The 119,945-nt window shown below is 47.3% G+C and overlaps 2 protein-coding genes and 1 long non-coding RNA gene across 3 annotated transcripts; all 3 read right to left on the bottom strand.

Annotated features, from left to right (window-relative positions):
* Nucleotides 1–12,108: 12,108 nt before the first annotated feature.
* Nucleotides 12,109–56,826, bottom strand: LOC140722194 (uncharacterized). Its single transcript, XM_073036988.1, has 19 exons — nucleotides 56,734–56,826; nucleotides 56,338–56,414; nucleotides 55,530–55,694; nucleotides 53,316–53,463; nucleotides 45,076–45,240; nucleotides 43,574–43,721; nucleotides 43,177–43,253; nucleotides 41,271–41,435; nucleotides 40,194–40,341; nucleotides 39,807–39,883; nucleotides 37,428–37,616; nucleotides 36,130–36,225; nucleotides 29,649–29,744; nucleotides 28,175–28,270; nucleotides 27,276–27,422; nucleotides 25,597–25,692; nucleotides 16,974–17,054; nucleotides 14,684–14,799; nucleotides 12,109–12,783 (listed from the first exon to the last, which is right to left on the bottom strand). Exons 4-19 carry the CDS (start codon nucleotides 53,353–53,355, stop codon nucleotides 12,706–12,708), a joined length of 1,815 nt encoding a protein of 604 aa, XP_072893089.1. The 5' UTR covers nucleotides 53,356–53,463; nucleotides 55,530–55,694; nucleotides 56,338–56,414; nucleotides 56,734–56,826; the 3' UTR covers nucleotides 12,109–12,705.
* On the bottom strand, nucleotides 56,053–91,949 carry LOC140722207 (uncharacterized). The gene is made up of 14 exons (XM_073036997.1): nucleotides 91,902–91,949; nucleotides 81,763–81,910; nucleotides 78,204–78,280; nucleotides 77,348–77,512; nucleotides 76,151–76,298; nucleotides 75,754–75,830; nucleotides 74,955–75,122; nucleotides 71,969–72,116; nucleotides 71,572–71,648; nucleotides 70,751–70,918; nucleotides 68,541–68,688; nucleotides 68,143–68,219; nucleotides 65,537–65,701; nucleotides 56,053–56,078 (listed from the first exon to the last, which is right to left on the bottom strand). Exons 2-14 carry the CDS (start codon nucleotides 81,804–81,806, stop codon nucleotides 56,053–56,055), a joined length of 1,488 nt encoding a protein of 495 aa, XP_072893098.1. The 5' UTR covers nucleotides 81,807–81,910; nucleotides 91,902–91,949.
* A 19,982-nt stretch (nucleotides 91,950–111,931) lies between these two features.
* LOC140722212 (uncharacterized) lies at nucleotides 111,932–117,751 on the bottom strand. Its single transcript, XR_012097562.1, has 3 exons — nucleotides 117,668–117,751; nucleotides 113,813–113,928; nucleotides 111,932–112,000 (listed from the first exon to the last, which is right to left on the bottom strand). It is a non-coding gene; the product is annotated as an uncharacterized lncRNA (long non-coding RNA).
* Nucleotides 117,752–119,945: the final 2,194 nt, after the last annotated feature.

The following is a 119,945-nucleotide window of genomic DNA, read 5'->3' as shown; positions in this document are numbered from 1 at the left end:
CCAATGTCAGGCTAATAGGTCTGTAATTTTCTTTTTGTTGCTTCCCCCCTTTCTTAAACAACGGAACTACATTTGCAACCTTCCAGTCCTCCGGAACCGTGGCAGAGTCTAGTGATTTCTGGAAGATTATTTCCAATGCCTCCACAATCTCCAAAGCCACCTCCTTCAGAACCCGTGGATGCACCTCATCCGGTCTGGGAGACTTATCTATCCTTAGTCCAATTAGCTTCTCAAGCACTTTCTCTCTAGTAATCTTGACTGTACCTAATTCTATTCCCTGAGACCTCTGGCTATCAGGTATGTTGCTAATGTCTTCCACTGTGAAGACTGATGCAAAATACTCATTTAGTTCCTCTGCCATATCTGTTACCCATTATAATTTCTCCAGCATCCTTTTCAATAGGTCCTATATCTACTCGTGTCACTCTTTTACTCTTCATATACATTTTTAAAAAACTCTTAGTGTCCTTTTTTATGTTAATTGCCAATTTCCTTTCATAATTCATCTTTTCTTTCCTAATGACTTTCTTACTTTCCTTCTGTAAATTTTTAAAATTCGTCCAGTCCTCAGTTTTCCCACTAATTTTGCTTCCTTGTATGCTGCCTCTTTTGCTTTTATTTTAGCCTTAACTTCTCTCGTTAGCCACATTTGTGTCATTTTTCCTTTTATGATTTTCTTTTTCTCTTGGAATATATTTTTCCTGCACTCTCCTTATTTCTTGTAGGAATTTAATCCAATTCTGCTCTACTGTCCCTTCATTTAGCTTACTTTTCCAATCAACTTGGGCCAGTTCCTCTCTCAAAGCACTGTAATTTCCTTTGTTCCACTGAAATATTGATACACTTGATACCAGCTTCTCCTTTTCAAATTTGAAACTGAACTCGATCATATTATGATCACTACTTCCAAGGGGTTCCATTACCTCTAGCTCCCTAATCACCTCAGGGTCATTACACAACACCCAATCCAAAACAGCTGATCCCCTGGTGGGCTTATGGACAAGCTGCTCCAGAAAGCCATCCCACAGGCATTCTACAAACTCCCTCTCTTGAGATCCAGTATCTTCCTGACTTTCCCAATCCACTTTCATATTAAAATCTCCCATAATTATCTTGACATTTTCCTTCTGACACGCTTTTTCTATTTCCAGCTGTAACTTGTAGTCCACATCCCAGCTGCTGTTTGGAGGCCTGTATATAACTGCTATTAGTGTCTTTTTACCCTTGCCATTTCTTAACTTGACCCATAGGGATTCTACTTCTTCTGATCCTATGTCCCTTCTTTCTAGTGATTTGATATCATTGCTTACCATCAGGGCCACGCCACCCCCTTTAACTACCTTCCTATCTTTCCTATACACTGTGCATCCTTGAACATTTAGCTCCCAATCACATCCATCATTTAGCCATGATTCAGTGATGGCCACTATGTCATATCTTTTAACCTGTAGCTGTACAACAAGGTCATCCACTTTATTTATAATGCTGCGGGCATTTAAGTATAGGACACTTAGATCAGTATCTTTACTGATTTTGCTATATTTCTATCGCACAGCAAATTATCCTGTCTATTCACCTGCTTGTCCTTCCTACCATCCTTGCTGCACGATATCTTTGACTTATTTCTATTTTCCTTTTCCTCAACCCTAACACCCTGGTTTCCTTCCCCTTGCCAACTTAGTTTAAACCCTCCCTAACAGCTATATTAAACAATCCCGCCAGGATATTAGTACCGTTTGAGTTCAGGTTTAACCCATCGTTTCTGTATAAATCATGCCTCCTCCAAAATAGATCCCAGTGATCAAAGAATTTGAAGCCCTGCCCTCTGCACCAGTTACTTAGCCACACACTCATGTGTTTAATTCTGCTGTTCTTACCATCATTAGCACATGGCTTGGGCAATAATCCTGAGGTTATTACTCTGGAGGTCCGGCTTTTCAATTTTCTTCCTAGCTCCCAGTAATCTTCCTTCAGGACCTCCTCTCTTTTTCTGTCTATGTCATTGGTACCAACACATACCAAGACTTCTGGTTGCTCGCCCTCTCTCCTCAGAATACTCTGGACCCGATCTGAGATATCCCGTACCCTGGCACCAGGGAGGCAACACACCATTTGGGCATCCTTGTCTGGCTCGCCGAATCTCTTGTCTGTTCCCCTCACGATGGAATCCCCTATAACGACCGCATTTCTCCTTGCTCTCTTGATCACGGCACTGGGCAGAGTGCCAGAGACCCGTTCGTTGTGGTCTTCCTCTGTCTGGTCAACCTCTCCAACAGTATCTAAAACTATACATCGATTCCTGAGGGGGACTGTCACAGATGGTGCTGTCCACTATCTCTCTAAAGGTACTATTGATCACCTCCTCACTTTCTCTAATTAGCTGAAGGTCATCAAGTTGTTGCTCCAGATCCCTCACACGATCCCTAAGGAGCTTCATCTCATTGCATCTGGAGCAGGTGTATTCCTGGGGGAGGCTGGGAGTCTCCCAAGGTCCCCACATCTGGCACTCCAGGCATAACACTAATCCTAAATGCATACCTCTAATGCTACTGTCAGCTCTAAATAAATAAACCTGTAACCTACCACTTAACTGTAAGACTCAGCGGTCGCAGAAAGCCTCTTCCCATTTCTGCCTAAGCCCGTTGAGACAAAGCCCTATCACTCTGCACCCTCTCACTCTGCTGCCCGCTGGAAATGCCGATAATATCATGAACAAGATCATGAAGCTGGACGGAGTGCAGAGGAGATTTACCAGGATGTTGCCAGGACTCATGAGATTGAGTTATGGACAGAGGGTAAGCAGGTTGGGACTTTTTGTTTTGTCCCCACTGGAGTGTAGAAGAATGAGTGGTCATCTTATAGAGGTGTAGACAATCATGAGGGACATACACTCAGTGGTGGAGGGGTCTCAGGAGGTAATTCTAGAGCAGAGGGTCATGGTGGACAGTGTTGTAGAGATTAATTCAGGATAATAGGGGCAGGGATGGGACAGCAGTGATATCTCAGTGGGGAGTGAGACCAGAGGAAATGTTCACCCTCCCAGTCTCAGCTCCATCTCTCACCTCAGCCTGGTTTCCATCTGTTGTTCAATGTTCCCCTGTGGCTCCTCACCAGACGTTGCCTCTGACACGGAGAGTCCATCGCTCTCAGTCTGACACCTTCCTGTAACAGACCCGTCATCAGTGGACTCTGACCATTGGGACTCTGCCCACCTCAGACTCGTCCCTCACCCTCGGGAGCTCCCGCTCAACACACCGTCCCTCACCCTCAGGAGCTCCCTCTCAACACACCGTCCCTCAGCCTCAGGAGCCCCCTCGCACCGACTACCCTGCTACCTCAGAAGCTCCCTCAAGTCTGTCCCTCAAACCCCGCCATCTCTCATCCTATGGAGATCTCTCAAGTCAGATGGTCCCTCGACCTCAGGAACTCCCTCGGACCCATCCCTCACCTCAGTCAATCCCACTACCTCAGGAGATCATACAGCCCATCTGCTTACCTCATGAGTTCCCTCAATCCATCCCTCACCCTGGAGTGTTCCCTCACTGCAGACCCATCTCTACCTCAGGAACTATTCAGAACATCACTCATCCTAAAGAGCTCCCATATGGTCCACGACCCACCTCAGCTTCAGACCCTCCCTCACTGAGACGCTACCTCACCGTCAGATCCTCCCGAATCAACACCCTCCTCACCGACACTGCTCAACCTCAGACCCCCTCTCACTGAGACCTTCCCTCAACATCAGACCCTCCTCATCCTCATTCCCTCCCTCACCGACACCCTCAGACCCTCCTTCAGCGAGACCCTCCTCACCCTCATTCCCTCCCTCAATGAAACCCTTATCACTATCAGACTCTCCCCCACTGAGACCCTGCTCACTTTCAGACCCGTCCTCGCCGAGACCCTCCTCACCTTCTGACCCTCCCTGATCCTCAGATGCTCCAAACAGACACTCCGACACCCTCAGGGGGGGCTCGATCAATCGACCAATGAAGGAAGGAGGGTGGTGGGGTTAGCAGGATTGGCGGACTGTCCGACCAATAAAGCAGCACGGAAGGTGGGGCTCGCGCTCCAGGCAAACGAATCGACTGGAGGCGGAGGGAGGAGCTCGCAAGCCGACGGTTTACCTGAACAAAGATGGAGCTCGGGGGTGGGCGGAGTTACCTGAGCAGTGACGTAGGGTGAAGTGCACGCGGCGAGTGGGTGAATTGACCAATGACAGGACGGAAGGTGCGGCTCGCGCGACAGGGAGATTAACTGACCTGTGAATTCAGCCCAGTGTCCAACACTGATACATTGCTGGTGTGGGGGGATTTATCCTGTGAACTGTCCCTCTCTCACCCTCTCTGTCCATTATATTCCTGTGAACTCAGCCCAGTGTCCAACATTGACACATTGCTGGTGTGGGGGGATTTATCCTGTGAACTGTCTCTCTCTCACCCTCTCTGTCCATTATATTCCTGTGAACTCAGCCCAGTGTCCAACACTGACACATTGCTGGTGTGGGGGGATTTATCCTGTGAACTGTCCGTCTCTCACACTCTCTGTCCATTATATTCCTGTGAACCCAGCCCAGTGTCCAACACTGACACATTGCTGGTGTGGGGGGATTTATCCTGTGAACTGTCCGTCTCTCACCCTCTCTGTCCATTATCTTCCTGTGAACTCAGCCCAGTGTCCAACACTGACACATTGCTGGTGTGGGGGGATTTATCCTGTGAACTGTCCCCCTCTCACCCTCTCTGTCCATTATATTCCTGTAAACTCAGCCCAGTGTCCAACACTGACACATTGCTGGTGTGGGGGGATTTATCCTGTGAACTGTCCCCCTCTCACCCTCTCTGTCCATTATATTCCTGTGAACTCAGCCCAGTGTCCAGCATAGACACAATTGTGTTGCAGTCAGACATGAAAATGAGTGTGAACTACATTGCAATGACAAATTGGAGCTGGACTGTCTGAACAACATTGTGTTACCGATGTGGCAAGGACTCACGTACACCAGACCAATGGAGCTTTAAAGATGAGACTTGCTGAAATTATGAGAAGTGCATCGATCATAGGACAGTACAGCAGAGCAGCAGGCCCTTTGGCCCTTAATGTTCTGTCCAAAACACCCGAAAACTAATCCATCCTACTTACACAATGTCTGTATCCCTCCATCTTACCCCTCATATCCCCTCTCACCTTCAATGTCTGCCCTCTGGTATTAGACATTTCAACCCTGGGGAACAGATACTCTCTGTCTCCTCTATCTCTGCCTCTCATAGTCATATAAACCTCCATTAGATTTCCTTTTAGCCTCTGCCGATCTGGAGAAAACAACTCAGGTTTATCCAGCCTCTCATGTTAGCACATTCTCTCTAAACAAGACAGCATCTTAGTAAATCTCTTGTGCGACCTTTCCAAAACCTCAACATCCTTCCTTTGTTGGGTTGACTAGAACTCCACACAGTACTCCAGATGAGGCCGAACCAGACTTTATACACACGGCATTGATCTCCTGGTCCTCCATGTCCTTTTCCTTTGTAATCACTTGAGCAATGTACTGTACTCATTAATACCTCATTCACATTGTCCACACCCAAACAAATGTTCCCCCTTTATCCGGTAGTGGTCCGCCTCTCCTGGCTTTCCTAACTGCCATCTTTAGTTCTTATCTGCCTTCTTTATACTCCTAATGTGTTTCTCTTGATCCTGACTTCCGTAGATTTACATACTTTTCCTTTTTCACCTTGACTGAATACATCACCTCTCTGGATATCCAAGGTTCTCTTCTACTTCCATTCCTGTTCTTCCTTCTAACAGGAAGACACCTCTCCTGAACTCTGTGTAATTAATCTTTAAACACCCTCCATGTGCCTGATGTGGACTTGCCAGAAAAAAGGTGTTCTCAATTAACCCTTCTTAGTTCTTGCCTAATCCCCTTGTAATTTACCCTACAATTTAAAACTCTCCCACAAGATCCATACCTATCCTTATCTATCGCTATCCTGACAGTTAAGGAGTTGTTGTCACTGTTCCCCAACTGTTCACCCACTGTAAGGTCAGACACCTGGCCAGGTTCATTACCCAACACCATGTCCAGTACAGCTCCTCCTCTCAATGGATTGTCCACATATTGATTTAAGAATCCCTCCTGGATATACCTAACAAATTCTGCCCATACATAGATCATGCCAGACAGAGAAATATAAATGGATTGCACAGGGAAGAGCAAAATATAAATATCCAGTTGTAGTTACAAAAAGAGCATTAATCTGCAATGATGAAAATCTGATCATCATGAGAGTGACACAGGAACACACACAAAATGTAGGGATAGTCCAGGTAATTATAGACCAGTGAGCCTTGTGTCTGTGCTGGGAAAGCTGTTGGAAAAGATTCTTAGAGATAGGATCTATGGGCATTTAGAGAATCATGGTCTGATCAGGGACAGTCAGCATGGGTTTGTGAAGGGCAGATCATGCCTAACAAGCCTGATAGAGTTCTTTGAGGAGGTGACCAGGCATATAGATGAGAGTAGTGCAGTGGATGTGATCTACATGGATTTTAGTAAGGCATTTGACAAGATTCCAAACAGTAAGCTTATTCAGAAAGTCAGAAGGCATGGGATCCAGGGAAGTTTGGCCAGGTGGATTCAGAATTGGCTTGCCTGCAGAAGGCAGAGGGTCGTGGTGGAGGGAGTACATTCAGATTGGAGGGTTGTGACTAGTGGTGTCCCACAAGGATCTGCTCTGGCACCTCTACTTTTCATGATTTTTATTAACGACCTGGATGTGGGGGTAGAAGGGTGGGTTGGCAAGTTTGCAGATGACACAAAGGTTGGTGTTGTTGTAGATAGTGTAGAGGATTGTTAAAGATTGCAGAAAGACATTGATAGGATGCAGAAGTGGGCTGAGAAATGGCAGATGGAGTTCAACCCGGATAAGTGTGAGGTGGTACACTTTGAAAGGATAAACTCCAAGGCAGAGTACAAAGTAAATGGCAGGATACTTGGTAGTGTGGAGGAGCAGAGGGATTTGGGGGTACATGTCCACAGATCCCTGAAAGTTGCCTCACAGGTAGATAGGGTAGTTAAGAAAGCTTATGGGGTGTTAGCTTTTATAAGTCGAGGGATAGAGTTTAAGAGACACGATGTAATGATGCAGCTCTATAAAACTCTAGTTAGGCCACACTTGGAGTACTGTGTCTCAGTTCTTGTCACCTCACTATAGGAAGGATGTGGAAGCATTGGAAAGGGTACAGAGCAGATTTACCAGGATGCTGCCTGGTTTAGAGAGTATGGATTATGATCAGAGATTAAGGGAGCTATGGCTTTACTCTTTGGTGAGAAGGAGGAAGAGAGGAGACGTGATTGAGGTGTACAAGATATTAAGAGGAATAGACAGAGTGGACAGCCAGCACCTCTTCCCCAGGGCACCACTGCTCAGTACAAGAGGACATGGTTTTAAGGTAAGGGGTGGGAAGTTCAAGGGGGATATTAGGGGAAGGTTTTACACTCAGAGAGTGGTTGGTGCATGGAATGCACTGCCTGAGTCAGTGGTGGAGGCAGATACACTAGTGAAGTTGAAGAGACTACTAGACAGGTATATGGAGGAATTTAAAGTGGGGGGGGGGGGGTTATATGGGAGGCAGGGTTTGAGGGTCGGCACAACATTGTGGGCCGAAGGGCCTGTAATGTGCTGTACTATTCTATGTTCTATGTAAGTGCTGGAGAAACTCAGCAGGTCAGGCAGCATCTGTGGAAAAGCACCATCAGTTGACATTTCAGTCCTGATGCAGGGTCTTGGCCTGAAACGTGGACTGTTAACTCTTTTCCATAGATGCTGCCTGACCTGCCGAGTTCTTCCAGCATTTTGTGTGTGTTGCTCTGGATTTCCAGCAGCAGCAGATGTTCTTGGGTAGACTGGGTACTCTTGAGCTTTACAATTTGAAAACCAATAATAGACAAGCAATGTGGCTTGCACCAGAATTGGACTCCAGCTCAGCTGTTCCAGTAATTCCACAAAATCAGATTGAATGCTATTTCAAAGATATTAAATTGAAGCCTGCAGATCTTATACTGGAGAAGAGATCATTCCTGTGGGAATAACACAACCCCCGTGAGAGTCAACTGAAAGTGAATTAAGCAAGGTCATGGATGATGCCACAGCAGTGTTCAAGGATCCCATTGGAAAACTCAAACATATCACGGGTAAAACTGTGTTAAATGAACATCCCACACCCAAGTTTAGCAAAGCCCGACCAGTTCCTTAGACTATCCATGATAAAGTAGCCAGTGAGCTGGATCACGTGGAGGCTGAGGAAATTCTGTCCAAGCTCGAGTGGAACCCGTGAGCAATGCCAGTGGTCCCAGTAGCCGAGAAGAATGGGTCTGTCCAGATCTGTGGTGATTTTCAGATCACCATCAACCCAGTACCGAAAGTAGATCGATACCTTCTGCCTGGGATGGAGGGGCCCTCTGCAAACTTTTCTGGAGGAAAACACTTGAGCAAAGTGGACTTAGCTGAGGCTCACCTACAGAGGGAGATGAAAGAAGAGTCCATAGTGTTTCTCACCATAAACACTCACAAAGAGTTTTTCTGCTTATTTTTGGAGGAGCATCTGCACCTGAGGTCCAGCAGAAAGCGATGGACCAGGTGCTGCAAGGCTGTCCAGCCACTCAGTGTTACCCAGATGACCGGTAAGGATGATCTTTAAAACCTCAAGGCAGAGTTAAAAAGATTGAAAGATTATGACCCAGTACATGACACGACAACTGTAACTTCTTTAAACCAAACATCACATCATTGACGCACAAGAATTACACAAGTGTGCTGAGAAAATTCAAGCAGTGGTGGATGCCCCGAGCCCACAGGACATAGATAGATAGATAGATAGATAGATAGATACTTTATTCATCCCCATGGGGAAATTCAACTTTTTTCCAATGTCCCATACACTTGTTGTAGCAAAACTAATTACATACAATACTTAACTCAGTAAAAAATATGATATGCATCTAAATCACTATCTCAAAAAGCATTAATAATAGCTTTTAAAAAGTTCTTAAGTCCTGGCGGTAAAATTGTAAAGCCTAATGGCATTGGGGAGTATTGACCTCTTCATCCTGTCTGAGGAGCATTGCATCGATAGTAACCTGTCGCTGAAACTGCTTCTCTGTCTCTGGATGGTGCTATGTAGAGGATGTTCAGAGTTATTCATAATTGACCGTAGCCTACTCAGCGCCCTTCGCTCAGCTACCGATGTTAAACTCTCCAGTACTTTGCCCACGACAGAGCCCGAATTCCTTACCAGCTTATTAAGACGTGAGGTGTCCCTCTTCTTAATGCTTCCTCCCCAACACGCCACCACAAAGAAGAGGGCGCTCTCCACAACTGACCTATAGAACATCTTCAGCATCTCACTACAGACATTGAATGACGCCAACCTTCTTAGGAAGTACAGTCGACTCTGTGCCTTCCTGCACAAGGCATCTGTGTTGGCAGTCCAGTCTAGCTTCTTATCTAACTGTACTCCCAGATACTTGTAGGTCTTAACCTGCTCCACACATTCTCCATTAATGATCACTGGCTCCATAGGAGGCCTAGATCTCCTAAAGTCCACCACCATCTCCTTGGTCTTGGTGATATTGAGACGCAGGTAGTTTGAGTTGCACCATATCACAAAGTCCTGTATCAGTTTCCTATACTCCTCCTCCTGTCCATTCCTGACACACCCCACTATGGCCGTGTCGTCAGCGAACTTCTGCACATGGCAGGACTCCGAGTTATATTGGAAGTCTGATGTGTACAGGGTGAACAGGACCGGAGAGAGTACGGTTCCCTGCGGCGCCCCTGTGCTGCTGACCACCGTGTCAGACCTACAGTCTCCCAACCGCACATACTGAGGTCTATCTGTCAAGTAGTCCACTATCCAATCCACCATGTGAGAGTCTACTCCCATCTCCGTTAGTTTGTGCCTTAAGATCTTGGGCTGGATGGTGTTAAAGGCACTAGAGAAGTCAAGGAATGTAATCCTCACAGCACAACTGACCCCCTCTAGGTGAGAGAGTGATTTGTGCAGCAAATACGTGATAGCATCCTCCACTCCCACCTTCTCCTTATACTCAAACTGAAGAGGATCCTGGGCGTGCCTGGTTTGTGGCCTCAGATTCTGTATTATCAGCCGCTCCATGGTCTTCATCACGTGCGACGTCAAGGCAACAGGTCTGAAGTCATTCAACTCCTTTGGTTGTGGTTTCTTCGGTACCGGGACAATACAGGATGTTTTCCACTGTCTAGGTACTCTTCTCTGCTCCAGGCTCATGTTGAAGATGCGCTGTAGTGGTTCTCCCAGCTCAGTCCCACAGGCCCTCAGTAATCGTGGGGAAACTCCATCCGGTCCAGCCGCCTTGCTGGTACAGATCTTCCTCAGTTGACCTTCCACCTGTGCAGCCATAATCCTGGGCGTGGGCAAGGTCTCCTGTGAGTGGCTATTTTCCTGTGAGGGAAGTAAGCCTGGTGTGGATTTCTGCGGTGAGGATGAGATTGAGCTGTCGAACTTGTTGAAGAAGTTGTTCAGCTGGTTCGCTTTCTCCACATCTCCGCTTATGTTCGCCCCCCGCTTTGCACCGCATCCGGTGATGATCTTCATCCCATCCCACACCTCCTTCATGCTTTTTTTCTGCAGCTTTTGTTCTAGCTTCCTCCTATACTGCTCCTTTGCCCCCCTTATCTGTACTCTGAGTTCCTTCTGAACTCTTTTAAGCTCCAACCGATCACCATCTTTAAAGGCCCTCTTCTTCTGGTTTAGGAGGCCTTTGATGTGACTAGTGATCCAGGGCTTATTATTATCCAGGACATGTCAGAGTTGTGGTCCTTTTTAGGATTTGTTAATTCCTGCCAAACCTGGCTACTGTCCTCCACTCCTTTCACCCGTTATCACAGATGGGGAAGAGATGGAAATGGACAAAAGGTAAAGGAAATGGTGACAACACACACTGCACTCACACATCGTGATCCACACTGTCTAGTGAAGCTTGCCCGTGACACCTCACCTTATGGTACAGGTGCAGTCATGTCACAAGTTCCGGGTGATGGACGTGAACACCCCACAGCCTCTGCATCACGTTGCCTTCATGCTGCAGTGACAAACAACACACACAGATCGACAGAAAGGCCTCGAGTCTGCTTTGGGGTGGAAAATGTTTTAACCAGTGCTAATGTGGGTGAGGTTCGATACTTCAAAAGTCACACCTGCCAAATGTAGTGATCCCTCAGTCAGGAAAGACATTAAAGAGTAAGAAAACCTCCATCCATAGTGAATCAATCTTTCGCCTGAATGGGACAATTTGAAATTGACTCTGCATGATGTCTGTCTATAGTAGTTGTATTATATAGTATACTGTGTATAGAGAGTGGAGATGCATTGTCCATTGAATTGTTTACAGCTAAGCAGGTAGGAACGGTGTGTATTTAATATTTCAGTAATATTGTAAATATACTGTTGATTAAACATTCTTGTTTAAATAATTTGTTAAGGATTATCTAAAAAATTAAAGTATTGCATACGTCATGAAGCTACCACGTGATACGTGTGTGCCTCGCTTAAAGTAAAAAAACAAAGTTAGACTCACATTCCCGCTCCCGTGTCATTCTTTTCATTAGTTTAATGTTTTGTAGTTACAAAACACAGCAGGTACCCATCCTCACTCATCCCTCTTACCCGCTGCTGATCCACAACCTCCTGTGCTGTAGCAGTTCAGGCCTCTTCCAGGTATTTGATAGGTTCTGTTCGGAATTATTCAGGATTTGTGGAATTATGTGAGTGTAGCAGATATTAATTCAATACAGAACCAGTCTTCAGTACTTAATGGAAATTGCAGGCAAGATAATCAGCTTGAAGATATTCTTGCTCTCTTTTTACATGACTTATTTTTATATTCTGTACATTTCTTATTGTAATTTATAGTATTTTCTGTCTTACAATCTACTGCTGACACAAAACAACAAATTTCATGACATATGTCAGTGTTATTAAACTTGATTCAGATACTGAAAAGAACAGCTTTGCAATCAAAGTTTAAAGTAAATTTATTAACAAAGTAAGTATACATCACCATATACTACCCTGAGATTCATTTTCTTACAAGCATTCACGTGAAAATAAATCATGATACAACTTACGAAAATCTACACGTAAAGAAAGACCGACAGACAGCCGACGTGCAAAGGAAGACCGATTGTGCAGAAATGGTCTCCCTTCTCCGCAAGCTGTTTGGCAATGTTCATTTATTTTGTGTCTTTATGATATTACTTTTAATAACAGTCATAAATGAATGTAACATCACAACTGAAGGAAAACAGAAATACATTCTAAATTAAAGTAACCGTGAATCATTGGAAATACAGAAACAATTACAGAGCCACTTCCCAAGAATCTGAATGTGTCTTTCATTGCTTGGATTAAACCCATTATTACATTCAATTGATGAGAAATAATGAAAGATGAAAGAGTAATATGTTACTGATAATAAACCTGATTCTCAATGACAGATACACAGTCCAATTGATGCTAATAATATTTCACTGATATTGGATTCCCCACCACCATCACACAACCCACTGAAACCTCACACTCCCCACCACAACCCATGAACACTTCACACATCGTCCATCACCCTGTGATATGTTGGACGAACACGATCGGAGATCTTCCCACTCAGTTATTTCCCTTGTCACGTTTGCTCTTGGACAAGATGTGCTTGCAGGGGAGCTGTTCCCTCAGTATCTCACGTATCTGTGGACCAGGGATGTTGATGGTGAGTGACGGGTGAAGAAACACGGTTAGACCGCACTGTGTGGGGGATCCGGACAGCAGAGAGACCCTCTTCTCATCACCCACAAAATCTATCACTTACCACCAGGAGATTCCCTTCTTCACACCAAGAACTACATTCCCTATACAGCAGGAAAATTCAATTCCTCAGAAATCACCATCAACCCCTCCCCAAACCCCATCCCTTCACCAGGAGAATCTGCTCCTCCAAACATCCCACAACAAGGATCCACCTCCTCTCGGGATCAGAGAAATTCCCGTGCTCCAAACTGGGAATAGAGCTTCCCGGAAAATGGAATCAGCTTTTCCTTCAGACCTGAGAAAAACCCTCCCCTCTCACAGAATGCCCCTTACCCCCTCCAACAGGGAATTCTCCTCACCCTGAGGCCAGAGAATACCTCTCACCCCTCTCAGATCAGGGGATTGTCTTCACTTACTGAGACCCGGAAAAGCCTTTCACCCCTCTCAGATCAGGGGATTGTCCTCACCCGCTGAGGCCAGAGAATACCATTCACCTCCCCCTCACCCTCGTACCAGGGAATTCTCCTCACCAACTGAGACCAGGGATTCCCATCTCTACACACACCCTGTCCAGGAAATTTCCACTCTCCTTGGACTAGGAGATCTCCTTACCCCGAGGGCAGAGAATGCCTCTCATTCCCCTTGGACCTGGAAACACCTCTCATCCCCCAAGACCAAGGGATTTCTACCACACCCCCACCTCAGACCAAGGGATTCTCGTCAACCCCTAAGACCAGAAGATTTTCCTCACCCGGAAGATAAGGCGATGCCCCCCTCCATCAGACCAGGGGGTTTCCCCACTCGGACTCTGGGATTTCCCCTCTTCAGACCAGGATACTCCCTTCAACCCCTCAATCTGGGAGTTTCACTCACCAGCTCCCAAAACCAGGCAAGTTCCTATCCCTACCACACGGAAACCCACCTCTTCAAAGACCTGTGAAACCGATTACCCAGTGCAGTGTATTGCTGTCTCCCAAACTGAGACCAGATGTATCTCCCCCTTTCTCAGACAGTTCTGACCAAGGGTCTCTGAGCTGAAGCATTAACTCCATAATGAATGGAATCATGTCCCCTAAACCTGTAAATCATCATATCCTATAAACACCAGACGGTCCACAGAATGGGAGATAAATGTTCCTAGAAAACGGGCACCAGAGGAAAACATTTCCCCAAACCAGAGGAACCTCTGCTCTGGTAACGACGGGGAACCCCGAGCAGGAAAGTCACAAAGTGATCGCTGAGACCACGGGGGAGATGCAAAGCTGAAGGGATATGAGTGGAGATGGTCGGTCGGTGGGAACTCGTTGCCAGTGGAGGAGGAAGGCAGGTTGGGAACCGACTGTCCAAGGCTACGTACGTGCCCGGATAAGGAGCATGCAATGTACTCAGGAATAAGGGATTTAGAGGAATGGTGGGACAACGAGGGGACAATGATCACTGTAAATAGTTTGTCTTTGGAAGTCGTGTATAATGGGCTGGAGGTGGGGGAGACGGGGAGATGGTGTTTATTAGGTGGTGGGGCAGTCCCCATTCACACTGGGTGTATTTAGAGCAGAGATTGATCGGAAAGAGGGTTTGGCTTACAGGGAGGAAGTGCCATGGTAAAACACATTCATGGAACAGACTTCATGGGCCCAATGGCCTAATTCTGTTCTTATATCCTGCGTTGGGTGGTGACTGAGGACGGGGAGTCTCTGGTGACTCAGATGTAATCATTTCAGGGTTGGGTGTTTCACCGCTCATCGGGAAGGGAGAGTCACTGATTATTGACCTTGATTGACCAAAGGCACATGAATCAGAATCTCCACCTCTGGGAATGAATGTGGACAACATCTCTCACCTGATTGAGGTAGGCCTCTCGCTCCTGGGGGTCTCCCAGGTTGTTCTGCCCAAGGTACAGCACTTGGACACTGCTGATCATCTCCTCACACTCCTCATCTGACAGGAGCCCGTTCACTGGAAGATTGAGAGAAGTGTTCAGTCAGAGTAGATCCAGAGACAACAGACTCACACAGTGTGATGGGTGGTTGGACTGGAGTGTTGGTGACAGTAAGCACGGGGACCCAGGCTGACCCCAGGTTCCCCTCCTGCCCATCGTTCCAGTAACCAGTCCCTCCCCCATCCACCACCAGACTCTCTGTGTAAGCACGGGAACCCAGGCTGACCCCAGGTTCCCCTCCTGCCCATCGTTCCAGTAACCAGTCCCTCCCCCATCCACCACCAGCATCTCTGTGCAACGTGTAAATTCACCTCACTTCCCCTGGCTAGATTTTATTTCAATAAGAAGGGAAGCGTGTATGTTAGCTGAAGCCAGTAAAGATTGGCATGGTCAATAATACAAAGAAGAACAAGTTTTTCAAAGCATCGCATGATGTATCGAACTGAAGGGGAAAAACTAACCCCATCCAGTGGAATGGATTGAAGAGAAATTTGTTCCCAAGTCCTCATTGAAAGTTGGATATTGTGGGGGGGCTTCAGTCCCACCCAACCTCAGTGGAAAAAGACCGCTTGCATTTACCCTGTCTGTACCCCTCACAATTTTGTATACCTCTATCAAATCTCCCCTCTGTCTCCTACATCCCCGGAATAAACTCCTAACCTATCCAACCTTTCCCCAAAACTCAAGTCCCCAAGTCCTGGCTACATGCTTGTAAATTTTCTTTGCTCTCTTTCAATCTTATTGATATCTTTCCTGTAGGTAGGTAACCAGAACTGCATACAATCTCCAAATTAATCCTCAACAACGTCTTATACAACTTCAGCATAGCATCTCAACACTTGCAGTCAATACTTTTATTTATGAAGGCCAATGTGCCAAAAGCTCGCTTTACAACCCTATCTACCTGTGGCACCACTTTCAAAGTGTTCTGGATCTGTATTCCCGGATTCCTCTGTTCTACCGCACCGTTCCCTGTGTGAGTCTGAGCCTGCTTTACATTCCCAAAGTGCGATCATGCTTGTCTGCATTAAATTCCATCTGCCATTTCCCCAGCTCATCCAGATCCTGCTACAGATATTGATAGCCTTCCTCACGCCCACTATGCCCCCAGTGTTGGTGTCTTCCACACACTGGCCGATTCAGTTTACCTTGGTCTCATACAGAACAGAGATCAGTACAGCACAGGAACAGGCCATTCGGCCCACAATGTTGTACTGGACCAGCTAAAAAGTAAATCAAAAGGACACAGAATCTAATACCTCCTTCCCACATAATGTCCAAATCCCTCCATCTTCCTCACATCCATCTGTCAATCTAAATGTCCCTTAAAAGCCTCTAATGTATTTGCCTCTACCACTATACCAGACAGTGCATTCCAGGTACCCACCACTGAGTAAAAACCTTACCCCTCACAGCCCCCTTGAACCTAACCCCATCTCATCTTCAATACCTGCCCTCTGGAGTTGGGCATTTCAACCCTGGGAAACAGACACTCCTTACCTGCTCTATCTCAGCCTCTCATAATCACAAAACCTCGATCAGATCTCCCCTCAGCCTCCACTGCTCCAAAGAAAATAACCCATTTTCTGCCCCAGCGAAACTGCTTGCACAAAGAAGGCCCCAGTTTACATGAGGGAAGCTGAACCCCCCATGACAACAACCCTATTATTTTAACACATTTCCTTAACCTGATTACATATCTATTCCTCAATGTCCTGATGGCTATTGGGGGTTCTGTTGTACAATCCATCAGTGTGATTTCACCCTTCCTATTCCTGAGTTCTACCCAAATGAACAGTCTCTGACCCTCCATTGTGTCTCTCCCGAGTGCAACTGTGATATCGTCAGAACTTCTCAGCACCAGCTCAAATGTGAGCAACGTCCCCTTCATGAGCACAAACTTTTGTAACGTCAAACCCCCTTTTTGAGTATCCATGCCTTGCTTGTGGAAGAATTCCGCCCCTCCTGCATCTCTCCGTAAACATCTGCATACCACTTCCACAGGGCAGACAGAACAAGGACTCCCTCCCTCTCCCAGGCTGAAAGTGGTGGGGTTTGGGGGAGAGGAATGTCCGTCGCTGTTTGGGGAGATGCTCCAGGCAGACTCTAACCACCTGAAGGCCAGATGCATCAGAAAGGGTCCCTGTGATCAGGAGTACCTGACGGTCCCCTATCAGAACTCAGTGGTTACCTGGGATCATCTCAGAGGCTTTGCATATGGCATCCGTCGGCTTCTCCTGCCCGGCGTCGGGGCTTGTCCTCCTATCTGGATCTGGGACGAGAGAAGGTCCAGGTGAGAAATGGAGTTTGGAGGATAGGTCCAGGGCTGAGACTGATTCTTCCTGCTACGTCCACACACCAGCCAGTTCTGTTCTTCCACCACAGTCCCCCAGTCTCTCCACCAGGCTCAGTTTCATCACTCTGACACACTGCACACACAGACGCCTTCCCAATTCCCCCATTTGCTCATCCCCAACCTCTTCCGTCATTCAGAAGGACATGCTCGTAGGCAGAGGAAGTGGGGTGGCTCTCTTGGTAAAAAATAAAATCAAGTCCTTAGAAACAGGTGAATAATATTGGAAGATGTTGAATCCTTGTGGATTGAGTTAAGAAAATGCAAGGATAGCAAGACCCTGTTGGGGGTTATATACAGGACTCTCAACAGTTGCCAGGATGTGGGGCAGAAATTACAACGGGAGATAAAAAAAGGCAGGACAAAAGGGCAATGTTACGATGGTCATGGGGGATTTCAATGTGCAGCAGGTTAGGAAACTCAGATTGGTGCTGAATTCCAAGAGAAGGCATGAGAGAGCAGCTGGCCAAAGTTGATTGAAAGGGAATACTTGCAGTGATGACAGTAGAACAGCAATGGCTGGAATTTCTGGAGCAATTCGGAAGGTGCAGGATAGATAAATCCAAAGAAAATGAAGTCTTTTAAATGGAGGATGATGCAACCATGATGACAAGGGAAGTGAAAGTCAGCATAAAAGCAAAAGAGAGGGCAGAGAATAGAGCAAGAATTAGTGGGAGGTTAGACGATTCAGAAGCTCTTAAAAACCAATAGAAGGTAATTGGAAAAAACAATAAGGAGAAAAAAGATGAAATATGAAAGTAAGTTAGCCAACAGTATAAAAGAGGATGCAAAAAGATTTTTCAGATATATCAAGAATAAAAGAGAGGTGACAGTGGATATTGGACGGATGGAAAATGATGTTGCAGAGGTAGGACAAAGAAATGGTGGATGAATTTAATAAATGTTTTCAAACTCAAGTTCCAGCTCAGTCTACTTTCATTCAACAGTACACATTTTTTATCACCAAACGAAACAACGTTCCTCCGGACATACGTAAAACACACACACAAATGAATATCAACACTTGTAAATTCATAAATAATAAGGTGCATTTGTGACACAAGTTAAAAGGTAGACAGCATCATGCTTCAAGTGTGATGTGACCTGGCAGGAAGCTGGGAGTTCAGTGTCTGACAGCATGGGGAAAGAAGTTGTTTCCCATCCTAATAGTTCTTCTGTCAGTCTTTACGATGGAAGAAACCAGCTGTACATCTGAAACTGGAGAGTGTCGTGGGGTAAGAGTGAGTGAACTTGCTAATACTAAGGAGAAGGTGCTTGGGAAGCCAAAAGGGCTGAAGGTAGGTAAATCACCTGGACCAGATGGACTACACCCCAGGAGTTTGCAAGAGATGACGGCATTAGTAGGGATATTTCAACAACACTGGATTCTGGAATGGCCCTGGAGGACTGGAAAATTGCAAATGTCACTCTACTCTTAAAGAAGGGAGGGAGGCAAAGGACATGAAATTATAGGCTAGTTAGGCCTGACTTCACTGGCTGGGAAGGAGTCCATTATAAAGATGAGGTTTTGGGGTACTTGGAGGCACATGAGAAAAGAGGCCTATGTTAGCATCGTTTCCTTAAGGGGAGATCTTACCTGAGAAATCCGTTGGAATTCTTTGAGAAAATAACAGGCAGAATAGACAAAGGAGGATTGGTGGATGTTGTGCATTTGGATCTTCAGAAGGCCTCTGACAAGCTGTCACACACGATACTAATAAACAAGAGCCCATGATATTACAGGAAAGATACGAGCATACTGTAGTTAGTAGACTGACTGACAGAGGGAAAGATTGGGATTAAAGGCCTTTTCTAGTTGGCTGTCGGTGACTGGTGGTATTCCATAGGGTTCGATATTGGAACGGCTTCTGTATGACCCACATATCTGTTCTCCATCTGCATTGTATTCTGAGTTTCGCATTTATTATGGTAACTAGTCACATGAATGTGGACGGGGTAAAAGTGAAGGGAATAAGTTCCACCTTCATGCTTTGTTCATTGCAGTTTGTAGTAGATGGGGACGGGCAGATGTCGTACCTTTTGCTGATCACTCAATAACACTTAGCTTACACTTAGCTTACACTTGGGCATGCTTAAGTTTCATTGCTTCAAGATTGTACGTTTGCTAATTGCTAATAAAGGATCAAATACATATCGAGCTTTTTGGAAAATTGATTATTGGAGTGAGGATGCATCATGTCAAATCCGTAGGGTTGCCAGCAGTGGCAATTGCTTTGGTTTGTTTGGCCGTGACAGCTTCTTTTCACATTATATGTCAATGATATGGATGACGGAATTGGTGGCTCTGTGGTTGGGAGCATTTCTGGGCCCCTGATCTCAGAAAGGATGTGCTGGCATTGGAGATGGTCCAGAGGAGGTTCACTAGAATGATCCCCCTGGGAATGAAGATGTTCGAGAATGAGGAGCGTTTCATTGCTCTGGGTCTGTGCTCACTGGAGTTCAGAGAAAGAGGGTGGATCTCATTGAAACCTATCGAATATTGAAAGGTCAGTATAGAGCGGATGTGAAGACAATGTTTCCTATAGTGGGGGAGTCTAGGATAGAGAGGGCACTTCCTCAGAACAGAAGGACGTTCCTTTAAAACAGAAATGAGGAGGATTTTCATTGACCAGAGGATGGTGAATCTATGGAATTTATTACCACAGAAGACTGTGGAGGCCAAGTCATTGGTTATATTTAAAGCAGAGGTTGATAGGTTATTGATTAGTAATGGTGTCAAAGGTTACATGACAAGGCAGGAGAATGAGGTTGAGAGAGACAATGTCCCTACTTGGCAGCCATAACTCTAATATAAATGAAAGATAAAGTAACTTTATTATCAGAGTACATACACGCCAACATATACAACCCAAAGAATCATTTTCTTGCAAGCATTCACAGGAAAATAATAAAATATACAACAGAAAGTGTGAAAACCTCGACATAAAAACAAACAACCAGTGTGCAACAGAAGACAATTTGTGGAAATAAATCCAAGATAGATGATGATAAATGCTGAGAACATGAGTTGTGGAGTCCATAAAAATGAGTGTGTAGGCTGTGCAATCAGTTCAGAGGTGAGGTGAGTAAAGTTATCCACACTGGTTTAGGAGCCAGATGGTTACTGTTCCTGAACCTGGGGGTGTGGGACCTCAGGCTCCTGGACCCATTTCCAACTTCAGGCCCCATTCCTTCGTGACGAACCCTCTGACTAATGACCAGTCAGTCACTTAACTCTCCTCCTTCACAAAGCCCAGCTCTCAACCCTTGTTCCTGACTGTCAGACCACCCACAAGCTGCCCACACTAACAGCCACAGTGGCTTGTTGTTGAAAGCTACAGCATCTTCCTTTTAACGCCCACACACAACACCAGCACCTCAGTGTAGAATTCTCACCCCACCTCCAACAGAGGGACCTCAATACAGGACTGAGAATTGTCCAGACAGGGGACGAGCCACTGACATTGGTGATCCCCACCCCACAGGAAACCACATCCAACAGGGGAGACGATGCACCACTGAGAATTGTCCAGACAGGGGACGAGTCACTGACACCAGTGAACCCCACCCCATGGGATACCACATCCAACAGGAGAGACGATGTACATGAGCTACAAGGACATCCAGTGAGAGAGATTGTCCATTCCCCACAAGGTCTTGGTACCTGAGGATGTATCTCCTGCTGGGACAGGGGGCAGTTCCCAGCAGAGATCACCAGTAGACAATCCTTTGACTTGTTTCTCTGTGGAAGTCCAGTGGACTGGAACAAAGGACCACAGACGTGGGAGAGTGACGGAGAGGAGACACCAAACCTGGTGATCAGACCAGGACAGGGTGGAGAAACCAAAACCATTTGGTGTGCCTTCACCGATTCGCTCTCTCAAACCTCTGTCACTCCACGTGACTCCCCTCAGTGGGAGTGAGGAGGGAATTCCAGGACTGAAACTGAGCAGAAACATTCCCTTTGGTGAACCCAACCATGGATACCTGAGCTTGCAGACCCTGCTGGGGTGGTGGACAAACCCGGACCAGGTCCTCCAGTCGCAGACCCCTGGGGTTCCTGAGTCGTGTCCGACTGGGAATTTGCAAAGAGAGAAACAGGGTGGGAGAGGACAGGCGAGCAGCGGATCAGGGTGGAGAGAGTAAATGAGATGGGGAGTGGTCATCACGAACAGAAACATCTATAATCTACCAGTGTGAACTGGTCAAACCTCTGGATCTGCACACAACATAATCCTCTCGGGCAATCCGCACCTCCCTCTTCACTCAATCCTCTCCTCTCAGTGCCCATTCCTCACTCCTCTGACCCCCCTACCATCCTTCACTCCTCCACCTCACACCCATCTCTCACCCGATGATCATTATGAAACAACCACTTAAATCACAAATAAAGAGAAAATCTGCAGATGCTGGAAATCCTGATGAAGGGTCTTGGCCTGAAACGTCGACTTTTTACTCTTTTCCATAGATGCTGCCTGACCTGCTGAGTTCCTCCAGCATTCTGTGTGTAAAACCACTTAAATCTCCTCACCCTCCAAGCCGCATCTCTCAGTCCTTGTTCTCCGACATCGTTATCATTACGTCTCATGTCGTATCACGTGGACGATCAAGGTCTGTCCATCACCATAATTGTTCTGGGCAGTGTCTTTACAGGATGGGTGACTCCAGCCATTACCAATACTCTTCAGATATTGTCAGCCTGGCGTCAGTGGTTGCTGAACCCGTATATGTGATATGTACCAGCTGCTCACACGACAATAGACAATAGGTGCAGAAGTAGACCATTCGGCCCTTCGAGCCTGCACCGCCAATTTGCGATCATGGCTGATCAATTCCTATCAATACCCGGTTCCTACCTTGTCCCCATATCCCTTGATTCCCCTATCCATAAGATACCTATCTAGCTCCTTCTTGAAAGCATCCAGAGAATTGGCCTCCACTACCTTCCGAGGCAGTGCATTCCAGACCCCCACAACTCTCTGGCAGAAGAAGTTTTTCCTTAACTCTGTCCTAAATGACCTACCCCTTATTCTCAAACCATGCCCTCTGGTACTGGACTCTCCCAGCATCTGGAACATATTTCCTGCCTCTATCTTGTCCAATCCCTTAATAATCTTATATGTTTCAATCAAATCCCCTCTCAATCTCCTTAATTCCAGCGTGTACAAGCCCAGTCTCTCTAATCTCCCTGCGTAAGACAGTCCAGACATCCCAGGAATAAACCTCGTGAATCTACGCTGCACTTCCTCTACAGCCAGGATGTCCTTCCTTAACCCTGGAGACCAAAACTGTACACAATACTCCAGGTGTGGTCTCACCAGGGCTCTGTACAAATGCAAGAGGATTTCCTTGCTCTTGTACTCAATTCCCTTTGTAATAAAGGCCAACATTCCATTAGCCTTCTTCACTGCCTGCTGCACTTGCTCATTCACCTTCAGTGACTGATGAACAAGGACTCCGAGATCTCTTTGTATTACTCCCTTACCCAACTCTATACCGTTCAGATAATAATCTGTCTTCCTGTTCTTACTCCCAAAGTGGATAACCTCACACTTATTCACATTAAACGCCATCTGCCAAGTATCTGCCCACTCACCCAGCCTATCCAAGTCACCCTGAATTCTCCTAACATCCTCATCACATGTCACACTGCCACCCAGCTTAGTATCATCAGCAAATTTGCTGATGTTATTTTCTATGTCTTCATCCAAATCGTTGACATAAATGGTAAACAGCTGTGGTCCCAATACCGAGCCCTGCGGCACCCCACTAGTCACCACCTGCCATTCCGAGAAATACCCATTCACTGCTACCCTTTGCTTTCTATCTGCCAACCAGTTTTCTATCCATGTCAATGCCTTCCCCCCAATGCCCTGAGCTTTGATTTTACCCACCAATCTTCTAGGTGGGACCTTATCAAATGCCTTCTGAAAATCGAGGTACACTACATCCACTGGATCTCCCCCATCTAACTTCCTGGTTACATCCTCGAAAAACTCCAACAGATTAGTCAAGCATGATTTACCCTTGGTAAATCCATGCTGGCTCGGCCCAATCCTATCACTGCTATCTAGATTTGCCACTATTTCATCCTTTATAATGGACTCTAGCATCTTTCCCACCACCGATGTCAGGCTGACAAGTCGATAGTTCTGTTATCTCCCTCCCTCCTTTCTTAAAAAGTGGGATAACATTAGCCATTCTCCAATCCTCAGGAACTGATCCTGCATCTAAGGAACATTGGAAAATGATTACCAATGCATCCGCAATTTCCAGGGCCACCTCCTTTAGTACCCTAGGGTGCAGACCATCTGGACCTGGGGATTTGTCAGCCTTCAGTCCCATCAGTCTTCTCATCACCGTTTCCTTCCGAATGTCAATCTGTTTCATTTCCTCTATTACCCTATGTCCTTGGCCCACCCATACATCTGGGAGATTGTTTGTGTCTTCCTTAGTGAAAACAGATCTAAAGTACCGGTACTCATTAAATTCTTCTGCCATTTCTCTGTTTCCCATAACAACTTCACCCAATTCATTCTTCAAGGGCCCAACATTGTTCTTAACTATCTTCTTTCTCTTCACATACCTAAAAAAGCTTTTGCTATCTTCCTTTATATTCCTGGCTAGCTTGCATTCGTACCTCATTTTTCCTCCCCGTATTGTCTTTTTAGTTAAGTTCTGTTGTTCCTTAAAAACTTCCCAATCATCTGTCCTCCCACTCACCTTAGCTCTCTCATATTTCCTTTTTTTAATGCTATGCAGTCTCTGACTTCTTTTGTCAACCACTGAGGCCCCTTTCCCCCCTTTGAATCCTTCCTTCTCTGGGGGATGAACTGATTTTGCACCTTGTGCATTATTCCCAAGAATACCTGCCATTGCTGTTCCACTGTCTTTTCTGCTAGGCTATCCGTCCAGTCAACTTTGGCCAGCTCCTCCCTCATGGCTCCATAGTCTCCTTAGTTCAACTGCAACACTGGCACCTCCGAGCTGCCCTTATCCTTCTCAAATTGCAGATAAAAACTTACCATATTATGGTCACTGCCTCCTAATGGCTCGTTTACTGCGAGATCCCTTATCAAATCCTGTTCATTACATAACACTAAATCCAGAATAGTCTTGTCCCTGGTCGGCTCTCGTACAAGTTGTTCCAAGAATGCATCCCGTAGGCACTCTACAAACTCCCTATCCTGTGGTCCAGCACCAACCTGATTCTCCCAGTTCACCTGCATGTTGAAACCCCCATAACTACTGCGACATTACCTTTGCCACATGCCAATGTTAACTCCCTATTCAACTTGCACCCAATATCCATGCTACTGTTTGGTGGCCTGTAGACAACACCCATTTGGGTCCTTTTGCCCTTACTGTTCCTCAGTTCTATCCACACAGACTCTACTTCTCCTGACCCTATGTCCCCCCTTGCAAAAGACTGAATCTCATTCCTCACCAACAGGGCCTCCCCACCCCCTCTGCCCACATTTCTGTCCCTATGATAGCACGTATACCCTTGTACATTCATTTCCTAGGTCTGATCTCCCTGCAGCCATGTCTCCGTTATCCCAACAACATCATAGTTACCCATTCACACCTGGGCTTCAAGCTCATCCGCCTTATTCCTGACACTTCGTGCATTCAGATATAGAATTTTTAACCCATTTCTCCTCTCTCTGTTTGAATCGCTGCCTATTGTGCTTAACCCAGCTCCCCGAACTCCCATCGGGCTATACGCCCCTAGAATTTTGTTGTCCTTCCTACATTTACTTATTCTTGCAACACATTTAACTCCATGTTCTGTCAGACCATCCCTCTGTACATGTGTCCTCCTTATCACTTGTTCCGCCCCACCTTCCTCTACTACACACTTAATATTCCGGAACCGTGTAGTCCCCACCTGTCCTTTATTCTTCCTCTCGCTATCCTCTCTCACATTCTGGATCCCCGCCCCCTGCAAATTGAGTTTAAACCCCCCCAAGAAGCTCTAGCAAACTTCCCTGCAAGAATGTTAGTACCACTCCAGTTCAGGTGTAAACCGTCCCTACGGAACAGATCCCACCTTCCCTGGAACATCCAGTACCTGCTCCCATACCTCTTCATGACCCTGATTGTGAGGGTGTGGGTGGTGCTAAGCAAATGCCACACCTTGCCCAAGGGTGACCTGCAGGCTAGAGGAGGGCAGGAGCTCCTTACACCTTCTTTGGTAGAGACGTATCTTCACCCTGACAGATCTCTGACTATCATCTGATAGCAAACAACCCCATGGACTGTTCTCCACAAGAACGCTCACTGCCTTTGGAGAGACGGTGGATGTTGGTGGAATTTGATGCAAGATGGGGAGAAGGATCAGCTGAACAATCACTATCACCTCACCAGGACGCACATCCAGCAAGTGAGTCAGTCTATAAGAGGTTCAATGTCACAGAGCGAGAAACTGAAAAACCCCAATGGACACAAGACCTGATACCTGAGGATCTCTCTCTTGATGAGACAGAGGATGGTGATGGGGTGGGTTGTCCTGTAGATGATCCATCGGGCTGATCCATTGTGGAAGCCTCCAGGTCTGGAACAAAGTAACAGAGACATGGGAGAGTGGCAGAGATTAAACAGGGACAATAATTCATAAAGATGAGAGATTCTGCAGATGCTGAAAATCCAGAGCAACACACACAAAATGCTGGAAGAACTCAGCAGGTCAGGCTGCATCTCTGGAGGGGAATAAACAGTGAATGTTTTGGGCTGAGACCCTTCATCCGCACTGGAGAGGAAGGGGAAAGAAGCCAGAATAAAGAGGTGGGGAGGAGTACAGCTGGCAGTTGATAGGTGAAGCGAGGTGAGTGGGAAGGTGGGTGTGTGAGGGAGGGGGTGATTTGAGAAGCTGGGAGGTGATATGTGGAAGAGGTAAAGGGCTGAAGGAGGAGTAATCCAATCACAGAGAACAGAATAAAGTGATGGAGGAAGGGGACCAGAAGGAGGTCATGGGTTGGTGACAAGAAGAGAGGGGTTAAGAGGGGAGTCAGAATGGGAATTGAAAAAGAGAGAATTGGTAGAAGGGGGAAATTATTGGAAGCTAGAAAAACCAATGTTCATACTGTTAGTTTGGAAGCTACCTAGATACAATATAAGGTGTTGCCCCTCCTAATTTTGGCCTCATCAGGTGAGTGGAGGAATCCTTGGAAAGACGTATGGGAATGGGAATGGGAAGTTGAATTGAAATGGGTAGACACTGGGACAACAATTTGAAAAGGAGGTCTCAGATCTGAAGAGATACCAAATCCATCCAGTTCAGTAACTCTCCCTGGTGAATGTCTGTGACCAGTCACTACTCTGTCAAAGCCCAGATGAATATTGAGGTCTGAAGAAGGGGAACATGACCCCACCACGGATACCTGAGTTCACAGACCCTGGGATTCCTGAATTGTGAAGGATCTGCTGTCACTGATCCCTGGGGTTCACAAGTTGAGGCTGACAGGGAATCTGTCCCTGAACTAGTAGACACCGCTGGTATGGTGGTCAGACCCGGATCAGGTTTACCTGTCACTGATCCCTGGGGTTCACAAGTTGTGACTGACAGGGAATCTGTCCCTGAACTCACAGACACAGCTGGTATGGTGGTCAGACCCGGACCAGGTTTACCTGTCACTGATCCCTGGGGTTCACAAGTTGTGACTGACAGGGAATCTGTCCCTGAACTCACAGACACAGCTGGTATGGTGGTCAGACCCGGACCAGGTTTACCTGTCACTGATCCCTGGGGTTCACAAGTTGTGACTGACAGGGAATCTGTCCCTGAACTCACAGACACAGCTGGTATGGTGGTCAGACCCGGACCAGGTTTACCTGTCACTGATCCCTGGGGTTCACAAGTTGTGACTGATAGGGAATCTGTCCCTGAACTCACAGACACAGCTGGTGTGGTGGTCAGACACGGACCAGGTTTACCTGTCACTGATCCCTGGGGTTCACAAGTTGAGACTGACAGGGAATCTGTACCTGAACTCACAGACACAGCTGGTGTGCTGGTCAGACCCGGACCAGGTTTACCTGTCACTGATCCCTGGGGTTCACAAGTTGAGACTGACAGGGAATCTGTACCTGAACTCACAGACACAGCTGGTGTGCTGGTCAGACCCGGACCAGGTTTACCTGTCACTGATCCATCAGGTTCACAAGTTGTGTCTGATTGGAGATCTGTATGCGAGCTTGAAGACCCTGCTGTGGTTGTGTTAAAACCTGGACCAGGTTCTCTGGTCGATGTCCCCAGGGATTCCCAAGTTATGTCAGAATGGAAATCTGTAATAAGAAGATATACGAAGGATGGGTAATGCAGTAAACAAGGTTCACATTAGATCAGGAAGGAACTCAATGGCAGGGAACATAAGGCTCTAGTCCAGGTCAAATCTGTCCTCTAAAATACACACACACCTTTCTCCTTTGTTCTTTAATACCTCTGTCTTTCACTCTTAAATCCCTCTCCTCACATCTCCATCTCACGGCATTAACTCTGTCTGTATGACTCTTTTTTCAGTCTCTCCTTTCCTCCCTCCAGTTGGAGCGTCACTCTCACTGATCTCTCTGCCCAACTCTCCTCACACAGTCATCACTCTCTCTTCACTCACATCATTCTTCCCACTCCAGCATCCCTACCTCTCTCACTATCCCTCTGTCCTGTGTGTTTTCACCCATTTCCTTCTGTCCACATACTGAATTACTCAAATCCCACTCTAGTCATTTCTATGTCTCATCAGTCACCGTGTAACTCCTCACAGTCATCCTCCCTTCCTCTCTGTGACCATTCTCCCCTCACACAAACATCATCCCTCCTCCCTCCTGTATCATTCTCATTCATTCCACCCTTCGCTGTTCATTCCCACCACCTCACTCACTCCAACCCCAACAGACAGGAGAGAGGAACCACTGACTCCATCATTCACACCCCTACCCACAATGCACTGTACATCCAGTAGGTGAACTGGTCCATGGGAGGTTCAAACCCACAGAGGGACAGACACTGAATGGACACAGACAGACATGAGACTTGGTACCTGAGGATGTGTCTCCCGCTGGGACAGAGGACGGTTCCTGGGTGTTCTCTCCAGTAGACAATCCTGTAGACTGATCCAGTGTTGAAGTCTCCAGGTCTGGAACAAAGTAACAGAGACATGGGAAATGGACAGAGATTAAACAACACAACAGGGACAATAATATGTACAGACGAGGAATTCTGCAGACATTGTAAATCTAGAGCAATGCACACAAAATGCTGAAGGAACTGAGAAGGTCAGGCAGCAGCTCTGGAGAAGAATAAATAGTCAATGATTTGGGCCAAGACACTTCATCAGGACTGGAAAGGAAGGGGGCAGAAGCCATGATAAGATTGTGAGGAGAGAACAAGCTGGTAGGTGATAGCTGAATTCAGGCAAGTGAGAAGATATCTGGGTGATGAGCAGGCAGATATGAGAAGCTGGGAGGTGATATGTGGAAGAGATAAAGGGATAAAGAAGGAGAAATCCAAGGAGAGAGGACAGTGGACCAGAGAATAAAGGGATGGTTGGGGGGACAAGATGGAAGAGATGGGCAGGAGAGGAGAAGAGAAGGACTAAGAATGGGGCCAGAATAGGAATGGAAACAGAGAGAAGTGGGAGAGAGGAGAAACTGCCAGAAGTTAGCGAAATTGGTATTTATGCAATCAGGTTGGAAGTTACCCAGAACACAATATGAGGTGATGCTCTTCAAACTTGAGAGTGCTCTCATCACGTCAGTCATGAACAGTCATGTCAGAGTGGGAGTGGGACATAGAACTAAAGTGGGACTCAACCAGAACAACTTGTCAAAGAGGTCTCTGATTTGAAAAGAAACCAAAACCACCCAGTCCCTGCTCACAAACTCTCCCATCCAAAACTTCTGTCACTAGTCAGTTCTCTCAGTCAAAGCCCAGATGAATATCAAGGACTGAAGGAGGGAAAGATCACTCCTTTCATTGACCCCTCCCTCCACCCTCACAGTTACCTGAGCTCGCAGACCCTGCTCGGTTGGTGAACAAACCTGGACCAGGTTCTCCCATTGCTGCTCCCTGGGGACCCTGAGTTGTATCCGACTGGGAATCTGTACCTGAGCTCGCAGACCCTGCTGGGGTGGTGATCAAACCCGGACCTGGTTCTCCCATTGCTGCTACCTGGGGACCCTGAGTTGTATCCGACTGGGAATCTGTACCTGAGCTCGCAGACCCTGCGGGTGTGGTGATCAAACCCGGACCTGGTTCTCCCATTGCTGTTACCTGGGGACCCTGAGCTCTATCCGACTGGGAATCTGTACCTGAGCTCGCAGACCCTGCTGGGGTGGTGATCAAACCCGGACCTGGTTCTCCCATTGCTGCTACCTGGGGACCCTGAGTTCTATCCGACTGGGAATCTGTACCTGAGCTCGCAGACCCTGCTGGGGTGGTGATCAAACCCGGACCTGCTTCTCCCATTGCTGCTACCTGGGGACCCTGAGTTCTATCCGACTGGGAATCTGTACCTGAGCTCGCAGACCCTGCTGGGGTGGTGATCAAGCCCGGTCCATGTTTTCTGGTTGGTGATACCTGGGGTTCCTGAGTTGTGTCCAACAGAGAATCTGTATTCAGAAGATATACAAAAGAAAGTTAAAGTAGTAAGCAAGCTTTATGTTTGATCAGGAACGAACGAACTCAATGGCAGGAACAGGAGGCTCAAGTCAAGGTCAAATCTGTCCTCTGAAATACACACATACCCCTCTCCTTTCCTCTTTAATACCTCTACCCTTGTCTCTCAAATCCCACTCCTCACATCTCCCTCTCTTGGCATTCACTCTGCATCACTCTCTTTTCAGTCTCTGCTTCCTTCCCTCCAGTTGGAGCATCGCTCTCACTGATCTATCTGCCCAACTCTCCTCTCACAGTCATCACTCTCTCTTCAGTCGTCACATTCCTCCCACTCCAGCATCCCACCTCTCTCTCCATCCCTCTGTCCTGTGTGTTTTCCCCCATTTCCTTCTGTCCACGTACTGAATTACTCAAATCCCATTCCGGTCGTTTCTATGTCTCATCAGTCACCGTACAACTCCTCACAGTTATTCCTCCCTTCCTCTATCTGACCAATGGATGGAGTTAAGTTTGATTTCTTGATGCTTGTTACTGCTTGTGTGTGTGTGAGGGGGATGGGGGCTTTGGGGTTTTTCTGTAATTCATGAACACAATCTCACTATTCCTCTTTTTGCATTATTTATTTATTTCTTTTTGATTGAAACGTACAGCAATGTTTTTTATATCTTACTCTGTACTGCTGCCAAAAACAACAAATTTCACAAGAGACATTAGTGATAATAAACCTGATTCTGATCCTGAATCTCTGACCACTGACCATAAATCGATGTCCTCTAGTTATATTCACCCTGATCAGTGGTAATATTTCCAGCAGGACGTCCCACACCACCAGCTTCAGGAACATTCATTTTTCATTCATTTTTAATCTCTTTTTATTGAATTTAAAAAATATATATAAAGACAAATACAAATCAGAGGAGTGGTTATATCAAATACCTATTCCAATAAAAGTACAAACAACTAAAGGAGTGTAGACTATCAAAATCATATATAGTATAATATTGAGCTAATATATAAAAGGAACCACAACTCCTCTTAACAATTCCAAAAACAGACTAAAGAATTTCTATTATTAAGAAGAAATAAACTCACTAAACTAACCTAAAACAAAAAAAGGAGACTGGGCAGTCCATTTCAGGATATAATTACAAAAAAAAGGGAAAAATCTTTCCGGTCAAGTCTGAAACATCACGCAGAAGAACAAAAAAGATTACCTAAAGAAGTGAAAAAAGTCAAAAAGAAGAAAATTAAAATCATATGAAAATATTGAATGAAAGGTCACCAGGTGTACTCAAATTCAAAAGATGTATCAAATGTCCGACTCCTAATTTTCTCCAAGCTTAAACACGACATAATGGAGGAGAGCCAAAAAATAGTAGGTGGATTAAGATCTTTCCAATACAACCAAAGAGCTCTCCTAGCCAATAAAGTTGAAAAAGCTATAATACATCGAGTGGAAGCAGAAACATTTCCTGCTTCCTTTGGAGTGATCCCAAAGATTGTCGTAAGTGAATTAGATTGTAGGTCCAAACCTATGACTTTGGATAACGCTCTAAAAACTTCTCTCCAAAAATTATTTAACTTTATACAAGACCAAAAATATGAGTTACGGTACCCACCTCAGCATTACATCTATCACAGGTGGGATTTATATTAGAAAAAATATGCGCTAGTTTATCTTTTGACATATGCGCCCTGTGCACTACCTTGAACTGAATCAAGGAGTGACGGGCACAGATGGATGAATTGTTAACTAAATGATAAATTTTGTTCCATTGATCATCTGAAAGTAACTCCTGAAGTTCCAGTTCCCAAGCACATTTAACCTTGTCATTAGACATCATTCGTAAATTCATAAGCCATTTATATATAATGGCTATCAATCCTTTTTGAGATGGTTTAAGCTGAAAAATAACATCTATCATATTTGGTAAATGAGCAAATAGATAATTCTGTAATAAATCTCGTAGAAAATTCCTAGCTTGTAAATATCTAAAGAATTTTGCATTAGATATATTATATTTATCCACTAGCTGTGAAAAAAATGAACAATTCTCTAAAAACAAATCTAAATGTTTTTATTCCCTTAGTTTTCCATATTAAAAAGGCCTCATCCAGAATTGATGGTTTAAAAAATAGTTAAGATGGATATTACTAGAGAGAACAAAGTTATTCAAATCAAAAAATCTGCGAAACTGATACCAAATATTTCATGTATGTCTAACAATAGGACTACGAGCTTGTCTACCAATCCTAGAAAACAAAAAAAGGAAGAGGAGGTCCCAGTACGGAAGCCAAAGAAAACCCCCTTACTGAGCTCTCCTCCAAATCCAACCATGAAGGACAATCGTGATTATCTATACCGTAAATCCAAAAAGTAATATAACAAATATTAATTGCCCAATAGTAAAATCGAATGTTTAGTAACACCAATCCTCCATCTTTTTTTTATTTTTGCAGTAAAGGTTCACTCAATCTAGAACACTTATTATTCCAGATATATGACAGGATCATAGAATGTATTCTATCAAAGTAAGTTTTCGGGACAAAGGATGGAACAGCTTGAAACGTATATAGAAATTTTGGTAAAATTACCATTTTTTAGCATTTATTAACCAATTAATGACATCGTCATAGGCGACCATTTAGAAAGCATTAGTTTTGTATATTCAATTTGAAGAAAATTATATTTAAATCATTAAAATTTTTAGTAATTTTAATACCAAGATAGGTAAAGTAATTTTTAGCAATATTAAAAGGTATTTGATCATAATAATCGGAATAATTATTAATAGGAAATAATTCACTTTTATGTAAATTTATTTTATATCCAGAGAAAATACCGAATTCAGTAAATATGGATATCATAGAGGGAATAGATTTCTTAGGGTCTGAAATATAAACTAATAAATCATTTGCATATAACAAAACCTTATGTAATTTATCCCCTCTCTTAATACCCTGAACAGAGTTAGAATCCCTAAGAGCAATAACAAGTGGTTCTAAAACCAAATTAAAGAATAAAGGTTAAGAGGGTAACCCTGACAATTTCCTCTATATAATCTAAAATAAGGAGATTTTTGATTGTTAGTTATAACTGCAGCCATTGGGGCTTGATAAATCAGTTTTAATCCAGGAAATAAATCCCAGTCCAAAGTTAAAGCTCTCCAAAACCTGAAACAAATAAGGCCATTTCACCCTGTCAAAAGTTTTCTCTGCATCAAGAGAAACAACATTCAGATTATTTGACTAAGGGAGAATGAATAATATTAAACAGTCATCGAATATTAAAACGTGAATACTTAGTTTTAATAAATCCAGTTTGATCATTTGAGATAACAGTGGACAAATATTCTCAAGTCTATTAGCTAAAATCTTAGAGAGAATTTTCAAATCCACATTCAATAGGGAAATTTGTCTATAAGAGGCACATTCAGAAAAATCTTTTCCTTTTTTAGGAATCAATGAAATTGATGTCTCATAAAAAGTTTTCAGAAGATTCTCACAAGATATACAACCAGTGAAAGTTTGACAAAGATGTGATGTTGGCATTTCATTAAAGGTCTTATAAAATTCCACTGCATATCCATCTGGTCCCGGTGCTTTCCCTAATTACATAGAGGATATAGCCTTGGCTATTTCCTCTTGTTTAATAGGTGCATCTAATAAATTAATATCTTGAGTAGAAATTTTAGGTATATTTATTTTTTGCAAAAATCTATTCATAATAATAGTATTATCAGGGAATTCAGATTTATAAAGATTAGAATAGAAATCCATAAATATCTTATTAATTTCATACGGGTCTAATATTTCAGTTCTATCTGATCTACGTATTTTCAAAATCTGTCTTCTGACCATATTTGCCTTTAACTGACCAACCAACAGTTTACATGATTTAACACCATGTATATAAAACTGACTTTTAGATTTAAAAATTTGCTGTTCAATGGGGAAGGTCAAAAGCAGATCATATTGTGTTTCGAGTTCAACCCTTTCCTTATATAGGTCTTCACTAGGTCTTACTGAGTACGCTTTATCTATCTCTCTAATTTTATTAGTAATCACTCAGAGTTTTGCTTTGGTTTTCCTTCTTAAATCTGCTGAATATGAAATTACCTGTCCCCAATAAAGGATTTCATCGTATCTTACATAACCAAATTTGACATACCGTCAATTGTATTAAGTTAAAAAAAATAGAAATTTGCTCCTTGATAAAACTAACAAAACCTGGATTCTTTAACAATATGGGATCCAATCTCCATAGTGACAGTTTCAAAAAATTATCAGAGAGTTTCAGGGTTAATTTCACAGGCGCGTGATCTGACAGCGCAATGACATCATACACACACTCGTCAACAGAATATAACAACCGTGTATCGAGAAAAAAATAATTAATTCTTGAATATTTATGATGAACGTGTGAGAAAAAAGAAAAATCTTTGTCATTAGGGTGTTTATATCTCCAGATATCAACCAGGCCATAATCTAAAAGGAAAGAGTTAATACAGATCGCCGCTTTTTTTAGGAAGCGACGGATTGGTTGATGACCTGAAAATCACCGGATTAAGGCAACAGTTAAAGTCACCGCACATGATCGATTTATATTCATTTAGATTCAGTAGCTCAGAAAAAAGCTTCTTAAAAAAATCAGAACTGTCTGAATTAGGTGCATAAACACACACCAGAGCTATCTTTTGAACGCATAATAAACGAGTGACAATTAAATATCTTCCAATTGAATCAGTAACAGTGTTAAAGTGTACAAAAGGGATTTTAGAATTAACAAAAATAGATACCCCTCTAAATTTATTGTTGATAAGGAATGATATAAAGGTCCCTTCCAAAATTTAAAAAAAGCGATCTTCATCTTGTCTCTGTACGAGTCTCTTGCGCAAAAATAATATCTGCATGAAGTGTTTTTAATCTCTTAGCTTCAGGAACATTTATCACCCACAACCATCAGACTCCAGACCAGCGTGGATAACTTCACTCACATCAACTCTGAACTGATTCCTCAACCTACAGAATCATGTTCAAGGAATCTACAACACATCATCTCAGTACTATTTCATATTTTATCTCCATAATTTGCCTTATTTCGCTCATTGGCTGTTTGTTAGTCATTGTTTTTGTATAGTTTTTCATAAATTCTGTTGGATTTCTTTATTTTCCTGTAAATGACTGCAATAAAATGAATCTCTGGGTAGTATATAGAGACAAAGAAGTACTTTGATAATAAATCTTACTTTCACTCTGAGTCGACCCTATCTGTACCCCTCGTAATCTTCTACACATTTTTATATATCCTCAGAATCAGAATAATTATCACCACTGGGCATCACTGGAAATTTGTCATTTTGCAGCAACAGTGCAGTGGAAAATTAAAATTTCCTTTAATTAGTTAAAAATATTTACTCATTTATTGGAAGGTACAGCAGGGTAACGGGTCCTTTCGGCCCAACAAGTCCGTGCTGTCCTATTACACCCATGTGGACAAACATTGAGTAAAAGACAACAAACTGTGCAAATACAAAAGAAAAAGAAAAATAATGTATAAATAAACAATAAATATCAAGAACATGAGGTGAAAAGTCCTTGAAAGTGAGTCCATAGGTTGTGGGAACAGTTCAGTAATGCGGTGAGTGTTGAGTGAAGTTATCCCTTCTGGTTCAAGAGCCTGATGCCTGAGGGGTAATAACTGTTCCTGACCCTGGTGGTGTGGGTCCTGAGGCTCCTGTACCTTCTTCCTGATGGCAACAACATGAAGAGAGCATGTCCTGGGTGGTGGAGGTTCCTGATGATGAATGCTGACAACGCTCCATGTCGATATGCTCAATGGTGGGGAGGGCTTTATCCGTGATGGACTGGGCCATCAATTATTTAGAGATTCAGCACAGTAACCGGCCCCAAGAGCCCACACCACCCATGTGACCAATTAACCTACTAACCCAAACGTCTCTGTAATGTGGGAGGAAACCGACACAGTCACAGGGAGAATGTACAATCTCCTTACAGACAGCGGTGGTAACAATTAAACAAATAGAGAAAACATCCTGCCTGAATGTCACTCCAAACCTCACCCACCGGACACTTTCATTTCCCCCACCCCTGAGCACCAGGTCTCAGCCCCCCCTGCTCTGTCACTGAGCCGTCTCCACATGTCTTCCAGACCGGCCTCCATCCAAGGCAGGTCATTCCGGATGAGTGAATCACCCTTTCCCATGTACTCCTGAGATTGTCAGTGGGGATAGAACGGACTCCATCGTTCACATCCCACTGAGAAACACAGATAACCACTGAATCAGCTCACGAGAGCCTGTAGACCACAGAGTTGTGGAATGAACCCCCCCCCCTTCCATAGTCAAGTTTTTCTACCTGAGGACGTGTCTCCCGATGGGACAGAGGATGGTTCCTGGGTGGCCCCTCCAGTCGATGACCCTTTGGCCTGTTCACTTGGAGAAGAACCCAGGTCTAGGGTAAAGGAATGGAGACATGGGAGAAAGAAAATCACCGGAACATCGTACCTGTCTCCCACCACTGAATCTCACCTAAAATCTTTATCACTACGGGTGACTCCTGTCATTCGGAGTTGGGATGAAATTCTGGGACTGACCACGGGGATCAGCGTTCCCTTTGATGATCCCCACCACCAATTCCTGAGCTGTGGACCGTCCAGCATCCATTGTCTCTCCAATCATCACCCCCACAACTGTCTACAGCTCCCTCTCAGCACCCCTCCTCCCTCCAGTTCCATCTTGTACCCCAGACCTCTCTCCCATTCCCACCCATAATCTCCCTCTATTGCCGTCATTCCTCCTCCCTCCCCTTTCTCTCCCCATCACTCTCCCTCCTCTCCACTTTCCCACTCCCTCCACCCAGTCATTCCCCTCTGACCCCTCCATTCTCCTCAATGTGCCCTCCCCTCTTCCCCCCCAACAATCTTCACATGGTCCCTATGTGTGACAGGGCAGCCCGGGAGTCTCAGGTCACCTCATTGTAGGAAGGATGTGGAAGCTTTAGAGAGAGGGTGCAGAATAGATTTACCAGGATGATGTCTGGATTACAGAGCAGGTCTTGTGAGGAGAGGTTGAATTAGTGAGGGCTTTTCTCTTTGGGGTGAAGGAGGATGAGAGGTGATTGATGGAGGTGGACAAGATGGTAAGAGGCAGAGATCAAGTGGACAGTCAGACCTTTTCCCCAGGGAGGAAGCGACTAATACCAGGGGGTGAAATTTTAAAGTGACTGGAGTAAACTATAGGGTGGATGTCAGAGGTAAAGTTCTTTACACAGAAAGTGGTGGGTGTGTGGAACACCCTGTAAGGTGGTACAGACAGATACATTAGGGGCATTTAACAAACTCATATGTACGTGGGTGACAGAAACATGGAGGGTTATGTAGGAGGGAAGGGTTAGATTGATCTCAGAGCAGATCTGCACAACACTGTGGGCCGAAGGGCCTGTGCTGTGCTGTACTGTTCTGTGTTCTATGATCTCTGTCACAGGTCAGACTGGGCAGTTTCATTCTGACCCCGGTGTGAAGGGGGATACGGGAAAGGTGATCACAGACCACAGGCAGGGCAGCCGACTGGAAAACTCAGCCTGTGGTGTGTGTTGGTGACTCGGGACGTCCCAGAATTTCCCCACAACTACCACACTGGGGAACGGTGACCTACCTGTACAGTACACAGCGTAATTCCAGTACTCAGTGTCATGGTAATACGAGGATGTTGGCCACAGTCGATACACAAAGTAACCGGAACAGTTTTTCACCCTGATCTCCCGTCTCCAGTAACAGGTGTTTTCACCCCGGGTGAAGCAGACGGTCCTGGTCACCTCCCCCTCTCCCACATTGGGATGGGGACCTGGAATGAGATTTATAAACACTGTAAAATGTACCCGGTCCCACAGTACAGCGGGGAATGTGAATCAGGACCCACTGTAAATCAGTGGTTCACAACCCACGGTCCGGTCCGGCCTCAGTCAGCACTGAGCTGCTGCCCTCTCCCTCTCCACCCCACCCTCCCTGCAACAGCACCTTCATCTTCTGAATGAGCCTCCCATGAGGGACCTTGTCAAACGTCTGGGGGATCTCACTGAAACCTATCGAATATTGAAAGGCCTGGATAGAGTGGAAACGGAGAAGATGTTTCCTATAGTGGGGGAGTCTGGGACCAGAGGGCACAGCCTCACAACACAAGATCCTCCCTTTAGAACAGAGATGAGGAGGAATTTCCTGAGCCAGACGGTGGTGAATCTGTGGAATTCATTGCCACAGACAGTTGTGGAGGTCACATCATTTATAAATGTAAAGCGCAGGTTGAGAGATTTTTTGATTTGTGAGGGTGTCAAAGGTTATAAGGGGAAGGCATGAAAATTGGACGGAGGGATAGTAAATCAGCCATGATAAAATGGCATTGTAGACTCAGTGGGCTGAATGGCCTCATTCTACACCTCTGTCTGATGAGGTTATGGTCTAATATCTATGAAGACAACATCCACAGCTCTATCTTCATCAATCACCTCTGTCAATTCCTCAAAAACCTCAAGTGAGTCAATAAGTCACAACTTGCCAGGCAGAGTCCCTGACTGTCCCTCATTCACCCACGGTCTTCCCAATGCTCGTAAGTCCCATCCATAAGAATCCTCTCCACTGACGTGAGACTTACTGGTCAGAGAGTCACAGAAAGCTACAGCACAGAAACAGGCCCTTCGGCCCATCCAGTCCATGCTGAACCATTTAAACTGCCTTGTCCCATCAACCTGTACCCGGACCACAGCCGTCCATCTCTCCCATCCATGTACCAACCAAACTCCTCTTAAACATTGAAATCGAAATGGCATCCACCACTCGCTCAGGCAGCTCGATCCACACTGTAGTTTCCAGGATTATTCCTGTTTCCCGAAATTCTCTTCACATTTGAACTGAATTTCAAATATGTTTTATTTATTTATCTTTCTATGTGGCAATAAAGAGTGCAGTAGGGGCTTCTGGCCCTTCAGCAACACCACCTCAGCAATCCTCAACAATCCCAATTAATCCTAACTGAATCATGGGACAATTTATAATGACCAATGAACCTACCCGGCATGTCTGGACAGTGGGAGGAAACCGGAGAACCCGGGGAAAACCCATGCATTCCATGGGGAGGACGGACAGAGACTCCTTACAGATGACACTGGAACTGAACTCTGAACTCCGACACCCCGAGCTGTAATAGTGACGCGCTAACCACTACATTACCACGGCAATCATTGATCTATCCCACTAATTGGTGAATGATAATGTCTGCAGACTCCTCCAACACCCTGGAGATTGCACCACTTCTGAAATGAGTCTGGGGTCATTGAAACTCCTCCGGGTTGTACCTAGAATGGGGTCAGTGGGCAGGTCAGTTCTGTACCTACTTCAGCACTGAAGTTACAGGGAAAGATTGAACAAGATAGGTCTTTATTCTTTCGAGCGTAGAAGGTTGAAGGGGGACTTGATAGAGGTATTTAAAATTATGAGGGGGATAGATAGTGTTGACGAGGATAGGCTTTTTCCATTGAGAGAAGGGGAGATTCAAACAAGAGGACATGAGTTGAGAGTTAGGGGGCAAAAGTTTAAGGGTAACATGAGGGGGAATTTCTTTACTCAGAGAGTGGTAGCTATGTGGAATGAGCTTCCAGTAGAAGTGGTAGAAGCAGGTTCGGTATTGTCATTTAAAACAAAATTGGATAGGTATATGGACAGGAAAGGAATGGATGGTTATGGGCTGAGTGCGGGTCAGTGGGATTAGGTGAGAGTAAGCGTTCGGCACGGACTAGAAGGGCTGAGATGACCTGTTTCTGTGCTGTAATTGTTATATGGTCACCCAATTCTAGGTATTCGTCACTCCTCCACCGGACTCCATGATGATACAGGACCGTAGAGCGGTCTGAGTGACTGTGGGGAGACCTCTCAGGGAGATGGGGTTCTGAGTCCATGCTCGGACCCTCTGAAGAGAACTGGGTAATGAGTTTGATACTCCCCAAAAATAACCGAGTCCCACTGATGTAAACTCTGACCCTACCGTTTAACCAGCCCGGGTAGTACCCGGAGCAGTGACCCTCTGGAACAAACGTCTCCGGAATCTTCCATCCTCCAGAACTGAAACAACAATCAGAGAGTCAGTCACTGATCTGAGGGAGTTTATTCACTCAGAGAGACATGGGAAATTACACTCACCCTGTCTCTGGTCAATAACGCCCCAAATCCAGGGAATTCCCTCTCTGTTGTACCGCCCCCTTGTCTCTACCCCGAGAATGTGGGATCTCCCCTCTGCCTGTGTTCACTCCCCATCTCAGTGTAGTCACTGATGATCCCGGTCTCCCTGCATTTCCCATTCACACACCCCTTGTTCCCCTGTTTACATTCCCCTTCTATGTCCAGTTTCTCAGTGATTATCTCCTCACTTTACCTCTTAAATCTGTACCATCCCACTTCAAGATTTCCATCATCCATCCATTGTCCACCGGTACACTCAGTGTTGGAACAATTCGTGCTCCTCCAGGGCTGATCCAGGATGGTGTGGGTTGCACACGGATCACCGAGTGCGGAGTCTGTGACTGAGGGACAGAACGATGTTCAGTGTTAATGTACAGCTCACGTTCCCGATCCTGTTTCTCTGCCAACCGGAAGTCATCTGGAAACTTCCACAACCCCCAACTGTCAACTGCCCCCTGTCAACATCTTTCCCGTCCTGTCCCTCCCCTCTACTCTAATGTTCCCCATCCCCTCCCCTCTTTTAAAATCTTGACGTGGTCCCAGATCAGGTGCGGTTGGGGGGGGGGTGTCGTGCTTTCTGATCACCTCATTCTCGGAAGGATGTGGAAGCTCTAGAAATGGTGCAGAGTAGATTTACCAGGATGCTGCCTGGATTAGGGAGCTTGTCTTATGAGGAATGTTTGAGGGAGCTAGAGTTTTCCTCTTTGCGTTGATGGAGGATGAGAGGTGACTTGGCAGAGGTGTACAAGGTGATAAGAGACGTAAATCGAGTGAACAGCCAGAGACTGTTTTCTCCGGGCAGAAGTGTCTAATAGCAGGGGGTATAGTTTAAGATGCTTGGAGGAAAGTATAGGGTCGATGTGAGAGGAAGGTTTTTTAAATACAGAGAGTGGTTTGTGTGTGAAACATCCTGCCAGTGCTGGTGGTAGAGACTGATACATTAGGGGCATTTAAGAAACCCTTAGATAGACACATGGACAATAGAAAAATTGAGAGGCATGTAGGAGGGTTTAGATTGATCTTTGAGTAGTTTAAAAAGTCAGCCCAGCATTGTGGGCTGAAGTGTCAATGTCACAGGTCTGGCTGGGCAGCTTCACTTGGGACTAGGGGTGAGGGGAATACAATGGAGGTGATCACTGACTATGGACAGGTCAGCAAACTGGAAAACACAGCCCACTCTGTGTGTTGGTAGCTCGGGATTTCCAGAATTTCCACCAAACAACCCCCAATGTCCCCCATACTCCAGTGTCACTGGGGATCTGTGACCTACCTGTACAGTACACGGTGTCACCCAAGGGTGTCGGCTTCAGCCAATACACAAAGTAACTGGAGCAGTTTTTCACTTTGATATCCAGGCTCCAGTAACAGGTGCTTTCACTCTCAGTGAAGCAGATGGTCCTGGTCACCTCCCCCTCTCCCACGTTGGGATGGGGACCTGGAATGAGATTTATAAACACCGTAAAATGTACCCGGTCCAACAGTACAGCAGGGAATGTGAATCAGGACCCACTGTAAATCAGTGGTTCACAACCCACGGTCCGGTCCGGCCTCAGTCAGCACTGAGCTGCTGCCCTCTCCCTCTCCACCCCACCCTCCCCACAGCAGCACCTTCATCTTCTGAATGAGCCTCCCATGAGGGACCTTGTCAAACGTCTGGGGAATCTCACTGAAACCTATCGAATATTGAAAGGCCTGGATGGAGTGGACATGGAGAGGATGTTTCCTATAGTGGGGGAGTCTGGGACCAGAGGGCACAGCCTCACAACACAAGAACCTCCCTTTAGAACAGAGGTAAGGGAGAATGTCTTTAACCAGAGGGTGGTGAACCCGTGGAATTCATTGCCACAGACAGCTGTGGAGGCCACATCATTTATCAATGCAAAGCAGAGGTTGAGAAGTTTTCTGATTTGTGAGGGTGTCAAAGGTAATGAGGGGAACGCATGAGAATTGAAATGTAAGGGTTAGTAAATCAGTCATGATGTAATGGTGTTACAGACTCAATTGATTGAATGGCCCAATTCTGCAACTCTGTCTGATGAGGTTATGGTCTAAATTCTTTGAGGATAACATCCACAGCTCTACCTTCATCAATCCCTCAACAAACTCAAAGCAAGTCCATAAGTCACGACCTGCCCTGCAGAAAGAGATGCTGACCATCCCTCATTCACCCACGGTCTTCCCAATGCTCATAAGTCCCATCCAGAAGAATCCTCTCCACTGCCTTCACTACCACTGACGTGAGACTTACTGGTCAGAGAGTCACAGAAAGCTACAGCACAGAAACAGGCCCTTCGGCCCATCCAGTCAATGCTGAACCATTTAAACTGCCTTGTCCCATCAACCTGCACCACAGCTGTCTAACTCTCCTATCCATGTACAAATCCAAACTTCTCTGTAATGTTAAAATTGAAATGGCATCCACCACTTGCACTGGCAGCTCGTTCCACACTGTAGTTTCCAGGAATACTCTCTGTTTCCCAAAATTTTCTCCACATTTGAACTGAATATCCAGTCCATTCTATTTATTTATCAATTTGGCGATCATGTACGGAGTAGGGGCTTCCGACCCTTTGAGCCACATCATCCAGGAACCCTCAACAACAGTGATTAACCCAAACCTCATCATGGGACAATTTACAATGACCAATGAACCCACCCGGTATGTCTTTGGACAGTGGGAGGAAACCGGAGAACCCGGGGAAAACCCATGTATTCCATGGGGAGGACGGACAGAGACTCCTTACAGATGACACTGGAATTGAACTCTGAACTCCGACACCCTGAGCTGTAATAGTGACACACTAACGGCTACATTACCATGACAACCATTAGTTTATCCCACTAATTGGTGAACAATGATGTCTGCAGACTCTCCCAACTTCCTGGAGATTGCCCCATCACTGAAATGAGTCTGGGGCCATTGAAACTCCTCCGGGTCGTATCCAGAATGGGGTCAGTGGGCAGATCAGTTCTGTAACCCAACTCCAGGAAGTTGTCACTCCTCCACCACACTCCATGACAATACAGGACCGTAGAGCGGCCCGAGTGACTGTGGGGAGACCTCTCAGGGAGATGGGGTTCTGTGTCCATGCTAGGGCCCTCTGAAGAGATCCAGGTTGTCAGTTTGACCCTCCACAAAAATAACTGACCCTAATTGATGTTGAGCTTGACCGTACCATTTAACCAGCCTGGGATCCATCCGGAGCAGTGACCTTGTGGAACAACCGTCTCAGGAATCTTCCGTCCTCCGGAACTGAAACAACAATCAGAGAGTCAGTCCCTGATCTGAGGGAGTTTATTCACTCAGAGAGACATGGGAAATTACACTCACCCTGTCCGTACCCTGTCTCTGGTCAATAACACCCCAATCCTGGGAATCCCCTCTCTGTTGTACCTCCCTCTTGTCTCTACCCCGAGAATGTGGGATCTCCCCTCTCCCTGCATTTACTCCCCATCTCAGTGTAGTCACTGATGATCCCGGTCTCCCTGCATTTCCCATTCACACACCCCTTGTTCCCCTGTTTACATTCCCCTTCTGTGTCCAGTTTCTCAGTGATTATCTCCTCACTTTACCTGTTAAATCTGTACCATCCCACTTCAAGATTTCCATCATCCATCCATTGTCCACCGGTACACTCAGTGTTGGAACAATTCATGCTCCTCCAGGGCTGATCCAGGATGGTGTGGTTTACACACGGATCACCGAGTGCAGAGTCTGTGACTGAGGGACAGAACGATGTTCAGTGTTAATGTGCAGCTCATGTCCCCCACCCTCTTTCTCTGCCAACCACAGCCCCCATCTTCACTTCCGCCCTCAGCAACCCCTGGGTACCAATAATTTTTTTATTCATTGAAAGGACGTGAGTTTCAGAGGTTGAGCCAGTGTTTAACTGCCCCTCCAGAGGTTCCCTGGAGAAGGTGATGGTTGTGGTGGTGATCTGACTTCTTGAACTGCTGCAGTCCTTGATGTGTGGGGACACCCACAATTATGTTTGGGATTTCCAGGGTTTTGACCCAGTGACACTGAAGGAACAGCAATGTATTTCCAAGCCAGGGGAGTGTGTAATTTGGAGAAAATCTTCCAGAACCTTCCGCAACCCCCAACTGTCCATGGCACTTTCTCAGCACCCTCTCCTTCTTTCCTGTCCCACACACAATTCCTCTCTCCCATTCTCACCTCCGGTCTCCATCCATGTGCCCCCACTTCCCCACTCCCTCCTCTCTTCCTCACTCGTTGCCTCACCTCCAGAATCCCTCCTCAAACCTTTCCCACTCCCCTCCACCTCAGTCTATCCATCCTACCGCTTCCTTCTCCTCACCCCCTTTAAAATCCTCACATGGTCCCCATTTGAAGACAGAGTGGATCGGGTGTGGGCTGGTGGTTTCTGGTCTCCTCATTATAGGCAGGATGTGGAAGCTTTAGAGGGGGTGCAGAGGGGATTGACCAGGATGATACCTGGATTAGAGAGCATGTCTCATGAGGATAGGTTGAGTGAGAGAGGGCTTTTCTCTTTGGAGTGAAGGGGATGGGAGGCGACTTGACAGAGGCGTAAAAGATGGTAAGAGGCATAGATGGAGTGAACAGCAAGAGACCATTTTCTATGGTGGAAGTGGCTAATATGAGGCCATAATGTTAAGGTGACTGGAGGAGAGCGTAAGGTGGTTATCAGAAATAGTTTTTACGGAGAATAGTGGGTGTATGATGTGTCCTGCCAGTGGTGACGGTTGAGGCAGATACATTAGGGGCATTAAAAAATGGACAATAAAAAATTGGAGAGGTATGTCAGAGGGCTTAGATTGACCTTGACTAGTTTAAAAGATCAGCACAGCATTGTGGGCTGAAGGGCCTGTACTGTGCTGTACTGTTTTCTGTTCTGTGATCTATGTCACAGGTCAGACTGGGCAGCTTCACTTCGAACCTGGGGTGAGGGGAATACAAGGGAGGTGATCGCTCACCGCAGGCAGGTCAGTTAATTGGAAAACACAGCCCAGTCTGTGTGTCAGTGACTTGGGACATCCCAGAATTTCCCCCAATGCCCCCCATACTCCAGTGTCACTGGGGATCTGTGACCTACCTGTACAGTACACGGTGTCACCCAAGGGTGTCGGCTTCAGCAAATACACAAAGTAACCGGAGCAGTTTTTCACTTTGATCTCCAGGCTCCAGTAACAGGTGCTTTCACTCTCAGTGAAGCAGACGGTCCTGGTCACCTCCCCCTCTCCCACGTTGGGATGGGAACCTGGAATGAGATTTATAAACACTGTAAAATGTACCGGGTCCCACAGTACAGCGGGGAACGTGAATAAGGACCCACTGTAAATCAGTGGTTCACAACCCACGGTCCGGTCCGGTCCGGCCTCAGTCAGCACTGAGCTGCTGCCCTCTCCCTCTCCACCCCACCCTCCCCACAGCAGCACCTTCATCTTCTGAATGAGCCTCCTATGAGGGACCTTGTCAAACATCTGGGGGATCTCACTGAAACCTATCCAATATTGAAAGGCCTAGATAGAGTGGACATGGAGAGGATGTTTCCTATAGTGGGGGAGTCTGGGACCAAAAGGCAAAGCCTCAGAACACAAGAACCTCCCTTGAGAACAGAGGAGGAGGAATTTCCTGAGCCAGAGGGTGGTGAATCTCTGGAATTCATTACCAGAGACAGCTGTGGAGGCCAACTCATTGGGTATCTTTAAGGCAGAGGGTGATAGATTCTTGATTTGTGGATATCAAAGGTTATCGGAGAAGGCATGAGAATGGGGTTGAGAGGGATAGTAAATCAGCCATGATGGAATGGTGTTGCAGACTCAGTGGGGCAAATGGCCTGACTCTGGTCTTCTTGATGAACTTACAGTCTAAATTCTTTGAGGACAACACCCACAGCTCTACCTTCACCAATTGCCTCTGTCAATCCCTCAAAAAACTCAAGCAAGTTAATAAGTCACAACTTGCCCCACAGAAAGAAACATTGACTGTCCCTCATTCACCCACGGTCTTCCAAAAGCGCATAAGTCTTATCCCTCAGAATCCTCTCCACTAGCTTCCTTACCACTGACTTGAGACTTGCTGTCATTGAATCATAGTCATAGAAACTAGAACACAGAAACAGGCCATTCAGCCCATCCAGTTTATGATGACCCATTTACACTGCTGGTCCAATCAACCAATGCCCCTCCCATCCATGTACCTATTCAAACCTCTCTTCAACGTTGAAATTGAAATGGCATCCACCACTTGCTCAGGCAGCTCGCTCCACACTGTAGTTTCCAAGATTATTTCTGTTTCCTGACATTTTCTCCACATTTGAACTGAATGTTAAGATCATTATTTATCTATTTGTCATAGAAACATAGAAAACCTACAGCACAATATAGGCCCTTCGGCCCACAAAGTTATGCCGACCATGTCCCTACCTTAGAAATTACAAGGCTTACTTATAGCCCTCTATTTTACTAAGCTTCATGTACCTATCCAAAAGTCTCTTAAAAAACCCTATCGTATCCACCTCCACCACCATTGCCGGCAGCCCATTCCACGCACTCACCACTCACTGAATAAAAAACTTACCCCTGACATCTCCTCTGTACCTACTCCCCAGCACCTTAAACCTGTGTCCTCATGTGGCAACCATTTCAGCCCTGGGAAAAAGCCTCTGATGATCCACACGATCAATGTCTCTCATCATCTTACACACCTCTATCAGGTCACCTCTCATCCTCCTTCGCTTCAAGGAGAAAAGGCCGAGTTCACTCAACCTATTCTCATAAGGCATGCTCCCTAACCCAGGCAACATCCTTGTAAATATCCTCTGCACCCTTTCTATGGCTTCCACATCCTTCCTGTAGTGAGGCGATCAGAACTGAGCACAGTACTCTAAGTGGGGTCTGACCAGGGTCCTATATAGCTGCAACATTACCTCTCGGCTCCTAAATTCAATTCCATGATTGATGAAGCCAATACACCGTACGCCTTCTTAACCACAGAGTCAAACTGCGCAGCTGCTTTGAGCGTCCTATGGACTCAGACCCCAAGATCCCTCTGATCCTCCACACTGCCAAGAGTTTTACCATTAATACTATATTCTGCTGTTACGTACCCGTGACGTGACAGTGGTACCCTTGTCACGTGACTGGGGTTGAAGTTATACTGGACATGAGGTAATGGTGGAGTGATGTCATTTTCCCGCCAGTAGAGGTCATGTGACAGGTTTTTTCTACAGGGTATAAAAGGAAGACCCACCCTGTCAGGTGGGGCAGTTCGTGGCTGGATTTGCCAAGATGACTTCATATCACTGTGTGATTTAATGTGATGACGCAGTTTAGTTAAAAATGAAGTTTTATATAATGCCTAAAGTTTAAAAGGTCAGAGCCAACGGTTTCTTTGCTAAGGGAGAGTGAAGCTTGGAAAATGGAGATCGAGGAAAATCGATTTTCGATGGATTGACTTCGACCTTGTGTGATCCTCATTCGGAAGGATTTCGTTTACTATTCTCACGATAGTCTCCGCTGGAAAAAGCGGGAGATTGAGAATATTGTGGAAGGAAGGTCAGTCACTTTAAGTTGTTATATTTAATAAAATTCGACGTGGGAGTTCGACGCTGAGAATCGAAGGACATCGACGTGGAAGAGAATTTACATCGCTTTAAAAAGTCTCTCCTTTTAAAAGTACCGTGAGCTTTTGAACTGTCGGCATATCGTTTTAAAGAACTGAGTTCTTTTCAATACTGTTTTAAAGACTGTTTGGGACTACAACGCTATTAAGGACTGTTTAAGCAGCTGAGCTCGGATCATTGTTTGGTAGGCCATCATACTTGACCTACCAAAATGAACCACCTCACACTTATCTGTGTTGAACTCTATCTGCCACTTCTCAGCCCAGTCTTGCATCCTATCTATGTCCCGCTGTAACCTCTGACAGCCCTCCACACTATCCACAACACATCCAACCTTTGTGTCATCAGCAAACTTACTAACCCATCCTTCCACTTCATCATGCAGGTCATTTATAAAAATCACGAAGAGTATGGGTCCCAGAACAGATCCCTGAGGCACCCCACTGGTGACTGACATCCATGCAGAATATGACCCGTCTACAACCACTCTTTGCCTTCTGTGGGCAAGCCAGTTCTGGATCCACAAAGCAATGTTCCCTTGGATCCCATGCCACCTTACTTTCTCAATAAGCCTTGCATGGGGCACCTTATCAAATGCCTTGCTGAAATCCATATACACTACATCTACATTCTTCCTTCATCAATGTGTTTAGTCACATCCTCAAAAAATTCAATCAGGCTCGTAAGGCACGACCTGCCCTTGACAAAGCCATGCTGCCAACTTCGAATAATATTTTACCTCTCCAAATGTTCATAAATCTTGCATCTCAGGATCTTCTCCATCAACTGACCAACCACTGAGGTAAGACTCACTGGACTATAATTTCCTAGGCTAACTCTACTCCCTTTCTTGAATAAGGGAAGAACATTTGCAACCCTCCAATCCTCCGGAACCTCATTGATGATGCAGAGATCATCGCTAGAGGCTCAGCAATCTCCTCCCTCACCTCCCACAGTAGCCTGTGGTACATCTCATCCAGTACCGGCGACTTATCCAACTTAATGCTTTCCAAAAGCTCCAGCACATCCTCTTTCTTAATATCTACATGCTCAAGCTTTTCAGTCTGCTGAAAGTCATTACTACAATCACCAAAATCTATTTCCAAAGTGAATACTGAAGTAAAGTATTCATTAAGTCTATTTCCTCCAGTTCCATACACACTTTCCCACTGTCACACTTGATAGGTCCTATTCTTTCACTTCTTATCCTCTTGTTCTTCACATACTTGTAGAATGCCCTGGGGTTTTCCTTAATCCTGCCCAAGGCCTTCCCATTCTAATTTCCTTCTTAAGCTCCTTCCTATTAGCCTTATAATCTTCTAGATCTCTAACATTCCCTAACTCTCTGAACCGTTTTTAAGCTTTTCTTTTCTTCTTGACCAGATTTATTACAGCCTTTGTACACAGTTCCTGTACCCTACCATAACTTTCCTGTCTCATTGGAACGTACCTATACAGAACTCCACACAAATATCCCCTGAATATTTGCCGATTTCTTCCATACTTTTCCCTGAGAACATCTGTTTCCAATTTAAGCCTCCAATTTCCTGCCTGATAGCCTCATAATTCCATTTACTCCAATTAAACACTTCTTTAACTTGTCTGTTCCTATCTCTCTCCAATGTTCTTGTAAAGGAGGCAGAATTGTGACCACTATCTCCATAATGCTCTCCCACTGAGAGATCTGACACCTGACCAGGTTCATTTCCCAATACCTGTACCAATTCAAGTACAGCCTCTCCTCTTGTAGGCTTATCTACATATTGTCAAGAAACCTTCCTGAACACATCTAACAAACTCCACTCCATCTGAACCCCTTGCTCTAGGGAGATGACAATCGATATTTGGGAAATTAAAATCTCCCATCACGACAACTCTGTTATTATTACACCTTTGCAGGATCTGTTTCCCTATCTACTCCTCGATATCCCTGTTACTATTGGGCGGCCTATAAAAAACACCCAGTAAAGTTATTGACCCCTTCCTGTTCCTAACTTCCACCCATGGAGACTCCGTAGACAATCCCTCAATGGCTTCCATCTTTTCTGCAGCTGTGACAATATCTCTGATCAACAGTGCCACAGTCCCACCTCTTTTGCCTCCCTCCCTGCTCTTTCTGAAACATCCAGCACTTAAAGTAACCATTCCTGTCCCTAGCCATCCAAGTCTCTGTAATAGCCACAACATCATATCTCTAAGTATCACTAAGATATCACTAAGGAGAAGGATATTGAATTGTGTAAGGTGTGGGAAACAAGTAAGGAAGTTATGGAACCTATGACAATTAAAGAGGTGGAAGTACTGGCGCTTTTAAGAAATTTAAAAGTGGATAAATCTCCGGGTCCTGACAGGATATTCCCCAGGACCTTGAGGGAAGTTTGTGTAGAGATAGCAGGAGCTCTGACGGAGATCTTTCAGATGTCATTAGAAACGGGGATTGTGCCAGAGGATTGGCGTATTGCTCATGTGGTTCCATTGTTTAAAAAGGGTTCTAGAAGTAAGCCTGGCAATTATAGACCTGTCAGTTTGACATCAGTGGTGGGTAAATTAATGGAAAGTATTCTTAGAGATAGTATTTATAATTATCTGGATAGACAGGATCTGATTAGGAGTAGCCAGCATGGATTTGTGCGTGGAAGGTCATGTTTGACAAATCTTATTGAATTTTTTGAAGAAGTTACGAGGAATGTTGATGAGGGTAAGGCAGTGGATGTAGTCTATATGGACTTCAGCAAGGCCTTTGACAAAGTTCCACATGGAAGGTTAGTTAAGAAGGTTCAGTCGTTAGGTATTAATGCTGGAGTAATAAAATGGATTCAACAGTGGCTAGATGGGAGATGCCAGAGAGTAGTGGTGGATAATTGTTTATCGGGATGGAGGCCGGTGACTAGCGGGGTGCCTCAGGGATCTGTTTTGGGCCCAATGTCGTTTGTAATATACATAAATGATCTGGATGATGGGGTGGTAAATTGGATTAGTAAGTATGCCAATGATACTAAGGTAGGAGGTGTTGTGGATAATGAGGTGGGTTTTCAAAGCTTGCAGGATTTATGCCGGTTAGAAGAATGGGCTGAATGTTGGCAGATGGAGTTTAATGCTGAGAAGTGTGAGGTTCTACATTTTGGCAGGAATAATCCAAATAGAACATACAGGGTAAATGGTAGGGCATTGAGGAATGCAGTGGAACAGAGAGATCTAGGAATAACAGTGCACAGTTCCCTGAAGGTGGAGTCTCATGTAGATAAGGTGGTGAAGAAGGCTTTTGGAATGCTGGCCTTTATAAATCAGAGCATTGAGTACAGAAGTTGGGATGTAATGTTAAAATTGTACAAGGCATTCGTAAGGCCAAATTTGGAATATTGTGTACAGTTCTGGTCACCGAATTATAGGAAAGATATCAATAAATTAGAGAGAGTGCAGAGACGATTTACTAGGATGTTACCTGGGTTTCAGCACTTAAGTTACAGAGAAAGGTTGAACAAGTTAGGTCTCTATTCATGGAGCGTAGAAGGTTGAGGGGTGATTTGATCAAGGTATTTAAAATTTTGAGAGGGATAGATAGAGTTGACGTGAATAGGCTGTTTCCATTGAGAGTAGGGGAGATTCAAACGAGAGGACATGATTTGAGAGTTAGGGGGCAAAAGTTTAAGGGAAACACGAGGGGGTATTTCTTTATTCAGAGAGTGATAGCTGTGTGGAATGAGCTTCCTGTAGAAGTAGTAGAGGCCAGTTCAGTTGTGTCGTTTAAGGTAAAATTGGATAGGTATATGGACAGGAAAGGAGTGGAAGGTTATGGGCTGAGTGTGGGTAGGTGGGACTAGGTGAGATTAAGAGTTCGGCACGGACTAGGAGGGCCAGAATGGCCTGTTTCCGTGCTGTGATTGTTATATGGTTATATATGGTTAATTACTGATCCACACTCTTAGCTCATCCGCTTTGTTCACAACACTCCTTGTGTTAAAACAGAGCTTGTCCCATCTCTATCACCTGCCTATCCTCCCTCTCACATTGTCTACAAGCTTCCTCTATTCGTGAGCCATCTCCTCTTCCCCAGTCTCTTCAGTTCAGTTCCCACCCCACAACAATTCTGGTTTAAACTCTCCCCAGTAGCCTTTGCAAATCTTCCCGGCAGGATATTGGTCCCCCTGGGATTCAAGTGCAACCCATCCTTTTTGTACAGGTTACACCTGCCCCAAAAGAGGTCCCAATGATCCAGAAATCTGAATCCCTGCCCCCTGCTCCAATCCCTCAGCCACGCATTTATCCTCCACCTTATCCTATTCTCGCTGTCGCGTGGCACAGGCAATAATCCCGAGATTACTACCTTTGCAGTCCTGCTTCTCAACTGCCTTCCTTACTCCCTGGAGTCTTTCTTCAGGACCCGCCACATCTGATACCAAGCACAGAAAGCTGGCCTCACACACATACTACCTCCTTTCCGCAATTAACACAGTTAAACCTATCTTGCTTTATCCCGTTATGGCCAAAGCCCTATCACTTTGCTACCTCTCACTCTACTGCCCGCTGGATACGGCAGTCTTCTTTTTAAATCTTTCGTGCGCTACTGGCTGACATCACACGCCTGCGCAGACTCGCCTCTCTTTTACCCCGAGTAGTAAAAAACCCCCTTTACTCCGAAAAATCAGCTGTTTTGATTTGAAAAATCAACTCGCAGCCTTTTTGCTCTGAATCAAAGCACGGAGCAGGAGCTTCTGACCCTTTGAGCCACATCACCCCAGGAACCCTCAACAACACCGATGAACCCAAACCATATCATGGGACAATTTACAATGACCAATTCAGCCACAGTTTTTGGACTGTGGGAGAAAACCGGAGAACTCATGGAAAAGCCATTCATTCCATGGTGAGGACGGACAGAGACTCCTCACAGATGATGCTGGAATTGAACTCTGAACTCTGACACCCGAGCTGTAATAGCGACACGCTAACCGCTACGTTACCATGGCAACCATTAATTTATCCCACTAATTGGTGAACGATAATGTCAGCAGACTCCCTGGAGATTGCCCCACCACTGAAATGAGTCTGGGATCATTGAAGCTCCTCTGGGTCGTATCCAGAATGGGGTCAGGGGTCAGATCAGTTCTTTAACCCAACTCCAGGAAGTTGTCACTCCTCCAGTGGACTCCATGACGATGCAGGACCGTAGAGCGGACTGAGTGACTGTGGGGAGACCTCCCAAGGAGATGGGGTCCTGTGTCCATGCTAGGATCCTCTGAAAAGATCCGGGTCATCAGTTTGACCCTCCCCAAAAATAACCGAGCTCCACTGATGTAAACTCTGACCCTACCGTTTAACCAGCCTGGGTTCTCCCCAGAGCAATGATATTGTGGAACGACCGTCTCGGGAATCTTCCATCCTCCGGAACTGAAACAACAATCAGAGAGTCAGTCCCTGATCTGAGGGAGTTTATTCACTCAGAGGGACATGGGAAATTACACTCACCCTGTCCGTACCCTGTCCCTGGTCAATAACACCCTAATCCTGGGAATTCCCTCTCTGTTGTACCTCCCCGTTGTCTCTACCCCGAGAATGTGGGATCTCCCCTCTCCCTGTATTTACTCCCCATCTCAGTGTAGTCACTGATGATCCCGGTCTCCCTGCATTTCCCATTCACACACCCCTTGTTCCCCTGTTTACATTCCCCTTCTGTCTCCAGTTTCTCAGTGATTATCTCCTCACTTTACCTGTTAAATCTGTACCATCCCACTGCAAGATTTCCATCATCCATCCATTGTCCACCGGTACACTCAGTGTTGGAACAATCCGTGCTCCTCCAGGGCTGACCCAGGACGATGTGGATTACACACGGATCACCGAGTGCGGAGTCTGTGACTGAGGGACAGAACGACGTTCAGTGTTAATGTACAGCTCACGTTCCCCAACCTCTTTCTCTGCCAACCACAACCCCCATCTGCACTTCCACCCTCAGCAACCCCTGGGCAACAATATTTATTTTTATTCATCAAAGGGACGCGAGTTTCAGCAATCCTTGATGTGTGGGTACACTCACAATGATGGTCCGAAGTTCCAGGGTTTTGACTCAGTGACACTGAAGAAACAGCAATGTATTTCCAAGTCAGAGGAGTGTGTGGCTTAGAGGGAAACTTCCAGAATGTCCCCAACTGCCCAACTATGGCTCCTCTCATTCCCGAGCTGGACTGTCCAGCTGTGGGCCTGTGAATGTCCAGTATCCCTTTTCTCCACATCCACTGCCCCCACCCAAGCTGTTTACGGTCCCTCTCAGCACCACTCCTTCCCCACTGTCCCTTCTCTTTGTCCCACACTCCAGACTTCTCTCACATCCCCAACTACACTTCCCCCTCCTCTTCCCTTCCCTCCACCCCACTCTTTCCCACTGCCCCCACCCAAGCTGTTTATGGTCCCTCTCAGCACCACTCCTCCTCCACTGTCCCTTCTCTTTGTCCCACACCCCAGACTTCCCTCACATCCCCAACTACACTTCCCCCCCTCCCCTTCCCTCCACCCCACTCTTTCCCACTGCCCCCACCCAAGCTGTTTATGGTCCCTCTCAGCACCACTCCTCCCCCACTGTCCCTTCTCTTTGTCTCACACTCCAGACTTCCCTCACATCCCCAACTACACTCCCCCCCTCCTCTCCCCTTCCCTCCACCCCACTCTTTCCCACTGCCCCCACCCAAGCTGTTTATGGCCCCTCTCAGCACCACTCCTCCCCCACTGTCCCTTCTCTTTGTCCCACACTCCAGACTTCCCTCACATCCCCAACTACACTTCCCCCCCTCCCCTTCCCTTCCCTCCACCCCACTCTTTCCCACTGCCCCCACCCAAGCTGTTTATGGTCCCTCTCAGCACCACTCCTCCTCCACTGTCCCTTCTCTTTGTCCCACACCCCAGACTTCCCTCACATCCCCAACTACACTTCCCCCCCTCCCCTTCCCTCCACCCCACTCTTTCCCACTGCCCCCACCCAAGCTGTTTATGGTCCCTCTCAGCACCACTCCTCCCCCACTGTCCCTTCTCTTTGTTCCACACCCCAAACTTCCCTCACATCCCCAACTACACTTCCCCCTCCTCTTCCTTTCCCTCCACCCCACTCTTTCCCACTGCCCCCACCCAAGCTGTTTATGGTCCCTCTCAGCACCACTCCTCCTCCACTGTCCCTTCTTTGTCCCACACCCCAGACTTCCCTCACATCCCCAACTACACTCCCCCCCTCCTCTCCCCTTCCCTCCACCCCACTCTTTCCCACTGCCCCCACCCAAGCTGTTTATGGTCCCTCTCAGCACCACTCCTCCTCCACTGTCCCTTCTCTTTGTCCCACACCCCAGACTTACCTCACATCCCCAACTACACTTCCCCCTCCTCTTCCCTTCCCTCCACCCCACTCTTTCCCATCCTGTCCCTCCCTTCTCCATTGCTCCCATCCCCTCCCCTCCCCTCCTTTAAAATCTTGACGTGGTCGCAGATCAGGTGCAGTGGGGGGGGGGGGGTGATTTCTGGTCACCTCATTATAGGAAGGTTGTGGAAGCTTTAGAAATGGTGCAGAGTAGATTTACCAGGAAGATTCCTGGATTAGGGTGCACGTCTTATGAGAAAAGGTTGAGCGAGGGAGAGTTAATCTCTTTGGAGTGAAGGAGGATGAGAGGTGTCTTGATAGTGGTGTACAAAACGGTAAGAGGCATAGACCGAGTGAACAGCCAGAGACTTTTCCCCAGGGCAGAAGTAGCTAATATTAGAGGGGATCATTTTAAGGTGATTGGAGGAAAGTATAGGGTGGATATCAGAGGTAATTTCTTTATACAGAGAGCGTTGGGTACATGAAATGCCCTGCCCAGATGGTGGTAGAGTCAGATACATTAGACTTTCACTCTTCCCCCCCCCCCCCCATACTCCAGTATCATTGGGGAACGATGACCTACCCATACAGTACACAGCATGATCCCAGGGTATCGGCCATAGTCGATACACAAAGTAACCTGAGCAGTTTTTCACCTTGATCTCCTGGCTCCACTGACAGGCGTATTCACCCACAGTGAAGCAGACAGTCCTGGTCACCTCCCCCTCTCCCACGTTGGGATGGGGACCTGGAATGAGATTTATAAACACTATAAAATGTATCCGGCCCCACAGTACAGCAGGGAATGTGAATCAGGACCCACTGTAAATCAGTGGTTCACAACCCACGGTTTCAGTCAGAAATGATCTGCTGTCTTCACCACACTCCCCACCCCACCCTCCCTGAGGTAGCAGCCGATCCTCGAGACCGGCTCCTGTTGGGGAGCTCCTGGGGTTCCCAGGGGTTTAGTCTGGTAACACAAATGTCTCTCATATTGTGACTGACAGCAGATGATTCTCTGACACAGTGTGACAGATGGAGAAGACCCACCCCTGATATGACTGACATCTGGTGAAGCGCTATCCCTAATGTTTACAACCTCAGGTTCAGATGCAAAGCCCAGACTCAGCCACTGTAAAAATTTCACCGACATTCAGAGAATTCACCAGCTCTGAATCCATGGAACCACAGACCAACTCCAGGGAAACTCCAGGAAGCTGGAACTCCTCCACTGGACTCCACGAGGATCCAGGACCAGAGTGTGGTCTGGGTGACCGTGGGAAGTCCTCTCAGGGTGTTTGAGTTCTGTGTTTGTATCTGAAGGAATCTGGTCATCAGTCTGACCTTCTCCAAAAATAATCGAACCCCACTGATGTAAACTCTGACCCTACCGTGTAACCAGCCTGAGGTCTCCCCGGAACAGCGACCCTGTGGAACGACCGTCTCGGGAATCTTCCATCCTCCGGAACTGAAACAACAATCAGAGAGTCAGTCCCTGATCTGAGGGAGTTTATTCACTCAGAGAGACATGGGAAATTACACTCACCCTGTCCGTACACTGTCTCTGGTCAATAAACCCCCCAATCCTGGGAATTCCCTCTGTTGTACCTCCCCCTTGTCTCTACCCTGAGAATGTGGGATCTCCCCTCTCCCTGCATTTACTCCCCAACTCAGTGTAGTCACTGATGATCCCAGTCTCCCTGCATTTCCCATTCACACACCCCTTGTTCCCCTGTTTACATTTCCCTTCTGTGTCCAGTTTCTCAGTGATTATCTCCTCACTTTACCTGTTAAATCTGTACCATCCCACTTCAAGATTTCCATCACCCATCCATTGTCCACCAGTACACTCAGTGTTGGAACAATTCGTGCTCCTCCAGGGCTGATCCAGGACGGTGTGGGTTACACACGGATCACTGAGTGCAGAGTCTGTGACTGAGGGACAGAACGACGTTCAGTGTTAATGTACAGCTCACGTTCCCCAACCTCTTTCTCTGCCAATCACAACCCCCATCTGCACTTCCACCCTCAGCAACCCCTGGGCAATGATATTTATTTTTATTCCTCGAAGGGACGTGAGTTTCAGAGGCTGAGCCAGTGTTTAACTGCCCCTCCAGAGGTTCCCTTGAGAAGGTGGTGGTGGTGGCCTGTCCTTGGCCTGTTGCAATCCTTGATGTGTGGGGACAACCACAATGATGTTCCCGAGTTCCAGGGTTTTGACCCAGTGACACTGAAGAAACAGCAATGTATCTCCAAGTCACAACAATGTGTGGCTTAGACGGAAACTTCCAGAAACATCCCTGTCCCCTCTTTCCATGGCTTCCTCTCAGAATCCTTCCCCCCGCCACAGTCACCCCACTTCGTCCTACTCCGCAAACGTTTAATCCCATCCCCCACCCATGGTCTCCCTCCACTTTCTCTTCCTCCCATGGTCCTCCCTCTTACCCCTCCATTCTCCTTCACTCTTCCCCATTCCCTTCCTCCCCACCGTGGCCTTTACAATGTTTCCCTGCTCCCCATGTGTGTCAGGGCAGACTGGGTTGGGTGGTTCTGCTCACCTCATTATAGGAAGGATGTGGAAGGTTTCGAGAGTGTTCTCAGGCTTTTATTACTGGAGTGAAGGAGGATGAGAGGGGACTTGATAAAGGTGTAAAGGATGGGAAGAGGAATGGATCAAATGGACAGCCAGCTATTTATTTCCCAGGATGGATGTGGCTAATACCAGGGGCCATAATTTTCAAAGCTAAGTTTTTTCTTTTTTTTTTACACAGTGAGTGGTGGGTGCATGGACGTCCTGCCAGGGGTGGTGGTAGATTCAGATATATTAGGGGTATTTAAGAAACACTGAGATAAATATTGACATTATCCACACTGGTTCAGGAGCCTGATGGTTTGAGGGGTAGCGTGGGAGCTAAGGCTCCTGTACCTCCTTCCTGATGGCAGCAGTGAGAAGACAGCATGGACTGGATGGTGGGGTCCCTGATGATGGATGCTGCTTGTAGATGTGTTTAATGGTGGGGAGGGCTTTTCCTGTGATGGACTGGGCTGCATCCACTACTGTTCTGATCTTGGGCATTGGTGTTTCCATATCAGGCTGTCATGCAACCAGTCAGAAATACTCTCCACCACACATCTAGAGAAGTTGGTCAAAGCTTTAGGTGACAGACTGAATCTGTGCAAACTTCTCAGAAAGTAGAGGAGCTGCCATGTCTTCTTTGTAATGACACTTACATACTGGTCCCAGGACAGATCCTCTTATCGTACAAGATGTCTGTTCAAGAGTCTGATGACAGTGGGGGTAGAAGCTGTCCTGGAGCCTGGTGGTACGTGCTATCAGACTTTTGTATCTACTGCCCGATGGGAGGGGGAGATGAGAGAATGTCCGGGGTGGGGTATTTGATTACGCTGGCTGCTTTACTGAGGCAGCAAGAAGGGTAAACAATGTCTGTCTGTACTTCTTGCCATAGTAATTCTAATATTCTAATAATTTGTGTTTTGATGATCTAATAATAATCAGTTTATAATAATAAATTATAACTGAAGACACAGCAGATTTCTATAGATGTACTGTGGAGAGCATTGTGACTGGTTGCATCACTGTCTGATATGGAGATACCAAAGCACAAGATGGGAAAAAGCTACTGAGGGTTGTAAACTCAACCAGCTCCATCATGGTCACTGGACTCCCCACCATCGATGACATCTTCAAAAGCCCTGGTCTCCTCCACATCCCTCTCCCTAAACTCTAACCTGATGACTAACTTCCCACTCTGTCCCCAATACCATCTCTACGAACTGAGAAAAAAACTAAATCTGACGCACAATCTTGATGGAATGGGCAGCTGGGCACCATCTTGACCATATACTGTCCAACACTCCTCAGACACCATCTTGACCATTTATTGTTCAACACTCCCCAGACACCATCCTGACCATCGATTGTACAACACTCCCCAGACACCATCTTGACCATTGATTGTACTACACTCCCCAGACTCCATCTTGACCATCTATTGTACAACACTCCCCAGACACCATCTTGACCATCGATTGTACAACACTCCCCAGACACCATCTTGACCATCTATTGTACAACACTCCCCAGACACCATCTTGACCATCGATTCCACAACACTCCCCAGACACCATCTTGACCATCGATTGTACAACACTCCTCAGGAAAAGAGTAAACTCTCAATGATTCAGACCAAGACTCTTCTTCAGGACTGAGAGGGTAGGGGGAAGATGCCTGAATTAAAAGGTGGGGGTAGGGGAGAGAGGTTGGCTGGAAGGTGGCAGGTGAAGCCAGGCGAGTGGAAAAGGTCAAGGGCTGGAGAAGAAAGAATCTGATAGGAGACCAGAGTGGACAATAGGAGAAAGGAGAGGAGGATGTGACCCAGGGGTTAGTAATAGTTAGTAAGAAGAAGAAGTAAAAGGTCAGATTAGAGAATAGAGGAAGTAGGAGGAGGAGGGAATTTTGTTCAGCAGAAGGAGAAATCGATATTCATACCATGAGGTTGGAGGGTACACAGAAAGAATATAAGGTGTTGCTCCTCCACCTTGAGGGTGACCTCATCTTGGCACAAGAGGAGGTTGTGGATTGACATGTCAGAACGGGAATGGGAATAGTCATGAAAATGTTTGGCCATCAGGAAATCCCGCTTACGGTGGATAGTGCGGAGGTGCTCGAGAAGCTGTTCCCCCAGCTTACGACAGATCTCACCATTGTAGAGGAGGCCACACTGAGAACACCAGACACAATAGATAACCCCAGCAGATTCACAGATGAATTGTTGCCTCACCTGGAAGGACTGCATGGGGACCTGAATGGTAGTGAGGGAAGAGGTGTAGGGGCAGGTGGAGCACTTGGGACACTTACAGGGAGGTTCTGGGAGGGAGATTAGTGGGGTGGGACGAATGGACAAGGGAGTCGTGGAGGGAACAATCCCTGCAGCAAGCAGGGGTTGGGGAGAGGGAAAGACATGTTTAGTGGCAGGGTCCCTCTGAAGATGGTGGTAGTTGTGGAGGATAACATGTTTGATCCGAAGGCTGACGAGGTGGTCGGTGAGGAGAAGGGGAACTCTATCATGATTATAACGGTGGGAAAATTGTATGAGCGCAGATGTATGGGAAATGATGGAGACGCAGGTGAGGGAAACATCATTAGTAGAGGGAGGGAAACCCCATTCTTTAAAGCAGGAGGACATCTCTGATACCCTGGAATGGAAACCACATCCTGGGAACAGACGTGGTGGAGGCACATCTTGTGCCAAGATGAGGCCACCCTCAAGGTGGAGGAGCAACACCTCATATTCCATCTGGGTACCCTCCAACCTGACGGTATGAATATCGATTTCACTGTCCGGTGAACAAAATTTACTCCACTCCCTTCCTATATTCCCATTCTGATCTTTTACTTCTCATCTGCTTTAAACTTCCCCCTGGGTCTCCTCCTCTTTCTGTTTCTCCAATTGTATTCACTCTCCTCTCCTATCAGTTTCTTTCTTCTCCAGCCCTTGATCTTCCCACCCACCTGGCTTCACCTGTCACCTTCCAGCTAACCACTCTGCCCCTCCAACCTTTGTTCTGGCATCTTCCGCCTGCCCTCTCAGTCCTAAAGAGGGGTCTTGGCCCAAACTGTCAACTGACTATTCATTTCCATAGATGCTGCCTGACCTGCTGAGTTTCCCTAGCATTGTGTGTGTGTGTTGCTACATATTACTATATAATACCCTGAGATTCAGTTTCTTCCTGGCATTCACAGTGGAACAAAGAAATACAATAGAATCAATGAAAAACTACACACAAACAAAGACTGACAAGCAACAAATGTGCAATAGAAATCAACAAAGACAGTATCCATCAGTCAGGACCCCACCACCCAGGACATGCCCTCTTCCTATTACCACCATCAGAGAGGAGGGACAGGAGCCTGAAGGCACACACACAGCGTTTCAGGATCAGCTTCTTCCTCTCTGCCATCGGATTTCTGAACAGAGAACATTACCTATTTTTGCTCTCATTCTACATTATGTATTTATTTGCTGCAAATGCCCACAGGAAAATGAATCTCAGGGTTGCATGTGGTGAAATATGTACTCTGATAATAAAATTTACTTTTGCTTTACTTTAAACATTTTCCTCCTACCTACACAATGACCCTATCCCTCCATCTTCCTCACATCTATGTGCCTATCAAAGTATTTCATAAAAGCCTCTAATGTATTTGCCTCTACCATCATACCAGGCAGTGCATTCCAGGTATCCACCACACTGAGTAAAAAAAACTTACCCTCACATCACTCTTTGAAACTACCCCCTCTTACCTTCAAAGCCTGCTCTCTGGTATTAGACATTTCAACCCTGGGTAATAGATACTCCCTGTCTACTCTATCTGAGCCTCTCATAATCTTATAAACCTCGATCAGATCTCCCCTCCGCTTCCACCACTCCAGAGAAAACAGCCCAAGTTTATCCTGCCTCTCATGATAGCACATGCCCTCTAAACCAGACAGTATCCTGGTAAACCTCTTCTGCACCCTCTCCAAAGCCTCAACATCCTTCCTATAGTGGGGTGACCAGAATGTGTGCAGGACTCCAAATGTGGCCAAACATTCTCTCCTCTCCTTTTTTCCCCGAGCACACTAACTCCCTCTCCCCTTGGTCTCTCCCAACCTCCCTCACCCCTCGGTCTCTCCCTACCTCTCTCTCCCCTTGGTCTCTCCCAACCTCCCCCTCCCCTTGGTCTCTCCCAACCTCCCTCACCCCTCGGTCTCTCCCTACCTCCCTCTCCCCTCGCTCTCCCTACCTCTCTCTCCCCTTGGTCTCTCCCAACCTCCCCCTCCCCTTGGTCTCTCCCTACCTCTCTCTCCCCTTGGTCTCTCCCAACCTCCCCCTCCCCTTGGTCTCTCCCAACCTCCCTCACCCCTCGGTCTCTCCCTATCTCCCTCTCCCCTCGGTCTCTCCCTACCTCTCTCTCCCCTCGGTCTCTCCCAACCTCCCCCTCCCCTCGGTCTCTCCCTACCTCTCTCTCCCCTCGGTCTCTCCCTACCTCCCACTCCCCTCGGTCTCTCCCAACCTCCCTCACCCCTCGGTCTCTCCCAACCTCCCCCTCCCCTCGGTCTCTCCCAACCTCCCTCACCCCTCGGTCTCTCCCTACCTCCCCCTCCCCTCGGTCTCTCCCAACCTCCCCCTCCCCTCGGTCTCTCCCAACCTCCCCCACCCCTCGGTCTCTCCCTACCTCCCTCTCCCCTTGGTCTCTCCCTACCTCCCCCTCCCCTTGGTCTCTCCCAACCTCCCTCACCCCTCGGTCTCTCCCTAGCTCCCCCTCCTCTTGGTCTCTCCCAACCTCCCCCACCCCTCGGTCTCTCCCTACCTCCCCCTCCCCTTGGTCTCTCCCAACCTCCCTCACCCCTTGGTCTCTCCCTACCTCCCTCTCCCCTCGGTCTCTCCCAACCTCCCTCACCCCTTGGTCTCTCCCTACCACCCCCTCCCCTCGGTCTCTCCCAACCTCCCTCACCCCTTGGTCTCTCCCTACCTCCCCCTCCCCTTGGTCTCTCCCAACCTCCCTCACCCCTCGGTCTCTCCCAACACCCCTCGGTCTCTCCCTACCTCCCCCTCCCCTTGGTCTCTCCCAACCTCCCTCACCCCTTCGTCTCTCCCTACCTCCCCCTCCCTTTGGTCTCTCTCTATCTCCCTCTCCCCTCGGTCTCTCCCTACACCCCTCGGTCTCTCCCAACCTCCCCCTCCCCTTGGTCTCTCCCAACCTCCCTCACCCCTCGGTCTCTCCCTACCTCCCCCTCCCCTCGGTCTCTCCCAACCTCCCCCTCCCCTCGGTCTCTCCCTACCTCCCCCTCCTCTCGGTCTCTCCCTACCTCCCCCTCCCCTTGGTCTCTCCCTACCTCCCCCTCCCCTTGGTCTCTCCCAACCTCCCTCACCCCTCGGTCTCTCCCTACCTCCCCCTCCCCTCGGTCTCTCCCAAACTCCCTCACCCCTCGGTCTCTCCCAACCTCCCTCACCCCTTGGTCTCTCCCAACCTCCCCCTCCCCTTGGTCTCTCCCAACCTCCCTCACCCCTTGGTCTCTCCCTACCTCTCTCTCCCCTTGGTCTCTCCCTACCTCCCCCTCCCCTTGGTCTCTCCCAACCTCCCCCTCCCCTTGGTTTCTCCCTAACTCCCCCTCCCCTTGGTCTCTCCCAACCTCCCTCACCCCTTGGTCTCTCCCTACCTCTCTCTCCCCTTGGTCTCTCCCTACCTCCCCCTCCCCTTGGTCTCTCCCAACCTCCCCCTCCCCTTGGTTTCTCCTAACCCACTCACTCTGCGGTCTCTCCCTATCTCCCTCCCTCCTTGCTCCCTCCCAAACTCACACGTCCTCGGTGCCTCCCTACCTCCCTGTCCACTCAGTCTCTAACTATCTCCCTTTGACCTTGGTCTCACCCCAACTCCGTATCCCCTGACTCACTCCCTCCCTCCCTCACCCCAGGTCACTCGCTACCTTCGTCTCCCCTCAGTCTCTCCCTGTCCACTCATAGTCACCGTACCTCCCTCTCCCTCAGTCTCGCCCAACCTCCCTCCCAACTCGGTCGCTCACTGCCACCCACTGCTCTCATTCTCACCTGAAGTCTCTGTGTACCTCCCCATACCCTTGGTCTACCCAACCTCCCTATACCCTCGTTCTCTCTCTACCTCTCTTTCGTTCTCCCCCTAACTCCCCCTCTCCTCGGTCTCTCCCACTTACCTCCTAGCTTGGACTCTCCCAATCTCACTCTCTGCTCGGTCTCTCACTAACTCCAACCCCTCGTTCTTTCCCTAACTCCTTTATTCTCACCCTACCTTCCTCACCCCTCTTTCTCTCCCTCCCTCCCTCCCCCTCCTCTCAGGCTCTCCCTACCTCCTGCTCCTTTCAGTCTCTCCCTAACTCCCTCCCCCTTCACACTGTTCCTTAACTCCCTCTCCCCATCTCCCTCTCCCCCCATTCTCTCCCTTATTCTCCCTTCCACCCTCTCCCCTTAGTGTCTCACTCCCTCCCTACCTTACTCCCCCCTCAGTCTGTCTCTGCCTTTCGCTCCACATGGCCTCTTCCTACATCCCAGTCCACTCGGTCTCTCCCTCACTTCGTCTCCCCTCTTTATCCTTCCTTCCCCCTCAGTCTCTCTCAACCTCCCCCTTCCCTCATTCTCACCCTCACCCTCTCCCCCCAGTGTCTTCCTCCCTCTCTTCCCACCGTATCTCCCTATCTTCCTCTCCCCTCAGTCACTCCCTCCCTTCCTCTCCGCTCTGTCTTCCCCTGACTCACTCTCCCTTTGGTCTCTCCCTAAATCCCTCTCCCCTCAGACTAATACCTCTTTATCCCCTCAGTCTCACCCAAATCTCCCTCTCCCTTCGGCTCGGTGTTTCCCTCCCTCCCCTCGGTCTCTCCCCAACAACCCCCTCCCCCTCTCCCTCGGTCTAGTCCCACCGACCCATTCCCCTTCCCCCTCGGTCTGTCACCCCACCCCCTCCTCCTCGGTCTCTCACCATTCCCCCTCCACCACGCTTTCCCCGCTGACCCCTCCATCTCCCCCTTAGTCTCTTCCCGCTGACTCTTCCCACTCCCATCGGTCTACCCCAACCGACCCCTCCGTCTCCCCCTCGGTCTGTCGCTGCCGACCCCCTCCACCTCGGTCTCTACCCCTTCCCCCACCCCCTTGGTCTGTACCCCCAACCTCCTCCCCCTCAGACTCTCCCCACCGACCCCCTGCCCCTCCCTTCGGTCTATCCCCACCTACCCCTTCCCGTTGCCCCTCAGACTCTCACCCCTCCCCCTCCCCCTCTCTCCACACTGACCCACTCCCCCTCCCTTTCAGTCTCTCCCTACCAACCTTTTCCTTGGGTCTCTCCGTACCTACCTATCCCCTCTTTCACTCTCTCCCTCCCTGTCCCCTCATCTCTCCCTACATCCTTCTCCCCTCGGTTTCTCCTTACATTCCATTCCCTTCTTTCTCTCTCCCTCCCTCTCCCTTTGGTCTCCACCTAACTCCAGCTCCCATTGGTCCCCACCTACCTTCCTCTGTCACTCCTTAACCTCCCTCTCCCCCTCATAAATCCTGCTCCCCTCAAACTCTCCCACCTACCCAGTTCACTCAGCCTCTCCCTCGCATCCTCTCCCCTTTTTCTCTCCCCACGGTCTCGTCCTATCTCCCTCTCCCCGGTCTATTCCTACGTCCGTCTCTTTGGTCTCTCCCTCTCCTCTTGGTAAGTCATTCACCGCCCTCCCCTCACTCTCACCACTGCTCCCTCCATTTCCTGTCAGCCTCACCCTCCCTCACTCCAGGGGATGGGTAGACTCTCTCCCGGCAGCTGACACAGCATTGTGGGCCGAAGGGCCTGTGCTGTGCTGTACTGTTCTGTGTTCTATGATCTCTGTCACAGGTCAGACTGGGCAGTTTCATTCTGACCCCGGTGTGAAGGGGGAAACGGGAAAGGTGATCACAGACCACGGGCAGGGCAGCCGACTGGAAAACTCAGCCCGTGGTGTGTGTTGGTGACTCAGGACGTCCCAGAATTTCCCCACAACTACCACACTGCTGTGTCACTGGGGAACGGTGACCTACCTGTACAGTATACAACGTTACTCCAGGGTGTCGGCCCCATCCGATACACAAAGTAACTGGAACAGTTTTTCACCCTGATCTCCAGGCTCCAGGAACAGGTGTTGTTATCCACAGTGAAGCAGACGGTCCTGGTCACCTCCCCCTCTCCCACGTTGGGATGGGGACCTGGAATGAGATTTATAAACACTGTAAAATGTACCCGGTCCCACAGTACAACGGAGAATGTGAATCAGGCCCCACTGTAAATCAGTGGTTCACAACCCACGGTCCGGTCCGACCTCAGTCAGCACTGAGCTGCTGCCCTCTCCCTCTCCACCCCACCCTCCCCGCAGCAGTACCTTCATCTTCTGGGGGATCTCACTGAAACCTATCGAATATTGAAAGGCCTGGATGGAGTGGACATGGAGAGGATGTTTCCTATAGTGGGGGAGTCTGGGACCAGAGGGCACAGCCTCACAACACAAGAACCTCCCTTTAGAACAGAGAGGAGGAGGAATTTCCTGAGCCAGACAGTGGTGAATCTCTAGAATTCATTGCTGAAGACAGCCACAGAGGCCAACTCATTGGGAATCTTTAAAGCAGAGGTGCAGAGGTATACGATTTGTGAGGGTATCAAAGGTTACGGGGAGAAAGCATGAGAATGGGGTTGAGAGGGGTAATAAATCAGCCATGATGGAATGGCAGAGCAGACTCAATCGGCTAAGTGGCCTGATTCTACTCCTCTGTCTGATGAACATATGGTCTAAATTCTTTGAGGATAACATCCACAGCTCTATCTTCATCAATCACCTCTGTCAACCCCTCAACAAACTCAAGCGTCCATAAGTCACGAATTGCCCTGCAGAAAGGCTGACTGTCCCTCATTCACCCACTGTCTTCCAAATGATCATAAGCCCTATCCATAAGAATCCGCTCAACTAGCTTCCCTACCACTGATGTGAGACTTATTGTTCTATATCTTCTAGGATTATTCCTATTTCCTGACATTTTCTTCACATTAATGTATTTATTTGGCGATAAAGCACAGAGCAGAACCTTCCAGCCCTTCGAGACACATCATCCCTGTAACCCTCAACAACACCTATTAATCCTATCCTCATCACGGGACAATTTACAAAGACCAATTAGATTATGAGGACACTCAGTCCTCATTTATTGTCATTTAGAAATGCATTCATGCATTAAGAAATGATACAATGTTCCTCCAGAGTGATATTACAAAATAAAAAAAAGATAAACCAAGACCCACACTGACAAACCACATAATTATAGCATATAGTTACAGCAGTGCAAAGCAATACCGTAATTCGATAGACGCAAACCATGGGCGCGGTTTAAAAAGTCTCAAAGTCCCGTTCGACTCCAAGAGTCCAATCAGGGAGCAAAGGGAGAATCTCTCCCTGCCGTAAATTTCCAGGCACTCAGAATGCCTCGGAAGTGCCCGATGACAGCAGAGTCTGAGTCCGTCCGAAAACTTTGAGCCTTCGACCAGCCCCTCCGATACAGCCCCCCAAGCGGCATCCTCGGACAATGCCTTCTACCTCGTCCCGGCCGCCGAAACGAGCAAAGCCGAGGTCTCGGAGGCCTTTTCCTCCGGAGATTCCGGACCGCACAGTAACAGCGGCAGCGAAGCGGGCATTTCAGAAGTTTCTCCAGATGTTCCTCCACGCTCTCCATCAAATCAGGATTGTGCACGGATCCCTACTTACAGATATCCATTCTCTAGAGAGGTCGTGTGCGCTGCATTGAGCCGCCATCTTCTTCTCCTCCTGAATTAACAACCCGGTACGTCTGTGGACAGTGGGAGGAAACCGGAGAACCCGGGGAAAACCCATGCATTCCATGGGGAGGACGGGCAGAGACTCCTTACAGATGACACTGGAATTGAACTCTGAACTCCGACACCCCGAGCTGTAATAATGACGCGCTAACCACTACGTTACTATGGCAACCATTAATCTATCCACTAATTGGTGAACGATGATGTCTGCAGACTCCCTGGAGATTGCCCCACCACTGAAATGATTCTGGGGTCATTGAAACCCCTCCGGGTCGTATCCAGAATGGGGTCAGTGGGCAGTTCAGTTCTGTAACCCAACTCCAGGAAGTTGTAACTCCTCCACCGGACTCCATGACGATACAGGGCCGTAGAGCGGTCTGAGTGACTGTGGGGAGACCTCTCAGGGAGATGGGGTTCTGTGTCCATGCTGGGGCCGTCTGAAGAGATCCAGGTCCAGCTGTGGCTGGCAGATGCTGCTGTCCCACTCCTGATATGACTGACAACTGGTGAAGCCCCACCCCTGATGTTCCCAAACTCAAGTTCAGAAGCAAAGCCCAGACTGAGCCACTGTAAAAATTTCACCAATACTCAGAGAATTCACCAGCACTGAATCCATGGAACCACAGGCCAACTCCTGGGAAATTCCAGAAAACTCGAGCTCCTGCATTGACTCCACAAGGATCCAGGGCCGGAGTGCGGTCTGGGTAACTGTGGGAAGTCCTCTCAGGGAGACTGAGTTCTGTGTTTCTATCTGAAGGGATCAGGGTCATCAGTCTGACCCTCTCCGAAAATAACCGAGCCACACTGATTGAAACTCTGACCCTACCGTGTAACCAGCCTGAGTACAGCCAGGAACATCGACCCTCTGGAACGACCGTCTCGGGAATCTTCCATCCTCCGGAACTGAAACAACAATCAGAGAGTCAGTCCCTGATCTGAGGGAGTTTATTCACTCAGAGAGACATAGGAAATTACACTCACCCTGTCCATACCCTGTCTCTGGTCAATAACCCCCCCAATCCTGGGAATTTCCTCTCTGTTTTACCTCCCCCTTGTCTCTACCCCGAGAATGTGTGATCTCTCCTCTCCCTGTATTTACTCCCCATCTCAGTGTAGTCACTGATGATCCCGGTCTCCCTGCATTTCCCATTCACACGCCCCTTGTTCCCCTGTTTACATTCCCCTTCTGTGTCCAGTTCCTCAGTGATTATCTCCTCACTTTACCTGTTAAATCTGTACCATCCCATTGCAAGATTTCCATCACCCATCCATTGTCCACCGGTACACTCAGTGTTGGAATAATTCGTGCTCCTCCAGGGCTGATCCAGGATGGTGTGGTTTACACATGGATCACTGAGTGCGGAGTCTGTGACTGAGGGTCAGAACGATGTTCAGTGTTAACGTACAGCTCACGTTCCCCATCCTCTTTCTCTGCCAACCACAACCCCCATCTGCACTTCCACCCTCAGCAACCCCTGGGCACCAATAATTATTTTTATTCATCAAAGGGAAGGTGGTGGTGTTGGTGAGCTGACTTCTTGAACAACTGCAGTCCTTGATGTGTGGGGACACCCACAATGATGATCCGGAGTTCCAGGGTTTTGACCCAGTGACACTGAAGGAACAGCAATGTACTTCCAGGCACGACAGTGTGTGACTTAGAGGGAAACTTCCAGTCACTTCGCCATCCCCCAACTATGGCTTCCCCTCAGCATCCCTCTGGTCGAGCCCCTCTCTTCATCCCACACCCCATACCTTCCCTCCCAAACTCACATCTGATGTCCTTCTGCTGCCCCCGTCTCTGTCACTTCCTCCCCACTCTTGCTCCTCTCTCCCTTCCCACTTCCCTTCTTTCTAACTGTTCCTGAGTCTTTCCTCTCCTACCTCTCAATTCACCTTCACTCTTTCCCATTCCTTCCACTCCCCCCTTTACAATCTTCACGTGGTCCCCATGTGTGGCAGGGCAGACCATGGACGTGCTTCTGGTCAGCTCATTATAGGAAGGATGTGGAAGCTTTCGGGAGCATGCGGAGGTGATCTACCAGGATGCTGTCTGGATTAATATCTTAGGATAATCGTCTAGAGTGAGTTCAGTCTTATGATAATCGACTGAGTGAGTTCAGTCTTATGATAATCGTCTAGAGTGAGTTCAGTCTTATGATAATCGTCTAGAGTGAGTTCAGTCATATGATAATCGACTAAGTGAGTTCAGTCTTATGATATTCGTCTAGAGTGAGTTCAGTCTTATGATAATCGTCTAGAGTGAGTTCAGTCTTATGATAATCGACTGAATGAGTTCAGTCTTATGATAATCACCTAGAGTGAGTTCAGTCTTATGATAATCGACTGAATGAGTTCAGTCTTATGATAATCGACTGAGTGAGTTCAGTCTTATGATAATCGTCTGAGTGAGTTCAGTCTTATGATAATCGACTGAATGAGTTCAGTCTTATGATAATCACCTAGAGTGAGTTCAGTCTTATGATAATCGACTGAATGAGTTCAGTCTTATGATAATCGACTGAGTGAGTTCAGTCTTATGATAATCGACTGAGTGAGTTCAGTCTTATGATAATCAACTGAGTGAGTTCAGTCTTATGATAATCAACTGAGTGAGTTCAGTCTTATGATAATCGTCTAGAGTGAGTTCAGTCTTATGATAATCGTCTAGAGTGAGTTCAGTCTTATGATAATCGACTGAGTGAGTTCAGTCTTATGATAATCGACTGAGTGAGTTCAGTCTTATGATAATCGTCTAGAGTGAGTTCAGTCTTATGATAATCGACTGAGTGAGTTCAGTCTTATGATAATCGACTGAGTGAGTTCAGTCTTATGATAATCGTCTAGAGTGAGTTCAGTCTTATGATAATCGTCTAGAGTGAGTTCAGTCTTATGATAATCGACTGAGTGAGTTCAGTCTTATGATAATCGACTGAGTGAGTTCAGTCTTATGATAATCGTCTGGAGTGAGTTCAGTCTTATGATAATCGACTGAGTGAGTTCAGTCTTATGATAATCGACTGAGTGAGTTCAGTCTTATGATAATCGACTGAGTGAGTTCAGTCTTATGATAATCGTCTAGAGTGAGTTCAGTCTTATGATAATCGACTGATTGAGTTCAGGCTTTTCTCTTTGGAGTGAAGGAGGTTGAGAGGTGACAAAGAGGTGTACAAGACAGTAATAGGCGCAGATTGAGTAGACAGCCAGAGACTTTTTCCCAGGGCAGAAGTGGCTAATAATAAAGGGCATAACTTTACAGGTGAATGGAGGAATGTATGGGGTCGATGTCAGAGGTATTTTCTTTACACAGAAGGGTAGTGGTTGCATGAAATGCCCTTCCCGGGGTGGTATAGAGTCAGATACATTAGACTTACACTCTTTCACCCAACCCTCCCCCCCCCATACTCCAGTGTCACTGGGGAACGGTGACCTACCTGTACAGTACACAAGTTTACCATGATGGGGTGTCGGCCACAGCCGATACACAAAGTAACCGGAGCAGTTTTTCACCCTGATCTCCTGTTTCTTGTCACAGGGTTTTTCATCCTTGCTGAAGCAGACAGTCCTGGTCACCTCCCCCTCTTCCACATTAGGATGGGGACCTGGAATGAGATTTATAAACACTGTAAAATGTACCCGGTCCCACAGTACAGCGGGGAATGTGAATCAGGACCCACTGTAAATCAATGGTTCACAACCCACGGTCCGGTCCGGCCTCAGTCAGCACTGAGCTGCTGTCTTGAGACTCACCACCCTACCCTCCTGTGAAAGCACCTGGTCCCCGAGACTGGCTCCTGTTGGAGAGGTCCTGCAGGTTCCAGGGGTTTAGTGGGGTAACAAAAAAGTGTCTAATGTTGTGACTGACAGCAAGTGAGCTCCTAAAACAGTGTGACTGATGGACATAGAAGTCCCGCCCTTAAGTAACTGACAGTTTGTGAAGCCCCACCCCTGATGTTCCCAAACTCATGTTCAGCTGCGAAGCCCAGACTCAGCCACTATAAAAATTTCACCGACATTCATAGAATTCACCAGCTCTGAATCCATGGAACCACAAGCCAACTCCTGGGAAATTCCAGGAAGCTGGAGCTCCTCCACTGGACTCTACAAGGATCCGGGGCCGGAGTGTGGTCTGGGTAACTGTGGGAAGCCCTCTCAGGAAGTTTGAGTTCTGTGTTCGTATCTGAAGGGATCCGGGTCATCAGTCTGCCCGACTCCAAAAATAACAGAGCCCCACTGATGTAAACTCTGACCCTACCGTTTAACCAGCCTGGTTTCTTCCCGGAGCAACGATACTGTGGAACGACTGTCTCGGGAATCTTCCGATCTCCAGAACTGAAACAACAATCAGAGAGTCAGTCCCTGATCTGAGGGAGTTTATTCACTCAGAGAGACATGGGAAATTACACTCACCCTGTCCGTACCCTGTCTCTGGTCTATAAAACCCCAATCCTGGGAATTCCCTCTCTGTTGTACCTCCCCCTTGTCTCTACCCCGAGAATGTGGGATCTCACCTCTCCCTGTATTCACTCCCCATCTCAGAGTAATCACTGATGATCCCGGTCTCCCTGCATTTCCCATTCACACACCCCTTGTTCCCCTGTTTACGTTCCCCTTCTGTGTCCAGTTTCTCAGTGATTATCTCCTCACTTTACCTGTGAAATCTGTACCATCCCACTTCAAGATTTCCATCATCCATCCTTTGTCCACCAGTACACTCAGTGTTGGAACAATTCGTGCTCCTCCAGGGCTGATCCAGGACCGTGTGGTTTACACACGGATCACCGAATGCGGAGTCTGTGACTGAGGGACAGAACGATGTTCAGTGTTAATGTACAGCTCACATTCCCCATCCTCTTTCTCTGCCAATCACAACCCCCATCTGCACTTCCACCCTCAGCAACCCCTGGGCAACAATATTCATTGTTATTACTTGAAGGGAAGGTGGTGGTGTTGGTGAGCTGACTTCTTGAACTGCCGCAGTCCTTGATTGTGGGGACACCCACAATGATGATCCGGAGTTCCAGGGTTTTGACCCAGTGACACTGAAGGAGCAGCAATGTATTTCCAAGGCATAGGGAGGTTCGGAGCTGGCGACACTAATGATCCTGTTTATTTTTCGATGTTATAAACAGCCTATGTTTCTTTTTCTTATTTCTGTTTTTTTTTTCTTTTTAACTTAGTTAATATTGGTTAGGTTAGTTTTTTTTTGGGGGGTATATGTTTTTGTTTTCTTTCTTTTTTGGTTTTTTTCTCTATTTTTTGTCTTTTTGGTTAACTCAATTTTTTTTTTGTTAACTTTACACTTGCATTTTGAACATCCATGGGAGGTTTATTTCCTTTGCACTAACTGAATATGTAATTATATATGTTTTCTGTTAGCAATGTAATTTTAACAATAATGCACCAACACTATGTATATCCATTATTTTGATAACAATAAAAAAATTGAAAAAGAAATGTATTTCCAAGGCACGACAGTGAGTGACTTAGAGGGAAACATCCAATAACTTCGCCATCCCCCAACTATGGCTTCCCCTCAGCATCCCTCTGGTCGAGCCCCTCTCTTCATCCCACACCCCAGACCTTCCCTCCCAAACCCACATCTGATGTCATTCTGCTGCCCCTGTCTCTGTCACCTCCTCCCCACTCTTGCTCCTCTCCCCTTTCCCACTTCCCTCTTTTCTAATTGTTCCCAAGTCTTTCCTCTCCTACCTCCTCATTCATCTTCACTCTTTCCCATTCCTTCCACTCCCCCCTTTACAATCTTCACATGGTCCCCATGTGTGGCAGGGCAGACCATGGACGTGCTTCTGGTCAGCTCATTATAGGAAGGATGTGGAAGCTTTCGGGAGCATGTGGAGGTGATCTACCAGGATGCTGTCTGGATTAATATCTTATGATAATCAGCTGAGTGAGTTCAGTCTTATAATAATCGACTGGAGTGAGTTCAATCTTATGATAATCGACTGAGTGAGTTCAGTCTTATGATAATCGTCTAGAGTGAGTTCAGTCTTATGATAATCGACTGCGTGAGTTCAGTCTTATGATAATCGACTGAGTGAGTTCAGTCTTATGATAATCGACTGAGTGAGTTCAGTCTTATGATAATCGTCTGGAGTGAGTTCAGTCTTATGATAATCGACTGAGTGAGTTCAGTCTTATGATAATCGTCTGGAGTGATTTCAGTCTTATGATAATCGACTGAGTGAGTTCAGTCTTATGATAATCGACTGAGTGAGTTCAGTCTTATGATAATCGTCTAGAGTGAGTTCAGTCTTATGATAATCGACTGCGTGAGTTCAGTCTTATGATAATCGACTGCGTGAGTTCAGTCTTATGAAAATCGACTGCGTGAGTTCAGTCTTATGATAATCGTCCAGAGTGAGTTCAGTCTTATGATAATCGACTGCGTGAGTTCAGTCTTATGATAATCGTCTAGAGTGAGTTCAGTCTTATGATAATCGACTGAGTGAGTTCAGTCTTATGATAATCGACTGCGTGAGTTCAGTCTTATGATAATCGTCTAGAGTGAGTTCAGTCTTATGATAATCGTCCAGAGTGAGTTCAGTCTTATGATAATCGTCCAGAGTGAGTTCAGTCTTATGATAATCGACTGAGTTCAGTCTTATGATAATCGTCCAGAGTGAGTTCAGTCTTATGATAATCGTCTAGAGTGAGTTCAGTCTTATGATAATCGTCTAGAGTCAGTTCAGTCTTATGATAATCGACTGAGTGAGTTCAGTCTTATGATAATCGTCTAGAGTTCAGTCTTATGATAATCGACTGAGTGAGTTCAGTCTTATGATAATCGACTGAGTGAGTTCAGTCTTATGATAATCGTCTAGAGTGAGTTGTCTTATGATAATCGACTGAGTGAGTTCAGTCTTATGATAATCGTCTAGAGTGAGTTCAGTCTTATGATAATCGTCTAGAGTCAGTTCAGTCTTATGATAATCGACTGAGTGAGTTCAGTCTTATGATAATCGTCTAGAGTGAGTTCAGTCTTATGATAATCGACTGAGTGAGTTCAGTCTTATGATAATCGACTGAGTGAGTTCAGTCTTATGATAATCGACTGAGTGAGTTCAGTCTTATGATAATCGTCTAGAGTGAGTTCAGTCTTATGATAATCGTCTAGAGTGAGTTCAGTCTTATGATAATCGACTGAGTGAGTTCAGTCTTATGATAATCGACTGAGTGAGTTCAGTCTTATGATAATCGTCTAGAGTGAGTTCAGTCTTATGATAATCGACTGAGTGAGTTCAGTCTTATGATAATCGTCTAGAGTGAGTTCAGTCTTATGATAATCGACTGAGTGAGTTCAGGCTTTTCTCTTTGGAGTGAAGGAGGTTGAGAGGTGACAAAGAGGTGTACAAGACAGTAATAGGCGCAGATTGAGTAGACAGCCAGAGACTTTTTCCCAGGGCAGAAGTGGCTAATAATAAAGGGTGTAACTTTACAGGTGAATGGAGGAAAGTATGGGGTCGATGTCAGAGGTATTTTCTTTGCACAGAAGGGTAGTGGTTGCATGAAATGCCCTTCCCGGGGTGGTATAGAGTCAGATACATTAGACTTACACTCTTTCACCCAACCCTCCCCCCCCCCATACTTCAGTGTCACTGGGGAACGGTGACCTACCTGTACAGTACACAAGTTTACCATGATGGGGTGTCGGCCACAGCCGATACACAAAGTAACCGGAGCAGTTTTTCACCCTGATCTCCTGTTTCTTGTCACAGGGTTTTTTATCCTTGCTGAAGCAGACAGTCCTGGTCACCTCCCCCTCTCCCACGTTGGGATGGGGACCTGGAATGAGATTTATAAACACTGTAAAATGTACCCGGTCCCACAGTACAGCGGGGAATGTGAATCAGGACCCACTGTAAATCAGTGGTTCACATCTCACGGTTTCAGTCCGCAATGATCTGCTATTTTCACACTCCCCACCCCACCCGCCCTGTGGCAGAACCTGGTCTTCGAGACCGGCTCCTGTTGGGGAGCTCCTGGGGTTTCCAGGGGTTTAGTCTGGTAAAAAACCTTCCTCTCATATTGTGACTGACAGCAGGTGAGTCTCTGACACAGTGTGGTAGACTGAGAAGTCCCACCCCTGATATGACTGACATCTGGTGAAGCCCTATCCCTAATATTCCCGACCTCAGGTTCAGATGCAAAGCCCAGACTGAGCCACTGTAAAAATTTCACCGACATTCAGAGAATTCACCTGCTCTGAATCCATGGAACCACAGCCCAACTCCAGGGAAACTCCAGGAAGCTGGAACTCCTCCACTGGACTCCATGAGGATCCAGGGCCAGAGTGTGGTCTGGGTAACTGTGGGAAGCCCTCTCAGGCAGTTTGAGTTCTGTGTTTGTATGTGAAGGGATCTGGGTCATCAGTCAGACCCTCTCTGGAAATAACTGAGCCAGGCTCTGACCCTACCGTTTAACCAGCCTGAGTTCTTCCCGCAGCAGCAACCCTGTGGAATGACCGTCTCGGGAATCTTCCATCCTCTGGAACTGAAACAACAATCAGAGAGTCAATCCCTGATCTGAGGGACTTTATTCACTCAGAGAGACATGGGAAATTACACTCACCCTGTCCGTACCCTGTCTTTGGTCAATAACCCCCACAATCCTGGGAATTCCCTCTCTGTATTACCTCCCCTTCTCTCTACACCGTGAATGTGGGATCTCCCCTCTCCCTGTATTTACTCCCCATCTCAGTGTAGTCACTGATGATCCCGGTCTCCCTGCATTTCCCATTCACACACCCCTTGTTCTCCTGTTTACATTCCCCTTCGGTGTCCAGTTTCTCAGTGATTATCTCCTCACTTTACCTGTTAAATCTGTACCATCCCTCTTCAAGATTTGCATCACCCATCCTTTGTCCACCGGTACACTCAGTGTTGGAACAATTCGTGCTCCTCCAGGGCTGATCCAGGACGATGTGGGTTACACACGGATCACCGAGTGTGGAGTCTGTGACTGAGGGACAGAACGATGTTCAGAGTTAATGTACAGCTCACGTTCCCCATCCTCTTTCTCTGCCAACCACAACCCCCATCTGCACTTCCACCCTCAGCAACCCCTGGGCACCAATAATTAATTTTATCCATCAAAGAGACGTGAGTTTCAGAGGCTGAGCCAGTGTATAACTGCCCATCCAGAGGTTCCCTTGAGAAGGTGGTGGTGGTGGCCTGTCCTTGGCCTGTTGCAATCCTTGATGTGTGGGGACACCCACAATGATGTTAGGGAGTTCAAGGGTTTTGACCCAATGACACAGAGAGAACAGCAATATATTTCCAAATGTTTGGCTTAGAGAGAAACTTCTAGAAGTCTTCAACCCCACAACTATGGCTCCCTCTCAGCATCCCTCCGCCCCTCCACTCCCCTCTCTTCATCACACTCCCAAGACCTTTCTCCCCTCCCCACCTTTGGTCTCCCTTCACTGCCCCTTCCCCTGTCACCTCCTTTCCACAGCCCCTCCTCTCCTCCTCTATCCATCCAGTTTTTCCCCTCCTACCCCTCCATTGTCCTCCACTCCTTCGCATTCCCTCCCCAGACCCCTTACAAAATTCATGTGGTCCCCATGTGTGGCAGGGCAAATGTGGAGGTGTTTCTGGTCACCTCATTCTAGGAAGGATGTGGAAGTTTTAGAGATTGTGTGGAGGAGATTCTGCCTGGATGAATGATAATCGACTGAGTGAGCTCGGGCTTTTCTATGTGGAACAAAGAAGGATGAGAGGTGACTTGATAGAGATGTACATACAGTAAGAGGCACAAATTGAGTAAACAACCAGAGGCCGTTTTCCTAGGGTGGAAGTGGCTCATACCAGGGGGCATAATTTTAAGGAAATTGGAGGCAGGTATAGTGTGGATGTCAGAGGTAATTTCTTTGCACAGAAGAAGGGTGGTCAGTGCATGAAATGCCTTTCCCAGGGTGATGGTAGAGTCAAATACATTAGACTTTCACTCTTTCCCCCAACCTCCTCCCCCCTCCCACACTTCAGTGTCACTGGGGATCTGTGACCTACCTGTACAGTACACAGCATCACCCAATGGTGTTGGTTTCAGCCAATACACAAAGTAACCGGAGCAGTTCTTCACCCTGATCTGTTGTTGCTTGTCACAGAGTTTATTACCCTTGCTGAAGCAGACGGTCCTGGTCACCTCCCCCTCTCCCACGTTGGGATGGGGACCTGGAATGAGATTTATAAACACTGTAAAATGTACCCGGTCCCACAGTACAGCGGGGAATGTGAATCAGGACCCACTGTAAATCAGTGGTTCACAACCCACTGTCTCAGTCAGCGGTGATCTGCTGTCTTCAGAATTCCCACCCCACCTTCCCTGTGGCAGAACCTGATCATGTTGGGGAGGTCCTGTGGGTCCCAGGAGTTTAGTCTGGTCACAAAAATATATTAATGGTGTGACTGACAGAAAGTGAGGTCCTGACAGTGTGATTGGCAGAAGGAGAAGCCCCGCCCCTGGTGTAATTGACATTTGTTGAAGCTCCACACAGATACTGTAAAACCAGGTGAAGCCACAGTGCTTATATGACTAACATTCGGTGAAGCCCCACCCCTGATGTTCCCAAACTCAGGTTCAACTGCAAAGCCCAGATTCGGCCACAGTAAAAATTTCACCGACATTCAGAGAATTCACCAGCTCTGACTCATGGAACCACAGCCGAACTCCTAGGGAACTCCAGGAAGCTGGAACTCCTCCACTGGACTCCACGAGGATCAGAGACTGGAGTGTGGTCTGGGTGACTGTGAAAAGTCCTCTCAGGGAACCTGAGTTCTGTGTTCGTATCTGAAGGAATCAGGGTCATCAGTCTGACCCTCTGCAAAAATAACCGAGCCCCACTGATGTCAACTCTGACCCTACCGTTTAACCAGCCTGGTTTCTTCCCAGAGCAATGTTCCTGTGGAACGACCGTCTCGGGAATCTTCCATCCTCCGGAACTGAAACAACAATCAGAGAGTCAGTCCCTGATCTGAGGGAGTTTAGTCACTCAGAGAGACATGGAAAAGTGCACTCATCCTGGCTCTGGTCAATAATCCCCCCAATCCTGTGTGACATCAAAATGGCACTAAACACCGACTCCTTTGCTTGCATCTTTGGAAACAACTCTATTTCTATTTTTAACATCTCTTCTTTCCTTTCAAGGTTCTTTTGAAGACCCTGACCAGGAGTTACACACAGACCTGTTCTTTGCAGGAGTGGGACCCGCTCTGAGGGTCTCACGCCCAGCTGCCTTTTGATACCTCAAGAACGCAGACTGGAAGGCAAATGTGCCTTCAGGGTTCTGGATTTTCATGGCTCTGGAGACGTGCTGATTCTAGGCCGGTGCCCCTGACTGAAAAATTGCGGGAGAACATGGAACATCAAAAGCAGTGGGTTAGCTGTGCCTTCTCGGTGCCCACCCTTTGGGCACAAAGCTCGGAAAAAGCAACACAACAGACTTTTAACATTGTGAATCAGCAAGTTTTTTAATTATGTCTCCCCTCTCACTGTGAAATGGCGACACCTCTTTTTCCCTTATTAGTGGGAGAGACAGAGCCAGTGGTACGTTGAACACCTGGTGAACGAGTAGTCTTTGGGGTACTGCAAGTCTGTGTCTTTATTGAGGCTTTGCTGCCCACTCGAGTGCTTGGTGAGGGGGACGCCAATGTTTTTTAGCTGGTTGGGGATTTGTGGGGTTGTTGTCTTCCTGCTGCTTGTGCATGGAAGGGGGAAGCCAGGGGGGCTTTGGGGTTCTAACGTTTTAACTATCATTCATTCTTTGGGGCCCTTCTCTGTTTTTGTGGATGGTTGCAAAGAAAAAGAATTTCAGTATGTATATTGTCTAATTTCTCAGACATTAAATGTACCCTATTGAAACCTATCCTGGGAATTCTCCCTTTGTTGTCTCTACCCCGAGAACGTGGGACCTACCCTCTCCCTGTATTTACTCTCCATCTCAGTGTAGTCACTGATGATCCCGGTCTCCCTGTATTTCCCATTCACACACCTTTGTTCCCCTGTTTACATTCCCCTTCTGTGTCCAGTTTCTCAGTGATTATCTCCTCACTTTACCTGTTAAATCTGTACCATCCCACTGCAAGATTTCCATCATCCATCCATTGTCCACCGGTACACTCAGTGTTGGAACAATCCGTGCTCCTCCAGGGCTGATCCAGGACGGTGTGGGTTACACACGGATCACCGAGTGCGGAGTCTGCGGCTGAGGGACAGAACGATGTTCAGTGTTAATGTACAGCTCACGTTCCCCATCCTCTTTCTCTGCCAACAACAACCCCCATCTGCACTTCCACCCTCAGCAACCCCTGGGCACCAATAATTATTTTTATCCATCGAAGGGACATGAGTTTCAGAGTCTGAGCCAGTGTTTAACTGCCCCACTAGAGGTGCCCTTGAGAAGGTGGTGGTGGTGGTGAGCTGACTTCTTGAACTGCTGCAGTCCTTGATGTGTGGGGACACCCACAATGATGTTTGGGAGCTCCAGCATTTTGACTCAGTGACACTGAAGGAACAGCAATGTATTTCCAAGTGTGTGGCTTAGAGAGAAACTTCTAGAAGCCGTCATCCCCACAACTATGGCTCCCTCTCAGCATCCCTCCAGTCTCCTCTCTTCATCCCACTCCCAGACCTTATCCCCTCCCCACCTTTGACCAGCCTCTACTACCCCTTCCTCTGTCGCCTCCTCTCCACACCCCCTCCTCTCCTCTTTACACTTCCCTCCATGCCAGTCTTTCCCCTCCTACCGCTACATTGTCCTCCACTCTTTCCTATTCCCTCCCTTGACCCCTTACAAAATTCATGTGGTCCCCATGTGTGGCAGGGCAAATGTGGAGGTGTTTCTGGTCACCTCATTCTCGGAAGGATGTGGAAGTTTTAGAGAGTGTGTGGAGGAGATTCTGCCTGGATGAATGATAATCGACTGAGTGAGCTCGGGCTTTTCTATGCGGAACAAAGAAGGATGAGAGGTGACTTGATAGAGATGTACATACAGTTAAGAGGCACAAATTGAGTAAACAACCAGAGACTGTTTTCCCAGGGTGGAAGTGGCTCTGCCCTTCCTGGGGTGGTATAGAGTCAGATACATTAGATTTTCACTCTTTCTCCTAACACCCCCCCCCCCCCCCCTACACACTCTAGTGTCACTGGGGATCTGTGACCTACCTGTACAGTACACAGCATCACCCAATGGTGTTGGTTTCAGTTGATACACAAAGTAACCGGAGCAGTTTTTCACCCTGATCTCCAGGCTCTTGTCACAGGGTTTTTTACCCTTGCTGAAGCAGACAGTCCTGGTCACCTCCCCCTCTCCCACGTTGGGATGGGGACCTGGAATGAGATTTATAAACACTGTAAAATGTACCCGGTCCCACAGTACAGCGAGGAATGTGAATCAGGACCCACTGTAAATCAGTGGTTCACAACCCACAGTTTCAGTCATTAATGATCTGCTGCCTTCACATGAGGAAGACCCTCCCTGGGGAAGAACCTGGACCCCAAGACCAGCTCATGTTGGGGAGGTCCTGTGGGTCCCAGGAGTTTAGTCTGGTCACAAAAATATATTAATGGTGTGACTGACAGAAAGTGAGGTCCTGACAGTGTGATTGGCAGAAGGAAAAGCCCCGCCCCTGGTGTAATTGACATTTGTTGAAGCTCCACACAGATACTGTAAAACCAGGTGAAGCCACAGTGCTTATATGACTAACATTCGGTGAAGCCCCACCCCTGATGTTCCCAAACTCAGGTTCAACTGCAAAGCCCAGATTCGGCCACTGTAAAAATTTCACCGACATTCAGAGAATTCACCAGCTCTGACTCATGGAACCACAGCCGAACTCCTAGGGAACTCCAGGAAGCTGGAACTCCTCCACTGGACTCCACGAGGATCAGAGACTGGAGTGTGGTCTGGGTGACTGTGGGAAGTCCTCTCACTGAGTTCTGTGTTCGTATCTGAAGGAATCAGGGTCATCAGTCTGATCCTCTGCAAAAATAACTGAGCCCCACTGATGTCAATTTTGACCCTACCGTTTAACCAGCCTGGGTACTTCCCAGAGCAATGTTCCTGTGGAACGACCATCTCGGGAATCTTCCATCCTCCGGAACTGAAACAACAATCAGAAAGTCAGTCCCTGATCTGAGGGACTTTATTCACTCAGAGAGACATGGGAAATTACACTCACCCTGTCCGTACCCTGTCTCTGGTCAATAACACCCCCACAATCCTGGGAATTCCCTCTCTGTTGTACCTCCCCCTTGTCTCTACCCTGAGAATGTGGGATCTCCCCTCTCCCTGTATTTACTCCCCGTCTCAGTGTGGTCACTAATGATCCCGGTCTCCCTGCATTTCCCATTCACACACCCCTTGTTCCCCTGTTTACATTCCCCTTCTATGTCCAGTTTCTCAGTGATTATCTCCTCACTTTACCTGTGAAATCTGTACCATCCCACTTCAAGATTTCCATCATCCATCCGTTGTCCACCAGTACACTCAGTTTTGGCACAATCTGTGCTCCTCCAGGGCTGATCCAGGACGGTGTGGTTTACACATGGATCACTGAGTGCGGAGTCTGTGACTGAGGGACAGAACAATGTTCAGTGTTAATGTACAGCTCACGTTCCCCATCCTCTTCCTCTGCCAACCACAACCCCCATCTGCACTTCCACCCTCAGCAACCCCAGGGCATCAATAATTATTTTATTCCCCAAGGGGATGTGAGTTTCAGAGGTTGAGCCAGTATTTAACTTCCCCACCAGAGGTGCCCTTGAGAAGGTGGTGGTGGTGAGCTGACTTCTTGAACTGCTGCAGTTGATGTGTGGAGACACCCACAATGATGTTTGGGAGTTCCAGCATTTTGACTCAGTGACACTGAAGGAACAGCAATGTATGTCCAAGTGTGTGGCTTAGAGAGAAACTTCCAGAAGCCGTCATCCCCACAACTATGGCTCCCTTGCAGCATTCCTCCAGTCTCCTCTCTTCATCCCACTCCCAAGACCTTATCCCCTCCCCACCTTTTGTCTGCCTCCGCTCCCCCTGTCGTTTCTTCTCCACACCCACTCCTCTCTCCTTTCCCACTTCCCTGCATCCAAGTTTTGCCCCTCCTACCCCTCCATTATCCTCCACTCTTTCCCATTCCCTCCACCGACCCTTTACAATCTTCACGTGGTCCCCATGTGTGGCACAGCAGATGTTGGGATGGTTCTGGTTACCTCGTTCTCGGACCAGCGATGTATCTCCAAGTCACAGCAGTGGGTGGCTCGGAGGGAAACTTCCCCACCCCGTAATTATGGCTGCCTGTCAGCATCTCTCCTCCCCTCCAGTCCCCTCTCTTCATCCCACACTCCAGATCTATCTGCCCCTTCCCCGTTGCCTACTCTCCCCTTTTCCTCTTCCATCTATCCCAGTCTATCCCCTCCTACCTCTCCATTCTCCTTCACTCTTCCCCATTCCTTCCTGCTGCCAACCCCCTTTACAATTTTCATGTGCTCCCCACGTGTGGCAGGAGGGACCGGGTTGGGTGGTTCTGGTCACCTCATTATTGAAAGGATGTGGAAGCTTTAGAGAGGGTGCAGAGGAGATATACCAGGGTGCTGCCTGGATTAATGTCTTCTGATAATCAACTGGGTGAGCTCAGGCTTTTCTCATTGGAACAATGCCGGATGGTAAGAGGCATCGATTGAGTCGAGAACCAGAGACTTTTTCCCAGGGTGGAGGTGCCTCATAGCGGGGAGCATTGTAAATTGTCCTGTGATTTGCCTACAATGAAATCAAGGAATTGTTGGAGGGGCAAGAAGGATCTGTTCCACGCTGTATCCCAATGAATAAGTAAATAGTTAATTGCAAAGGGCATAATTTTAAGAGGATTAGAGGAAAGTATAGACTGGATGTCAGAGGTCAGTTCTTTACACAGGGAATGGTGGGTGTGTGAAACACCCTATCAGGGGTGGTGGTAGTAGAGTCAGGTATAACAGGGGTATTTAAGAGACACTGAGATAGGAATTGACGTTATCCACACTGGTTCAGGAACCTGATGGTTTGAAGGGTAGTGTGGGACCCAAAGCTCTTGTACCTCCTTCCCGATGGCAGCAGTGAGAAGAGAGCATGGACTGGATGGTGGGGTCCTTGATGATGGATGCTGCTTGTAGATGTGTTTAATGGTGGGGAGGGCTTTTCCTGTGATGGACTGGGCTGGATCCACTACTTTTCTGATCTTGGTCATTCGTCTTTCCAATCCAGGCTGTGATACAACCAGTCAGAAATACTCCCCACTGTGCATCTATAGAAGTTGGTCAAAACTTTAGTCAAGTCAAGTAATTTTTTATTGTCATTTTGACCATAACTGCTGGTACAGTGCATAGTAAAAATGAAACAATGTTTTTCAGGACCATGGTGTTACATGACACAGTACAAAAACTAGACTGAACTGCGTAAAAAACAACACGAAAAAAAAACTACACTAGACTACAGACCTACCCAGGACTGCATAAAGTGCACAAAACAGTGTAGGCCTTACAATAAATAACAAACAGGACAGTAGGGCAAGGTGTCAGCCCAGGCTCTGGGTATTGAGGAGTCTTATAGTTTGGGGGAAGAAACTGTTACATAGTCTGGTCGTGAGAGCCCGAATGCTTCGGTGCCTTTTCCCAGACGGCAGGAGGAAGAAGAGTTTGTATGAGGGGTGTGTGGGGTCCTTCATAATGCTGTTTGCTTTGCGGATGCAGCAGGTGGTGTAAATGTCCGTGATGGCGGGAAGAGAGACTCCGATGATCTTCTCAGCTGACTTCACTATCCGCTGCAGGGTCTTGCGATCCGAGATGGTGCAATTTCTGAACCAGGCAGTGATGCAGCTGCTCAGGATGCTCTCAATACAACCCCTGTAGAATGTGATGAGGATGGGGGGTGGGAGATGGACTTTCCTCAGCCTTCGCAGAAAGTAGAGACGCTGCTGGGCTTTCTTTGCTATGGAGCTGGTGTTGAGGGACCAGGTGAGATTCTCTGCCAGGTGAACACCAAGAAATTTGGTGCTCTTAACAATCTCTACTGAGGAGCCGTCGATGTTCAGCAGGGAGTGGTCGCTCCGTGCCCTCCTGAAGTCAACAATCATCTCTTTTGATTTGTTCACATTCAGAGACAGGTTGTTGGCTTTGCACCAGTCCATTAGCCACTGCACCTCCTCTCTGTAAGCTGACTCGTCATTCTTGCTGATGAGACCCACCACGGTCATGTCATCGGCGAACTTGATGATGTGGTTCGAGCTGTGTGTTGCAGCACAGTCGTGGGTCAGCAGAGTGAACAGCAGTGGACTGAGCACACAGCCCTGGGGAGACCCCGTGCTCAGTGTGATGGTGTTGGAGATGCAGCTCCCGATCCGGACTGACTGAGGTCTCCCAGTCAGGAAGTCTAGGATCCAGTTGCAGAGGGAGGTGTTCAGGCCCAGTAGGCTCAGCTTTCCAATCAGTTTCTGAGGGATGATTGTGTTGAATGCTGAACTGAAGTCTATGAACAGCATTTGAACGTATGTGTCTTTTTTGTCCAGGTGGGTTAGGGCCAGGTGGAGGTCGATGGCAATGGCGTCGTCTGTTGAGCGGTTGGGACGGTACGCAAACTGCAGGAGGTCGAGTGAGGGGGGCAGCAGGGTCTTGATATGCCTCATGATGAACCTCTCGAAACACTTCATGATGATGGATGTGAGTGCAACGGGACGGTAGTCATTTAGGCAGGAAACTGAAGACTTCTTCAGCACGGGGACGATGGTGGCGGCCTTGAATTACATTGGAATGGTGGCACTGCTCAGGGAGATGTTGAAGATGTCAGTGAGAACATCTGCTAGCTGCTCTGAGCACTCTACCAGGGATGTTGTCTGGTCAGGCAGCCTTCCGTGGGTTGACCCTGCACAGGGTGCTTCTCACATCAGCCACGGGGAGACACAGCACCTGATCATTTGTAGGACTTCCTCGCTGCCACGTCATTTTCTGCCTCAAACGTGCGTAGAAGTTATTCAGCACATCTGGGAGGGAGGCATCACCCGCACAGTCCTGGAAGTGGCTGTGGATTCTGTGGGCATGTGCACACATTGCCCCTCTGATGGCCTGGGACAGTATGGCCCTTGCTTTTGTTAGGGCTGCCTTGTTGCCTGCTCTGAAGGTGGAGTCACGGGTCCTCAGCAGCACGCGCACCTCCGCGGTCATCCATGGCTTCTGGTTAGCACGTATAGTGATGGTCTTGCTGATGTAGCTGGTCACTGATGCTGTGTACTCCTCTAACTTGGTAGAATTGCCATCGGTTGCAGCCTCTCTGAACACGTGCTAGTCAGTGTGCTCAAAGCAGGTGACGTACTGAATCTATGCAAACTTCTCAGAAAGTAGAGGAGCTGCCATGCCTTCTTTGTAATGACACTTACATACTGGTCCCAGGACAGATCCTCTTATCGTACAAGATGTCTGTTCAAGAGTCAGATGACAGTGGGGGTAGAAGCTGTCCTTGAGCCTGGTGGTACGTGCTATCAGACTTTTGTATCTACTGCCCGATGGGAGGGGAGATGAGAGAATGTCCAGGGTGGGGTATTTGATTACGCTGGCTGCTTTACTGTGGCAGCAAGAAGGGTAAACAGTGTCTGTCTCTACTTCTAATATTCTAATAATTTGTGTTTTAATGATCTAATAATAATAAGTTTATAATAATAAATTATAACTGAAGACACAGTGGATTTTTATAGATGTACTGTGGAGAGCATTGTAACTGGTTGCATTACTGTCTGATATGGAGATACCAAAGCACAAGATGGAAAAAAGCTACTGAGGGTTGTAAACTCAACCAGCTCCATCATGGTCAATGGCCTCCCCACCGTCGAGGGCATCTTCAAAAGGCCAGGTCTCCTCATGTCCTTCAACAATCTCTGGTCTTCGAATATTCTGCAGAGGCCTGAACTCTAACACGTCCATATCCACGTTACTGAACTCTAATCAGACCTCCAACGTCTCACTCTGTCTGCAAAACCAGCACTATGAACTCATAAAAACAACTAAATCTGAGGCACACTCTAGACGGCGAGCACAACAGGGTGCCATCTTGACCACCTATTGTACAACACTCCCCAGACACCATCTTGACCATCTATTGTACAACACTCCCCAGACACCATCTTGACCATTGATTCTACAACACTCCCCAGACGCCATCTTGACCATCTATTGTACAACACTCCCCAGACACCATCTCGACCATCTATTGTACAACACTCCCCAGACGCCATCTTGACCATCTATTGTACAACACTCCCCAGACACCATCTCGACCATCTATTGTACAACACTCCCCAGACACCATCTCGACCATCTATTGTACAACACGACCCAGACGCCATCTCGACCATCTATTGTACAACACGACCCAGACGCCATCTTGACCATCTATTGTACAACACTCCCCAGACACCATCTTGACCATCTATTGTACAACACTCCCCAGACACCATCTTGACCATCTATTGTACAACACTCCCCAGACACCATCTCGACCATCTATTGTACAACACTCCCCAGACACTATCTTGACCATCTATTGTACAACACTCCCCAGACACCATCTCAATCATCTATTGTACAACACGACCCAGACGCCATCTTGACCATCTATTGTACAACACTCCCCAGACACCATCTTGACCATCGATGGTACAACACTCCCCAGACACCATCTTGACCATCGATTGTACAACACCAGCTGGGTATCATCTTCAATTGGTCAGTGGACGTAAATAGTGTGGAACGGGTTGGGAGGTGGTGGGGGGAGAGAAGCTGTCAACATCACTGAAGATCTATTTTGGGAAGAAGGAGAAGGAGAAGAAGAAGGAAAAGAAGAAGGGGGGGAGGCATCCTGCTGCAGATGAGAGAGGGAGAGAGACATGATTTAATATTATGGCTTTAGCTGATTGTTTACCTTTGCTCCAAGGACACTCTCTTTGCCTGCTTGTAAGATTCTTGCTGAGACAGCAAGGCGGCACCAGGTGATGGTCAGCCGGTACCCCGCAAGGGGAGATAAAAAGCAGGTCTGCGAAGATACCAGCAGACACACCACGGGACACTGAAAGAGCGTTGGGCACCCACGTGAAGGTGGGGGTTTGGAGGATCGATTCAGGGGAATCGATCAGAGGCTCACGGTGTGTGAAGGTGCAGCTAGTGGGGGCTTGTGTGTGTGTCCAGCCTCGCCTGGGTGACAGGCTCACCACTGAAGAAAGGTTGTGCCTGGTATGGTCACAGTTGGTGACTGCAACAGGAAGACAACAGGAAGATCGACGGCAATGGCAACACCTCTCGCTCTTTCTCGCTCTGTCTCTCCAACGTTACACCAGAACTACCTCGACCTAAACTAAACTGAACTGAACTCTTCATCATCGTAAGACTATTCATTTACCCCTAGACTTTGAAAGAGCTTGGCTTTGATTCCTATTTCCACACTTCTGTATTTATCATTGCTAATCTGTTTTATATATATTTTCATCTTACAGTACTGTATTACTTAGTTTACTAATAAACACTATTAGTTACAGTAATACCAGACTCCAACGTGTACTCCATTTCTGCTGGTTTGGTAACCCGGTCACAGGGTACGTGACAAACTGTGGCCTCCTTCCGGGAATTTGAACGTCAAATTGAGGGGCTGTTGAATTGATTGGGTAAATTCCCTTATTTAATTTGGTGTGGAAAAACAGCAGAAATGGAGTCTGAGGTTAATAAGTTTGTGGCAGATCCAACCCCTGAGGGGCTGGACGAGGCTAAGTGGGATGTACTGGTGGGAATTGCTCGTAAGTTAAAGATTAAGGTGACCACTGAAATGAAGAAGGCTCAGGTACAGCTGTTAATAGCACATCATTACGTAGCCGAGGGGAAATTCGAGGAGGAGGCATTGGAGATGTTTGTTGAGGGTAAAGCACTTACTGAGGCTGAGGTTCAGCTTCAGGCAGATAAAATGAAGTACGAACATGAGTTCCGAATAAAACAGCTGGAAGCAGAGGTAGAAAGACAGAGAGTGGAAGTGGAAAGACAGAGGGAAGAAGCAGAACGACAGAAAGAGGAAAGGGAAAAAGAGAAGCAGTTTGAGCTGGCAAAGTTAAAGGCAATGCAGGATGGGGGGATGAGTGCCAGACCTAGTCAGGGGGTTCAAGGTTAGTCAGGAGGTTAAGTTGGTTCCCCCATTTGAGGAGATGGATGTCGATAGGTATTTCCTACATTTTGAGAAAGTCGCTGTGAATCAGGACTGGCCGAAGGAGAAGTGGGCTGTTTTACTGCAGAGTGTACTTAAGAGGAAGGCCCAGCAAGCCTATTCGTCATTGTCCACAGATGAGGCAAAGAATTACGAAGTAAAAGGGGATATACTGAGGATTTATGAGTTGGTTCCGGAGGCATTTCGGCAAAGGTTTCGGAATTTCAGGAAACCATGGGACCACACGTATCTAGAGTTTGCCCGTGAGATGCAGATGTACTGTGATCGCTGGTGCACCTCGAAAGGGGTCAATGGGGATTTTGACAAACTGAAACAGCTGATGCTGATTGAGCAGTTTAAAAGCTGCGTCCCTGAGGGTATGAGGACCTATCAAGATGAGAAAGAGGCAGAAACCCTGGCCGCAACTGCCAAGTCAGCAGATGAGTACGCTTTAACTCACAAGGGAAAATTTTCTCCAAGTAAGAGCTACCAGAGGGGTAGTAGGGATGGTAGAGAGAGCCCTCCGGCTAAGTCAGAGAGTAAGCGGGGGACGAGCAGAAAGGGTAACGAGGATGAGAAGCAGTCTGGAGGGAAGTTCCCCAGTTTTACGTGTTATAATTGTGGGAAAGCTGGTCACATAGCGCCGAAGTGTTTTGCTCCCAAAAGAGATAAAGGAAAGGGAAAGGCAGCAACCCCAACTGCATGTATTAAGCCAGCTGAAATGCTGCTAAAGGAGGGGGAGTCAAGCCGAGTTCAGGAAGGATGTGAGAAATTTCTTTCGACCGGGTTGGTATCTGGACAATAGCGATACCTCTGTCAGGCTGCTGTTTATTGATTACAGCTCAGTGATCAACACCATCATAGCCTCAGTACCAATCAACAACCTCCAAAACCTCCCTCTGTAACTGGATCCTTGACTTCTTCATCAGGAGACCTCAGTCAGTGCAGATGGAAAATAACATTACCTGTTCACTGACGATCAACACTGGCACACCTCAAGGATCAAACTCAGCCCACTGCTCTATTCTCTCTCCACACCAACAACTGTGTGGCTCGGCACAGCTCAATCACCATCTATAAATTTGCCGAAAACACAACTATTGCTGGCAGAATTTGAGATGGTGACGAGAAGGCATACAGGAGTGAGTGGATCAGCTGGTTGAGTGGTGTCGTAACAACAACCTTGCACTCAACGTCAGTAAGACCAAGAAAATGATTGTGGACTTCAGAAAGGGGAAGTCAAGGGAATACACACCAGTCCTCATCGAGGGATCAGCAGTGGAAAGGGTGAGCAGTTTCAAGTTACTGAGTGTCAACATCTCTGAAGACCGATCCTCAGACCAACATATTGAGCCAATTATAAAGAAGGCCCAACAGTGGCTGCATTTCATCAGGAGTTTGAAGGACTTGGTCTGACTCCAAATACACTCACAAATCTCTACAGATGTACAGTGCAGAGCATTCTAACTGGTTGTATCACCATCTGGTATGGAGGGTCACAGCACAGAAACAGAAAAAGGTGCAGAATACTGTAAACTCAACCAGCTCCATCATGGACACAAGCCTCCCCAGCATCGAGGACATCTTCAAAAGTAACACCTCAAAATGGCAGCATCCACCATTAAAGACCCCCATCACCCAGGACATGCCTTTTTCTCCTTGCTACTGTCAGGGAGGTGGTACAGGAGCTTGAAAACACACACTCAACGCTTCAGGAACAGCTTCTTCCTCTCCGCCATCAGATCTCTGAATCGACAATTAACCCATTTACATCACTGTAAAAACTTTATTGCTCTCTCTTTGCTCAACTTATTTTTTATTTAAATATATTTCTTATTGTAATATAATAGTTTTTATATTGTGTTGTAGTGTACTGCCATAAAACAACAAATTACATGACATATACCAGTGATATCAGACCTGATTCTGATCAATTGAACCCTTTCCTCCTACCCAGCTCTCCATTCCTCTACCATCCATGTGCCTATCTATGAGTTTCCTTACATGCCCTATCAAATATCGAAAGGCTGGAGAGAGTGGACACAGAGACGTGTCCGAGAGTGGAGGAGTCTCGGACCAGAGGGCACAGACTCAGAATACAATGACATCCCTTTAGAACAGAGATAAGCAGGAATTTCTTTACCCAGAGGATGGTGAATCAGTGAAATTCATTACCACAGACGACTGTGGGGTCACGTCATTGGGGATACACTCAGTGGCCACTTTACTAGGTACACCTGCACACTTGTCCATTAATACAAATATCTAATTAGCCAATTACACTCTGCACATAATAAAGTGGTCACTGAGGACACACAGTGACACTGATTCCAAGAGCAACACACACAAAATGCTGGATGAACTCAGCAGGTCAGGCAGCATAGACGGAAAAGAATAAACAGTCAACATTTCAGGCTGAAAATCTTCATCACGACTGGAAAGAAGGACTGGGGAAAAAAATGATGGACTGATCCTCTTGCTTTCCAGTCCTAATGAAGAAACTTGGTCCGAAATATTGACTGTTTACTCTTCTGCATAGATGTTGCCTGGCCTGCTGAGTTCCTCCAGCATTTTCTGCCTGTTGCTATTCACGGGGCAATTTATAAAGACCAATTAACTGACTAACCAGTACATCTTTGGACTGTGGGAGGAAACCGGATCACCCAGAGGAAACCCACAGAGGGTGGTACGTATGCAGAATGAGCTGCCACTGGAAGTCATTGAGACAGGTATGGTAATGAAATTTAAAAGGCACCACAGCCCCACTGTGATGCTTGCCTCGGTAACGTCACCTAGCTCCGCCCCTGACCCAGTCTGTCTCTCGTTCACACCGTCAGCCACCTCCCACTCCTGCACTCTGCTCTCCACACACTCTGCTGGCTGTGCCTGAAATTGTCCCGAACCCCTTCACCCACCACGATTCACTAATCTGGTTAAGTAACATACAACCCAACTTTGCTTTCACATCCCAACATAGCCTCAGCACTCCCTTCCAGTGTAATCTCCTCCAGTCTCTTAACACTCCCTCCAGTCCCAGCCTCTCGAAGTGTAATCACTGCATTTCCAGCCGTGCCTTCTCCTCAGTCTTCAAGCCTGAAATTCTCTGCTGACACCTCTCTGCCTCCCCATCTCCCTCCACTCCCTACTGTTGTTTTACCAAACCGGGTATCTGGACGTTTCTGATCACCAGCTCTAATGCCGTGTGTCCCGGTGTCAAATTGGATTCATAATGTTCCCGAGGTCCCTTCAGTACTTTTCCCCCATTAAATACAGGCTGTCTCTGCTCGTCTACAGAAACAATAAATAACATCTACTTCCTCTTACTGTACACAGCACGCAGTTTGTCCCTACAAGACATTACTCACCCAGAAAACCCAGGATCAGCAGCACAACCCTCAGTTCAGCCGGTGACATTCTGGAAATGAAAGACTGGAATTAACTCAGTGAGAAATGACACACTGGGGCTGAGGACAAGGTGTAAATGGGGATGGGAACTGAGGATCGAAAGGGATATCCACCTCCAGTGGGATAGATTCATCACTCCCTCACTGAGACCCCACAGGCACAGATGAGATCTCACTCAGTGAGACTTCACTCACTCCCGTACTGAGACAGCAAAGACAGAGATGAAACCTCCCTCAGTGAGAACCCACAGAGGTGAGATACCCCAGAATCCCCACAGGAGGTGAGATCTCCCTCTCTCCCTCACTGTCCCCACATGAGATCTCCGTGACTGAGACCCCGGACAGAGCTGAGAAATCCCTTTCTGAAACCTCACAGATGGATGAGACAGAGGAGCTCCATCTACCTTCATTTATTTACACACTCCCTCTCTCTCTCTCTCTCTCTCTCTCTCTCTGCAACACCCACACACAAACACAGAACACAAGACAAATTTCCATGTTCGATCAGTCTTGGGGATGTCTACTCACGTGTGACTCCCGATGAGGTGTTGCTGTGTGAACTGGAGGGAGATGGGACCACCTACAACCTCCTCACTCTCTGCTGTGAGTGGCGTCAGACACAGCGACAGGTCAACGACTACTTTCCGCACCGGCTTCTCGAAGCAATGAAGCCAGCGCAGGGCAGTGGATCAGTTGATGTATGATTGGAAAAAGTATGCAAAGCAAACAAACATCATCTAGCCTGAGGCTCTGAAATGAAGAGCCTATTGTTCCCAGTCAGAGAGCTTCCTCTAACAACCACAGTGATGGGTCAGTATTGAGCAGAGGGACAGGAATGGACACAGGTGCTAGAGAGGAAATAGTCACAGGATTACTGTTGCCAGGTTTATAATGGGTCAGTATTGTGGAGTGGAAGGTGTAGATCGTCTGTAATGGACAGAAGACATTAGAGGGGGAGTGGACACAGGATAAACCCCCGGTCAGGTTGGCAATGTGTCAGTAACGGGGAGTGGACCGTATACAGGGTCGGTAATGGAGAAGGAATTTAGAGGGAATTTTATGAAAGATGCAAAGATGTTTATACACAGATGCAAGTGTGTAGTCACACTGGTCCACCATCGGGTGTTTATCTCAGACTGCAGGAAGGGGCAGCAGTAGTTAGGAGGGCAAATGGCACATTGACGTTTATTGTATGGAGGGGTGTTGGCCAGAGTCATGGAGCACTACAGCATAGAAACAGGAATTTCGGCCCATCTAGTCCAATGCCATCCTGCTCCTCTGCCTCGCCCTATCTCCCTGCACCCAGTCCATAATCTTCCATACCTCTCTCACCTCATCTACCTGTCCAAACTTTTCCTAAATGTTACAATGGAATTTGTATCTACCACTTCCATTGGCAGCTTGTTCCACTCACACCACCCTCTGAGTGAAGATTGCCCTCTGATTCCACTAAAATATTTCATCGTTCCCACTAAACACACTAATGAATAAATTCCTAATGGATTCAAACTCTCCCTGTAACTCCCGTCCTCAATTCCTGGCAACATCCTTGTAAATTTTCCCTGCATTCTTTCAAGATAATTGATAACTTTCTACATTACTTTGAAATCAGCTTCATTACTATCTTTTAACCTAGTATGCATGGAAAGCGTGCAAGGAGCTGGCCCAATTTGAACCCGGTACCACTTGCCTTGAGGTCTGGTGAAAATGTCACTACACTGCCGGCTGGCTAATCATGCCATTAATTTCAAGACAATTACAGAGCAGTAGTGGTCTGGTCCTCATGTTGACATTCGAAGTTCGAGAAAGGATCTGGCAAGTGTGGATTGGGACAGGGGTTTTTTTCTCCGGCAAAGGTATGCTTGGTAAGTGGGAGGCCTTCATACGTAGAATTTTGAGATGCATGTTCCTCTCAGAATAATAGGCAAATGTAAGAGGTTTTGGGAGTGTTGGTTTCCGAGAGATATTTCAGGTCCTGAGTAAGAAGACGGGGGTGCAAAGTGAGGAGTAGCAGGAAGGAACAAATCAGGTACTTGCGGAGTATAAGAAATGCAAGAAAACACTTAAGGGGGAAATCAGGAGGGCTAAAAGAAGTCATGAGGTTCCTCTGGCAGACAGGCTGAAGGAGAGTCCCAAGGGCTTCTACAGAGAAATTAAAAGCAATAGGTAAGCAAAGGATAAAATTGGTCCTGTTGAAGATCTTCTGTGCATGGAGCTGAAAAAGGTGGGGGAGAGCTTAGATGGATATTTTGCATTTGCATTACTTAGGAGACAGACATAGAGTCTGTAGAAGTGAGGAAAAGCAGGGAGGTTATGGACTGTACACACATTACTGACTTGATGCAAATTAGTCTGGGTAAATCTCCAGGGCCTGACGAGGAGTTCCTGTAGACTTTGTGGGATGATGCAGCAGTAATTGCCGGGGCCCTAGCAGAAACATTTAAAACACACTCAGCAACAGGTGAGGGCTGGAGGATTGGACGATAGGGAATATTGTTCCATTCGTTAAGAAAGGCTCCAATAATAAACCAGGAAATTATAAGCCGGTGAGCCTGACACCAGTAGTGGGTTAAGTTATTGGAAGGTATTTGGATGGACTGAGACTGATTAGGGATGGTCAGTATTACTTTGTGTGTGGTTGGTTGTGGTTAACCAATCTCACAGAGTTTTTCAAGGAAGTTACCAGGAACGTTGATGAGGGCAAGCCAGTGGACTTTAGCACGGCTACATGGACTTTAGCACGGCCTTTAAATAGGTCCCACATCGCAGGTTGGTCAAGGAGTTTCAGTCTCTTGGCTTTCACGATGAGGTGGGTAATTGGATTAGACATTGGCTTCACGGGAGATCCCAAAGGTGGCTGCCTCTCTGACTGGAGGCCTGTGACTAGTGGTGTGTGCCGCAGGGATCAGAGCTGGGTCTGTACTTGTAAATGTCTGCCTCTCTGAGTGGAGGCCTGTGACTAGTGGTGTGTGCCGCAGGGATCAAAGCTGGGTCTGTACTTGTAAATGGCTGCCTCTCTGAGTGGAGGCCTGTGACTGGTGGTGTGTGCCGCAGGGATCGGAGCTGGGTCTGTACTTGTAAATGGCTGCCTCTCTGACTGGAGGCCTGTTACTAGTGGTGTGTGCCGCAGGGATCGGAGCTGGGTCTGTACTTGTAAATGGCTGCCTCTCTGACTGGAGGCCTGTGACTAGTGGTGTGTGCCGCAGGGATCGGAGCTGGGTCTGTACTTGTAAACGGCTGCCTCTCTGACTGGAGGCCCGTGACTAGTGGTGTGTGCCGCAGGGATCGGAGCTGGGTCTGTACTTGTAAACGGCTGCCTCTCTGAGTGGAGGCCCGTGACTAGTGGTGTGTGCCGCAGGGATCGGAGCTGGGTCTGTACTTGTAAACGGCTGCCTCTCTGAGTGGAGGCCCGTGACTAGTGGTGTGTGCCGCAGGGATCGGAGCTGGGTCTGTACTTGTAAATGGCCGCCTCTCTGACTGGAGGCCTGTGACTAGTGGTGTGTGCCGCAGGGATCGGAGCTGGGTCTGTACTTGTAAACGGCTGCCTCTCTGACTGGAGGCCTGTGACTAGTGGTGTGTGCCGCAGGGATCGGAGCTGGGTCTGTACTTGTAAACGGCTGCCTCTCTGACTGGAGGCCTGTGACTAGTGGTGTGTGCCGCAGGGATCGGAGCTGGGTCTGTACTTGTAAATGGCCGCCTCTCTGAGTGGGGGCCCGTGACTAGTGGTGTGTGCCGCAGGGATCAGAGCTGGGTCTGTACTTGTTTGTCACCTATTTCGACAAATTTGCGAATGACACCAAGATTTGGGCTGTAGTGGAGAATAAGGAAAGCTATTAAAGCTTGCAGCAAGATCGAGACCAGCTGGAAAAATGGGATTGAAATTGGCAAATGGAATTTAATGCAGACAAGTGTGAGGTGTTGCTCTTTTGTAGGACATTCCAGGGTAGGGCTTACACAGTGAGCAGTAGGTCACTGAAGAGTGAGGTAGAACAGGGGGAACCGGGAATACAAATCCATAATTCCTCGAAAGTAACATCACTGGTAGATAGGGTCATAATGTGCTTTTGGCACATTGGCCTTCATAAATCACTGTATTGAGTAAAGGAGTTGGATGTCCTGTTGAAGTTGAAGATGTGGTGAGGCCCAATTTAGAGAATTGTGTACAGTTCTGTTCAGCTACCTACAGGTCCGATATCAACAAGATTCAAAGAGTGCAGAGAGAATTTACAAGGATATTACCAGGACTTGAGGACCTGAGTTACAGTGAAAGGTTGAACAGGTTATGACTTTATTCCCCAGAGTGTAGGAGAATGAGGGGAGATGTGACAGAGGTTTATTTATCCTATCCATACCCCTCACAATACAATATTATGGAGAGGGTAAATGTAAACAGAGCCTGAACTGTTTCAGGGGAACACGAGAGGGATCTTCTTCACTGAGAGAGGCGAGAGCGTGGAACAAGCTGCCAGCAGAAGAGGTGGATGCACGTTCGATTTCAACATTCAAGAGAAATGTGGATTGTACGAGGGTGGGAGGGGTACAGAGGGTTCTGGTCTGGGTGGAGGTCGATTGGACGAGGCAGGTTAATAGTTCAGCATGGACTAGATGGACAGAAAGTCCTGTTTCTGTGTTGTGGTGTTCTGAGACTCTTCTCTGATTTCTGGGTTTTCTCCCCGTTTAGAAATTACTCTACATTTTTATTCTTTCTGACAAAGTCAATGACCATACACTTCCCTACACTGTATTCCATCTGCCACTTCTTTACCCATTCTCCTAATCTGTCTGAGTCTTTCTGCAGACCCTGCTTCCTCAACACTACCTGCCCCTCTACTTAACTTCATATCATCCTCAAACTTTGCACAAAGCTATCAATTCTGTCATCAAAATCACTGATGTTTCATGTGAAAAGAAGCAGTCCCAACACCAAACATCACGACTCACCAGCAACCAACCAGAAAAGGCCCCGTTTATTCCCACTCATTGCCTCCTGCCAGTCAGCCCATCCTCCATCATGCTAGTATCTTCCCTGGGCTCTTATCTTGTTCAACAGCCTCATGTGCAGCACCTTGTCAAAGGCCTACTGAAAATCCAAGTAAACAACATCCACTGACTCTCTTTTCTCTCTCCTGCCTGTTATTTTCTCAAAGAATTTCAGAGCTTTCTCAGGCAAGATTTCTCCTAAGGAAACCATGCAGACTACGGCCTATTTTTTCATGTGCCTTCAAGTTCCCCAAAACCTCATGGTTAGTAATGGACTCCAACATCTTACCAACCACTGAAGTCAGATGAACTGGCCTATGAATTACTGTCCGAGTTTGCAACTTTCTGTAGCTTTTTCTGATCCTGTACAGTATCCCCTCCATTCCAGAGAGTGATGAACCAGTTAGAATGCTCTCTGCGGTACCTCTGTAGAAATTTGTGAGTCTTTGGTGACAAATCAAGTCTCCTCAAACTCTTAAATACAGCCACTGTCGTGCATTCTTTGTAATTCCATTAATGTTGGGCCCAGGAGAGATCTTCAGAGATGTTGACACACAGGGACTTGAAACTGCTCACCCTTTCCACTGCTGATCCCTCATTGAAGACTGGTGTGTGTTCCCTTGACTTCCCCTTGCTGAAGTCCGCAGTCAATTCCCTGGTGTTACTGACGTTAAGTGCAAGGTTGTTGTTTTGACAGCACACAACCAGCTGATCTATTCCACTCCTGTACACCTCCTCATCACCATCTGAACCGCTGCCAACAATAGTTGTGGAATCGGCAAATTTATGAATGGCATTAGAGGCACCCACACTCACTTCTGCACACTGACACTCTTGAATTTCTGGCATCCTGTCTTCCACAGTGAAGAGTGACACAAATACTTGTAAATTCATCCACTATTTTTGTCTCCCATTAGAACCTGTCCAGCGGTTTTCCACTGGTCCAATATCCACTCTCCCGTCTCTTTTACTCTTTATATATCTGATAAAACTTTTGTATCCACTTTTACTGGATAGCTTACCTTCATATTTCACATTTCTCTCCTTATTGCTTTTTAAGCTGCCTTCTGTTGGTTTTCATCGGCTTCCCAATCTTTCAGCCTCACACTGATTTTGCGATCCATGCCCTCTCTTTTGCTTTTATGCTATCTTCGACTTCCCTTGTCAGCCTCAGCCTCCAGTTTGAACACTTCTTCTTTGGGATGTATTTATGCTGGGCCTGCCGATCCAACTTTTCTCCACTCTGCACGCCCCAAAACTGCCTCGACCTCACTCCAAATCCCTCGAGTCAACCTGGCCTCTTCTGTACAGAACAAAGGGGAGGGGGGATGAATACTCTGGAACTGCTGATATTTCAGTTTTTGAATTCTTAGTTTTCCATGCTTTACAATTTCCCCTGTGTTTTTTTTCTGGCTCCACTGCAAAAACAAGGAGCACATGATTCACAAATAAAAATTCTCAGTTAAATTGATCAAAATCCCTGGCTGCAACACTCATTTTTATGAACAAGGTGTCAGGGCCTGAATACTTTTTCAAGGCACTGTAAAAAGACAGATAGATAGATAAATAAATAATACTGAGAACATGAGATGTAGAGTCATTGAAAGTGAGTCCATAGGTTGTGGAATTAGGTTAGCATTGAGGTGAGTGAAGTTATCCTCACTGGACCAGCAGGCTGATGATTGAAGGGTAATAACTATTCTTGACCTGGTGATGTGAGACCCAAGGCTCCTGTACCTCCTGCCCAATGGAAGCAGTGAGAAGAGAGCACGGTCTGGATGGGGGTCACTGGTGATGGATGCTGGGTTTTTTTTGTGCCGACGCTCCTTGTCGATGTGCTCAATGGTGGGGGAGCTTTTCCTGGGCACTGGGCTGTATCCACCACTTTTAATAGGCTTCTCCGTTCTTGTGCACTGGAGTGAGACTGGGACATATCAACCCGTGAGTGGTGGCCCGGGCTTGAGGGGCTGGTGACATCTTCTGCTCCTAGTGTGTTGTCTTCTTGCATAAAGAGATGGAGGGGCCTCAGGAGGTAACTCTGGAGCAGAGTGTCCTGTTTTCATTCCACACACTGACCAGTAGATAAAACGGCCACAGTCCCTGGGAATGTGGAGACAATAACGTGTGATTAGGGTAGGATCAGTGTCAATGGTGTTTGATAGTCAGCACGTACCCAGTGGGCCAAAGAGCCTGTTTCTGTGTTGTGTGACTGTGACTATCTCTCCGTCCTCTCTCACCTCTGCTGTCTTTCACATTCTCACTCTCCAAATCCCCTCCCCTCGAACACCTCAATGCATTGTTTCTGACCTGTGACCTTTCACCAAATGTAACCTGTGTCTATGATGTGAAAACCCCTCTGTTCTCAGACTGTTTGCATCCGGTGGCAAACAGGAGAACAGAACAGGGCAGAATTAGCCAGAGGGATGTTCCTATTGGAACTGTAATGGCCAAGAAGCAAGAGTGAATAATTTGGAATGTTTTGCAGAGAAACTGAATATTCTGCCCCACAAACTACATGGGCATCTCTCTGACCCTCTCTCACCAGCCCCCGCACCCCCCACCTTTCTGTCTCACTCTCCGTATCAGCTCAGCACCCTATTCCAGGAACTCCTCTCAGTTCTGTTAGTGGGTGAATTTGCATCTGTGGCTTTCAACACGTGATACCTGCGTGAGTGAAATGAACAGTCCATTGTTCTCAATCTGTGTGTTTTTTGTTGCCTTTGATTTCCTGTTGTTTGCCTCCCACCCTTCTTAAAGAGTGGAGTGACTTTAACAATTTCCCATTCCTCCCAAACCATCCCAGAATCTAGTGATTGTTGAAAGATCACTACTGATGCCTCCACAATCATTTCAGCCACCTCTTTCAGAACCCTGGGGTGTAGTCCGTCTGGTCCAGGTGACTTATCGACTTTCAGACCTTTCACCTACCCAAACACCTTCTCCTTCATAATAGCAACTACACTGACTTCTGCACCCTGACACTCGAATTTCTGGCAGACTGATGGTGTCTTTCACAGTGAAGGCAAATACAAAATACTTAGTAAGTTTGTCCACCTTTCTTAATACTGCATTATGACCTCTCCAGTGTCATTTTCCACTTGTCTCTATTTTACTTTTGCATACCTGAAAAACCTTTTGTTTTCTTCTTTTAAATTACTGGCTAATTAACCTTCACATTTCATCTTTTCTCATTATTGCTTTTTTATAGCCTTCATTTAGTTTTTAAAACCCTCCAGCTTCCCACTAATTATTGATTTACTGTATGCCCTTGCTTTCGATCTTATGCTGTCATTGACTTCCCTTTGCAGCCACAGTTGCCTCATCTTCCCTTTGCAATATTCCCTTCATCTTTGGTATTTACCTATCCTGCATTTCCCAATTACTCCCAGAAACTCCAGCCATTGCTACTCTGCCATCATCCCTGCTAATGTCTGCTTCCAATCAACTTTGGCCAGCTCCTCTCTCATGCCTCTGTAGTTCCCTTTACTCCACTGTAATACTGATACATTTGATTTTAGCTTCTGCCTCTCAAACTGCAGGGTGAATTCTATCATATCATGATCTCTGCGTCATTACACAACACCAAATCCAGGCGTCTTTTCCCTGGTGGGCTCAACCACGAGCTGCTTTAAAAAGCCATCTCGAAGGCATTCTACAAATTCCTTCTTTTGGGATCCAGCACCAACATGATTTTCCCAATCTACCTGCAAATTGAACTCCCCATGGTTACCATTACATTGTCCCTTTTTACATGCCCTTCCTATCTCCTGTTGCAATTTGTAGTCTACATCCTTGTTACTGTTCTGAGGCCTGTGTAAATTGAATTGGAATTGACCTTACAACTTACAACCTTCATATACACGAGTAAAAGTCTTATGTGGGGCTCTCAGTACCAGTAACTGTGGTGTTAACTGTTCAGGCTAACAAAATGGCTTCTTTGTATTGTTATAATGAAATGGCTTCTCTGTAATGTTACTTAATGCTGTAATGGGTTTCTGTATCTGGAATGATTGGGTTATAACTGTAGCTAAGGGGGGAACTAGCCAATGGAGAATTGTTATGCTATCTTGTATCTGTGAGCTGAGCAGGAGTTCACAGTCTTTTTTCGGGAGGCGAGCGAAGAGGATGACGTGTGAGGAGTGGACAGCGGTTCCAGGGCAGCGGATACTGGACGTCGGCGGTTCGGACGGTGGCCGAAGGCTCGGAAGGTCGTTGTGGATGGAACTGGAGGCGTGAGCTCCAACGTATTAAAATATTATGTGCACAAACTGATAAACTTACTGATTTGGCATTTTTAGGTTATCTGTTTCTACTAACCCATCACTAGGAAAAAACTATAAAGTTGTAATTATTTACTCGCCTTTGATGTATTTTCTGATATTTGTGTTGCGGGCATGTACTGGGGGGGGGGCATTACACTGTATTTACACTTAAGTACTGCACTATTGGCAGGGCAATGGCGGTTCATCCTAGGCGAACGGGGGTAAATTGGGGGCACAGATGCTACACTTATGTTACGTCTCTATCTAAATGTGCAATTTATACTAATTTATAATAAATTTTATGTACACCAGGACAGTCAATATAACACAGAAATACAGTTGCATCAGCATGAATTAATCAGTCTGATGGCCTGGTGGAAGAAGCTGTCCCGGAGCCTGTTGGTCCTGGCTTTTATGCTGTGGTACCGTTTCCCGGATGGCAGCAGCTGGAACAGTTTGTAGTTGGGGTGACTCGGGTCCCCAATGATCCTTCAGGCCTTTTTACACACCTGTCTTTGTAAATATCTGAATAGTGGGAAGTTCACATCTACAGATGTACTGGGCTGTCCGCACCACTCTGCAGAGTCCTGCGATTGAGGGAAGCACAGTTCCCATACCAGGCAGTGATGCAGCCAGACAGGATGCTCTCAATTGTGCCCCTGTAAAAAGTTCTTAGGATTTGGGGGCCCATACCAAACTTCTTCAACCATCTGAGGTGAAAGAGGCACTATTGTGCTTTTCCACCACACAGCTGGTATATACAGACATTGTGAGATCCTCAGTGATGTTTATGCTGAGGAACTTAAGGCTGTTCACCCTCTCAACCCCATATCTATTGATGTCAATAGGGGCGAGCCTGTCTCCATTCCTCCTGTAGTCCATAACCAGCTCCTTTGTTTTTTAATGACATTGAGGGAGAGGTTGTTTTCTTGACACCACTGTGTCAGTGTGATACAACTCTCATCTGGGTTTTTTAGCCTTGCAGATTCTGAATTTTACTCACAAGGATTCTACATATTCTCAATCCTATGCCAACTCCCTCTCAGAATTCAATTCCTACCCCAACGTTCTGCTTACCCTCCTATCCATTCGATACAATGTGTATGTTAAACTCCCAACCATGACTCAGTGATGCCCACAATGTCATACCCGAGCATTAAAAGTGCTGTATTCAACACCCTTTTCAATTTTACCCCCATGTTACCAGAAGTTAAATTTATATCCCTTTCTGGAGACTTTTGTAACCCCTCCTGCACTCTCCTTCCCTTTTACTTCATCCTCACTTTCCAAACTGTTGAAATGTTGAACCTATTATTTAGTTTAAAGACAAACTTCACCCTATCCCAGTGATTGCAATTTTGACCTGTCATCTTCCTAAATTCCACCACCATGTTGGTTTTGGTACCAGAGGTGAAAATACACTGGACCTGGTTTATACTAACATACCAGGAGCATATAAAGCCATTCCCCAGCCCCAAGTTCAATTGACTGCTTCTCTTGCTGCTTCTCCCTACGTATTCTATGCTCCACCCTTTCCACCATGAGGAGATACCTGGTGACCCTGACAGAGTCTCTGCCACAGCTCCAGGATTCTCTCTCCTCTGCATGCAACGGGCCTCTCCGATACTTGATCCTCAGCTGGATCCTCACTTTCAATCTCTGGTTCTTCGCCTTCCTCACACCCAGTAAGGATCGGACGATGGCCTATCTGCAGACCACAGACCCACTGTCTCTAACATTGGTGGCCCTGGACACCCCGAGACCACAGTTCCTGCTGCTGGGGCAGGGATGGGACAGCGGTGATATCTCAGTGGGGAGTGAGACCAGAGGAAATGTTCACCCTCCCAGTCTCAGCTCCATCTCTCACCTCAGCCTGGTTTCCATCTGTTGTTCAATGTTCCCCTGTGGCTCCTCACCAGACGTTGCCTCTGTCTCTGACACGGAGAGTCCATCGCTCTCAGTCTGACACCTTCCTGTAACAGACCCGTCATCAGTGAACTCTGACCATTGGGACTCTGCCCACCTCAGACTCGTCCCTCACCCTCGGGAGCTCCCTCTCAACACACCGTCCCTCACCCTCGGGAGCTCCCTCTCAACACACCGTCCCTCACTCTCAGGAGCTCCCTCTCAACACACCGTCCCTCACTCTCAGGAGCTCCCTCTCAACACACTATCCCTCACCCAGGGGAGCCTCCTTGCACCAGACCATCCTGCTACCTCCGGTCTGTTCCTCACCCTGAGGAGGTCCCACTCAACTCACTGTCCCTTAGCCCCAAGAGCCCCCTCACACCACCTACCCCTCTTCCTCAGTAGCTCCCTCAGGTCTGTCGCTCACCGCAGGGAGCTCCGTCACATCAGACAGTACCAGTACCTCAGAAGCTCCCTCAAGTGTGTCCCTCAAACCCAGCCATCTCTCACCCTAGGGATATCCCTCGTTGGATGGTCCCTTGACCTCAGGAACCCTCTGATTCATCCCTCACCCTAGGGAGCCCCCTCACCTCAATCCATCCCACTACCTGAGGAGATCCTTCAGCCCATCTCTGGAGCTGATTCAGCTGACACTGTCCGCTAACCGCACGAGTTCCCTCAGTCCATCCCTCACCCTAGAGTGTTCCCTCACATCAGACCCATCTCTACCTCAGGAACTACTCAGAACATCACTCAATGTAAGAGGTCCCATGGACCGAGACCCACCTCAACTTCAGCTCCTCCCTCAGCCTCAAACACTCCCTCACCAAAACCCTCCTCACCCTCAGACACCCCTCACCAACACCTTCTTCATCAATACACTGCTCAACCTCAGACCCTCTCACTGAGACCCTCGCTCACCCTCAGACCCTGCTCATCTTCATTCCCTTCCTCACTGAAACCCTTATCATCAGACCCTCCCTCACTGAGATCCTCCTTACCCTCCTCATCCCCCCTCACTGACACTCTCAGACCCTCGCTTATCCTCAGACATTCTCTCAGCAAGAAGTTCCTCACTCTCATTCCACCCTAAATGAAACCCATATCACCGTTGGACCCTCCCTCACTGAGACCCTCCTCAGCCAGCGAGACACTGCTCAACCTCAGACCATCCCTCAACGAGACTGTCCTCACCTTCAGACCCTCCCTCAATGAACCTCTTACCGTCAGACCCTCCCTCACTGAGACCTTCCTCAGCCTCAGTCAGCGAGACCCCCCTCAACGTCAGACCCTCCCTCACCGAGACCCACCTCACACTCACAGACTCAGGCAGAGCTCGAGCCTCGGGTAGATGAATTGACCAATGACTGAGGGACGGAGGTGGGGCTAGAAGGATTGGCGGACTGACCGACCAATAAAGAAGCGAGGAAGGTGGGGCTCGCGCTGCAGGCAAATGAATCGACCAGGGACGGAGGGAGGAGCTCGCGAGACTATGGTTTACCTGAACAAAGATAGAGCTCGGGGGTGGGAGGAGTTACCTGAGCAGTGACATCAGGCGAAGTGCGCAAGCGGGTGAATTGACCAATGACAGGGCGGAAGGTGTGGCTCGCGCGACAGGTAGATTAACTGACCTGTGAACTCAGCTCAGTATCCAACACTGACACATTGCTGGTGTGGGGGAATTTATCCTGCGAACTGTCCCTCTCTCACCCTCTCTGTCCATTATATTCCTGTATATTCAGCCCAGTGTCCAACACTGACACATTGCTGGTGTGGGGGGGATTTATCCCGTGAACTGTCCCCCTCTCACCCTCTCTGTCCATTATATTCCTGTGAACTCAGCCCAGTGTCCAACACTGACACATTGCTGGTGTGGGGGGATTTATCCTGTGAACTGTCCCTCTCTCTCCCTCTCTGTCCATTATATTCCTGTAAACTCAGCCCAGTGTCCAACACTGACACATTGCTGGTGTGGGGGGGATTTATCCCGTGAACTGTCCCCCTCTCACCCTCTCTGTCCATTATATTGCTGTAAACTCAGCCCAGTGTCCAGCACTTACACATTGCTGGTGTGGGGGGATTTATCCTGTGAACTGTCCCTCTCTCACCCTCTCTGTCCATTATATTTCTGTGAATTCAGCCCAGTGTCCAACGTAGACACAATTGTGTTGTAGTCGGAAATGCAAATGAGTGTGAACTACATTGCAATGACGAATCGGAACTGGACTGTCTAAACAAAATTGAATTACTGGTGTGGCAAGGACTCACATAGACCAGACCAATGGAGGTTTAAAGATGAAAGTTGCAGAAATACAAAGAAGTGCATCGATCATAGGACTGTACAGCAGGGTAATATGCCCTTCTGTCCTCAATGTTCTGTCGAACCAGTTGAAAACTAAATCAAAAACACCCGAAAGCTAATCCATCCTACTTACACAATGTCTATATCCCTCCATCTTACCCCTCACATTTCCTCTGAACCTACCCCCCGTCACCTTCAATGTCTGCCCTCTGGCATTAGACATTTCAACCCTGGGAAACAGATACTCCCTGTCTCCTCTATCTCTGCCTCTCATAGTCATATAAACCTCTATCTGATCTCCCCTCAGTCTCCGACGCTCTGGAGAAAACAACTCAGCTTTATCCAGCCTCTCATGTTAGCACATTCTCTCTAAACCAGACAGCATCCTGGTAAACCTCTTGTGTGACCTGTCCAAAACCTCAACATCCTTCCTTTGTTGGGTTGACTAGAACTCCACACAGTACTCCAGGTGAGGCCGAACCAGACTTTATACACACGGCATTGATCTCCTGGTCCTCCATGTCCTTTTCCTTGGTAATCACTTGAGCAATGTACTGTACTCACTAATACCTCATTCACATTGTCCACACCCAAACAAATGTTCCCCCTTTATCCGGTAGTGGTCCGCCTCTCCTTAGTTATCCTCTTGCTCGATGTATGTATACTGTAGGATCCCTTGGAATGCTATTTTCTAATGACTTTTCATGGCCTCCTCATGTGCTTTACTTCATCCTGTCTTCCGAAGGTTTACATACTTTTCCTTTTTCACCTTGACTGAATACATCACCTCTCTGCATATCCAAGGCTCTCTTCTCCTTCCATTCCTGTCCTTTCGAACAGGAACACACCTTTCCTGTACTCTGTGTAATTGACCTTTAAACACCCTCTACTAGTCTGATGTGGACTTGCCAGAAAAAAGGTGTTCCCAATTAACCCTTCTGTGTTCCTGCCTCATCCCTTCGTAATTTGCCCTACTCCAATTTAAAACTCTCCCACAAGATCCATACCAATCCTTATAGACAATAGACAATAGGTGCAGAAGTAGACCATTCGGCCCTTCGAGCCTGCACCGCCATTCTGAGATCATGCCTTGTCCCCATATCCCTTAATTCCCCTATCCATAAGATACCTATCTAGCTCCTTCTTGAAAGCATCCAGAGAATTGGCCTCCACTACCTTCCGAGGCAGTGCATTCCAGACCCCCACAACTCTCTGGGAGAAGAAGTTTTTCCTTAACTCTGTCCTAAATGACCTACCCCTTATTCTCAAACCATGCCCTCTGGGTACTGGACTCTCCCAGCAGCTGGAACATATTTCCTGCCTCTATCTTGTCCAATCCCTTAATAATCTTATATGTTGCAATCAGATCCCCTCTCAATCTCCTTAATTCCAGTGTGTACAAGCCCAGTCTCTCTAACCTCTCTGCGTAAGACAGTCTGGACATCACAGGAATTAACCGTGTGAATCTACGCTGCACTTCCTCTACAGCCAGAATGTCCTTCCTTAACCCTGGAGACCAAAACTGTACACAATACTCCAGGTGTGGTCTCACCAGGGCCCTGTACAAATGCAAGAGGATTTCCTTGCTCTTGTACTCAATTCCCTTTGTAATAAAGGCCAACATTCCATTAGCCTTCTTCACTGCCTGCTGCACTTGCTCATTCACCTTCAGTGACTGATGAACAAGGACTCCTAGATCTCTTTGTATTTCTCCCTTACCTAACTTTACACCATTCAGATAATAATCTGCCTTCCTGTTCTTACTCCCAAAGTGGATAACCTCACACTTATTCACATTAAACGTCATCTGCCAAGTATCTGCCCACTCACTCAGCCTATCCAAGTCACCATGAATTCTACTAACATCCTCTTCACATGTCACACTGCCACCCAGCTTAGTATCATCAGCAAACTTGCTGATGTTACTCTCAATGCCTTCATCTAAATCGTTGATGTAAATCGTAAACAGCTGTGGTCCCAATACCGAGCCCTGTGGCACCCCACTAGTCACCACCTGCCATTCTGAGAAACACCCATTCACAGTTACCCTTTGCTTTCTATCTGCCAACCAGTTTTCTATCCTTGTCAATATCTTCCCCCCAATGCCATGAGCTCTGATTTTACCCACCAATCTCCTATATGGGACCTTATCTATCGCTATCCTGACAGTTAAAGAGTTGTGGTCACTGTTCCCTAACTGTTCACTCACTGAAAGGTCGGTCACCTGGTTGGGCTCATTACCCAACACCACGTCCAGTACAGCCCCTCCTCTCGATGGATTGTCCACATATTGATTAAAGAATCCCTCCAAATATACCTAACAAATTCTGCCCATACATAGATCAGTTCAGTTTATTGTCATTTAGAAACCACGAATGCAATGCAGTTAAAAAATGAGACTATGTTCCTCCAGAATGATATCACAAAAGCACATGACAAAACAGACTACACCAGAAAATCCACATAACATTTGGTAATCCCCAAATCCAGAGTCCGGAGAGGCTGCTGCGTATTAATATCGTGCTACCATTTTAGTGTGTTCCCGGGAAAGGAGCTCCAAACCCACCAGATAAAACAACTATCCAGACACACCAAGTCAGGAGACCAACTCTACCACCCAACAAACCAAAAACTAAAGCTACAAGACCTACACAAAAACACATAGTTACATATAGTTATAGTTAACATATAGTTACAACAGTGCAGACAATACCGTAATTGATAAAAAAAAACAGACCATGGGCACAGTAAAAATAGTCCAAAGATGTTAAAAGGCTATAAGTTGGAAAGAAACCACCACAGTTTCCACAAGTCCTCAGGGTCCCGACAGACTCACCATCCCACGCAGGCGGCAGAAGGGAATACCCCCGCTATGGACTTCCAAGGCGCCACCGGACTCAGCCTCGCAGACGCAGCACAGAATGAAAGCTCCATCGGACCCAGCCTCACAGACGCAGCACACAGTGAAAGCGCCCTGACCGCAGCAGACTCCGAGTCCGTCGAACCTCCGAGCCTCCGACCATCCCCTCCGGCACAGCCTCTCTGAGCATCATCCTCTGTCGAGCGCACGGCCAACGGCCATCGGCACTAAGCGACCCCGAGGACTGGGGGCCTGGTCTTCTCAGCAGAGACCTGGACCTCACAACAGCAGCAGCAACAAAGAAAGCCTTCCTGGAGATTTTCAGATGTTCCTCTGTGCTCCCACATCCATTTTTCATCAGATTAGGATTGTGCACAGCACCCTGCTTAACAAATAACAGATATCAACTCCCATAATGCTAGACAGAAAAAAAGAAATGGACTGCACAGGGAAGTACAAAATATAAATATCCAGTTGTAGTTACAAAAAGAGCATTAATCTGCATGATGAAAATCTGCGTCATAAGAGTGACACAGGAACACACACAAAATGCCGGAGAAACTCAGCAGGTCAGGCAGCATCTGTGGAAAAGCACCATCAGTCGAGGATTCAGTCCTGATGCAGGGTCTTGGCCTGAAACGTGGAGTGTTAACTCTTTTCCATAGATACTGTTCTTCCAGCATTTTGTGTGTGTTGCTCTGGATTTCCAGCATTAGAAGATGTTCTCGGGAAGACTGACACAAGACCGGGAACTCTTAAGAGTTACAATTTGAAAACCAATAATAGACAAGCAATGTGGCTTACACCAGAAGTGAACGGCAAATTAATTAAAATAGAATTGGACACCGGCTCAGCTGTTTCAGTCATTCCACAAAATCAGATTGAACGCCATTTCAAAGATATTAAACTGAAGCCTGTAGATATCCAACTGAGAACTTATACTGGAGAACAGATCACTCCAGTGGGAATAACATACGTAACAATGAAATGCAACAGCCACTTTGGACGTGTATGTGGTAAAAGCAAGAGGGCCAGTGTTGTGGGGATGGGTTCGCTGAGACAACTACAGTCTGACTGGAGATCCAGCCACCATTTGCGTGCCACATCCCCTGTAAGAGTCAACTGAAAGCGAATTAAGCAAGGTCATGGATGATGCCACAGCAGTGTTCAGGGATGCCATTGGAAAACTCAAACATATCACGGGTAAAACTGTGTTGAACGAACATCCCACACCCAAGTTTAGCAAAGCCCGACCAGTTCCTTAGACTATCCATGATAAAGTAGCCAGTGAGCTGGATCACATGGAGGCTCAGGAAATTCTGTCCAAGCTCGAGTGGAACCCGTGAGCAATGCCAGTGGTCCCAGTAGCCGAGAAGAATGGGTCTGTCCAGATCTGTGGTGATTTTCAGATCACCATCAACCCAGTACCGAAAGTAGATCAATACCTTCTGCCTGGGATGGAGGGGACCTCTGCAAACTTTTCTGGAGGAAAACACTTGAGCAAAGTGGACTTAGCTGAGGCTCACCTACAGAGGGAGATGAAAGAAGAGTCCATAGTGTTTCTCACCATAAACACTCACAAAGGGGTTTTCTGCTTATTTTTGGAGGAGCATCTGCACCTGAGGTCCAGCAGAAAGCGATGGACCAGGTGCTGCAAGGCTGTCCAGCCACTCAGTGTTACCCAGATGACCGGTAAGGATGATCTCTAAAACCTCAAGACAGAGTTAAAAAGATTGAAAGATTATGGCCCAGAACATGACACGACAACTGTAACTTCTTTAAACCAAACATCACATCATTGACGCACAAGAATTACACAAGTGTGCTGAGAAAATTCAAGCAGTGGTGTATGCCCCGAGCCCACAGGACATGTCAGAGTTGTGGTTCCTTTTTAGGATTTGTTAATTCCTGCCAAACCTGGCTACTGTCCTCCACTCCTTTCACCCGTTATCACAGATGGGGAAGAGATGGAAATGGACAAAATTTAAAGGAAATGGTGACAACACACACTGCACTCACACATCGTGATCCACACTGTCTAGTGAAGCTTGCCCGTGACACCTCGCCTTATGGTACAGGTGCAGTCATGTCACAAGTTCCGGGTGATGGACGTGAACACCCCACAGCCTCTGCATCACGTTGCCTTCATGCTGCAGTGACAAACAACACACACAGATCGACAGAAAGGCCTCACGTCTGCTTTGGGGTGGAAAATGTTTTAACCAGTGCTAATGTGGGTGAGGTTCGATGTTTCAAAAGTCACACCTGCCAAATGCAGTGATCCCTCAGTCAGGAAAGACATTAAAGAGTAAGAAAACCTCCATCCATAGTGAATCAATCTTTCGCCTGAATGGGACAATTTGAAATTGACTCTGCATGATGTCTGTCTATAGTAGTTGTATTGTATAGTATACTGTGTATAGAGAGTTGAGATGCATTCTCCATTGAATTGTTTACAGCTAAGCAGGTAGGAACGGTGTGTATTTAATATTTCAGTAACATTGTAAATATACTGTTGATTAAACATTCTTGTTTAAATAATTTGTTAAGGATTGCATACGTCATGAAGCTACCACGTGATACGTGTGTGCCTCGCTTAAAGTAAAAAAACAAAGTTAGACTCACATTCCCGCTCCCGTGTTATTCTTTTCATTAGTTTAATGTTTTGTAGTTACAAAACACAGCAGGTACCCATCTCCACTCATCCCTCTTACCCGCTGCTGATCCACAACCTCCTGTGCTGTAGCAGTTCAGGCCTCTTCCAGGTATTTGATAGGTTCTGTTCGGAATGATTTAGGATTTGTGGAATTATGTGAGTGTAGCAGATATTAATTCAATCCAGAACCAGTCTTCAGTACTTAATGGAAAGTGCAGGCAAGATAATCAGCTTGAAGATATTCTTGCTCTCTTTTTACACGACTTATTTTTATATTCTGTACATTTCTTATTGTAATTTATAGTATTTTCTGTCTTACACTGTACTGCTGACACAAAACAACAAATTTCATGACATATGTCAGTGTTATTAAACTTGATTCAGATACTGAAAAGAACAGCTTTGCAATCAAAGTTCAAAGTAAATTTATTAACAAAGTAAGTATACATCACCATATACTACCCTGAGACTCATTTTCTTACAAGCATTCACGTGAAAATAAATCATGATACAACTTACGAAAATCTACACGTAAATAAAGACGACAGACAGCCGACGTGCAAAGGAAGACCGATTGTGCAGAAACGGTCTCCCTTCTCCGCAAGCTGTTTGGGAATGTTCATTTATTTTGTGTCTTTATGATATTACTTTTAATAACAGTGATAAATGAATGTAACATCACAACTGAAGGAAAACAGAAATACATTCTAAATTAAAGTAACCGTGAATCATTGGAAATACAGAAACAATTACAGAGCCACTTCCCAGGAATCTGAATGTGTCTTTCATTGCTTGGATTAAACCCATTATTACATTCAATTGATGAGAAATAATGAAAGATGAAAGAGTAATATGTTACTGATAATAAACCTGATTCTGAATGACAGATACACAGTCTAATTGATGATAATAATATTTCACTGATATTGGATTCCCCACCACCATCACACAACCCACTGAAACCTCACACTCCCCACCACAACCCATGAACACTTCACACATCGTCCATCACCCTGTGATACGTCCCTTGTCACATTTGCTCTTGGACAGGATGTGCTTGCAGGGGAGCTGTTCCCTCAGTATCTCACGTATCTGTGGACCAGGGATGTTGATGGTGAGTGACAGGTGAAGAAACACGGTTAGACCGCACTGTGTGGGGGATCAGGACAGCAGAGAGACCCTCCTCTCATCACCCACAAAATCCATCACTTACCACCAGGAGATTCCCTTCTTCACACCAAGAACTACATTCCCTATACACCAGGAAAATTCAATTCCTCAGAAATCACCATCAACCCCTCCCCAAACCCCATCCCTTCACCAGGAAAATCTACTCCTCCAAACATCCCACAACAAGGATCCACCTTCTCTCGGGATCAGAGAAATTCCCGTGCTCCAAACTGGGAATAGAGCTTCCAGGAAAATGGAATCAGCTTTTCCTTCAGACCTGAGAAAAACCCTCCCCTCACACAGAATGCCCCTTACCCCCTCCAACAGGGGATTGTCCTCATCCCTGGATCAGGGAATTCTCCTCAACCTGAGGCCAGAGTATACCTCTCACCCCTCTCAGATCAGGGAATTCTCCTCACCCGCTGAGGCCAGAGAATGCCATTCACCTCCCCCTCACCCTCGGACCAGGGAATTCTCCTCACCAACTGAGACCAGGGATTCCCACCTCTCCCCCTACCCTGTCCAGGAAATTTCCACTCTCCTTGGACTAGGGGATCTCCTTACCCCAAGGGCAGAGAATGCCTCTCATTCCCCTTGGACCAGGAAACACCTCTCATCCCCCAAGACCAAGGGATTTTCCTCACCCGGAAGATAAGGGGATGCCCCCCTCCCTCAGACCAGGGGATTTCCCCCACTCGGACTCTGGGATTTCCCCTCTCCAGACCAGGATACTCCCCTCAACCGCTCAGTCTGGGAGTTTCACTCACTGGCTCCCAAAACCAGGCAAGTTCCTTTCCCTACCACATGGAAACCCACCTCCTCACAGACCTGTGAAACCGATTACCCAGTGCAGTGTATTGCTGTCTCCCAAACTGAGACGAGACGTATCTCCCCCTTTCCCATACAGTCCTGACCAAGGGTCTCTGAGCTGAAACATTAACTCCATAATGAATGGAATCACGTCCCCTAAACCTGTAAATCATCATATCCTATAAACACCAGACGGTCCACAGAATGGGAGATAAATGTTCCTAGAAAATTGGCACCAGAGGAAAACATTTCCCCAAACCAGAGGAACCTCTGCTCTGGTAACGACGGGGAACCCCGAGCAGGAAAGTCACAAAGTGATCGCTGAGACCACGGGGGACATGCAAAGCTGAAGGGATATGAGTGGAGATGGTTGGTCGGTGGGAACTCGTTGCCAGTGGAGGAGGAAGGCAGGTTGGGAACCAACTGTCCAAGGCTACGTACGTGCCCGGATAAGGAGCATGCAATGTACTCAGGAATAAGGGATTTAGAGGAATGGTGGGACAACGAGGGGACAATGATCACTGTAAATAGTTTGTCTTTGGAAGTCGTGTATAATGGGCTGGAGGTGGGGGAGACGGGGAGATGGTGTTTATCAGGTGGTGGGGCAGTCCCTATTCACACTGGGTGTATTTAGGGCAGAGATTGATCGGAAAGAGGGTTTGGCTTACAGGGAGGAAGTGCCATGGTAAAACACATTCATGGAGCAGACTTGATGGGCCCAATGGCCTAATTCTGTTCTTATATCCTGCGTTGGGTGGTGACTGAGGACGGGGAGTCTCTGGTGACTCAGATGTAATCATTTCAGGGTTGGGTGTTTCACCGTTCATCGGGAAGGGAGAGTCACTGATTATTGACCTGGATTGACCAAAGGCACATGAATCAGAATCTCCACCTCTGGGAATGAATGTGGACAACATCTCTCACCTGATTGAGGTAGGCCTCTAACTCCTGGGGGTCTCCCAGGTTGTTCTGCCCAAGGTACAGCACTTGGACACTGTTGATCATCTCCTCACACTCCTCATCCGACAGGAGCCCGTTCACTGGAAGATTGAGAGAAGTGTTCAGTCAGAGCAGATCCAGAGACAGCAGTCTCACACGGTGTGATGGGTGGTTGGGCTGGAGTGTTGGTGATGGTAAGCACGGGGACCCAGGCTGACCCCAGGTTCCCCTCCTGCCCATCGTTCCAGTAACCAGTCCCTCCCCCATCCACCACCAGCCTCTCTGTGTAAGCACGGGGACCCAGGCTGACCCCAGGTTCCCCTCCTGCCCATCGTTCCAGTAACCAGTCTCTCCCCCCATCCACCACCAGCCTCTCTGTGTAAGCACGGGGACCCAGGCTGACCCCAGGTTCCCCTCCTGCCCATCGCTCCAGTAACCAGTCCCTCCCCCATCCACCACCAGCCTCTCTGTGTAAGCACGGGGACCCAGGCTGACCCCAGGTTCCCCTCCTGCCCATCGTTCCAGTAACCAGACCCTTCCCCATCCATCACCAGCCTCTCTGTGTAAGCACGGGGACCCAGGCTGACCCCAGGTTCCCCTCCTGCCCATCGTTCCAGTAACCAGTCCCTCCCCCATCCACCACCAGCCTCTCTGTGTAAGCACGGGGACCCAGGCTGACCCCAGGTTCCCCTCCTGCCCATCGTTCCAGTAACCAGTCCCTTCCCCATCCACCACCAGCCTCTCTGTAAGCACGGGTACCCAGGCTGACCCCAGGTTCCCCTCCTGCCCGTGGTTCCAGTAACCAGTCTCACCCCCCATCCACCCCCAACCTCACTGTGTAAGCACGGGGACCCAGGCTGACCCCAGGTTCCCCTCCTGCCCATCGTTCCAGTAACCAGTCCCTCCCCCATCCACCACCAGCCTCTCTGTGTAAGCACGGGGACCCAGGCTGACCCCAGGTTCCCCTCCTGCCCATCGTTCCAGTAACCAGTCTCTTCCCCATCCACCACCAGCCTCTCTGTGTAAGCACGGGGACCCAGGCTGACCCCAGGTTCCCCTCCTGCCCATCGTTCCAGTAACCAGTCCCTCCCCCATTCACCACCAGCCTCTCTGTGTAAGCACGGGGACCCAGGCTGACCCCAGGTTCCCCTCCTGCCCATCGTTCCAATAACCAGTCTCTCCCCCATCCACCACCAGCCTCTCTGTGTAAGCACGGGGACGCAGGCTGACCCCAGGTTCCCCCTCCTGCCCATCGTTCCAGTAACCAGTCTCTCCCCCATCCACCACCAGCCTCTCTGTGTAAGCACGGGGACCCAGGCTGACCCCAGGTTCCCCTCCTGCCCATCGTTCCAGTAACCAGTCCCTCCCCCATCCACCACCAGCCTCTCTGTGTAAGCACGGGGACCCAGGCTGACCCCAGGTTCCCCTCCTGCCCATCGTTCCAGTAACCAGTCCCTTCCCCATCCACCACCAGCCTCTCTGTGTAAGCACGGGGACGCATGCTGACCCCAGGTTCCCCTCCTGCCCATCGTTCCAGTAACCAGTCCCTCCCCCATCCACCACCAGCCTCTCTGTGTAAGCACGGGGACCCAGGCTGACCCCAGGTTCCCCTCCTGCCCATCGTTCCAGTAACCAGTCCATCTCCCATCCACCACCAGCCTCTCTGTGTAAGCACGGGGACCCAGGCTGACCCCAGGTTCCCCTCCTGCCCATCGTTCCAGTAACCAATCCCTTCCCCATCCACCACCAGCCTCTCTGTGCAACGTGTAAATTCACCTCGCTTCCCCGGCTAGATTTTATTTCAATAAGAAGGGAAGCGTGTATGTTAGCTGAAGCCAGTAAAGATTGACATGGTCAATAATACAAAGAAGAACAAGTTTTTCAAAGTATCGCATGACGTATCGAACTGAAGGGGAGAAACTAACCCCATCCAGTGGAATGGATTGAAGAGAAATTTGATCCCAATGCAATGTCCCATCTACCCGCACCGGGACTGTGTCCCTCCAAGTCCCTCCCATCCATGTACTTATCTAAACTTGTGTTACATGTTGAAATCAAACCCAGATCCACCACTTCTGCTGGCAGTTCGTTGTACACTCTCACTACCCTCCGAGTGAAGAAGCTCCCACTCAGGTTTCCCTCAAATATTTCACCTTCCACCCTTAACCCATGAACTCTAGTTCCAGTCCCACCCAACCTCAGTGGAAAAAGATTGTTTGCATTTACCCTGTCTGTACCCCTCACAATTTTGTATACCTCTATCAAATCCCCCCTCTGTCTCCTACATCCCCGGAATAAACTCCTAACCTATCCAACCTTTCCCCAAAACTCAAGTCCCCAAGTCTTGGCTACATGCTTGTAAATTTTCTCTGCTCTCTTTCAATCTCATTGACATCTTTCCTGTAGGTAGGTGACCAGAACTGCATACAATCTCCAAATTAATCCTCAACAACGTCTTATACAACTTCAGCATAGCATCTCAACACATGCAGTCAGTACTTTTATTTATGAAGGCCAATGTGCCAAAAGCTCGCTTTACAACCCTATCTACCTGTGGCACCACTTTCAAAGTGTTCTGGATCTGTATTCCCAGATTCCTCTGTTCTACCGCACCGTTCCCTGTGTGAGTCTGAGCCTGCTTTACATTCCCAAAGTGCGATCATGCTTGTCTGCATTAAATTCCATCTGCCATTTCCCCAGCTCATCCAGATCCTGCTGCAGATATTGATAGCCTTCCTCACGCCCACTATGCCCCCAGTGTTGGTGTCTCCCACACACTGGCCGAGTCAGTTTACCTTGGTCTCACACAGAACAGAGATCAGTACAGCACAGGAACAGGCCATTCGGCCCACAATGTTGTACTGGACCAGCTAAAAAGTAAATCAAAAGGACACAGAATCTAATACCTCCTTCCCACATAATGTCCAAATCCCTCCATCTTCCTCACATCCATCTGTCAATCTAAATGTCCCTTTAAAGCCTCTAATGTATTTGCCTCTACCACTATACCAGACAGTGCATTCCAGGTACCCACCACTGAGTAAAAACCTTACCCCTCACAGCCCCCTTTAACCTAACCCCCCTCTCATCTTCAATAACTGCCCTCTGGAGTTGGGCATTTCAACCCTGGGAAACAGACCCTCCTTATCTGCTCCATCTCAGCCTCTCATAATCACAAAAACCTCGATCAGATCTCCCCTCAGCCTCCACTGCTCCAAAGAAAATAACCCGTTTTCTGCCCCAGCCAAACTGCTTGCACGAAGAAGGCCCCAGTTTACATGAGGGAAGTTGAACCCCCCATGACAACGACCCTATTATTTTAAACACATTTCCTTAACCTGATTACATATCTATTCCTCAATGTCCCGATGGCTATTGGGGGTTCTGTTGTACAATCCATCAGTGTGATTTCACCCTTCCTATTCCTGAGTTCTACCCAAATGAACAGTCTCTGACCCTCCATTGTGTCTCTCCCGAGTGCAACTGTGATATCGTCAGAACTTCTCAGCACCAGCTCAAATGTGAGCAACGTCCCCTTCATGAGCACAAACTTTTGTAACGTCAAACCCCCTTTTTGAGTATCCATGCCTTGCTTGTGGAAGAATTCCGCCCCTCCTGCATCTCTTCGTAAACATCTGCATACCACTTCCACAGGGCAGACAGAGCAAGGACTCCCCCCTCTCCCAGGCTGAAAGTGGTGGGGTTTGGGGGAGAGGAATGTCCGTCGCTGTTTGGAGAGATGTTCCATGCAGACCCCAACCACCCAAAGGCCAGATGCATCAGAAAGGGTCCCTGTGATCAGGAGTACCTGACGGTCCCCTATCAGAACTCAGTGGTTACCTGGGATCATCTCAGAGGCTTTGCATATGGTGTCCATCGGCTTCTCCTGCCCGGCGTCGGGGCTTGTCCTCCTATCTGGATCTGGGACGAGAGAAGGTCCAGGTGAGAAATGGAGTTTGGAGGATTGGTCCAGGGCTGAGAGTGATTCTTCCTGCTACGTCCACACACCAACCAATTCTGTTCTTCCACCACACTCCCCCAGTCTCTCCACCAGGCTCAGTTCCATCACTCTGACACACTCCACACACAGACTCCTTCCCAATTCCCCCATCTGCTCATCCCCAACCTCCTCCGTCATTCAGAAGGACAGGCTCGTAGGCAGAGGAAGTGGGGTGGCTCTCTTGGTAAAAACTAAAATCAAATCCTTAGAAACTGGTGAATAATATAGGAAGATGTTGAATCCTTGTGGATTGAGTTAAGAAAATGCAAGGATAAAAAGACCCTCTTGGGGGTTATATACAGGACTCTCAACAGTTGCCAGGATGTGGGGCAGAAATTACAACGGGATATAAAAAAAGGCAGGACAAAAGGGCAATGTTACGATGGTCATGGGGGATTTCAATGTGCAGCAGATTAGGAAACTCAGATTGGGGCTGAATTCCAAGAGAAGGCATGAGAGTGGAGCTCGCCAAAGTTGATTGAAAGGGAATATTTGCAGGGATGACAGTAGAACTGCAATGGCTGGAATTTCTGGAGCAATTCGGAAGGTGCAGGATAGATAAATCCCAAAGAAAAAGAAGTCTTTTAAATGGAGGATGATGCAACTTTGATGACCAGGGAAGTGAAAGTCAGCATAAAAGCAAAAGAGAGGGCAGAGAATAGAGCAAGAATTAGTGGGAGGTTAGAGGATTCAGAAGCTCTTAAAAACCAATAGAAGGTAACTGGAAAAAAACAAAAAGGAGAAAAAAGATGAAATATGAAAGTAAGTTAGCCAACAGTATAAAAGAGGATGCAAAAAGATTTTTCAGATATATCAAGAATAAAAGAGAGGTGACAGTGGATATTGGACGGATGGAAAATGATGTTGCAGAGGTAGGACAAAGAAATGGTGGATGAATTTAATAAATGTTTTCAAACTCAAGTTCAGTTTACTGTCATTCAACAGTACACATTTTTTACCACCAAATGAAACAACGTTCCTCCGGACATACATAAAACACACACACACGTTAATATCACCACTTGTAAATTCATAAATAATAAGGTGCATTTGTGACACAAGTTGAAAAGTAGACCGCATCATGCTTCAAGTGTGATGTGACCTGGCAGGAGGCTGGGAGTTCAGTGTCTGACAGCCTGGGGAAAGAAGTTGTTTCCCATCCTAATCGTTCTTGTGTCAGTCTTTACGATGAAAGAAACCAGCTGTACATCTGAAACTGGAGAGTGTCGTGGGGTAAGAGTGAGTGAACTTGCTAATACTAAGGAGAAGGTGCTTGGGAAGTCGTAAGGGCTGAAGGTAGGTAAATCACCCGGACCAGATGGACTACACCCCAGGGCTTTGCAAGAGATGAAGCCGTTAGTAGGGATATTTCAACAACACTGGATTCTGGAATGGTCCTGGAGGACTGGAAAGTTGCAAGTGTCACTCTGCTCTTAAAGAAGGGAGGGAGGCAAAGGACAGGAAATTATAGGCTAGTTAGCCTGACTTCACTGGCTGGGAAGGTGTCCATTATAAAGATGAAGTTTTGGGGTACTTGGAGGCACATGAGAAAAGAGGCCTATGTTAGCATCGTTTCCTTAAGGGGAGATCTTGCCTGAGAAATCCGTTGGAATTCTTTGAGAAAATAACAGGCAGAATAGACAAAGGAGGATTGGTGGATGTTGTGCATTTGGATCTTCAGAAGACCTCTGACAAGCTGTCACACACGATACTAATAAACAAGAGCCCATGATATTACAGGAAAGATACGAGCATACTGTAGTTAGTAGACTGACTGACTGACTGACAGAGGGAAAGATTGGGATTAAAGGCCTTTTCTGGTTGGCTGTTGGTGACTGGTGGTATTCCATAGGGTTCAATATTGGAACGGCTTCTGTATGACCCACATATCTGTTCTCCATCTGCATTGTATTCTGAGTTTCACATTTATTATGGTAACTAGTCACATGAATGTGGACGGGGTAAAAGTGAAGGGAATAAGTTCCACCTTCATGCTTTGTTCATTGCAGTTTGTAGTAGATGGGGACGGGCAGATGTCGTACCTTTTGCTGATCACTCAATTACACTTAGCTTACACTTGGGCATGCTTAAGTTTCATTGCTTCAAGATTGTACGTTT

This window comes from Hemitrygon akajei, unplaced genomic scaffold, assembly GCF_048418815.1.
Source record: "Hemitrygon akajei unplaced genomic scaffold, sHemAka1.3 Scf000072, whole genome shotgun sequence".
NCBI lineage: Eukaryota > Metazoa > Chordata > Chondrichthyes > Myliobatiformes > Dasyatidae > Hemitrygon > Hemitrygon akajei.
The sequence above is the reverse complement of the archived record's forward strand: the minus strand, read 5'-3'. Positions and strand labels throughout refer to the sequence as shown.

Bases quoted from the DNA above. Each gene is read 5' to 3' on its own strand.
- LOC140722194 (XM_073036988.1), bottom strand. From the start codon at position 53,355: ATGATGGAAATCTTGCAGTGGGATGGTACAGATTTAACAG. The intron at 29,745-36,129 runs GTAGAAAAACTT...TTCTGAATACAG, and splicing joins ATCGGGAGACACGTCCTCAG to ATTCTCTGTTGGACACAACT. The intron at 17,055-25,596 runs GTATCAGGTCTT...CTCTCGTCCCAG, and splicing joins ATCAAGAGAGAGATCCTCAG to ATCCAGATAGGAGGACAAGC.
- LOC140722207 (XM_073036997.1), bottom strand. From the start codon at position 81,806: ATGGATGATGGAAATCTTGAAGTGGGATGGTACAGATTTCACAG. The intron at 72,117-74,954 runs GTAGGTCACCGT...TCTGTCCCTCAG, and splicing joins TAAACTTGTGTACTGTACAG to TCACAGACTCCGCATTCGGT. The intron at 65,702-68,142 runs GTAGGGTCAGAG...ATCTCATTCCAG, and splicing joins GTACTCAGGCTGGTTACACG to GTCCCCATCCCAACGTGGGA.